We start from the raw sequence: 144,179 nt of genomic DNA, 5'->3' as shown, positions 1-144,179 counted from the left end.
TTGTTATCGCCCCAAGCAAATCCCTCTCCAGCGGCAGCCAGAGCCATTGAATAATGTGAGCCACAGTCTACTTCAACCACTTGCTTGATCAAGAGATTGGCGCAGACTTGGATGGGAGCAGTGCCTTGGCTGGTTGTCCCATTCCCAAGCTGGCTGTATCCATTGTGGCCCCAGGCGTAAACAACTCCATCTTCACTGCTGAAAAGAACACGTGGTCCACTCCCATAACGAAGGCTTTTAACCTTCTTTCCACACAAGGCTTCCAGCTTTTTGGTATAAGTGTTCCCTGGTTATCTCCAGTTCCTAGACAGTTACTACAGCTCAGTCCAAATAGGGAGACCTCATCATTGTCAGTAACATAGAGTGCTTCGTTGGCTGAGGTGCCAAAGACACATGCTTTCCCAATAGCTGCAATTTCTTGAGGTGAGAGTGGAGTGAAGATTGGCCACTTTCCTACATCCACCATGACTCTGGCTTCAAGTAATTCCTATAAATAAGCAGACATCTCTTCGGTTAAATGGATCCCTTACTTTCCCCGGCAACGTGCCCAGTACTTCCTCCACCTTCTCAGCTGGGCCTTTTCATGGGGAGAGGGAGTCTAGACACATCAACAGACGCTCACACCAGTGCTCTGATGCAGAGGTTCGGATGCTATGGAAGCAGCAGAATTGGGCGGTGTCAACTACCTGAAGAGAAGGCAGGCACCCGGGAGGCCAGCTGCTGCCGCCCTGTCCAGCTGCATCCAGCTGCTGGGAGCGCTGAGGGGATCTGGGAAGCTTCACGGGCCGAGCATATAATTTCTATGCAAAACTGAGACTAAATGAGAGATGTAAGGAAGAGAACATAGTGTGTAACGGCTGAATGCTCTGACAATGCAGACGCAGTACAGTTGCAAAAAAATGTGATGAGAATGGGGAGAGCACGTGCAAAATATTTGTAACTCTTTCCGCTAATCACGTTGGTGGTATTGTTATTGGCTCTTACTGACTAAAGATGGAGTAATTTAAGTATCACTAAGGATAATAACTGCAATGGATCACAACACATCAAATATATTTAAATCCATGATTTCATCTTGATGCAAAAAACTAATTAGTCATTGTTAGAGGATGCTAGGAAACCAACTCTTTATTTCGAGCACTGGTAAGTAAAACAATCAAGCATTTATCCTGCCTTTCCTATATAAACTGTGACACTAGGTAACCAAATAGTAGATGATGTGACGTTTCTCTTTATGGAAGTAGTCCATCAGAAAACTGAGGAAGAAAGAATAGATTCTGAATATCAACATTTTTGACAGTCCCTAGTGAATTATTCAATCTAAGCTTTGAGCATCAATGGCTGCTAGCATCACAAAAAGACAGATAAATATTTTGTGCCTGCAAGAACATATGACCACCTGTAAGGCAGTATTCCCTCCCCAAATTAACAATAATCAAACCTGAATGTGGTGCAGCCTGGAGATACAGGAGGGTACTTTGCATTGCAGCCTGCCTGTTGCAGCCGCTCTGTTTTGGAGCTTGAAGAAACCAACTGCTTCTATGTCCCAGACTAAAGCTGTTCTAAGGATTTGGTGGCTGTAAAGCAGTAGCCTTGCTGAAGACTGAGTCCCAACCTCTTTTCCAGTACATTCTCCTAAAAATCTTCAACTAGAAAATAGGAGCAGTCTCACCAGTAAAGCTCAGATTAACAGTGCGATCTTCCAAATGGTCTGAAGCTAGCTATGCCTGAGAGGGATGCAGAACGGAGAGGCCAGTAAGGAAATGGTAAGTATATACATTAAAATCATGTCTGAATAAAGTCTTTGGCTGTGGTTCTCCCAGTGGACCAGAAGTCTACTAAGTTTTGGGGTAACCACATTGCCAAAAAATTTCCAAGTTGTTCAAAGCAACAGTTTATGATCTTGAACCCTTAAAATAATCCCAAGCTTCAAATCTGCACCCAGCATGAAATGAAATGCAAAAGTTGTACACCCCCAGGAAAGTCGGCCTCCCAGATGACACCTTGCATGAAATCTTGGAAGAAAAAGACCAGGAAACTCCTCAGGCATAGCTTATGGAATTTTTCTCATTGAGATATTTGATCTATCTTAAATTTATTTTGGTAAAAGAAATGAGGTTGTCTCAACTCCATCTATTGAACAGTTCTTTTCTCCACTAATTTTTGAAATACTACTTTATAACATATTAAATTCTCATATGTATTTGTGTCTGTTTCTGGATTCCATTCTGTTTCATCGATCTACTTATTTACGTAGCATTACTAAATTTAAAAATGGTACTGTGAGGATGCTGTAGTATTGCATGAGATACAGGGAACTACTGAAAACCTAAGCCTCAGGAACGTCTGAAATCAGGCAGCTTCGAGGAATAGGAGACCATCTTTCTAGAATTCTGCCATTAGGCTGACTCGCCTCTAACAATTCATGTTCTGGGTGACATTTAGTCCAAAACTTCAAATTCTTTGGAAGATCTGATTAAGTCAGCTTAGGCCGAACATCAATTCCAGAATCAATGATCTATTCTTGGGGGGCAAGTTTGCCATGGTTGCTGGGTGCCCAACCTTGTATATCAAGGGGTGTTTCCAAAGAAACCTAAAGTGTTGTGAGCTAAATATAAGCAGTACTCCGCACACTGTCCACTCCACTATGCCCATCCACTCATCTCATACATCTGCAGCTTTCCCATCTCTGCATGGTGCACCCCCCGCCCCAGACAACTGCAGCCACCCCTTTCCAATAGGAGATGAGGCAAATGTGTCCATTCTTGTATTGATCTAGAGGCAATGATCACAAGCTGTAAGCCAAGGATTTCCTAGAGCGTGCTTACGCCTCAATTCTGTCAAAATATCCTTACGTATTTGACAACCCGTGAGTTAGCTGGAAAATGTAATCGTTACTAACACATCCTAAGTAACAGTGGTTTTCAGTCTGGGGTACAAGTACACTTAGAGGTACATAAAAACATTTCCAGGGGTGTTCCAGCATGGAAGCTTTTGAGGGAACCACGTCCAGCTCTTCAGCTTCGGTATGGAGTCTCTCTGATGACCGGTCTGCCTGAGACGCATTTGAGTGAAAGGACTCTCACCTCTCCGCTTTCCCATCTCCTCTTGTACAGCAGACTTTCTTTACTTTATCAGTATACCTTTCCATCATCACAGATCTTACTATGGTGCGTTTAACAGAGCATAAAACCCCAGAAGGACCAAACAACAAGCTACTTTAGGCTATTGGTGTTGGAGAAGCTTTCTTTAATTAAGGCACATAAACTCACAAAAAAGTTTTGTCCCTTTTGCTGTCTAACATGTTTTTCAGTTGAGAGTGAAGCATGACGTTAGAAATAGGATGTTCTGAATTCAGATATACCAGGAAGTGGTACAGCAGGAGAAATGAAAATTTCCTTTAATGGCTTAGTCTCTTTCATCCCCTGCCTCTTATAAAAGAAGTATTCCAGGGGCCAGCCCGGTGGCATAGCAGTTAAGTTCACATGCTCCGCTTTGGCGGCCTGGGGTTCGCCAGTTCTGATCCCCGGTGGGGACCTACGCACTGCTTATCAAGCCATGCTGTGGCAGGCATCCCATGTATAAAGTAGAGGAAGATGGGTGCAGATGTTAGCTCAGGGCCAGTCTTCCTCAGCAAAAAGAAGAGGATTGGTTAGCTCAGGGCTCATCTTCCAAAAAAAAAGAAAAAGAGAAGTATTCCTTTCGTGGGAGGGTCTCTTGAAAGCAGAGCAAAGACCATTGGCAGCAAATGAGGGCTCTGGCACCTTATCTCACCCGGGTGACAAACACGTGACAAGACTGTGTCCTAACTTGGATTCTCAAGGTTTGACAGACCAGTTTGAGCAATGCCCATTTGCTTGGAAGCAAGCTCTCTCTGCATTTACAACACTCTCAGCCAGCGTGGCGGTTACTTCCACGCGGTTGTGTCTTGGTGTACGTCTCAGTTGCATGCTTTTCAAAATTTCAAGACAGAGGAAGCTAAAAATTTATTTTTACTTCTGAGTAATAGATCAATATTGTACCTTCAAAGAAAAGGAGTGTATATCTGAGGGTAAGTCAGTGTTTTATCTTTGTTGACCACTTATTCAGACTGACAGACGAATCATATTCATTAACTTTTAACAAGAATATTGCTTACTCCAAATCCATATTTATTTTTACTTGGAGCAAAGTCTACTGCTGACTGTCACTCATTAAACAATTCTCTGTTCATTAATTTATTCCTAAAATATACTAATTAGATATATATTAACTAGCAGTAATATGTTTTGAATTTTGTAGAACTAAGACATTTAACAAGAATCACTGAAATGCTTTGTTTAGATCAGCTTTACTAGTAACCCAGTACTTTCTTTTATTTTGTTGTTAATTTGCACAAAATAGATTAAACTGTATTCTTAGAAACCATAGTTGTGATAAATGTTACCTAAATGCAATCAAGATGTAATGCCTGAATTAAATATTTTAACAACAAAGATTCATTCCTCTTTTGCAGATGATGATTTGCTGTTCTAATTCTGTGAAATGCATAAGTACAACTTTATCATTTTCAGCCAGTAAATGAAACTGCATATATATAGATAGATTATCTACATATATATCTAATATCTGTATATATCATATCAGTATCCATCTCTTTGTCCCTCTATTACCTTTTTAAGGCATGACGAGACTATCAAATATTGAAATTTACTATGAATATTTTCTATAGTCAATAGTAAAATTCATAATGTGAAATTTCCAAACTTATTGGGTTACTTTTAAACCATTTCTGCTCAATTTTATCTCAAAAATAAGGTATTTCTAAATAAGACAGGTGCAATTAATAGTCATTTGATAGGTATGGGTTGGTTAAGCTTTTTAGGTATATTTTCCAGAAATGAGAAAGTGAATAACCCTAATAACTGGGTTTAAAAATTCCTTTGCAAGTCAAGTGCTTTCTAATTCTTTGCTTGCAATAAAATTGAAGGAGAACTTAATTGTGTGGTCACTTATTAGAATCTTAAAAATATTTTTGATGATGGATGCCATATGATTTAAAAAAAAATTAACTCACAAAGAATTCAAAGAACAAAATGATACCATTAAAACAAAACTCCGTCTAGTTCCACCTGCTTATTTATACGAATAAGATTTCTAAGAAATAAAATCGGTAACAATTTAAAAATTGGAATATAATTAAGGCCGTACCCTGTCTCATTCCACTAATGAGTATTATTCATCCATAAATCCATAAGTTAGATATTTTAAAAAGCTGTCTAATTCAATAAGTATCTAATAAATTTTTATTTTTATGTTTATTATTTTTCATCAAAATATATTTATATGTATGTTGTTTTGATCATTTGTGTTTGCATAATAATCATAGGGTTGATTCAATCTAGAAGACATTTTTTAATTTTAGTCTCATATTCACAGAGAATCTCAAAACGTCAATTTCAATGTATATACATATTTCTGTTACACAGAGAATGGTCAATAAAGGACACTCAAGCATAAACATACAATACATTAGGATAAAATTTTGTGAAGGAAGTAGAATGCAAATATGAATTCAAAGGAAAAAAATGATGCAAAACTTTTGACTATTAAAAAAGAGCTTGTTCATATGTTTTTAAATGGATGCTGGTAGCTTTCAAATTGTTATACTGTTAAGTTTCTATTGAATTTATTTAAAAGATGATGTATTTATTTAAAAATGTCAATACTTATAAAATACCACAAATTACAACCACTTAAACTTACTCTGAAAAATTTTAGGTAATTTAAAATTGTATGATGGAGTTTTTCAAAATTTCTTTTCAGGAATTACTGGCAAAGGAGTTTGAAGACTACTGCTGTAAACAACAACAGAGAAAAAGGAAAAGGAAAGCGATAAAAGATTTTTGTTTAAATTATGTTAATTCTTACAAACAACAGAGGGAAGGGGCAATTACTCAATCTTCTGCACAACACCCACATACCAGGCAGAAGTCTGAGGTCTGAAGAAGGGTCAGTGAAAGCTACTGCCTTCCCTTCAGAAGCACAGCTCAGAAGCTGAACCCATCACTTCTACTTCCATTCACTAAACCTTAGTTCATAGCTGTAGACAGCTGCAAGGGAGGCTGGAAAATGTGTCTTATTCTGAAGGCCAGGTACCCAGCTAAGAAAATACAGTAGAGGCCTTGTTCTCATTTTTCCAACTGATCATGCAGCTTTGGTTTGGTATTAGTGATTTCCCCCGTCCTTTATCCATTCCGCTGTTCTGTTCTTTAAGGCCAGAGTACATGACAAGGACGGCAGGAGCATTATACCACTGCTTCACATTTTTTTGCTGTAAAATAAACTCCTGTTTGGAGCTAATATTGACTAAGAAAGCATGGTGGTATACAGGATATTCAATAAGTACACAGATGTTAGTCCTGGCAGAAAAATGAAGGGTTGGGGAAACCTATTCAAATACAGAATTAAGCATCTATTCTGGTTATGGTCTGCATAATGAAAGGGGCCAAATAAAACCAGCCTGGCAACAGGTAGCTAGCTGTCAGAACCCCAAGGTATGGTACCATCCTGATGCCAGGGTTTGCTACCCTGCTGGAAAATTAGGTACTCAGCAGTGGCAAGGTTGGCCTTCATGAGGGTAAGTCCCTGACTGAGCCCATTCGTATGTCATCTCTGCCAACAACTATTGGTACTTTGTTCATTAGATGATTGAAGACACACCCAGCAGGTTGAGGAAGAAGGATGACTCACGTCCACGGAAACAGTTCTCCTGTGCGTTGTGCGTATGGTTATTAGGAGCCTCTTTCCCCTGTAGGCTAATGTGATGTGTTAAATGCGATATGTGTTAGTTTGTGGATCTGTTTGTAGTAACATCCAGTTTAACAGTGGCTTAAGCAAGATAGAAATTTAACTCTCCCATAATAGTTTGACCATAGACAGTCTGGGGATGATACGGTATTGGGGATCCGGGTTCATGCCATCCTATTGCTCTGTCTTCTCTAGAATCTCGCTTGCATGCTTGTGGTGGAGAAGACTCAGCACCACGCTCGCAGGCCCGGCAGCAGTCTGAGGTCGGAAGGAGGGAAAGTAAAAGCGAACTCCCTTCCCTTCAGAGGCACATCCAGAGGTGGACTCCGTCGCCTGCCTCTACTTCCTGTCCACTCCACCGTAGTTCACTGCCCTCAGCAGCTGCAGGGCAGCCTGGAAAATTCAGTGTCTCAGTCATTTCGAGGGCTCTCATCCCCTGCTGCTCTCCTGGACAGCACAGACACAGAAAACTTTCATCCTGTGTAGAAAGTGACATCGAACAGAGCTGCTTTGGCTCAAACTACCAGTTTATAGGAAGTATGAAAGTGAGAAGAACTTATTAAATGATGCCATGAGGAAACAGCCAGCAAATTCTGAATCTGGGGCATTAGATAGGACAAATGACTTACTTTTTTCAACAATTCAATGATCTTAAAAAAAAGTGTTTTGAGAGACATAACAATCAAGTGTGATAAGTAATTTTGAATACTGATTTAAACAAACCAACCATAAAAAGACAATTTTGAAATAGGAAAATACGAATATAGACTATATATTAGATGTTATGAAGGAATTATTGCTAATTTTAAAAGATATAATAATGGCATAGTGGTTATGTAAAAAATAAAATCTTTTTCAGTTACAAAGGGATACTAAAATGTCTGGGATTAGCTTTAAAATATTTAAGCAAAAAAACAAAAAACAAGAAAGGGATAGGTGAAATGAGATTGGCAAAACTTGAATAATTGCTGAAGTTATGTGATAGGTACATGAGAATTCATTGTAAATATTCATAATAAAAATTAGAAAAAGCAGTAAAGGTGGCAGCTGCTAATAGGCCTGAGCTGATTCCTGCTACGCAGGAACAAAGCCTCCAGTCGCCAGATCTCTACATTTTTCAAGAGAAGTGAAAAATCCAGTTTTTTAAAAGATAAAATCTCTTGATTTCATAAAACAAAAACAATGTGCCCAAACAAAACACATCTGTGGACTGGAATTTGTCCTTGGGCCATCCGTTTCTGGTCTAGGAAAACTGGTTTTGTTAATGAGGTGTTTTCCCCTGGATTTAGAGTGTGTTCAAGCTTTCAAATAACTTCTCGGAACCAGTAGTGTTGGTTCAGTGTCTGGTGACACAGAGATGAGTGACACATTGCTACGGCCCGAATGGAGCTCTGAGTCTCGTCAGGGGAAGGGCATGCAGCCAGAGGCTTAGAGCACAGCTAAGTGCACACGGGGAGGAACAGGCAGAGATGCAGTGGCGGCCCAGCTGTGGGGTAACGGGCTGAACTGTATCCCCTCACAAATCCATATGCTGAAGTCCTAACCCCCAGTACATCAGAATGTGACTGTATTTAGAGATAGGGACTTCAAAGAGGTAATTAAGTTGAAATGGGGTCATTAGGGCAGGCCCTAACCAAACACGGCTGGTGTGCTTATCAGAAGACGAGATAAAGGCCCAGACACGCACAGAGAAGACCATGTGAGGACACAGCAAGAAGATGGCCATCTGCAAGCCAGGGAGAGAGGCCTCAGAGAAACCAAACCTGCCCACACCTTGATCTTGGGCTTCTAGTCTCCAGAATTGTAAGAAAATAAATTTCTGTCATTTAAGCCACCCAGTCTGTGGTGTTTTGTTACAGCAGGCCTTGAAAACTAATATACACGGGAAGCCTTAATTTTGCTTAAGAAAGTCTGTGAAGGTTTCATGAAGAAAGTGCTACCCATGTCTTTGCAATAAAAGTCCTGATTCCCTCATGCCACTTGAGAAAATTCTTAGGGCGAAGGCATAGTCTCTGCATCTCTCTAGGCAAGGTCATCTCTCCACGACTTTAATTGCTTTCCATACGTCTGACTTTAAAATCTGTCTCTCAATCCTCACTTTTTCTCTGCACCTGATCATTCTACTGGCCACTAGACATGTGCACCTGGAAGTCTCATAAACTCTCAATGAAAATATCCTCCTCTTCTGCCCACCCCCTAAACACTCTCCTCCTCCTGTTTCTCACTTACTCTTCACCCCCGGGGAAGCAGAGAGATCTGGACTCAGCGCAGACCCTTCTCTCTCCTTTACCTCCGCTAGTTCCAGCTCAGCCCACCTCCTCATGACCCTGTCTTCCCTTCCTATGTCAGCCCAGCCTCGGTTCAGGCCCTCACCGTTTCCTCTCCAGATTATTTCCTGGCCTTTCAGACTCTCTCTTCTCCAATCCTTCTCCATTTTGCTTTGAAGGAATCTTCAGAAAATGCAAATCTGACCATGTCATTCATCTGTTTAAAATCCTCTGATAATATCTCATCACTCATAGCGTAAAATGAAAAATCCTAGGCCTGTCGGGCAAGGACCTGCACCAAGAGGACCCTGCCTGCTCTCCTTAGTCTCATCATATTTTTGCCTGACTAAATTTTGTATTAGAAAAGCAGTAGAAGTTTCATGGTCTGGGGAGAAAATAAGAAATGAGAGAGGTGCTAGGGTTTGGGGAGGAGGTATGTCAAGGGAAAGCTCTAAAGGTTGTCCTGCTCTGAGGACGCAAACATGAGAACTCCAAAGATGCTTATATAAGGGCAGATCAAGCCCAGGTCAGGTCAGTTTCGGGAGCTAATGCTCCGCACTTGCCAGTTGCTGTGCTGAGCACGGCCAGCCTGCCCCCCGGGAAAATTGTCAGTGGCCTCCTGGCATCAGAGCAGGATGGAACCCCTGCTGGATGGCTCTCCAGCATTCTGCCCAAGGCCCAGTGTGTCAGGCTGGTCGAGGCCTTGAATGGAGATCCTGTGGGAGATAACTAGGGCTCGGGGTGGGCAGGGAGAGAGAAAAATGAGATTTCTCTTCCCCTATAGTTTTGCCAGGACTAGTGGTAGGAAGGGCCTGGAAGTCCAGAGAAAGCAGTTATGCAGGAGGAGGACAATTTAGAAGGTGAAGTAACTGCATGAAAAGTGGATTCCAGGGAAAGATTCAGAGGTTCCTATGGCCATGGGTAATGGAACCAAGTTACTAGAAAACAGAAGACATAGTTCCCTTTCCCATCTACGGAAAGCAATGGGGCAGGAGGGTCAATAGGCCTGGCCTGGGTCACACGCTCACCTCTGTAGAAGACAAGAAAAGTTAGGGGCGCTTCAGCCCTACCTAAACCAGGTGCAATGGCTTTCTCACAGGAATAACTCTGTTCCTAGAAGAAGCCTTCCGCTAGATGTGTGCTCTGCAGAGTGCACATCTCTCTAGCAGGCCATTATCTTCAAATCAATTCAACCTGTGAGCACACAGCAGCGCCTCGCCCTCAGGCCACGCACCACCTAGAGATGTACCTGTCAGCCAGCAGAGTTCAGTAACAACCAAGGCGGTGCTTTGTAGGACTGCTTGGTCTCATCTTCTCACTTCTCCATGTGTACACAATATCACCGTGCCCGACTACTGGGAGTTCCTCAGATAAGCCATTGTTTCACATCTCCTTTGCATATCTGGTCTCTCTCTTTTGTCCCCCGTTCACCTGGGGAGCTCCTTCACGTCGTTGAAGACTGCACAGATATCACTCCCTTTACGGAGCCTTCCTTACCTGCACCTTCCCAGGCACACTCTGTTCTTCAGGATGGTTGATGGAGACCAACCAGCACAGCAGGCAGCCAAATGCCAGTAAACGGCTCTGCTTAACTATGCCTAAAGCCACCCAAAGGCATCCCTGGGAAAGGTGCTGATTATTCCAGGATGCTACATGCTACCAACAGAGGAACTGGCAGCCAGTGCTCTAGCTATACCTCAACAGTGAAGGCAGGCCATCCTGCTGATTCAAGACTTTTCACACAGTCTATGAGGACTTTTGGTGGCTCTCCATTCAATATGACACCCTCAGGCACAAAATTAAGCTACATACATGTACCTGTGCCCAGCTCATTGGGACACCATCACGAGACTGTCCAGGCCCTGATGCTAGCCTTTCGATGGTGAGCATCATCGTTAGAATGGGCCTGCCTGCCTGGCCCTTCCCATCTCCACTCCAGTGGAGCAGCCACTGCGGTTGACCAAGAACATCATCTACCCCTCAGATGTCAGAGCTACCTGCGCTCCGACCACGGCCCCTTCATTTGGCGCTCTGGCTCTGGTAGTGCTGCTTTTTACCCTCCATGTCACTGCCGCTTATTTATACCCACCACTCACAGGCCCACCAGCCAGGATTCTAGCACAGAGCACCTCGAGGAAAACACCTTTGTGGCAGAGTAATCACTGGAGAAGTTCAACAGCCAACTCCAGATCAAGTCCGGTGTCCGGTTCTCCGTGAAAGATCTGCCATCCGTCTCTTTTGGGCCCAGCAGGAGAGAAGAAAAAGTCTTTGGAAGCGAGATCTTGTTATTGAAGGCCTTTTTGGCTTTCTGCATAATCATTTCCTTTTTGTTCTAAGAGTTTGGAAAACAATTTAAACATGCCGACTTGTCACAGCAGTGCTAAGTTGAACAAAACACGGAAAGTGACTGACTGCTGGGCTATGTCAATAAGAGCTCAGTCTGCAAGGGAGGCCACTGCTCTCACTGAACTGAGGAGGACAGAGCACAGTGACACCAGCTGCAGACTTTGGTGGCTGACAGCAGCAGGATGCCCCATGGTGTCTCACTGGGAGTCAGTCCAAGAAGCAGTAGGGACCAGCCACTCCATCTTGGACCATGGAGAATATAGAGGACACAGCGCATCTCCCAGGACCTTGTCTCCACCTCCTGGCCATGACCTCATGTAGCCATAGACCTCCCTGCTGGAACCACAGCCCACCTTGGAGAGAGTCTGGGAAAAGGTGTGAAGCTCTGAAAAACAGCATATGCTTGGGTCATTCACGCAGAGACTGAGTTACAAAAAAAAGATAGTTTAATTTGTCGGATTGGATTACGTTTACCAGATTGGAATAAAATTTAGCTTTTTCTTCTTATCCATTGGGTTGAGGACTTTTGGAAAAGATCAGATAAGTTATGAAGAAATTTTGAAGGCCATATTTTCGCTGACATCTGATCATAAAATGAGTAAATTTGTGACCACACTATTATGCTTATTTTACTGTTGACAAATAGTGTGTGTTCATTAATGAACATCTGCAAAGTTTGAAAATAGAAGAAAAATATGACTCACTGGCAAACACAAACACAATCATTATAATTTTTTTTTTTTTGAGGAAGACCAGCCTTGAGTTAACATCTGCTGCCAATCCTCCTCTTTTTGCTGAGGAAGACTGGCCCTGAGCTAACATCCATGCCCATCTTCCTCTACTTCATATGTGGGACACCTACCACAGCATGGCTTGATGAGCAGTACCATGTCTGCACCCGGGATCCGAACCGGCAGACCCAGTCTGCTCAAGCGGAAGGTGCGAACTTAACTGCTGCCCCACTGGGCTGGCCCTCATTATAAATATTTTTATATATTCCCTACCAGTGTTTTTTCTATGAGTACATCTTCATTACATAGTCGAAATCATATGATGTATGTAGGATTTTACTACTTTTTAATTTAACATTATATCAAAGAACTTTTGTCTCTATACCTATAATTTAAATGAGTGTAGATTATCCATTAATGTTCCATTGCCTAATAGCTCAGAGTTTACTTAACTGATCTTTTAATGCTATATCATATTCCTTAAAGAGAAGGAAAACGTCAAAAATATGTCTATGGTGAAATGGACTTAAAAAGGACAATAATTTCAATTACTTCTTATCCTACACAGATCCTTGCCCTGAACTATACCTTAGCTTATAAGGAGTCAAGTTAAAATATTGGTCCAAAGCACGTAACAAGCTCTAAATGTGAAGCAGCTCATGCTTCAGCACTACAGCGCTTGTCCTTGTGGCCGATTTGACAGGTCACGTGGGCCAGGAAGAGTTAGCTGGCAAACGTGAGCAGCATCTCTTCCCAGCTCACACCACCCTGGGTTGCTCCACGAACCCATGGACTGGGCACCTTGTGAGTTGGTGGACTGGATATCTGCTCTGCTTTGTTTGTGCAAAACTGGCCAGGTCTGTACAATAACCTTTGAGACTAACAAGCTCACAGAAAGGGTTTGAAAAGACTGAAGAATGCTGGAGCATTGTCATTTTCTTCTTTCTTTTTCATTTTAAAGCACATACAGTCTACCCAAAGTGCTTTCCATAAACGAATTCCATAAGGAGACTACATATATATAATATATATACAGTTTCCATGTGAGTAGATTTTTGAATTTCTTACTCAACAACGTCTCCTTCAGTCTGCACTAGCATCAAATTTCTTGGCTGACTCCTCTTCCTTGCCAGAGGTGAAACCAAGTGGCGAAGACAGTTAACATTTTCCATTTCTTTGGCCCAAATGACCTGGATTCTGCATTTCACTCTGCTCTGCATTACTAGCTACACAAATATGCATATAAAAAATAAAATTGAACTAGGAAAGAGTAGGAACAGATGGAATGCTGTCTTTCCTTTTGTTTGGTGAAGCAATCAAGCTATTCTCTAAATATTTCTCATTGTGGTAAAAAGCATGCACTATTGTACAGGCATTGTGTTACATTTCTGGTCACATATGTACATTTAACTGCACACATAAAAAAGGTAATAGTTATATGGTGCAACAACATGTAAAATCTGTTCTTAAAATTTGTTTCTTGTAACATAGCCTCTCTGTTGTATGCAAGCTAAATTTCATGTGTAAAGTATTTCTTGTTTTAGCACTGACTAGTATGTAATTTATTTATTCCAATTTGGGGAGGAGTTTCAGAATGGAAATGTCTAAATAATGGTTAAATTTTCCTGTAGGTCAATTCTGATCCAGTATGCAGGGTTCAATTAAAAGGGGAGCTGTACTTTGGCCCTCTTATTAAGGTCAGCAAAGATAGAATTCTATACATCTTAATCAAGCCTCCTGTGACTAAGTCAGTCCACAGGATTGTGCTTGTAAATATTTAACATGTAGCTTCCAGTAATAGCGCTCATTCTATAAATCAATATCAAATTAACCCCAAGATTACTGAAAATCTGGAATAAAATATGAAATACTGAATCGTTCATTTTTAGTAGCCTAGGTAATAAATGTGTATTGCTCTGAAAAAATGACTCGACTTTTTAATGTAAAATTTATGAGACAGTTTGGAACAGAGGAGAAAGTTCCGCCCTCTCTCCTCCATGTTGGAGGATCAGCTCAGTGGGAACAACTGGCAGCCATCATGCATGGAACGGTGGTCTACCTGTGTCTTGCATTCCTGAGGCTGCCCAGTGCAACCTGAGGAAGTTCTATTCAATGTCATGTTGTCTAACACTGCAATTTAATGAGCCAAGCACAACTCTCGGTTGTATTAATAAGGGACCCCTTAGTCGTAAGGAAGGACAGTTCTAACTCAGTTTGCTTATGTGAAGGGTGAGCGTGCAGAGAAGTCTCCTAGAGCCTATGCTGGGAAGACAGCCAGGCCTCACGGGAACTAGACAGCTGCCAGACATCTGTCTTCCTTCCCTTCTCCTGACTCGTACGCCCTCTTCTGTTCTGTCTTCTGTTTCCTTTTCTCTTTTGCTGCATGGCATCTTGTCCCTGCCATATTTCTGCTTCCTTCTGCTTTCCTCTTCTCCACTCTTTGACCCGCTTGTACATGACCCTCAGGGCTACCCCCAAATGATAGCTGCAAACATTCAGCCTACATGACCTTCCAACTAGATTTTGTTTGTGTGTTTGTGTGTGTTCTATTTCCAAATTCAGAAGGAGAGAATCTGATTGGGCTAGGCTTAGTCAAGCATCCATCCTACTCCAGTTAGCTGTTGCCACTGGAAGGAGGGCTCAAAGTTGATGTATGATTAGTGATGCCCCTTTTATACTGTGGACTGCACAGGTAAATTATCCAAGAAGAAACGAGAGTGAGGAGGATGAATGAAACACCAATTCTGGTCCCTATGTTTCAGTCTTATGGAAGAGGTCAGTACATATATCATTTTAGCACAAGACAGATTGTGAAAAGAGGTTCGAGAAGCTCCTGGAGTATGCAGGAGGGAAATATTGAGACAACAAGAGTTTAGGAAAGCTTCTATGGTTGGTGGACAAGCAGTATATCAAGAATACCTTGAATGACAGCCTGGAGATGAGGAGTGTGGAATGAAGTTGAAGGAGGTGTGGAGTTAAGAAGGTGGACATGAGCTAAGAGGTAGCTGGGGTTTATTCTTCTGCACTGGGAAATCATCAAAGGTTTTGGATCAGGAGAGTCGCATGGTCAGGTCTGTGCTTCATGAAGTTGGTTAAGTAGTTAGATAAATTGGAAGTGATGTAGGGCCTGGAGCTTCTGTCTTCCAGGAACTAGGCAGATCAGCGAATCTGCATGTGGGGTATTAATGGTCTGAATTAGGAGAAACACCGTGGAAGAGAGTGCTTATGAACAATCATTATATTTAACAAAGATGAAGTAACTTCTCTGTGGAATGTATGAATTATAACTGGAGTTTAAAATGCTAGCAAGATATTAAATATTCCTGGTAAAATGTGGCACGATTTTAAAGATATTACTTTTCCTTTTTCTCCCCAAAGCTCCCCGGTACATAGTTGTATATTTTAGTTGTGGGTCCTTCTAGTTGTGGCATGTGGGCTTGATGAGCGGTGCCATGTCCGTGCCCAGGATCTGAACCAGCGAAACCCTGGGCCGCGAAAGAGGAGCGCGTGAACTCAACCACTTGGCCACAGGGCCAGCCCGCTGGTACCGTTTTTAAATAGTTAATTTTTAAGTTCAGGAAAGAGGAAGAATATGAAGATGGAGAAGTGTTAAGCTGGCTGTTTTTGGTTAAAAAAAGTGCTTTCTGTCAGTCCTAGAGGACTGCTGGCCTCAGGCCGGTGGTTAGGACAGATTCCCCTGCTGGGTCCAAGCCTGATGCGATGGGGTGCCATGGCTGGTGCCTCAGTGGGGGACAAGGAGCCCCACAATTAGTGACAGAGTTGGTGTGAGGAGAAGAGGTGCTATGCAGCCACCAATGCAAGAGACAAATCTTAAATCCTGGATTAAAATGCTGACCAGGAAAGAGCTCCAAGGGCTATGAGTTGGAGGAGTCCATTAAAACAATAGGGTCCCAGTTCTTTGAAAGACAGTAAAGACAGAGCGATTGGACTCAGGGGACACTGAGAGAGGATTATGATATAGAGAAAGTCAGGCTTATAGATCTGAAAGGTGTCTTGTACAAATGTTATCGGCTAGGATATTCAGGCTGTGGCCCTCAGCTCCATCCTCAGTCACATAATATGTTCTTAGTGAGCATTTAACAAAGCAAAGCACCGAACGGGCACCAAAGGGCCCACTAAGCTGGTGGGGCAGAGGGGCTAACATTTTCTGAAGACCTACTATATTCAAGCTACATTGCTTGGAGGCTTTGCAAATGCTATTTACTTTAATACAATTTTTTTTTCTTTACTTCTAGACCTTTAAAATTTTTATTGCAATTAGTAGGACTTTTTCTCTGTCCAATCTCCTTGCTCACTTTGTGCCATACTCTAGAATTGACTACTTTTCTCCAAACACACAAGGGTTGGAGAACTTCCTTCCAGAAGTCAGCGGTTGAGATGAGGAACTTGCTTTGTCCCCACATCATCTGAATTTCCCCCAGCCCGGTTCTGACTCATCCTTCGTACCCTCAACACCTCCTCATCCCTTCTGCTCTTGGCTCTGGCCCTTCCCAGGGGCACCGAGGCGCAGCCTGAGTTGCTGCTGCTTTTTCTCTGGCCGCTGCTTCCTTCTAACCAGAGCCCACAATCTACCCGGGGAGCTCGGCCTTCTGAAACCTCGCCTTCCAATGCATGGGAAGCACTCTTCATCACAAAGGTGATAATTTTCAAAAATACAAAAAACTCTGTCATCTACTTTCAAACATAGAATTTTGGAAAACAAACCAAAAAGCACAGTGAGAAGATAACACATTGCACTATTTATTCTCTCAGGCCTCACTGCTTTGTATCTCATCTCTTTATTTGTTTATGCAAATAAGAAAAACTTTTGCATGAATTCCTCTCTGTAATAATTGGTTTCCAGTTTACTAAGTAGAAAGTCATTTGAGATTACAGATAGGTAAAGTATGTGCACAGAAGGATAAGGCCTGGAAGAATGGGAATCTTTTAAAAATTAAAAATAGTTGTGGAATGATTGAGAGGACGTTTTTGCTGTTTTCAAGCTTTGATCCCACGTTACTAGTTGGATTTACAAATAAGTGTGTGTTTTTGGAAGTAATTTGAACGTACAGTGCAAATGTGGATTTGTTTTTCACTTGCACTAGTGCAGGATTCTCTCCAGCTGGTTTCTCATCCACCCAGATGTGAGTGAAAACCACAGGAATGATGAACCCAGTCTTTTCCCTAAGTGAAGGATTTTCTGCATTCCAGCCCTTAGCTTATTCTAAATATCGTATCTTGAACATAGCGAATTATGCTGCATAAAAAATTTAGTATTATAGTGTAGATCATTTTAGCAATCCACCCTTTTAATGAAAAGAATATACAATTACATACAATTAAATGGGAAATGTTTTCTACATATTTAGATATTTTAAATCAATCAATTCTTTTCTCTATCTAGAATGATCTCCATTTATGTATATATAAATTCCTTCTAAATTAAAGAATACTCACAAATATATATATTACATAAGCACATTCTTATGACAAAAACGCAAACAATACAGAAGTTTATGTAGAAAATGTCTTTTCTCCCTTATGGTAAAAAACTATGATTATATTTGGGGTATCAACGTACGGAATGGAAAGCTAGGTTTTCCACGCTTCCCTTGGGCAACGTGTGGCCACATGACATAGTTCTGGCCAATGAATTATTAGTTTAAGTCTATTAGGAAAGGCTCCCAGAAAAGTTGTTTTTCCCCTGAGAAAAAGAGATGAACTCATCTGGCGCACATCTTTTTCTCTTTGTCTTTCTATCTTCTTCATGACTGGAATTTGGAGGCAATGCCTGGTGGTGAAGCAACAATCTTGTGAGCGTGAGTATGGAAGACACACTGGAAAGATGGTGGGACCAAAGCTAGAAAGAGTCTAGAGCCTTGAGGTGCCCTCACCTAGACAGCCTACCTCTGGATTTATGTGAGCAAAAATAAACCCCTTCCTTGTCTACGTCAGTGTTCCTGTTCTCAGCGGCTACATATTACCTGCTTCAAGCCCCCAATTCCATCCCCACCCCAGAGACAAACATCGTGGGGCTTTTTGGCTGTTTTTTTTAAAGATTTTAATTTTTTTCCTTTTTCTCCCCAAAGCCCCCCGGTACACAGTTGTGCACTTTTTTTTTAGTTGTGAGTCTTTCCAGTTATGGCATGCGGGACCCTGCCTCAGCATGGCCTGATGAGCGGTACCATGTCCGCGCCCAGGATTCAAACCGGCGAAACCCTGGGCCGCTGTACTGGAGCGCGGCAACTTAACCACTCAGCCATGGGGCCGGCCCCACAGATAAACATTCTTAATATTCAGTGCGCATCTTTTGAGACTCATCTATATTCATACCACATTAAATTTTTATCCAATTTTTCCCCCACATAGAAGACTACTATATGTATTACTCTGAACCTCCTTTTTTGAAGTAACATGATCTAGACATCTTTCCATGTCTGTAAAAGAAGAGCTATCCTTCTTAAAAATATTATTTTAAAGAAAAGAGATCTTTTTTCTCTTAAAAGTGACACTTGCTTGTTCAAGCAATAGAGAAAAACTTAAAGTAAAAAGCAGCAAATGCCCCTAAAACCCACTATCTTGAAATAACCAGTATGATTATTGGTGAGCATTACTTCTTTCAGCTCTCTTGGAAAATACTGAAGTCATCCTCTCCCACCACCACCTGCACGTACATGTGCATACAAATTCATACACATGCATCATGCACATGCACACACAGAGGTACATATGCACAATACAGACATAGACACAAATATACACATGCAAACAATACGCAATCACACACTTACAAATACGTCACCTACTCACGAGGGAGAGGGAGAGAAAAGTAACCTTACAAAATCAGAAGCTATTAAAAAGTGTTTAATTTTACTTGAATTAAACAGAAGAACTAGTAGAATGCCTTTGAAAGTTATGACTAAAATAGTCACAGAAAGCCAGAGAGAGAGATGCAAAATTCATACCAGGTATCATTTCAATACCCATTAGAGTTATAGAATTAATAACAGAAATAGTTGAGAACAAAACACGTCATATTAATATTTTCTTTTGCTAAAGCATCTGGATACATTTACCATTTAGACTTGTAATATTAACAAGAATTTGACTGATTAGATTAACAAGGCAGCCTTGTGATTTCAATTTAAAATATAGGATTGATGGGGCCAGCTCTGGGGCTGAGTGGTTCAAGCCCCGTGTGCTCTGCTTTGGTGACCTGGGTTCACCAGTTTGGATGCCGGGCACAGACCTATACCACTAGTTAGCCATGCTGTGGAGGCATCCCACATACAAAATAGGGGAAGATTGGCACAGATGTTAGCTCAGAGCTAATCTTCCTTAAGCAAAAAGAAAAAAAAAAAGAGGAAGATTGCCAACAGATGCTAGCTCATGGGGAATCTTCTTCACCACAAAAAAAGAAGAATTGAGTAATTGATTTAAGTTCATGAATTTAAGTAGAAATGTTACTGTTTATATATAGTATTAGAACATTTAATAGAGTTGAAGTTTCACCATATTTTTAAGTTTAACTAATTTAATTCATAAGAATGACTTAATTACTTGGAAAGGTTTGTCCTTCAGACAATTGAAGGATAAAAAAGACAATACATTAAATTTATAAACCCATTTTAAAACATTTAAAAGAGTTTAATAGACTAAGTTTGAAATTGTAACCAAATATTAATTGAAGGTCAATAAAAATGACAGTTCAAATCTGCTAGGCTTATAATCGAAGAAGGAAATGTATAAACTGAACTTAAATGCTTAAGGAAGAATTAAATTAGAAGCTGTGAATTAATAAATTGAGTATTAATTTTTACAACTGAAGTAACTTCTAGATTGCCTTTTCTGGGATTGTAAAGGAATTCACATTCACGCTGAAGGAAAAAAAACTCAAGTGAAACAAAGAATTTTTGACTGTGGATAAATGTTTCTTCACCAGCCAGACGTACTGTGTCTTATATCCCTTATGGTTAAGACAAAAGATTATGAAAACCATTAAGGATTTGTAGTCATTTTGTTCTTACTGTTTTTCTAAATTGTTTTCATTTTAGCACGGAATGTTTTCCTGTTATGACAGATAACAAGGTTAACACGGGGAAGACAAGGTGACCAACCATCCTAGTGTGCCTGGGTCTGAGGGGCGCCCTGGAACTCGGGACTGTCAGTGCTATGACCAGCGTCATTGGTCACCCTGTGGAAGGCATCATGGTATCGCGCTAAGACTGTAGGTTCCAACACCTACATTTGGGGTTGGCTCTTCAATTTACTTCCTTATTATCACAGGCAAATGACTTATTTTTGTGCCTCTATTTTCTCCTCTGTCGAATGTTGATAAAACAGTGAATATCTATCCCAAAGAGTATTGTGGAAATTAAACAAGCTGCTCTGCGCCTGGAATGCAGTAGGCACTGATACATGCTACTTGCGATTGCTGGCTCTGCACCCTCTTTTCCTAATTGTGTAGCTCATATTCTTTTACTCCCCCAGTTGGCGATCCTTCATTTCACACTTAAATAGATTCAGTGATTACCACCAGTCCTTTTACCATGGCTTGTCCAATCCTGAGGGTTTGGTTTAATCTTGATTCATTTCTTGGTTGGCTGGGTTTCCTGATTGACTAGATTCTTTACAAGGAGCTCATAGGTGCTGTCTTCTCTTATTCTCTGGTCTTTGAAAATGTCTGTTGCTTTGTTTTGTGACTGAGTGATATCTCGGCTGGATATAGCATTCTTGAGTCCCTTTTTCTTTCGGCTGTTGAAGACAGTGCTCCATTTCTTTCTGGCATTGGAGTTCGCCATACTGAAGTCTGAGACCAGCTTGACTTCTTTTTCTCTTAAAAATGACTTATTTTGCCTGAATGCCTGAATAATAATTTAAATTCTTTTTAAAGAATTAATATTTTTAATTTTTTAAGTTTGATAGCTTAAACGCATTGTATCTTGTTCTGTATCAATTTTTTCTTATATATAATGTCTTAACTACAGATTCAGTTTCTCTGTTTCATTGAAATTATACTGTATTTTACTTTTTAATACTTTTTCTGTTTGTTGTTTCACCTCAGGGGCATCAGGTAAAACTGATGAACAGGTCATCTTTGTCTGTCCTTCATTTTATCATGTTCTCTGACATTGCTTTAACCTCTTTGCTTTTCCTGAAGTCTTTCTTTCACAACATTGAACAGACAGTGATAGTTGCCTACCTGATACAAGTTCTTCTCTTCTTCCTCACTAACAGAACTCCATTTTGCTTTTGATGGCAATATATAAGCTTAAAAACTTGATTCACTAGGCTTTCTTGAAGCTAGGGTTGGACATATGACATACGACACAGTTCTGGCCAAGCAGATAGAAGCCTACCATGTGGGATATTTGGGAAAACTCTTTAAAAGGGGTCTGCCTAAGCCGGCACATGTCTTTTGTCTTTCTTCCTTCTCATTATTCCTTCCTGGAATGTAGCTGCAGGTGGAAAGAGAGCTGTCTTAGTATCAAGAGGTGTTCATGAGGATGAAAGCTACACACTGGAGACACGAGAACAGAAAGCTAACTAGATCTTTGACAGCTCCTTTGAAGAATCAATACAAATAACTACCATAATTTTTTAAACAATTGTTTAGTTAAGTTTCCTGTTATATAAAATTGAAAATAATTCTTACTGTTATGGACAATTCATTTAATTTTTATCAATATGAAAAATGTGCAATACTTTGGTAGTTTTCAAGTCATTTTGAGTCAGAATCACGCTGACCCCATTTTTGGGATTTGCTATAATTTTGATGTATGTTCTACTGAAAGAAAGAAGATATTGTTTTTTCTTTAATGGTGAAAAAAAGTCTAAAAGGAAAGAAATCAGGTCACCAAGAGCAAGCAAATCTTGTCATCTTCAGTGATAATGACATGAGTCAATGGGGAGAACCACAGAAAGCGTGAGAAAGACTGTAATGGGCTGTTCTCAGAGAAATGAGCTCTTTCTGCCAGGCTTTCAAATTATCATTTTCAAATTTTTGACAATGAGATGTTTCCAAAAATTATTTCTGTTTTCTACCGTTTTATAATGTGTATATTGAGATAATAAATTTGATAATGGGTAATTAAAACAAGAAAGCATGAAATAGTTCAACTCAAGAAAAATGGCCAACATTGGCTTGAGATTTAGAACAAATCTACCTTTTGTTGTCATTACTGAATTACAGTTGCCTGGTGGCTCTACCCAGCTGTTAATTAAGCACTTAGGCAGCCGCAGTTGTTAACTCCTTCAGGTCCCCAGGATTCTACTTAGTTACTGCTTCAATTTGCTCTCCTAAGCTTGCTAATAGACAATCCCTTAACACATTGAGAATATCTGGCTCATAATATGTTTAGTCTTCTATACGATTAGATGGAAAGAGCAATTCTAACTTAGGTCCTAGTTCATTTTAATTTGGGTTAGCAGATGCTCTATGCGTACTGCAGTCAACTATTTAATTTGCATTATGGAAGAGCCTGTAACAGCAATTTATCAGGCTTTTTTGTTTCCTGTTATAGTGTGGTTTTAATTTCTTCCAAAATGTTGCTATAAAAATAGGATACATTTTATTTTCTAATTCATGCAGAATATCCCAAGAGCAAAACTGGGCTCATAAAATTCAAACAATATTTTAAAATTGGTTTTGTTTGAAGAGGGAATGAGGGAAACAGAGACAAAAAGTAAAGCAAGGGAAAGAAGGGACATAAAGTGAACAATGAAGCTCTCAGCTTGCCAAGGTCTCACAGCCACCGTGAGGACGGGTGGTGGAAAGTTCATGTGGAAAACATGTCTATTTCTAGTTCAGTCCCGCAGCGCATAATGATGTTTCAGTCAACAACTGACTGCATATACGATGGTGGTCTCATAAGATTAGTACCATATTGCCAAGTCTGTAGTAAGCTATACCATCTAGGTTTATGTGAGCACATTTTATGATGTTCACACAGCAACAAAACCGCCTAATGACACATTTCTCAGAGCATATCCCTGTTGTCATGTAGTAATAATATTGTTACTTTTCAAAAATGTATCTTGCATATATATTTCACAGGGTATGTATATATTGCGGAGGAGTTTTATACAAGTTACCATCTGGATAAACGGAAGGGAATGTACACATCAGCATTTTAGTTTTGTAATCATATAGGTTCTCCTAAGCCTTATTTAGGGTTAATCAAACAATAACTGTTTGTTGTTTTAAGCTTCTAAGTTTTGGGGTAATTTGTTTATGCAGTAATAGATAATGAATACAATCTACATCATAAGATTGTCCTGAAGACTAAATGGGAGCAAGTGAAAAATACATATTATCCTTATTGGTTTGGTGTATCAGAACTTTGGTCAGGAAATTACTATTTTTTTAAAGATTGGCACCTGAGGTAACAATTGTTGCCAATCTTTTTTTTTTTTTTTTTCCTGCTTTATCTCCCCAAATCCCCCCGGTGCATAATTATATATCTTAGCTGTATGTAGGTCCTCCTAGCTGTGGGATGCGGGACGTCGCCTCAACGTGGCCTGACGAGCGGTGCCATGTCCGCGCCCAGGATCCGAACCCTGGGCCACCGCAGTGGAGCACGCGAACTTAACCACTTGGCCATGGGGCCGGCCCCAGGAAATTACTTTTTAATACAGGAAATTACTTTTCAATACTTTTTAATACTTTTTGCACCTATTCTGTTGATGAGTGCAATTTTTTGGTGTTCTGATAACTTTTAGTTCTTGTTTTTAGTTTCTCCAAATTCTCCTGTCACTCTTAACTTAGGGGTCGCAGATGTTTCTCCTTTCACTTCACATTGGAAACATGATTGGCAAAAACAGTGAATTCTTAGATATAATAAACATTAAAAAATTATATTGAAAAAGAATTCAACTACTCTCTAAAAACCTGTATATACAGAGTAATACAGAAGAAATAGTTTGGGGCTTGTATGCTGAAAAGCAGCTCTAACAAGGCTTACATATTCCCTGTAGTGGTTTGATTAAAGAGTGGTTACTCCCATAATCTCCTATATATGGGCCTGGCTCTCAAAGATGACTGGGCCTTATCAGTAACAACTTCATCTTAACACACACTGGTGAATGACACCTACGAGATATTGTTTTGTCATATAAGGCCTAGATCTCAAACTCAGTTCCTTTAGGCTAAGCAGGTCAGGAAAATGGATGGAGTGAGCTGGATGGGGAGCACAGGTCGCTTAGGAGCTGTAATACTCAGTTCCCCCCCAGTCTTCTCATGCAGGAATGTGAAGGCTAGTTTGCCAGATTCTCCAGATTTCAAGAGAAGATAGAAATCTGGGTTTTTGTTTATGCTTTTTAAAAATGTTTTGAGGGAAATATCTCCATATTTTAAAATATTGTTTTATTTTTTAAAAAACTTCTACATCAAATAAAATATGCCTATAGACTAGAGTCATTTCCCAGGTACCAAGAGATGAGAGAGAAGCTAAGTGTATGGCCTGAAAAGTTGTTATTTTGTGGACAAAGCCTGCATTTACTGGAAGAAAATTTCAGGGCCAGCTCAGTGGTGCAACGGTTAAGTTCACATGCTCTGCTTTGGCGGCCCAGGGTTCACCAGTTCGGATCCTGGGTGTGGACCTACACGCTGCTTGTCAAGCCATGCTGTGGCAGGCGTCCCACATATAAAGTAGAGGGAGGTAGGCATGGATGTTAGTTGAGGGCCAGTCTTCCTCAGCAAAAAGAGGAGGATTGGGGGCAGATATTAGCTCAGGGCTAATCTTCCTCAAAGAAAAGAAAATTTCAGAAGCTTGTATTCTGCACATTCCCAGGTGTTGGATAAATAATGCATGGTTTCTATAAAGAGGCCAGCATTGACTCTGCATCATTAGACAAATGTAGCATTTAAAGTCCTCATCAAGGGTTCTCTTTCATACAGACAAACTAGTTAAAATTTCCAAGAAAAATATTTCCCCTGTGTCTGTAATCACTTCCCTGTGGATTCACAGTGGCCCGTGTAACAGCATTGCTGTTTAACCAGCTGCAAAAACAATAAATGGAAGCCACTGCAGAAAGGGTCACCTGTCAGTTGGCCAGCACTGGTTCATCATCACAAGGGCCAAGAAATGTGGGGTCCTATCACCATCACCTCAGCCATGTCAGCAGCTCGGAGGGTCCAAAATCAGTGTGCACTACTTTTAACCTTTCCTCTTGCCACTTTTGCAATGTTTATACATTATTTGGCATGACTGCTCATGTAAAATGTGAGTCATTTCCTTTAATATTATAAACTCATAATTACATAGAAGGAGCTACCTCTGAATTGTTGGAAAATGAAAGATGATGTCTTCAGCCTCTTCCAGGTTGGTTCACTTTCTGATATTTCTACCATATGGATTGTTCTTACAGCAACTATTTTGGACCTTCTTAATTTCTGGCTATTGAAAAGAGTAATGTAGAATACTTTGTTTTGCTGCTAGGTCTCTTGCATAAGATTTATTGCATTGTAAATTTTGACCTGGAAAACACACTTTACCAATTAAAATAGCAAAGACAATGACTCCATTAATTTGTATACATTACTCATTGTATAAAGCTTATTTTAAAAATTTAAGTGTCCACACTTTCCCAGACTGCAATTGATGATAAAATGTTGAGCAAGACCCTAAATTAGTCAAGTCAACCCAAGTGGAAGGCAACTGATGACTAACAATATTTCTTTTTACATGTAAGAAAAATCAATAGTTTTATCTGTTTTAAATATATTAAGACAATGGACATCTTTCATTAGCTTATTGATAAAAATGAACACATTTAATATTAGCAATTCTCCAAGAATTGGAATATTTTGTAAACAGCAAGAGTAAGCAATTTCTATACAGATTTTGATCCTCTTCATATTATGTATCCAGTAAGGTAAACACGTGAAAATGGTGGTCCATTGTCACATTTCTTTTGTGTTCTGAAAGAGAATTGTGAAGTAATGCAGCTTCTATTAGTCCAATTCTCTTGCATATGACAACTATGAAGTCTGGGCAAAAATAAACAACTACCTGAAGGCGTTGGAGACTAAAAGTAGGTAGAAACTGGGTCTAGAGTTGGAAGAGGAAAATTACTCTGGTGACTTTCCCCATTTTTAAAGACTTTTAGCTTGAGAACAAGCCCTAGAAGAAGTAGCTAAGACTTCCGTGCACAGAAATCCACAATTTTACTGGTTGAAGAAGCCAAGGACAGAGTTCAGAGGGACCACAAAAGCAGGAAAACAAAGAGGAACATTTTGGAAAGGAGAGCGCCAGAGAGGGGGGACCCCCACATTCTGCATAGGAACTCTGCCCAAATCTCTGGTTGGGCCCTAAGCTGTGTGTGCCTGGGGAAGGCTCTAAGCAGTCCAGCTAAGCTGAAAGAACTGAACAGTGACTTCAGATGCACACCCACCGCAGGGAAGACCAAGGTTGGAGTTTGGTTCCATCCAAGTGAACTGCCTACTATATCGACAACAACAAAAATCAACACTTTTCAGAAGAATGGGACCAGCATGGTGTCGCATGCCCCTGTCCTAAGTGCAGCTAAGCTACTTGGCCATTTTCAGTCTCTTGGGTGGGAAACAGACTCTTCCAGAAAGGAAGAAGAGGGTTGGAAAGTAGGTGGGTAAGTTAGAGAGTCTGTAACTTTAGGCAAATTTATAGAGCATCAATGGGGCAACAGAAGCATGTCTATTGAATTGGATTAGGACCCAAATTTTAACTCACTATCTGGTAGTCATCCCTGCTGTATACTTTAAAACTTTTTATTGTGAAAATATCAAACATAAACATAAACAAAAAATGATGTTATAAATCTTCACATATATATTACTTGCCTTCAATAATTATCATTTGCCAATATTGTTTTCTCCTGTATTTCAAATTTTATTTCCCCTCAACTTTTAATTTGAATAATTTCAAGTATATATAAAAATGGAAAGGATAGTACAGTGAATACCCATAAATCTTTTACTTAGATTTACTAACTGCTAATATTTGGGCATATTTGCTTTACCTCTCTCAAATATATATATATGCTCTCTCAAGAAATATACATATATTTAAACATATACACATACTTTTATTCGAAAACATTTGAAAGTAGGTTGTAGACATCATTATACTTTACCACTATATCAGTTAACATTTGCTATGAAACAAATCACCTAGAGTTTTAAAACAACCATTTCTTTGTCTATGATTCTGTGGGTTGGTATTTGAGCAGGGCTTAGCTGTGGTGATTTTTCTCTGCTCCGTGTATGTTTATCTGGGCTCAGTCACACGTTTGTGATCAGTTGTGTTAAAAAGAAACAACAGGCCCAAAATGGAGCTACTTATGCTAAGCCCTACCAAGACTTATTATCTAACCTAACTGAGGTTTCAGCCTTTCCCAGGAGTGGAATTCTAAACCAATCAGTCTAGAATTTCCTGATCAACACTACTGAGGTGATCTGCCTGATAAGACCCCCTGCATTTTCCTACTGGAAGGTGACCTTGCCTGAAATAATCCACTCTTTTAACTTCTTTGTCCCACCCTCTTGCTGCGTATAAAACACCTTCCATTTTTGTATAATTCCTAGGAGCTCCTGTCTATTTGCTGGATGGGATGCTGCTTGATTCATGAATCACTGAATAAAGTCAATGAGGCCTTTATATTTACTCAGTTGAATTTTTGTCTTTAATACTTGGCAGGTTGGCTGAGGAATAGCTGGTTCTCGATGGCCTCATGCATATGTCTTGCAGTTGATTAGGGCCTCAGTTCTTTTCCATGTGACCTCTCATTGTCCAGTAGGTCACACCAGGCCTCTTACATGGCAGTGTCAGGCAGGGTTCTAAGAGGATGAGAGCAAAAGTTGCAACATTACTTGAGGCTGAGGCTCAAAAGTCACACAGCACCACTTCTACCATATTCTGTTGGTCAAAGCAAGCTAAAGACTAGCTGAGAGTCAAGAAATGAACCTGTATGCCCTATGTAATGCCTGAAGAATTCATATATCAGAGATACCAGAGGTTAAGGTATAGTATTGAAAACAAGTGGATCTCCTGAACTCAGTTTTCAGAGAGGTAGACCCTTACTTCTCCACCTGTGCATGTAGTGACTATCCCAAGTCAACAACCCTAGGCTTATTTTCTGAGGAAACGGAACCAATGAGTAGGTTGTAGGCACACCGTGTGTGATAGAGGGTAGAGGGGGAGGACAGAGCTCCTAAAACCCTTGGAATTTCCTGAGTGATAGTGGTGTCTTTGTTATTCTTAATGAGCCTCTTTGTACACACCTGAATTTCTACAAATGAGATGACTTAGGGAGCCCCTAGATAGCTCAGGGAGTGGGCTGGTCACCAAAAGACCAAGGGGTTAGAGGGTTGGAAATTTCAACCCCACCCACCAACCTCCAGGGAGGGAAACAAGGACTGGAGATGAAGTTTATAAAAACTCTTGAAGAGAAGATTTGATGAGCTTCCAGGTTGGTGAACATATGAAGTGCTGGGGGGGTGGAAAGCTTAGAGAATCACCCCCACCCCATATCTTGCCCTATGAATCTCTTCCATCTGACTCTTCCTGAATTGTATCCTTTCCAATAAATTGGTAATTACAGGTAAAGTGTTTCCCTGAGTTCTGTGAGCCACTCCAGCAAATTATCAAACCTTAGGAGGGGATCATGGGAATCTTCAATTTATAGCAATAGCTTTGAAGTATGGGTGGCCCAGACTTGGGATCAGAATCTGAAGTGGGGGTGGTCTTGTGGAGGACTAAGCCCTTAATGAGTGTGGTCTGTGCTAATTCTAAGTAGTTAGTTTCAAAATTGGACTGTAGGACACCCAGTTGGAGCCTGGAGAATCAGAGAATCAGTTGTTGGTGTTGGAAAGCACTCCAGACATGCATACACATCTTTCCCCTATATACTGATTACTAACATCTTATTAAGTCAGACATTCTTACATTTTTTCCCTCTTTGAATCAATTAGAACATTCAGTAGTTTTCATTGGTAAGTGGAACTTCAGAAAGATTTCCACTCGGTTTCCTGGCAGGAAATTTTGGCAAATGCGTCTGATTTCTGCATCAGAATGATAATCAGCAATGCTATTATGCTCCTTGTTGAGGTGTCAGAAATTTGTACTTTTCCTATTTAATAGATTTTGGGGAGCTACTCACATTTTTTCCTTCTCTTTTTTCACAACCTAGCTTTATTAACTGTTTAAATTAGTATCAGTTGAGAATATGTCTTCATTAATTCAAAGTGAATTTAAAGAGTATAACAAAGAAATCAGAAATCTATAGAAATTAATTATAAAGCTCTGAAAGTAAAGTTAAACATATTTTCTAAAATTTCATTTACTACCTAAGCTTTTTTTTCAGATTCCAAAAACTTATTGTTCTCTTTATTTCTTTTTGGAGTTTCCAAAAATGTTCTACACAGAGAACATATTAATCACACACACAAAAACGGCAATCTTTTTTTTTACAAAGATGGAGCAGGGAAGAAATAAAACACAGAAAAAGAAAAGAGATTGGAAGGAGGTGCATAAAATTATTAATCATGATTTTTCTCAGCTAACTGGAAGGAGTAATAATTAAACCTGAAATGTACCATCAATCCTTTCACTCAAATGATATTTATTATCATCATATTATCTCCTGTTAAATGCGCAGACAACTTCAAAGACGTCAGTGTCTAAAGGACGATGGAGAGTATGAGAGGAGAGAGTGAGATCCCAGGCAGTAGAAGCATCCAAGGAGAAAACAGAGTATCACTGTTGGGGATAATGTATGAGGGACTCAAGCACGGTGGATAGTGTGACTGGACAACATCTCGAGTCTTCTAAGCGTTGAGCACTGGCTCCCGGAAAATTCTACCAAAATAACCTGTTGATAAAACAAAACTGAGTTTCTTGCTTACAATGGTAGAGGAGAATATTACCCTGAAAAGTCTCAGCAGGGTTTCAGAGTGAGGAGCGCAAAGGCAGGATATTTGTGAGATATTTTAGGGTACTGTTTAAGTGGGCCTTGCAATGCAGGGGGAGAGGGACGAGGGAGAGGACTGGGGTTTGTGGAGTGGAGGGGAAGATTGGCAAAGTCGGGAGGTAATAGTTTACGATTGGTGGATACAGCAAGGGGAGGGTTTCAAAGCAAGTCTCACAGTTGATAAGCTGAGCTGAGCTGACTAATGTTATTAGCTTAGTACTTTCAGGAAATTCCTAAAAGAAACCACACAGTTAATTGCAATTTTATTTTCCTGGGCAAGAATTTCTTAAAATAGTAAATTCATTTTCTTACAGTCAAATGGTAAAATCATAAGGACCAGGCACTCTTAGCTCTTAATCCTATGATGCTATGTGGTTGCATTCAACCCTTGCAGTCCTGACAGTCTCTGATTTCTCTCCTTCAAATGGTGGCTCAATCGGGAGTGGGATGAATGGGAGCTAAGGAGACTGGTTGTCATTTAGCCACCTCTTTCCCAGAGAGAATAGACCTTAAGTACATTCCATTTATTTCAAAAGATAACTTTTTATTATAAATCAATACACGTTCATTATAGAAATTTTAGAAAAGTTTAAAGGAGGTGGGGTAGGATTTTCTCCTTTACGTTTTTCTCTATTTTCCAAAGTTTCTATAATTAACTTCAAGTAATTAACTTGAAGTGAAATCTTATATTTGAAGACATCTTAGATTCCAGGAATGAAGAGAAACGGGGTGAAGGGCATAGTTTATTATGTAAATGTAATAGTTCATTACATTTTTTTCCTACTGGCTTTCTACACAAACATGTTACAGGCTGAATCATGTCCTCCCAAACTCCACTTGTTGAAGCCCTAACCCCCAGGACCTCAGAATGTGCCTGCGTTTGGCGACAGAGCCCTTAAAGAGACAATTCCGTTAAGCTGGGGTTATTAGGGTGGGGACCCTAATCCAATCTGACTGGCATCCTTATAAGAAGGGGAAATTTGGACACGAGGAGACACACCAAAGTGAGGAAAGGCCACCTGAGGACACAGCAAGGAGGCGGCAGTCTCAAACCAGGAGGCCTCAGGAGAAACCAACCCTGCCAACACCTTGATCTTGGGTGTCCAGCCTCCAGAACTGTGAGAAGATAAATTTCTCCTGTTTAAGCCACCTAGTCTGTGGCATTTTGTGTTGACTGCCTGAGCAGACTAATACAATGCATCTACATAATGACCTCTTTGCTCTTCAGGATTGCAATTGAAATCCGAGCCCAGGCCCTTCCCACATTTTGGGTATGAAGATCTCTGCAGATCCTCATGGAGACATGGTAATGTCCAGAACACACGCTCTTGATCGTCATTTCTCTGACAGCCTTCAGGCAGACAGTTGCAGACAGTTTTATTTTGAAGCTTATCAAGGAATTTCAGGGTTGGACTGTGTTACCTATTTGGTTAAACTCATAGGTTTCGTTGCATTCCTGAACTGAATTCTATTTTGGAGGAAGATAAATAGCTTCTCCTAAAAATCAGCAAGAGGCTTTGACAGATTGATGGTCAACGTCTCAGAAAGAGTCCTTCATGAAGCACGGAAGGGTCATACCAAACTCCCCTAGCCTTGAAAATTCTATGATCTATTCCAAAAACTCTGATAATTTCTCCAGCCTTTTGACAGCATTTCCTGGCATGTGACAAGCCATCATTTTGGACTTGTATTAGTGACAATAAGAAAGGCAGCTTTATCTATGTGTGGTCTTCCTTAGTGGCTAATATTTCCTTCACCTAGTGTGTACTTTCTGCAGCTCTATCTCTGTGCTCTTTGGGTGCAGTTTTCGAAGACAATTTAAGAAAATTACGACCCCAAACTTACGTTAAAATTGAATCTTGAATATGGTTATCAATGCCAAATTACTACTCAGCTAGCTACTAATAATATATATTTTAACTCCTCTAGTCATACAAAACCAAAACCTTTGCTAATTTCATATATAAAAGTGGTGTCTCATCTCTTGATAGCAAATGTAAGATATATCTCAATTTTTAGATAAGATGTGAATAAAAATAGATATCTTAGAAGAAATATGAAAAAATCAAAGAAAAGAAATTATTTTAGACCAAACCTGAGTCTAGCCATTTCTGCCTTTGAGGGGGCTGGAGGGGAAAGATGGTGTAATTCACATCAGCAGTTGAGTGGTACATCTCTACTTCTCTCTTTTTTCCCCTCAAAGATTAGTGGGAAAGGAAGACAAGATTGACACTGCAAAGCCTCTGCCATTTTTCCCTGCAGATAAAGAGTGGGATCTGGAGTTGACGCCCAGGTGTTAAAGTATTTGAGAGTGGAAATGTCTTTGATGCTCCAGAGCCTAATAGTGGATGGAAAATGAAATCGCTTTGCATAATAATGCATGGGAAATTGAGTTTCTTAGGGCATATCTAAGGGAGAAAGCTGTCCAAAGGGGAGAAGCAGGGCGTGTGGAGTCAGATAAGGAATAAGAAAACATGTCAAGAGGCCAGAGCCGGCTGAGATAGAGGTGGTCCGGGCCAAATTCAAGTCTCTGGGGGTGGCAGAAGACTTCAACAACAAGGAAATTTAAAGTTCAACTCTCACTTGTTTGCCTGGTGCCCTATCACGTGGTCCTGTCGTTCATATGCGTCATTCCAAAAGTCTGAAAAGCTGCTGCACACATGTGGGGATAAATAAAAATGATTTCTCTCTGCCTACAAAGAGGAAGAAGAACGTTCCTCCTTCCTTCTGTTTTGAAAGGGTCTCTAGAAACAGAACAGTCCTTGAGTCCCTACTCAGTCTTTTTGGAGTGTAGATCAATCTCTCCAGGGCTAGATAAGCCCCATCTTTTGTTTCTTTATGCAGAGATGTCTCCAAGGTCTGGGCTTCATACCTCTTGAAATATCCACACACAACTCTGGAGTTAACCTGGTAGGCTATCTTGAGTAATTTTTTGTCTCTCAAGGAGATAAGAGAAGTTTAATGATTTTTTCTTCTGCTTTACTCAATTAATTGTATGAAATTGCATCCTGACTTCATAGTTACTCACAAGCTACCTAAGTGTATGTGCTACTGTGTTGTGCTTACTCAGCGCTAAATTAGGTTCCTGGACCCAATTCCAACATGTGTGTTAGAGTATGCTTCCCACACACCAAGCAATTCCCAGACACCATCAGAGTGTCCGAGAATTAAACTCAATTCTGACACTACCCGAGACAGCATCAGATTCCACAGATTAAGGGTTCAGTCCTACAAGACTGCTCCCCAGACCCCCTTCAGACCCCAGTTCCAAGTGCAGGTTGTTACCTCTACTTCTGACCAACTGGCTATAAATCAGAGGTTCCCATGACCTCCTTGTGTTTGACTGATTTACAAGAGCGGCTCACAGAACTCAGAAACATTTCATTTCCTAGATTACTAGTTTACTCTAAAAGGATATAACTCAAGGATAGCCAGATGGAAGAGGTGAATAGGGGAAGGTGTGGGGAAAGCATGTGGTACTTCCATGCCCTCTCCAGGTGCACCACTCCCCCTAGTCACCACATGTTCATCCACCCCACGGTAGCTCTCCAAGCCCCATCCTTTTGAGTATTTAGGGAGGCTTCATTACAATGGCACCATTGATTCCACCTCGAGCCCCTCTCCTCTCCCCGGAAGTCAGGAGATGAGACTGAATGTTCCAACCCTCTAATCACATGATTGGCTCTACTGGCAACCAGCCCCACCCTAGGTGCTTTCTAAAAGTCACGCCATTAACATAACAGAAGACACTTTTATCACTCTCCATACTTATGAATTTCCAAGGGTTTTGGGAGCTGTGGACCAGGAACTGTGAACCAAGACCAAATATATATGAGAAATATATTTTGGTCATCTGAATAACTAAATATAGATTTCTTATAAATCACAATATCACAAGTATGAAATCAGTTTTCTTTCTTTCTGCATTCACGTGGAGGCGTCTGTCTTTGCTGATAGGACTTTTATTTCCCCTAAGCATGCAAATGACTTATTTTATGCTTTAGAAGGAAGTCAAGAAAAAGGAACATGGGAACCATGTTCTAGAGAAGAGAGATGCATCCTTACACAGAAACAATTTATTAAGAGCAAGAGTTTAGATCCAGAGATGATAAGCGGAAATGTAGTACTCCCTTCTCCACCCGCTCCTCCACCCCAACAGACGCATCTCAACTCCTACAGCTGTTACGAAGTTGAAATCAATTTTTTTTAAAGATTGGCACTTGAGCTAACATCTGTTGCCAATTTTTTCTTTTCTATTTTCTTCTCTCCAAAGCACCTCAGTACATAGTTGTATATTCTAGTTGTGAGTACCTCTGGTTGTGCTATGTGGGACGCTCGCTGCCTCAGCATGGCCTGACAAGTGGTGCCATATCCATGCCCAGGATCCGAACCGCTGAAACCCTGCGCCACGGAAGTGGAGCGCGCAAACTCAACCACTCGGCCAGGGGGCCGGCCCCTGAAATCAATTTTATTGGGAACTTCTTACCTTATTTGACATCTGGGACAACACATAAGCTTGTTAATGTTTGACTTAATTGGGATCATTCTGTATGGATTGTTTTGATTTCTACTTTTTTTTTTTAAAGGACCATTTATGTAACATGCTTTCATGTTATGGAATATTTTTAAAAACATTAGTTTTGATGACTGTTTGATAACATTAAAAGGATACATAAAAACTTATTTAATAGTTCTCCATTTTTCTTTATTGCTATTATGTATATTATTTCAATAGTAGCTATTTTTTGTTTTGCTTTATTTTTAACTTTGGATATAATTTCAAACTTACAGAAAACTTGCAAGAACAAAGAACACCAATATACACTATACCAAGATTCACCTATCATCAACATCTTGTCTCATTTGCTTTATCATTTGCTCTTTGTTGGGGGGAAACTTTTCCTCCAGCAACTTAGGCCAGAGTGCAGTGGTGGGGGCCTGCAAATGAACAAACAATAGCCAGATTCACAGGAGAAAAGACAAAGTTTATTTACATATATGTGGGTATACTCATACAGTTTATACAACTGCTTAACAGGGAACAAGGGGGTGTTAAGGGCTTCAATGGGAAAACATGGATGATTTTATTGGGCTTTTTCATATTGATTTTAATGGGCCATCTCCTTCCTGGCTGGAAATCCCCCTGGAGGAGAATTTATGGCAGCTGAATTCTCACTTCTTGGTGCTGAGAGTGTTTTCTCCCAAACAGGAAACTCCATCGGAGGGGGGTTAATGGTGGCTATATTTTTGGGGGACTCTGCTTTAGTCAGTTAAGGGAAGTTCAGATAAGATTTCTTTATGCATCTTTTCTAGCTCAAATGTTTCCCATTTAAAGTAATCTTTATGCAATTCTGGTGGGTCATTATTCCCTTCATGTATCTCTGTCTCTCTAGATAAATAGAGAGTTTTAAACTCAGAAAGAGAATATGCATATTTTTCTGAACCATTTTTCTATCATATTTACCCCTAATACCTAAGGAGTCCACTCGTCACCATGGTGACCCAAGCCTCAGAGATGTTGTCTACAGGGTGGGTTTTAGTAATGCATTATCTAACTACTTTTGCAAACAAACAGCTGAGTATAGTTGAAGCAAGTTGGCCCTCCATTTCAAAACTAGAATATTCCTTATTTTGAGTTTGTCTAACATTTCCTCATGGTTAGTTTCAGATTATGCATCCTAGCTAGAATAGTACATTAGTGATGTTGTGTCCTCAGGCAATCACATCTGGAGGCACACAATGTGTATGCCATCTGTTCCTCATTTGTGAAGTTAATTTTGATCTCCTGGTCAAGGTGTTGGTCTAGGTTGTTCACATTATAGTTAGGCATTTTTTTTCTCTTGTTGCCAATAAGCAGTCTGTGAGAAAAATTATGTTCACTAGCACATCTTTGGTGAATACTAGATTCTAGTCCTGGTAATTGTCTTTGAGGTTTCGTTCTTTACCTGCAAACTGGACTGTATCCTGAATTTTTCTAGTTCCCTCAAGTATCTGCCTATGACACTCCAAGCTCACAGTTCCAATTCTCTTCCACCCTTCCGACTTTGTCACTAAGAACAAACACTGCCCTTTTCCCTGCAAAATGAAGCTGGATGACTTGATAGGAACTTCAGAGAAATCACTGCAACAGCTCACGTATGGACAACCTGCATGCCTGTTGCTGAGGCACTCAGAAAGTTTACCGGAGCATCGGATGACATCACCAGAGACAATCAAACTCCAAAACGTGCTTCGAGCCCAACATCTATAAATCACTGGCCGCCCTCAGGACTCAAAAATTGGGTTTATAGTCTGCTCCAAACATTAACATTCGTTTTTCTTTTGTTTCCATAGAAATGCCTTTTGTTAAATACCTGATTTCTCGAATCATATAGGCGTAACTTTGGGAGCCTGCCTGCATCACCAGCTCCTGAAATGAGACACAACTCGTTAACTGAACTGAGCTATTCTCAGGACTAAGGAACTGGTTCAATGAGCTGGAGAAATCCACCAACTCATCTTCTGGACTGAAAATTCTTACAGAAGTTTCAAAGGCAGGACTGGAGGGGAGCAGGACTTACCAGCTCAAAATATGTCTCTTTGGCATAAGAATTATTCTGAGCTGTTTATTTTTTAAGAAACAGCAGACACAGGAGAAGCTCTACAGAGCAGAATTTACTGTTTTGTAAAGGAAACCTCCATTTTTAGGAGTCTCCTTCTCTGTGCCAGGAAGAGAAGGATGACTCCAAACCACAAGAAACGCTTATCAATGGAGAAAGAACAGACTTAAATCTGCCTAACAACCTCACCCTCGCTCACCGCGTTTTTCCTGATGACTTTCCGTAGCTGGCCTCCTTACTTCTCCTCCCCTCAACATCTTTCTTTTGTCCTCCCTGAAGATGGTGTTCAAGGAGGTAGCTTGGGCCATTTTGGAGAGTTTTAGTCAGGTTTCCCGAGCATCTCCCACGTATAAATGAGGCATGCATGTTAATAAATTTCTGTTTGTTTTTCTCTTGTTAATCTGTCTTTTATCGCAGGGAAATCTCGGCCATAGAACCTAGAAGGATAAAGAAAAAATTATTTTTCCCCCTTCTCCCTTACAGTGGAGGTCTTACGTAAGACCATGAAAATATCCTGCTCTGCATCAAAAATGTCCCTCTAGATTTAGCACCTATCGATGACTTTTGCCTGAACCAGTCTTGACTGTGTTGGCCAGCAAATGAAGATTTTCCAGTTCAAGCTTTTCACATTGACAAGTCAGCACTTTCTTACACCTACAGTGCATGAAATTATGCTCCCTCCACCCTCATTAACATTTATTATCTTTTCCCTAACTTTATAGGTTAGGAAGCATATCATAATTTTTGTGTTTCCTAGATATTAATAAGGGTTATTAACTTGTTAACTGCTTTCATTAAATTACCTGTTCACACTGTCTCTACTTTTACCAGGAGCTTAGTGTTTTATGCATCTGCATGAGGTGTTCATAGGTATTAAGGCTGTTAACTCATTCTACGTATTTGTGACAATTATATTTGTGACAATTATTTTTCTAGTTTGTTATTTGCAGTTCAATTTTGTTTATACTTTTTAAATACTTAATTTTTGTATGGAGTCAAATGTATTCTCATCTTTTCCTTTGTGATTTTTTCCATTGATATAATACTCTATTTTATAAAGTATATAACAAATTATATAATAAATATATTTTGATGTTGATTATATTCAGGCTGTCCATATTGAAAGGGGCTTTTTTTGTGGAAAAGAGGGGATAAGGAAGAATGACAATTTGTTCCAAAAACTATTTCATAACAATAACAGTTGTTAATACTGGAATTGTTAGTGAAAAAGATTGTGTGTGTGTGTTTGCATGTGTGTGTGTTTCTAAAAGTTCTTTTAACATCAGGATCATTCACAACTTTCTCCTTAGGGTCAGGTGTAGTTAAAAGGTAATGGAACAACATTAACAAAAGATTGGTTGCTGTTATTTACTGTGCAAAAGACCAAATGGGATAAAGATGCCCTCTAGTGGGAGGTTAGGCCCCTTCTACAATTCGACTGAAAGAACAGAAATTTACTATCTATTGTTGTGTAAAGAGCTTCACACATGTATTTGCAATATCCGGCTCTTTCTTTCTGAACAACAGAATCAATAACAGAATTAAGAAATTAATGTCTTTATATAAGAAATTATTTTCTCATTCGTATGTTCTTCCTGAATGGGTTTTATTTATTTTAGTTACTTCTGTTAGTGTACAAAAATGGGGTCCTCCTATCCAATACACATAAAAAAGCCAATTAATTATGGCATCAACTTTTGGGAAAAGAAAAGTAGCCTTATTTACAAGACCGATCTGCAAGGAGACAGGAGAGATGAGCTCTCAGAGCTGTCTCCCCAATTCAGGATTTGGGGTGAATTTTAAGAGGTTAGGGAGAGCAGGCTGGCATGCGGAAATGCTGGTGGGATACGTTTTAATTGAAGGGCTTTAAGCATTCACGGTGAGGTTTTAAGCATTCATGGTGAGGGTGGAAGGAGTTTTAACACCAGCTCTTCCGGGATGACGGACCCTCACTTCCGGTGAGAGGCCCACTTTTAAGCATGCATGGTGAGGGCGGAAGGAGTTTTAACACCAGCTCTTCCGGGATGACGGACCCTCACTTCCGGTGAGAGGCCCACTTTTCAGTTTCAGTCACGTCTTGGCCCTTTGGTTCTGTGCGGACAAGAACCTTTGGATTCATGGTCACTTCAGGTCAAGATTTCTTCTTCTGCACATGCTCTGGCTACACGACTCTGTGAATTTTCTGGAAAACAATTTTGTTTTTTTTTAAAGACTGGCACCTGGGCTAACAATTGTTGCCAATCTTCCTTTTTTTTTTTTAAGGATTGGCACCTCGGCTAACAACTGTTGCCAATCTTTTTTTTTTTTTTCTGCTTTATCTCCCCAAACTTCCCCTGTACACAGTTGTATATCTTAGTTGCTGGTCCTTCTAGTTGTGGGACGTGGGACGCCGCCTCAACGTGGCCTGACGAGTGGTGCCATGTCCGCGCCCAGGATCTGAACCCTGGGCCGCTGCAGCGGAGCACGCAAACTTAACCACTCAGCCACAGAGCCTGCCCCATGAAAAACAATTCTTAATCACTCTGTTGATAAGAGACAGGGTCTGTTTGAACTGGCTCTAATGAGATGGTGGTTACACCTCTAAGGTGTGTTATCCTGTAAATGGGAACAACCAAATTGTCATGGTCAACAAAGTCTGTTATTCTCTCTTTTCAAAAAACACAATCACTCTTTATTGACAAGTAAATCTACTCTTTCTCATGAGTTTATATAAGTAAATATTGACTGATCAATAGATAATCTGAATGCATTATCAGAATTTGCTTTAATTTTATGAAAGAAATTGTTTTAATTTTGCTTTAATATTATGACAGAAAATGGAAAACAGTATGGAGATTCCTAAAAAAAATTAAGAATAGATCTACCATATGATCCAGCTATTCCACTGCTGGGTATTTATCCAAAGATCATGAAAACATGAATGTATAAATATTCATGCACCCCTATGTTTGCTGCAGCATTATTCACAATAGCTAAGACATGGAAGCAACCTAGGTGCCCATCAAGGGACGAATGGATAAAGAAGATGTGGTATGTATACACGATGGAATACTACTCAGCCATAAGAAATGACGACATCCGGCCATTTGTGACAACATGGATGGACCTTGAGGGTATCAGGCTAAGTGAAATAAGTCAGAGGGAGAAAGTCAAACACCATATGATCTCACTCATACGTAGAAGATAAAAACCATGATAAACAAACACACAGCAACAGAGATTGGATTAGTGGTTACCAGAGGGGAAGAGGGGAGGGAGGAGGGTGAAAGGGGTGCTTAGGCACACGTGTGGTGATGGACTGTGACTAGTCTCTGGGTGGTGAACAGGATGTAATCTACATGGAAATCAAAATATAAGGATGGACACCTGAAATTTATATAATGTTATAAACCAATGTTACCACAATAAAAGAATATTATGACAGAAAACAGTTTGCAAAGTTATCAAAAGATCTAATGGTAAATATCTAGAAAAGAAAGACATTCATAGAAATGCTTATTTTTATGATTTTCAGTGTCAATGTCTTTGAAAAAGAGAAAAGAATAAAGGGACTGAGTGTATAGAGGTGATTTTGGAGGGGTACACTCTCAGGGGCTGCTAGCCCTGAGTCTTGCTCATAGTAGGAATCAATAAACATTTGTAATTTGAGGTGAAACTGGTTATCCCCTAACCATCTGAAATAAAATCTCTTCTGGATGAATTATTAAGATGATTGGGGTAGTAAAATACCTTTAAAATAGTCTTACAATTGATTTTTAAAAAACTTGTCCTCTAAGACTCACACACAGACAGCTCCTTGGTTATGATAAAAAGAATACTGAAGTGCAACGGTGAAAGGATGGTCTTTTCAACAAGTGATTCTGGGCCAATTAGATGTCCATCTGGACAAAAAATAAATCTTCGCTTCTATCTCATACCATAAAGAAAAATAGATTCCATGTGGCTTGTAGATCTAAACGTGAAAGGTAAAACAGTAAATCTTCTAGAAGAAAACATAGACAACTAAGGGATAGCAAATTTTTCTCAGACCTGGCACAAATGGCACTAACCACAAATGAAAAGGTTGAGAAATTGTACTAAATGAAAATTAAGAATTTTTCTACACAAAAAGCACCATTAAGAGAATGAAAAGGCAGAGGCCTGCCTAATGGAGTAGTGGTTAGATTCACAGGCTCCACTTCAGCGGCCTGGGGTTTGCTGGTTCGGTCCTGGGTGAAGACCTATGCACTGCTTATCCAGCGATGTTGTGGCAGGTGTTCCACATATAAAATAGAGGAAGATGGGCACAGATATTAGCTCAGGGTCAATCTTCCTCAGCAGAAAGAGAAGGATTGGTGGCGGATGTTAGCTCGGGGCTAATCTTCCTCAAAAACAAAACAAAACAAAAAAAGAGAATGAAAAGGCAAATCACACCAGAAGAAAATATTTGCAATACCCATATTCAGTAAAGGACTCTTATTAAGAATACGTAAAGAATTCCTACAAATAAGAGAACAGAATAAAAAAAAAAGGGCAAAAGACTTAATAGAGACTTCTCAAAAAAAGATATTCTAGTAACCAATAAACTCATGAAATGTGTTTGTAGGGGAGGAAGGAATTTTCCTCTGCCCTTCTAGGTTCCTGTGGCTGGTCTAAGAATTAAACTGATGAGCGAACAGGAGAAAATCGAAGTTTAGTAATATGTATATGTAACCACGGTCCCTCTAGGACTAGTTCAACTGACCTCGCCTCATCAACAGAGTAAATAAGAGTGGCTTCTCAGGAACTGAGACAGCTTGTCCAGTTCAGGTCACTTGAGACCACCAACCCATCAAGTGGGCCTGCACAAGTGCCCAAAAAGTGATCTTTTTGATGTGAAAGGGCTGAAAACCCCAGCCTCAGATCATGCTAACACCACTGTTTTGTGAACATACATCCTATGAAGAGCCATGAAGCTTAACTATGCTTGTGCAGATCATCAATTATCTCACCTCTCCTCACCTCCAATCATCTATCTTCACACTTCAGCCCACACTGCCCTTCATCCCATAAATCGTGCCCCAAGCCCTGGATCAAGGAGACAGAGTTGAGAGCTTATCCTTCTGTCTCCTCACCAATTGACTGCGTAATAAACTGCTGCTTCTTTCAAAGGCCAGTGCACCATGGTATTGGCTTCTGTGTGCATTAGGTCGTGAGGACTTGCTTGGTAACATATACATGGGCGAGACCCAGGAAAACTGAGTAACTTGCCAAAATGGCTGAAGCCACCACTGTAAGGATCATCTTCAGCTAAAGACAAAAGAGGAAGTTGGGGGTAGTCAGGGGTAGAACTTCAAAGGGGAGAAAGACAATTCACATGGAGATGGAAAAGCAAATGTTTGGTAAACAAATGTTGGCAGAGACAATGGGACATGGAGAGGACTCCAATCTCTAGGCCCTGCCCAGTCTCCCCTACGTTTTACCCATGCTCTTTGTAGATATCTCTGGTGATAGCTCTGTTCCTGTTAAAGGCCATTTATCTAAATTCTTTTAGGTAGTTAATAGGGAGGTGACAAGAAAAACTTTCTGAGTCTTTTATTTCTTAAAAATAATATGGTCTTTTCAACAAGTGATTCTGGGCCAATTAGATGTCCATCTGGAAGAAAAATAAATCTTCGCTTCTATCTCATACCATAAAGAAAAATAGCCCCATGGCTGAGTGGTTAAGTTCGCAGGCGGCCCAGTGTTTCATTGGTTCGAATCCTGGGCGCGGACGTGGCACTGCTCATCAAACCACGCTGAGGCAGCGTCCCACATGCCACAACTAGAAGGACCTACAACGAAGAATATACAGCTATGTACTGGGGGGCTTTGGGGAGAAAAAGGAAAAAAATAAAATCTTTAAAAAAAAAAAATCAGCCTAAAATAATCTTCAGGTTAGAGACACATTTTGGGGGTGGCAAATTTTCTTCCCCTTCACATTCAACCTCCTTAGTCACCAGGGAAAGTAAACTCAAATCGCAGTGTCACAGATAGCACTGTAACTGGAGATGTGCTGGTTAATGTTTGACAATTGGGTTTCCAGAGGAAAAAAAAGTACATTATGTGTGTGTAATACAAATTGACAAATAATAATAAAAAATACAATATTCTTTCTGGTAAATTCCATATAGCCAATTGATTCTTACAGAATATTTTTGTTGATTTTAGCTTTTCTCTTGTATTCTTATCTAAGGTCGTAATTTAACCAGGCTTTAATAATTTTTTTTGAGTTATTCACAACATATCAGCTAGAAACATGGTACTTTTGTGTTTAATCTGCATTATTAACGTTTTCCCCATCACTTTCTTAAGTCTATATAAATCAACAAAACAATAAATCAAGCCTTGATCAGCAGCATGTCCCAGTTCCCAAGGTGTAGACGCCACTGTGGTCAATTTCAAGCTACCCATGTGTCTATGAAAATAATCCATAACCAATCTATAAATGAAAATTTGGGTGAGTTTATTCTGAGCTAAAATGTGAGGACCATGGCCCAGGGTCTTTTTTCCCGAAGGAAGAAAGGGCACCAAAGAAGTGGGGTGCACAGAGTGGTTATATACCCCCAGAGAGGAAGTTTCACATAGGATTGAAATGTCCTTTTTACAATAGTTGTGAGACTGCTCTGTCGGCACAGCGATTGATGGACACAGCAGGTAAGTCTGCTGTCTTGGTGAACACAGCAGGGTGGCAGGTCTGCTGTCTCGAGCTGGGTGGTCACGGGTGAGCTGGGTGGTCAAAGGTGAGTGCAGCAGTCAGTTCCTAGCCTAAGGAAAGATGCTTATCCTTAAGGAAATGCCAATGTCACGGGAAGCTGCACCTTTATCTTAAGGGCATTTGTTCTTGCCGTAGGAAATGTTTAAAGCAGATATACAATGCATGCTCAGTGGCCATGTCAGGCCCTTTTGGAAAAATAAAGTCAGGCCGAATTAGGTTTACACCAAATGACTTACGAATATATCCTATTGCTCGCCATTTCTATTTGTCACGTGATATTGCTGAAGAGATGAACAGCAGCGCACCATTACATAGTATTTCCACCATACAGCTACAGTGATGTAAATAACCTTAACAGTATAGGTGATAGTCAAATGTAGTAAAATAATAGGAGGTGGTGTATTTTGAATACTTATTACCTTTGTTTTAGTATAACTTATCTAAGTATATATAATTTAATTTTTAATAATGGTTTTGTTTAACAACCAGCTCTCAAAATTTAACCATTGGATCCTGAGAGTCAGTATGAGCCAACTCCAGCACACTATTAAACCTACCAGAACAAAGAGATAGCCAATACCAAGTGAGGCCTTAGGACCCGACAATCCAATACCTACATATATCCTCAACAGAAATGCACAGATATGCTCACCAAAGAATGTTCATAATAGCCCTGAACTAAAAGCAACCTCTAATCCATCAATAATAGAATAAATAAATTATGGTATATTCAACAAGAATGAACAAGCTATTGTTACAGATGAATCTCATAAACGTAATGTTGAGTGGAAGAAGCCAGACCCAAACATATGCATGTACATTTCCATTTATATAAAGTTCAAAGACAGGTAAAAGTAATCTATAGTATACAAGTCAGGAGAGTGCTCACCTCTTGGGGTTGGGGTGCAAAGCGGGTGTCTGGGGTCATTATTCTTGACTGGCACTGTTTACACATGGGTGTCCAGTTTGTGAAAATTCATCAAACTATACAATTTAAAATCTGTGTGCTTTTCTGTGGACGTTGCATTTCAACAAAGAGTTTACTTTAAAACATTTTTTTAAAACTTACTCCCCAGACTCAAAAAAAAATAAAACTGACCTAACTGGTAGTTCCAAGATAAGGCAGGTTGACTAATTTAATTATATGTGGAGGAGTGGAAACCAGAAGGTTAAGTGATGGAGTCCCATTGTCTCGCCATGAGACCCTGTCAGAGGAACTGTGTTCTTTTTGTGACTCAACCCTCCCTACTACAGAACAGCGGCGTTGGTGCATTACAGAAAGCAGAAAATGACTGAGAGAAAAAGCTTACCAAATATCTGTATCAACCTTAAAATAGCTAAATTATGTCAAGGAGTAATGTATCCAAAAAAATCTACATTGTCCCTAAAAATATGTTAACGTCACATATTGCAGATAAAAGTATTTTCCAGAGATTATTAATTCCTAAAGATCTATAACTAGATCTTCAAATTAGCATCACATTACTTTTGGTTTTTTCCTTTCATATATAGCATATCAAGATATTACATACAAAAGGATGTCAGGCTCTGTTGCTACAGACTCTCCTGGAAGTTTTACTGCTGCAGCACATTTCACATTTCATAAATTTTTATGCCTGTTTTGCCCTAGACTTTCTTTTCTATGTGAGTTACTTAGCAGAACTTAGTTTAAGTATATGTCATATGTCTAAAAGGGTATAATTTTAGGTGGATGTGATAGAAAGTGATCCTTTCTTGCAGGTTCCTGTGAGCCTTACATTTTGGTCAAGGATGAGAACCATCACTGAGCATCAGTTTCACAATAAATCTACCCACCTCCTTTGAAAGGAATCTTTAATCAGCAATCAAAGATCTTGGAATTATTTTAGACGTTTAGCTCTGCACACATACTATTCCGACAAATGAGAATAATAGGCTCAGGTTGACTGAACAACCAGATGAAGACATCACTTGGGTAAATCAAACAAGGTTTGCATATTTAAAGGTTCAGCAGGAAGTCAGAGCGGTACACAGCAGAAAGATCAGCCCTCACTTCCTGTTAACAGACAGAAGTGCTGTCACCTGAGGATCCCTCAAAGGGCCACACCAGCAGATGCACACTTGAGGATGGTAAGTCTGAGCAAATGAGGCTCATGTCAGACCTTTCAAAGCTCAGCTGCCCCCTTCAGACATAGTCTTACATACACGATGTTAAAGAAGTCTAGGATGTGGTCTTGCTTGAATACATACTGGAGGCAACTGCACCGGGCCAGGTGTACCTCATTTATCCCAGAGTCACAGGACATACATTAGGTTTGCAGTAGCAGAACATACAATACTCATACTTCTGAATAAACTGCTTGTTCATCACTCAAACTCTCCAAGCAAAAATAGTTTGGGCCAGATATAACCTTGAATTCCATGCTGTGGAGTTAGAGCAAGCATATGTTACCCAGATTGCCCTGGGAGTCACGCTAATAGACCCTTGGACACGCCCTAGGGTCTAATCTGCAAGTCCCGACTTACTTATGTTGACAAAGAATAACGAGATTAAAGAAGAAGATTAAAAAAAAAGACTCCAAATATCTACCCCAGCCATAGACTGTCCAATTATGTAGTCATGAGGCATTGCAAGACAATTTTTCTACATCATTATTTTATATGTGGTTTTATTTTATTTGTTTTTTGCCTTCTAAACCTATGCATTGAGACATGAAGAAATTTGTATCCAGCATCCTTCATCACCTGGGGGCATGATTTCATTACGTGAAACACTCACTTGCTTTGGACATGTCCTTCCTTTCAACTCGGTTGTGAATGACAGGATGCCAAATTATAGTGTCTCAATGAAATCCCAGCAATTTGGATTCATCATTAGCTTAATCCATGATATTTTAATCAGGGAAGAATTGCTAGAGGTGACACACCTCCGCCTAAAGCTTAGTCTACCTTAGCTACACTTTCATGCTGAAACTCTTTCTCATCCTGGATCACTCTGCTGAGGCAGAGAGCTGATTTGGACCAGAAGCCAGGCTCAGATCCTGGCTTTACCACTTACTAACTTTGTGATTTCTAAGTCCCATAGACCTTGAGCTTTGCTTTCCTCATCAGTAAAGTGGGATTAAATCTACCTCAGGGGTTTGTAGCAACAGTAAAGATAATGTTTGTAACCTTATCCAGAACAGTGCTTGACAAATAGTCCATGCTCATTAAGTATAAATGGAGTTTAAATCTGACAGTTTAGTCTTCTGGAATTTAGCATGTGCAGAAATTCTTTATTGTCTATGATTTTTACTGCCATGGATGGGTTTTATTGAAAAACCTCTAAATTTCAGCAATAAATTAATTGTTAGGGTTTTAGAGGATGAGTTTGTTGTGTTCTGAACCAAAATAAAAGTGCTTTCCGCTAAAAGTATTTCCTTGTACGTGAAATTAAGGTATGTGACTACATGCCAAGCAAATGACAAATAAATATCATATTCTGGGCCATGACTTGCCCTTTTGGAAGCTTTTTTGAGAAAATTAATGAATGTATCCATGAATTTGTTGGACTCAAGCAAATTTTCACTGAGCTGTTGGATCGCTGACTGTTAGATGGATTAAAGGTTATTGGAGAGGGGCCACAGTTGACAGTGTAGCTGATGGACCAGGAAACAGTGAGCCTGAACAATGATGCAGGCGAAAGAAAATCACTCCATATAGGGATTAAGACTTTAATTGGCTTCTCAAGGCACTTGCAGACTCTATTCAGGAGTTAATTCTGAATCTTAAAGGAATACTGGAAGAGTGCAGTCATGATCATTTAGGGCTTTCTATTTTACATTCATAAATATTAATTGAACCTATTACCACTGTCTAAAAGTGGTCTAATAAATATTTACTAAGAGCAGCTGGTTATTAGACTTCTCAGTGCTTCCAACCGTGTTAATTTTGGCAACGAATGCACAAATTACTAAGGTTGTTTAGGGATTCTAAACTTGGAAGGGGCAAAGGTGGGTGCATAGGAGGGAGTTATTTGAAAATGAGCAGGCAAGGGACAGGATAGTGGCAGGTGGTGGCTCAACTCCCTCCATCGATAGTTACCGCCCAGTCTCTTCATCCACTCACACGATCCAGGCTCTGCTGATCAGAGGTGTCTGCCTTGAGCTTCTGAGCCAGTGATGCAAAGAAGCAGGGACTACAGGAAGCCTATGGTGGCCAAGTGGGAGCAGGGACAGCAGTGCTAGCAGCAGCAGCTGTGTCTGCAGTGCAGGCTGCAGTGTGTGTCCCGTGAGAGTGATGTCTGTGCAGTCTTGACCGGATAAGTTGGCTCTGCTGTGTGATTTTGGGTGGTGTTCCTGGCTGCATGGCCTGAGTCTGCTTTTCCATCCTCCTTTGGATTCTGGGGCCCAACAAAAGCATGTTCACAAATTCCTTTCTGCTAAATAAGCCAGAGTCAGTTTCTCTTGCTTGTAACTAAGAATATAATGTGATGAAGAAATTAACTCAATTTTTAAAAAGCCAGTGTTAGGCTGTCAAAAATTTCCATGGATTGGATTTGGTATGGCACAGCAGTTTGAGACCTCCCTGATAAATTATAAGCTCCTTTATGAATCAAGTGGGAGAAGAGAAAATAGGAGCAGAATCCATACATTTAGGTTTCTTCAATTTTTTCTCCTCATTATCAAAGCAATACATCATCCTATCTTTTTAAAATGTTATTTTTAACAGAGGAATATTATAAAGTAATTGTTTAACAAATTGTTATAGGTTCAAAGAAAAGGCAAGGGTCAGGGGTGGAATGGCTGGTGCACAGGGCATGTCTAGTTTGCCCAGTGCCTGGGACACACCACGGTGCCTGTGACAAGCTAGCTGGAAAATGCATATTCCAGAACACCGAGAACCACCGTGCAGCCTGGTGAGAAAGACAAAGGAGGCTTCTCCTTTTCTTTCTTTTAACAGTCGTGCCAATCAGTAAATGTTTTCTACTTTGGGCAAAACATTTGCTAGCAATCTGGAGAAACTCAGAGAGGTCTGAGTCACCTGACTGGCCTTAAAGGAAACCCATTCACTCATTCATTCATTCATTCATTCATCTTTCAAATGTTTGTTAGCCTCTACCACGTTCAACCCGATGGACACAAAGGTGGGGTAGGTATCACCCTTGTCCTCTGAGGCTTCCAGTTAACAGGTATAATTGTTCACCTGCCTAGAGGCCTGTGTGGCCTCCTGGGGCCTCACAATACACATGAGCCTATTAGATACATTTATTTACTTATTTTTGGTTAACATTTTAAGCATGTACAACCAATTACCATAGCCTATGGTGGTTTTTTTAAAAAATTGATATTCACAGCAGTATCTTGAGTTCACAGATTTAAGCAGTATATAATCAGAAAGTTATAAATATCTGAGATTATACAGGCAGAGGTATGTTCCCAAAGGTGACATGTACAAGTGCATTAATTAAAAGCATGCATCTAAAATTATGACCAAGCTCTTTTTAAAATGCAGAAATGTAAAATTACACTTTTGTTAAAAAATTTTTTTAAAGATTGGCACCTGAGCTAACATCTGTTGCGAACCATTTTTTTTTCCTTCTCCCCAAAGCCCCCCAGTACATAGTTACTTACTGTAGCTGTGAGTGCCTCTGGCTCTGGTGTGTGGGACACGCCTCAGCATGGCTTGATGAACAGTGCCATGTCCGTGCCCGGGATCCGAACCCGAGAAACCCTGGGCCGCTGAAGTGGAGTGTGAGAACTTAACCACTTGGCCACGGGGCTGGCCCCTATATGTTTTTAAAAAGTGAACAAATTATCTGTACACTTCCAAAATCAAACGTGGCTTATATCAGAGATGGATAACAGCTACAGGCTTGTTTTCTTCAAATCCAACTATCTAATATTTTTCTTGTTACCTAAACAATAGCAATGGTGTTAAAAGAAAATTACACCTCATTTTAATCGCCAGTCTAGTGTTAAGGAAGTTCTGCAAGAAAGTAATGCAACTAGGGGTCGGCCCAGTGGCACAGCGGTTAAGTGCGCACGTTCCGCTTCACGGTGGCCTGGGGTTCGCCGGTTCGGATCCCAGGCGCGGACATGGCACCGCTTGGCAAAGCCATGCTGTGGTAGGCGTCCCACATATAAAGTAGAGGAAGATTGGCATGGGTGTTAGCTCAGGGCCAGTCTTCCTCAGCAAGGAGAGGAGGACTGGCAGTAGTTAGCTCAGGGCTAATCTTCCTCAAAGAAAGTAAAGCAACTGAAAGGCTTCAAACTTCAAATTAAAAACCTTCCAGGCTCAGATTAAAATATGGAATGTTTCAGATGAAAAATAAACATACAATTGGTTTATTGAATGGAATCCAAAGTTGTTGACATTTATTTGAATCTTGGAACTACTAAATTTCATTTCTCTAAATATTTCTTTCTATTACTTTCGTCTTAGTGCAGTGCGTTTTCTCAAATAGCTTACGAAGTTATTCTCTGCAAAGCACTTCTGTTTGCTGCTGTTAAGACTGAACAAAAACTATTTTGCATTAACTTGATACATGTATTTTTGCTATCAAATTTTATCATGACAGATATCTAACAATTTTCCAATAACAAAAAATAGTATAATTTTGTTCTATCAGCACTGCATTAAAAAATGTTAACGTTAGCACAAAGAACCAACATCTTCTGTGGTTATTAGATGTTGAGTTGGATGAACCTACAGTTCTCCTGTGTTTCAGCTTCACTCTCATACTACGCCACACTTGTAACACTTCTGGTCACCAAATGTACAGGGATTTTCCCCCAGACCAAGCAGTTCTCCAGGACACAAGCTTGGTATCCTATAATTTAAGTCAATTCTGACACTGTCTACCTGGAGGTAGCATCAGAAGCCACAGTCTAAGGGCTCAGTCCCACAAGACTGCCCCCACCCTACTTCAGAGGTCAATATCAAGTAGCAAGTCCCCAGGTTACCCACAATTTCTGTCCATCTTGGCTACAAATCTGAGGTTCCCACAAACCCCTCCTTGGGTTCCATTAATTTGCTAGAGCAGCTCACAAAACTCAGGGAAACATTTACTTACATTTACCAGATTATTAAAGGATACCGTAAAGGATACAGATGAACAGCCAGATGAGATCCACAGGGCGATGTCTGGGAGGATCCTGAGCTTAGGAGCTTCTGTCCATGAAGTTGGGGTGTGTCACCTTCCTGGTACGTGGATGCCTTCACCCACCTGGGAGCTCTCCAAACCCCTTACTATTGGGATTTTATGGAGGCTTCCTCACGTAGGCACGATCAATTATTAACTCCATTTCCAGCCCGTCTCCCTTCTCTGGAGGATGGGGTGGGGGATGGGGGACTGCAGATCCTAAGCTTCTGATCACGGCTTGGTATTTGTGGTGACCAGCCCACATCCAGGGCCCATCCAGGAGCCCACGCAGAGTCATCTCATTGGGACAAAAGATGCTCTTATTCCTCTTATCACTTAGGAATTTACGAGGGTTTTAGAAGCTCTGTGTCTGGGCGTGAAGACCAAATATGAATTTCGTATTATAAATCACAATATCATATATATATTTTAAATCTCTTACTAGAGAGAAATCCTATGAACAGAATGCAGAATTTCTTGAAATTTAAAGACTGAAGAACCTCAAAAGGCAAAATCCAATCAAGTGATTGAGCAGCCTGAAAGGAGGTTAAAGACACTTAAATATCTTAAGACCTAAGTTAGCATCTGGGCTTCCCCTCCTTCCAGGTACTGCACCCTCGCTAAGTAACAACCTCTCTGAGCAGTTCCTCCACCTGTCGAATGGGGATTAATACCCACTTCACAGGACTGTTGTGAAAATTAAATTAGTGAGTGTAAGATGTCTGTCTTGTGAGACAGGGCCATCTGCAAGGACTCTGGCCTAACAAGATAAGGCCTCTAACCAATTAATATGTTAGGAGAGTCAGGTAGAGGCCACCAAGATCCACATTCCGCAGTTTGGGCACTTTCCTGGGCTTACACATGGCCCCTAGCACCTAGGAGTCATGTGAAGGTGATCCTAGCCTCATTACCATAGTAAAAATCACACTCAGGGGTGGAGAGCTAGCGTGCTAATGATACATGCAATGCACGTGGTGGCGTGTCGAACAACAGCGCAAGCGCAAGGAAAACCCCATCTCCACAAGCCATGATACTACACTCTACAGGCACTCCTCCTCAGCCTTCGCCTAATAAAACCCCCATAATCCTGCTCCCTAACTAGTCAGTCACTTGCCCTTTCCTTTCCCACAGGCCCCCTTGTGCCTCCCTTGTGCACAAGCTAATAAACTTTCACTTTTCTACTCCCATCTGTTGTGTCTCCTGATTTCCATCCTGGGGGACAATAAAAACCCAATGTTCTGGTAACAGTAGCAAGTAACTCAACAAATATTTATTCTTTATCTTTCTTTTCTTTAGGAGCTTAAGATCCAGTTGGGATGATAAACTGTAAACCCCTGAAGAGGTAAAGAAAAATCCAAGCGGTAAGCCACAATTCACATGCACTGAGGTGGCTGGAGAAGATGATCTTTAGTGTCCCTTCCAGCTCTAAACATCAATTATTCTCTGGCAGCCGCATGAAAAGTGTCACCGGGCAGTGCATGATGAATTGGCAATTGGGAGGTGCAGACACTAAGGGCTGTGAGGTCGAAGAAGGGAGGGGCTGCCCCTGGCCAGAATGGTTTAGGAAGACCATTAAAAAATTCCGAGCTGTCTGAGCTGCAACAAAGCCCAATTCAATTAGAGCGCCTGGCAAGAGTCTGATGATAATACAAATTCAGGCCAAGCTGAGGAGAATAAGAAACATAAAATACCATAGAGAAAGAAGAAAGGAAAAGGCAGTATCAGCAATTTGGTTTGGGAAACACACAAAGAATACTAAACAGCTTCATGCTTTTCATCCTGACAATAGTCTTGGAGGGTAGGCAAGTATATCAGCCCTGCTGAGAATCCCCTGTGAGTGAGCAATCTGGTAGAAATATGTTCGATGACAATAATAGACAACCTGGCCAACAATGGCTTAAACCAATCAAGTGGGATTTTTCCCTAAAAAGAAAGAACTCTAAAGGTGGACGGTCCAGGGTTGATGCCTGTGCATTATAACACAGCCAAGACAGGGCTCCTTCCAGCTCTCTGCCTCCTCTTCCTTCGCATGATGGCACTTGTTGCCTTCTGGTCAGCAGATGTCTGTTGTGCCCCCAGGCATCACATTTGCAATTCAGACAGGAAGCAGAGAGAAGGGCAAAGGAGCAAAGCGTGAGGGCAAAATGGCATACCCACTGAGTCTGTGCCTTTTTATTAAGAAAGCTAAAGTGTTCCTGGAAGATTGCCCAGTAGATTTCCTCTTGCAGCCTGCTGGCCAAAATTGTGTCTCATGGTTGTTCCTAGTGGTAAGGAGAGTGAGGAGAAGGGGAATGTGGACGGGTTAGTCAGGCGACCAAGGATGAGGCGAAAGTGTTGAAGCCTTCTGAAAAAAGTTACTACAAAAGATAAAACCAGGGAGTTGTTTTCCTCAAATAGAAATTTATATCCTATTTTTTTTTTTCTTGGTGAGCAAGATTGGCCCTGAGCTAACATCTGTGCCAATCTTCCTCTATTTTCTATGTGGGACACTGCCACAGTATGGCTTGATAAGCAGTGTGTAGGTCCACACCTGTGATCTGAACCGGTGAACCCCAGGTTGCTGAAGCAGGGTATGTGAACTTAACCACTATGCCACTGGGCCTATTTTTTAAAAAATCAAACTTTTAAAAACCTTGTGATAATTGGAGATTCACAGGTAGTTCTAAGAAACAATACAGAGAGGTCCCCTGAACCCTTTAACCTATTCCCCCTGTGGGGACCTGGAATTGGCCACCCCAAGATATGTCTCTTTGGCATCAGGATTATTTGAGGCTGATTGCTTTTGATAAACTGGCACAGGGGAGGAGGCTCTGAGGAATGGAACTTGCCCTTTGTTAGGACACGTTTACATTTGTAAGGTAAATCTCTATCTGTAAAAGGTGTCTCCCTCTCTGTACCAGGAAGAAGAAAGGAGATGACCTTCTCTCTAAAAACTCTTAATCAATACCAAAGGCAAGGACTTAAAATCTGCATTTTATTGTGCTAGTCTGGTAACCTCCTGTAACTGACTTCCCTCCTCCTCCCAACGTTGGCATTTCTTTAAGGATTAAGCATCTTTCCTTAGGCTAGGAACTGATTGCTGCGCTCACCTGTGACCACCCAGTTCCAGACAATTGACTAGCCTCCTGCTACGCCCACCGAGATAGCCAACCACTACCTGCTGTGTCCATTAAGCACTGTGCCGACAGGGCAATCTTGTGACTATTGTGGGAGGGACATTTCAATCACATGTGAAACACCCTGTTTGGGGGTATATAACCACTCTGTGCACCTCACTTCTTCGGTGCCCTTTCTTCCTTCGGGAAGAAAGGCCCCGGGCCATGGTTCCTCGTAAAGCTTTGCTTAATTTTCTCTTGCTATTCTGTCTCATGTGAATTTACTTCATTCTCCGGCCAGACGAACCTCCATTTGGGGAGAGGAAATGTCCTCCTCCCCTACACCCCCAAGGGTAACATCTTGCAAAACTACAGTACAATATCACCACTGAGACTGACATGGATACAGTCCAAAGACAGAACATTTCCATCCCCACAAGGATCCTTCATGTTGTCCTTTTACAACTGCACCTACTTCCCTCCTGCCCTTTGCCTTAATCTTATTTTCCAGCAACCACTAATCTGTTCTCCAGCTTTCTAATCTTGTCATTTCAAGAATGTTATATAAATGAAATCAAACAGTATGCAACCTTTTGGAATTGGCTTTTTTCACTCAGCATAATTCTCTGGAGATTCATCTGGGTTGTTGTTTGTGCAATAATTCATTTCTTCTTGTTGCTGAATGGTATTTCATGCAGTGGATGTAACACAGTTTGTTTAATTGCTCACCTGTTGAAAGACATCTGCGTTGTTTTGGCTGTTACAAATAAAGCTGGTATAAACATTCGTGTACAGGTTTTTATGTTAATATAAGTTTTTCTTTCATCACTGTAACTGTGTAGGAGTACAATTGCTATGTTGTATGGTAGTTGCATTTTTGGTTTTTTAAGAAACTGCCAAGTTATTTTCTAGAGTGGCTATACCATTTTACGTTCCTACCAGCAGTGTACTAGCAATCTAGTTTCTCTGCATCTTTGCCAGCATATGGTGTTATCACTACTTCTTTTTTTAGCCATTCTGATTGATGGGAAGTGACATATCATTGTGCCTTTAATTTGCATACCCCTAATCACTAATGATGTTAAACATTGTCGTATCTGCTTATTTGACTACTAGATGCCCTCTTCAGTGAAATGGCTCTTCGTATCTTTTGCTCATTTTCTAATTGAAGTACTTTTTCACTTTCAAGTTTTGAGAGTTCTTTATATAGCCAAGATACTAGTCCTTAGTTAGATATCGTTTACACATATTTTCTCTTGGTCTGTAGCTTGTCTTTTTATCTTCTTAACATAGTCTTTCACAGAGCAAAATTTTTAATTCTGTTGATGTCCAACTTACTAATTTTTCCTTCTATGGATCATGCTTTTGGAGCCAAGTATAAGAATTCTTTGCCTTGTCCTAGATCCCAAAGATTTTCTCCTGAGTTTTTTGTAAAAGTGTTATAGTTTTACATTTTATCTTAAATCCGTCATCCATTTTGAGTTAATTTTTATAGAAGGTGTGAGACCTAAGTCAAGGTTTATTTTTTTCCTTATGGATGGATATCCACTTGCTTCAGCACCATTTCTTGAAAAGGCCATCTTTCATCCATTGAATTTCTTTTGTACTTCTGTCAAAAATTGTTGGGCATATTTTGGGGGTTCTATTTCTGGTTTCTTTATTCTGTTTCAACGATCTGTATGTCTGTTCCTCCACCAACACCACACAATCTTGAGTACTGTAGCTCCAAAAACAAAATCTCGAAATTGGGTAGAAAGATTCCTCCCACTTGAGGTTTTTTTTTTTAAGATTTTATTTTTCCTTTTTCTTCCCAAAGCATCCTGGTACACAGTTGTGTATTTCTAGTCGTGGGTCCTTCTAGTTGTGGCATGTGGGATGCCATCTCAGCATGGCTTGACGAGGAGTGCCATGTCTGTGCCCAGGATTCCAAATGGCGAAACCCTGGGCCGCCAAAGCGGAGTGCGAGAACCCAACCCCTTGGCCATGGGGCCAGCCCCTTCCCACTTGAGTATTTTCCCCCAAATTGTTTTAGCTATTCTCTTTCCTTTGCTTTTCCACATAAATTTTAGAATAATCTTGTCTACATCTACAAAAAAACCTTATTGGAATTTTGACGAAATTTCATTACATTTATATGTTAATTTGAAGAGAATTGACGTCTTTACTATGTTGAGTCTTTCAGTCCATGAATAGGGTGTGTCTCTCCACTTATTTAGATCTACTTTGATTTCTTTCACCAGCATTTTGTAGTTCTCAGCATACAAGTTTTGGACATTTTGTTAGATTTACCTAAGTTTTTCCTTTTTTGAGCAACTGTAAAGGGTGTTGTATTTTAAATTTCAGTGTCACATGTTAATTGCTAGTGTATATAAATATAATTGACTTTTAATGTTTATCTTGGATCTATGACCTTAACGATCTCACTTATTAGTACTAGCAGATTTTTCTTTTCTTTTTTTGTAGATTCTCTGGAATTTACCCATGTAGGCAGTCACGTCCTTTGCATTTAAGGGCAGTTTTATTTCTTCCTTTCTGTTCTGTATGCTTATTTCCTTTTCTTGCCTTACTGCTCTGGATAGAACTTCCAGCACTATGCTCAATAAGAGTGGTGAGAGTGAATATCCCTGTCTCGTTCCCAATCTTAGGAGAGAAAACAGTCACTCTTTTACCACTAAGTATAATGTTATCTGTAGATTTTTTTGTTGATGCTCTTTATCAGGTTGAAGAAGTTCCCTTCTATTCCTATTTTCCTAAGAATTTTCATTATGAATGGGTGTTGAGTTTGTCAAATGCTTCTTCTGCATCAATTGATGTGATCATGCGATTTTTCTTTTTGAGACTGTTAATATAGTGGATTACATTGATTTTCTAGTGTTGAACCAGGCTTGTATCCCTGGAATAAACCCCACTTAGTCATGGTGTACAATTCTTTGTATATATTGCTGAATTCTACTTGCTAATACTTTGTTAAGGATTTTTGCATCTACATTTATGAGGATATTGGTCTGAAGGGTTTGTTTTGTACTGTCTTTGTCTGGTTTTGCTATCAAGGGAATAATAGCTTCATAAAATGAATTGGGAAGCGTTCCCTTCTCTTCTCTTTTCTGGAATAGAATTGATAATTTTTCTTTAAACATTTGGTAAAATTCTCCAGTGAAATATCTGTAGGTTTTTTAGGACAGAGTGGGGTTTTTAAAGTACAAATTCAATTTCCTTAGTAGTTATCAGGTTATTCAAATTATCTACTTCATTTTGGATGAGGTGTGGTAGTTTGCACTTTTTGAGGAATTGGTCTATTTCATCCAAGTTTTCAAATTTTAGTGTGTAAATTTGTTTGTAGTATTTCCTTATCAAAATCCAACTCTTTCCCAGTTGTCTAAATCTTCAAGATATTCAGAAACACTGCATATGTTGTCAATTTTTAGTTCCTTGTAGAAATCTCTCACAGCCAGTCTGGAGTGAAACCCCTCTGTGCAGCACACAGCTGTCACCTTGGGATTTTGCTAAACTTCTCTCTTGTTTCCTGAGTCCTGTCTCTTCCTTTTTCTTGGTTTATATCTGTCAGTAACTTCCTCAGAAGGGAAACTGAGAATACCAGTTCTACACTCACACTTTATTGATAGTTTGATGTAGAATAGAATTCAAGGTTGGAAATAATTTTCCTTCAGAATTTTCAAAGTATTTCTCTATTGCCTTCTTGTTTCTGATGGTGTTGTGGAGAAGTCTGAAATTATTGTGAGCTTGATCCTCCGTATGTGACCTGGTTTTATCTCCCTGGAAGCTTCCAGGATCTTCCTTTCATCACAGTGCTCTAAACCTCATGATAATAATCTCTAGTGTGTGGGGGCCAGCCCAGTGGTGCAGTGGTTAAGTTCACACGTTCCACTTCTTGGCGGCCCAGGGTTTGCCGGTTCAGATCCCGGGTGCAGACATGGCACCGCTTGGCAAGGCATGCTGTGGCAGGCATCCCACATATAAAGTAGAGGAAGATGGGCACGAATGTTAGCTCAGGGCCAGCCTTCCTCAGAAAAAACAGGAGGAGTGGCAGTAGTTAGCTCAGGGCTAATTTTCCTCAAAAAACAAAACAAAACAAAACAAAATAATCTCTAGTGTGTACTTATTTTCAGCTATTTTGATGGGAATACGGTGGATCCTTTCAATCTGTAAATTCATGTTCTTACATTCTGGAAAATATTTCTTGGATTATTTCTTCAATAGCAATAATTTTTATAACAATGTGGGAGAGCAAATGGAAGGCTTTTCAACCAACTGAAAAGCATCCTAAAGTAAATCAGCTACACACCTAGACATTTCAGAAAATACTTTTTTCTGACATCCAAATCTGCTTACTTACACTCCCTGTACATCCTTGGAATCTCGCCTGAAACTTAACTTCAAATGATATAAAATGTCCATGCATGGGCTGACCCTGTGGCCGAGTGGTTAAGTTTGCATGCTCTGCTTTGGCGGCCCAGGGTTTGGCTGGTTCGAACCCTGGGCGTGGACATGGCACTGCTCGTCAAGCCATGCTGAGGCGGCATCCCACATGCCACAAGTAGAAGGACCCACAACTAAAAAAAATGCACAGCTATGTACCGGGGCGCTTTGGGGAAGAAAAGGAAAACTAAAATCTTTAAAAAGAAAAAAAAGTCCACCTAGGCAAAGTAAGTTCATTTCTAAAGTGCGTGGGGAGGCAAATTCTCCCTATCACCGCCACACTGGCTGGTCATTACAAGTGCAGTTTTGCTGTCTTCTGCATTCTTGCTACACAGGTGAAATGAGAAAACAGAGCACCAACCATCTCTGAGACCACCTGAGGGGAGGAGGGGAGGAGGATTTCAGCACGATTGAGACAGTGACATGATAGCAACTGCCGAAAAGAAGGATCAGAGCAAAAATGTCAGTCGAGTATCCCCGGGTTCTTAGTTCTGTGAGACCCAGTGCATATGAAGTTTTATTGTTGGAAGTTATGTTGGTTCATCTAAATTTGTTCATTTCTGGTTTTTTCTTTGTTCATCTTCTCTTTTACCATATCTACAAAATTTATCCTTATAAAATATTTCTTCATCTATGACTATAGGAGTAGTTCTCTCATCACTAACATCTAAAAGCTAAAAGTCATTCAGAGATTCTGTCTTTTAAAAATTGCAGTAAAACATTAAAAATTCAATCTCTGATATTTTGGAATTCGCAAAAGTGGAGAAATTTCTCAAGTATTACTATTGCAATTTTATTATTTTTTTCTGTTTTATTTCTTGGGATTCTATTTATTTCCTGAGATTTTATTTATATCTTTTAAACTTCTTGTTGAAGTATAACACACATGGAGATAAACACACAGATCATGTTATAACTGAATGAATTTCACAAAATGAATACTCAAATTTTATTTTGTTTATAATTTCTTTATATCATAATATAATTTCTTTATATTGTAAACTAATAGTGAAGATTGCAAGGGAGATGTTTCCAATTCTGTACATTGGATGTATCAAATACAAACCATTCCTTGCTATTTAACGCAATTGTTGTTAAGGAGCTCCACCTGAGAATCACACGCCTCCATCCACAATAGCTTTTTGCAGTTTACAAAGCACTTCTTTTTGTGGCTAACGCTTCTACATACCTTATCTCAGTCTGTTCTCACAACTTTATGAGGTAAGGGTTATTTCATGGTTTTAGAAAGAAGGAGACAGAGGTTCAGGGAGGTAAAGCAACTCCTTCAGGCCACAAGGTCTATAGGTCACAAACGTTGGACATGAAGCAAGGCCCTTAAAGCTTGGGTCTGGTATCAGCTTGAGGAGACACTGCTTTTCTGTGGTGAAAGCTGTGAGGTGCTGCCCAGACCCTCTTCAGGAATGAAGGACTTACTCCTTATTCCTGCTGCTGCAGGAAGCTCTCCGTTTCACCCACTTCTGTGACCACCTGGCTGAAGACAGAAACCTCACCCAAAGTTACGCCTCCTTCCGGGGGCAGTCGCATCCAATGACTCCTGGATGAGCAAAGGCCTAACCCCCTGGGGAAACTCTGAATGGTCCTCTCAGCTTCAGAGCTCCCTGTGGTTGGGGATGGCCGCCCTCAGACTGCCCCGCTGCACGACTTCTCCCTCTACCCAATTGTGGTTCTGGTCCTTCCCTCCCACAGGTGATGATTCCAAGTGTACTTCCAATAAACCTCTCCTGTGCTAATCTCCAATCGAAGACATCCCGGTATCCCCAATGTGCTGTCACATTCGATAGTGTGAAAAAATCACACTACACATTTGAAAGTTCTGTGCAGAATTTTATTGATTGGCAGACATTAATTGAGCATTTACTACTTGCTAAGTATTGAAGATACTTAAAGTTAATAAAAGTCTACCTATTTTAAAACATTCATTCAATCTATCTACTAGAAAGTTATGTTTAATTTAAAACAAAAGAGGTAAAAATCAATAACTATATTTACCTAATCGTATGAGGAGATTTTATGGATTCTGATCTAATTTCTTTTCATTAGTTTGTGGATAACGAATCTGGAAAATGAACCTGTAATGTGCTAGAAGGTCACAATCATCTAGTCCTTCTACGAATTCCATTTTAACACCAACGTCAAACACACAGAATTTAAGATTGTAAAAACATACTAAAGCTAAGATTTGAATAAGGACAGATACATTGAATGTAAGGACTATAGGACAAAAGAACCCATTTTTCCAAGGTGAGATTTGAGGATTAAATAAAAAACTGCAAAATGAGTTTCTCCGTGGTATAATTTGCCAATATTATCCCACTCTGAGACTAATCCTAGCAAGTTCATCCTAGGCTTGTGGCACTAAGCACTTACTTCTGACATCTGGAGATCTTAATATGAGGGGTGGGAAGTGAGAAGAAAGATACAGGTACTTCCTGCCACATGAGTATTTCATTTATCAAAAGCCTGTGGCCTTTTAGCACTAATCAGAGAGGGGTCCATATGGCACTGTTCTGAGTTCCCTCTTGTAACTTAAAGGGAAACTTTCACCGTGTCTGGAGCCTTTGATGTCCTGCAAATGAAGGAGGAGGATGTCTTCAAATACTTTGCAGCAGAACCCACTTAGATGGTGGCCCCAACCTTGACTTCCAAATGGAAAAGTACATCTACAAAAGGAAAAGTGATGGCATTACCTCATAAATCTGAAGAGAAGCCTGGAGAAGCTTCAGCTGGCAGCTCGTGCCATTGTTGCCATTGAAAACTTGGCTGATGTCAGTGTCATGTCCTCTAGGAATACTGGCTGGTGAGTTGTGCTGCCACTGGAGCCATTCCTATTGCTGGTTCTTCACTCCTGGAATCTTCATTAACCAGATCAAGGCAGCCTTCAGGGAGCCGTGTCTTCTGGTGGTCACTGATCCCAGGGCTGACCACTGGCCTCTCCCAGAGGTGTCTTATGTTAACTTGCCTACTCTTGGCCTGTGTAATACAGACTCTCCTCCGTGCTTTGTGGATATTGCCATTCCACGCAACAAGAAGGGAGCTCACTCAGCCGGTCTGATGTGGTGGATGCTGGCCTGGGAAATTCTGTGCTCGTGTGGTACCATCTCCTGTGAACACCCATGGAGGCCATGACTGATCTCTACTTCTCCAGAGATACTGAAGAGACTAAAAAGGAAGGGCAGGCCACTGCTGAAAAGGCTGTGACCAAGGAGGAGTTTCAGGCCCCGAATTTACTGCTACTCAACCTGAGGTTTCAGACTGGCCTGAAGGTGCAGGTGCCCTCTGTGCCTGTTCAGCAGTTCCCGCTAAAGACTGGAGTGCTCAGCCCACCACTGAAGACTGGTCTGCAACTCCCACTGCTCAGGCCACTGAATGAATAGGCACAACCACTGAGTAGTCTTAAGGTGTTCTTCCACAGACTCTTAAATGGAAAATGGAAATAAGGTTGATGAAAAATAAAGAGTTTCTTAAAAAAAAAGCCTGTGGATAAGAATAGACGGCTTATGCCTCGGAAGGGCAGGCAGTCTTGTATGGTGGTAAGGGCACAGGGTACAGAGTTAGACAAACTATAGTTCAGGCCCTGCCTCTGCCACTTAGTTGCCATTAGAATTTTCAGCAAATTACCTAATATTTTGGAATATCAGCCTTCTCTGTAAAACGTAATCTCCATGAGGACAGGGACCACGTCTGTGTTGTTCACTGCTGTATATCCAGTACCTAACAAGCCTGGCGCTGTGGCACTCGGTGCCAGTCAAATATGGTATTATAGGGGTATAGTGAGAAAGAAACAAAGAGTAGCCCCTGACATTCAGAGGCTGGCCTGGACTCACAGGGAGGCCATGTTATTTTCCTGTTAGACAAACAAGTTCGTCAAATACCAATCTCAAAGTTACCCCGAGACTATGATAAAACGAGACAAAGCAAGGCCACTGCATAACTTTGTCTAAGCACAGATAAATACAAGGTCACTGCGCCACCCACAAGATACCAAACACTCCCTCTGTTGGCCAAAATGAGTGACTGCTACTTCTTTACTAATTGTGCCTTATCCTTCTGGCTCTCTTCCTATACATATGATTTATTGAGATATCCAGTCATAGAATTGCGTCTGCTTTCTGACAGCATCCAATCCAGAGAAACCCCTGCTTTTTTAGACCCTCCCTCAGTCACCCAACCAAAGCCCAAATTCGGTGATAGGTTTTTTTCCTAACAATCCCTTACTGCGATGCTCCGTGATTCCTCATGGTGTGTTTGCATTCACTTTGATAAATAATTAACACAATCTGTTTAACTAGTGGTGTTCCCAGTGGTATTTGGGTGAAGGGAAATGATAATGCAAATGGAAAAATTGGGGAGATAAACAGTGTCTCTTCAGAGCTGTTGTGAGCATCAAATGGATAATTAACTTACCGACATATGTCGAGGGTCTGTTTTGTGCCAGGCACTGTGCTGGGTGCAGGAAATACAGAGAACAAGACCCGGACAACTCTCCAGGAGTTTGAACCTGTGGGACTTGCAGAGTAGGAAATTTATGATCCAGTTTAATGTCGTTAGCACTATTACAGAGGCATACACCTGCTATAAACATGTTATAGTGATGAGGATTTTTAGGCTGGTTACTTTTAAAACTGCAGATAAGAAGCAGGCTCCGAGGAGTGGAATTTGCTTGCCCTTTGATCAGAGACAGTTGCATTTGTGAAGGAAATCTCCATGCCTCCCTCTCTGCGCCAGGAGGAAGGGGGGATGGACTTATCTCTGGAAACTCTTAATGGGGAAGGCAAGAACTTAAGTTGTTTACTGTCTGGCAACCTCATGTAACTGACCCCCCCACCCCAAAATCCTCCTTTGTCTTTAGTTGAAGACAATATTTGAGCGGTGACTTCTGCCATTTACTCAATCCGGTTTGATCCTTATCTAAAAGTTGTGGGACCGCCCAATGGCCGGACCCTACCGGCACTGGTACCATTTTAACTTTTATTGCTTTGTCTTGTAAAGAGATGACTCACATACCCATGCCTTAAATTTAGCCCTAACCCTCAACTCGGGGCAGCAGCAGGAGCTCTGACTGCCCGTGGGTCCTGTCCCCACACACCAGCTCTGCCTGCCCATCGGTCCTGTCCCCTTGCCAGCGGGGGCAGCAGAAGCGGTGGCAGCAGAAGCTCTGACTGCCCATGGGTCCTGTCCCCATGCTATTCTATACTATTCTCTAAATAAAAGAGCACTACTGCCAGATCTTGAGAGTCTAAGAAATCTTTCTTTCGACTCCTCGGCTCACCGACCCCGCCTCAATAGGACCATACATAACGGAGGAGCATGTTTTCAGACTTAGAACTTCCATTAACTGTAAGATAAAGTTGTGTTGTTTTAAGCCACAAAATTTGTGATAATTTGTTACAGCAGCAATAGAAAACTAATACAGGATTCTCGAGCTTAATCTTTAAAGTGGAGCGCCACAGGTATAAGCAAAGGGAGACCAATTCCTGCAGGACCTGCCAGTCTTTCTGCACAGCTGTGTGCTTAGGAATGTGAAAGAGTACGTCAGGGTTAGAAGCTGACCAGTCTCCTATGCAGAGAAATTGGAAATAATCTGGAAGGCGATCAGAGACCACTGAAGGATTAAAAGCAGGGAGTGTGACAAAATCAGATTAGCGTTTTAGAAGGAGGGATGGAGTCTGGAAATAAGGAGAAGGTATGAGAGACTCCTTAAGTCCCCTAGGCAAAAAATCGGAGGCCGCCTTTGATCACCTTCAACAAGATGACCTTACTTATTCCTTGAGATTTGGGGTGAGAACGCAGAAAAAATACGGTTGTGCTCTTCAAATATTTGAAATTCTGTCATGAGAGAGTGACCGACACGGTCTGTGCTGCTCTAAGATCAGGTACAAAGTCCTAAGGAAATATTAAGCAAGCACATTCTAATAAAGAGAGAAGTCTAAAAATAGACTTCTTCACAAATAATTATGCCGTCCGTTTCTTTCATCTGTTCAACACATCATTTGCGAGGTTCGGATGTGGCAGGCATCAGGCACACGATGGTGAACAACAGGCGAAGGCGCTGCCCGTGGTGGACTTTAATTCTTTGCGTGACGCGGGGCTGTTTACAGATAACTTTTATACAGTCATTTGACTAAGAAGCAAGCTCCCCATCCGGATATCTGGAAAGTGATTTCTACACGTGGGCCAGGCTGACTTGGAGTGAACCCTGGCCAGGGAGAACCGGCAAGGAGAATAACCCAGTGGCGGGCTGGAAGGTCTGCGCAGTCTCAGTCACCCTAGGACTAGGGAACCCAGGGCGTGTCCCCCCGTTGTCCCCCGCAGCTCCCGGCTCTCGCCCCGCCCCACCCCCGCCGCTCGCCGGTGCCCCGCCTTCCCCCGCCCACACCCGCCCCTTTAACTCGCGTCGCTCGGCCCACGGGATTGCGAGCTCTTCTCTCGCGAGATCTTCACTGTACCGGTGCTGGCTGCGTTGGCTCCCCCGGGCGGCGGTAGGGAAAGGTTCCGTCGCGATTTTTCCGCTCACCTGGGTCTGGGCCAGAGGCCCTGGGTGGTTCTGGGGGCCGGGACCGTGCGGCTGTCGCGCGGGGTCCCGGAGGAGAGCGTGGGGCGGACTCACCGGGCTCGGGTCGGCCTGGGCCGCGTGCGCGCCGCGTGTGGCCGCCGTGTCGGGCGGGTGGCCGGCGGGCGCGGGGACACTGCCCGGAGACTCGGGCGGCGGGCCGCGCGGTCTGGCCGCCGCAGGGCCAGGGCGCCCAGACGACGCCAGGGGTCCGCGGGCAGGCCTCGCGGGGCAGGCCCCGCCATCCTCTGGGCGCTGGTGTCAAAGGAGTTCCCTCTTCCACAGTCCCCGCCCGGAATTGCCGTCTGTTTGCCGCGTTGTGGCGCTTGGCTGCCTTCCTCGGAGAGGCGGGAGGAGGATCGGGTCGCGAGGGGAGCAGACGAGGCTGAGATCCCGCGGCGCGCTCTCGTAACATCGGGGGCCCCGGAAAATGGAGTACATGGCGGAGGCCGCCGAGCGCAGCCCCGGACACATGTGAGTCGCGGCCGGTTCCCAAGCCGCTCCGACGTAGAGATGCTAAAGTGACTCTTTGACACCTACGGGGGGGAGAGCTTTCTTTTTTTAGAGAGGGGATTTATTTTGTCTTCAGTGGGAAAAATGACAAGCCGTATTTCCTGAGAGAATAGAATTCATTTTTAGGTGGCAATTTGTTGTAGTAAATACTTGCTTTGAGAGTGGTGTTCACCATACATTCTTCTAGCTTGGCGCTGGCCCCTTCCATAGCCATTAGCCTCCTGTGGCTGTTTAAATGCAAAGTAATTGAAATGAAATAAAATTAAATATTCCGTTCCTCGGTTATACGAGCTGCATTTCCAGTCCTCGTGAGCCACGTGTGCCTGGTGGCCACCATACTGGACATCACCAATTATAGAGCGTTTCTTTTCAGTGATTCTTAAACATGTTCTGCCCCCACTGCACTTGGGGTGATGACAACCCCGTCGCTGGTCCTGAATCACTGAACACGGTACTCTTTCCCTGTTTTAAAACGTTTTCTGCTCTAGGTAAGTGTTTACACTTGGGCAGTCCCTGTGTGATGCTGAGGCTTTAAAAAGATTGCCTTTGGACCGTAAAGCTGTCTCGTGATTACTATCAGAAATAATTTAGACTCTTTAGACATGGGCCGTATTCATTCAGGATTTTTTGCAGTTGTGGCCATCCTTGTTTTTTTGCCCTAGTTTTCCAGGCTTGTTCTTTATCTGTTACATCTTTGAAGATTGCTCTAAGTCAGTTTTTAAAAAAGGGCAGAGATGCGATAGCCTAACTTGAAAGCCTTTGTTTGATAGTTTTTGAATTTAACCAGTGCATTTATGAAATCTAATTTGAGAAATTTATGCTTTATTTATTTAAGCTTGTGCTGCGAGTGTGGTGTCCCAATTAGTCCAAATCCTGCCAATATTTGTGTGGCCTGTTTGCGAAGTAAAGTAGACATCAGCCAAGGCATCCCAAAGCAAGTCTCTGTGTCTTTCTGCAAACAATGCCAAAGGTACGGTGCGGTATTATTTTATCCTACTTAAGCTGGGATTCATATACAGGAGAGCCACAGGGATATGCCGAGGTTACGCCAAGAGACAGAGAAAAAAGCATGTAAAATTGAGATTTAATTTTTATTTATGTTGGTGTCACCAAAGATTTTAGAGTTTGCAGTTTTGTAGTGTACTTTTCTAGTTTGTCCTGCTAATCTCGTAAGATACTATAAAGGTATTTGAATCTGTCGTTTTCTGTTAAGGGAGTAATAGATTTGATGTGTACAGTTAGTAGATATGAGTTGATGTTTGTGAAAGTGAGAGCAGATCATTAAGGACGTGTTACTGTTATTGCCATGATGGTTTGTCACTGGAAGCTATGTACAATAAAAAGCATCTTATGTTTTAAGTAATTTAACAGTGTGTTTTAAGAATTATATCTGTTAATGTTCCCATGTAACCAAAATGACTGTAGTTGATGGAAATAAAGCTCAGTAAACCATATCTGGGGTTGTCTGAAATAAAGACTGGATTTGAAGGCAGACGTCTTCTTCTGAAAGTTAGTGTTTTATCCCTTTGTTTTCTTTAGTAGTTGGCATAAACAGCTTATATCTAGTAGGCCTTTGAGTAACAAAACTGCCCAGTGAAACTGCCCATATAAAATTATAATTTTCCAAATGGATTAGGACTCGAGTGGTTCTTAACTTTTTTGCGGGAGAGGGGTTCATGAGAGAATTTGGAAACTCTCTCTCCAGAAAAATGCTTAAAACATGTACTTACGTGCAAACAGGTGAAATTGTTTTAGGGAGTTTACAGTTTGCAAGCTTGGCGAGTGTGAGGCTTAATCTGTTGTAAGTATTTGCTATTCTTAAAAGCATGCTGGAATGAGACAGCACTGAATCAGGAGACCTGATTTGTCTTGGATTTCTCACAAGTTAGTTTTTTGAAACTCTTGGCCAGTTAACCTGAGTCTTAATTTCCTCATCAGAATGAGGGGGCTTTGTTAGATGACACATGATGCTCTTTCTAATGCCAAAAGCATGCTTATAACAAAGGGACCTGTTTAAAGTTTTTGAATAAACCTTTACAGGTAAAAATGAGAACATTCACTTAACAAGTATGGCAAAAAGAATCATTGACATGACATTTTTAGAAGTATTATGTATTTAACAAACACTGAGCACTTACTGTGTGCTAGGCACTGTCCTAAGGCCTGGGCGGGCTGGGCTAAATAACTTAAAGCACATGCATGAGGGATTTAAGTTTTAATTTAGTCAGGCTTTATGTAAGATTCTAAAAGTTGATTTTTACCATTTAAAATTTGGAAGAGACTTGAGATAGGCGAATAGTCTGAACTATTGTTGATACATGGTGTGAGGTACTAATTTCCTTGTTTTGTGTGTGAGAAATAAGCAGTTCTCAAACATTTTAGATGTACATTATAACTGGTTTAATGCTGTTTTGAGATGATTTCTACCTGTTTTTCAGAGCATAGCTTCAAGGAACTCTTGGGCATTTTGTCATCCTCACTGGAATTCTTACTGGTGTCTAAAGTAATCAGACTTCTTTAATAGGTTATTTCAGATTGGCTTTCTCAAATACTCAGAATTTTACCTTTTCAACTACGGCGACTGGTCTAATTAAAAGTTTTCTGAAACTATTAAAATTTATTTGGGATAAGTGCTTCAGATCACTCATGGGTATTGTTATATCTGGTTAATAATCAGTGTTATTTGGATATTTTTGTGTTTCCTGAGAGATGCTGGGTTTCAATGTATTATCTTCTCTTTTAGATATTTCCAGCCACCAGGAACTTGGATACAATGTGCATTAGAATCCAGGGAACTTCTTGCTTTGTGTTTGAAGAAAATCAAAGCTCCTCTGAGCAAGGTAGGTCAAGTAGCTAAAATCAGTTTTTATAGGTGTGTTGTTTTCTTTTTATAATCTATCCTTTTCAGGAAATCCTTGTATGAGTAGGTCTTTCAATGTTGCTAATAAATACTATCGGTAAGCACTCTACTACAAATGCTGTTTTCATTTTTAAAATTATATATATTATTTTCTTATGGAAATGAAAATCTTTTTACTTTACAAGATTTAATATAGAATCAATTTTTTTATTCATGATTTATTGAGATCCTCAGGTACAATATTTTTTTCTGAAAATATTTATATAAAACCATCACTAAACATAATTTAGGAGGTTATAGTATTAGGGCTCTGGTATTCAGTTTCTTTTTATTTTCATTACTGCCCTGGAAAGAAAACATTTGTGCCTGTTACTTAAAATCAGTGCAAGGGCCGGGCCCAGTGGCTCAGGGGTTAAGTGTGCACATTCTGCTTTGGTGGCCTGGGGTTTGCCCATTTGGATCTGGGTGTGGACATGGCACTGCTTGGCAAGCCATGCTGTGGTAGGCGTCCCGCGTATAAAGTAGAGGAAGATGGGCATGGATGTGAGCTCAGGGCCAGCCTTTGTCAGCAAAAAGAGGAGGATTGGCAGCAGATGTTAGCTCAGGGCTGATCTTCCTCAAAAAAGAAAAAAAAAAAACCGGTGCTTAAATGTCTCCAAAAGTCAAATAGATTTGTCAGTCCAGTTTACCTCTCTACGTAACACTTTCAGTTTTCTTTATGTTAAACTTTATGACTCATTTCCACTAGGTGTGTTTTTAGTTGAAATGGACTCTTTTGGTTTGACGGCCATCAGATTGTCTTTTAAGCTCTGATAACATTTCTTGTAATAGTTCTTTGAAATTTCTCACTTTATTTTCCTCCCTGGAGTTTCTGTTATTCAAATGTTGGCCTTACTGGCCTAAAACTTGGTCTTTCTTTGTAATCCTTTGGTCTTTTTTCCTGGGTTCCTGGATATTTCCTTTTCTTTATCTTCCAATCTTTGTATTGATTTTTTTCCAGCAGTAATATTTTTAAGTTCCAGACTCTTTAATGTTCTTGATGCATTTTGTTCTTGAATTTTTCTGAAAGTTTGATAATTTTTTTTTTTTAATTTCTTTCTGTTCCCTGATTTGTCTTTGGTTTTTTCCTGGAGTCAGTTTGTTGTGTAACTTGGTCTTTCGCTTTCATATGTCAGGCTTTCATCAAATGTCTACTGAGCTTTAATATTTCATTAGTTTATTCAGAAGCTGTTTATTAGGTGTCAGGTCTGTGCCAGTCTGCTTTTGGTGTTGGGGATCTGGCAGTGAATGAGAGAGACAAAAACCTCTGTCTTAGGGAATTTTTATTTTAATTGGCGGGGAAGGTGTGGAGTAGGCAAGGAACAAGATAAGTAAGTATAAATTCTGGGGAGGAAAAAACCAGGAAGGGGATAAGACTGGCACAAGGAAGAGTTGCAATTTAAAATAGAGTTGTTGCGGAGGCCTCACTGATAAGGTGACATTTGACTAAACAGTAAAGGCCAGTAAGGGAGGGAGCTGTGCAGAAATCTGGAGAAGAGCATTGTGGGTAGAGAAAAGAAGTGTAGAGGCCAGAGGCAGGAGCATACCTGCGTGGTTAGAGCGGAGCGGGGAGGGGAAAAATAGTTGGGGATGAAGCCAGAGAAGTCATGGAAAGCCAGAGTAGGTCAGGCCTTGTAGGCCCTTGTAAGGACTGGTTTTTACTCTGAATGTAATGGGCATAGAGGATATAGGGTGGAGTACAGAGATGAATGATTTACGATTTATCAGGATCCCTCTGGCAGCTGTGTTTAGAATAGATGTGATGGGGTTGGGGGCTAGGATGGAAGGTGGGAATCTTTAGATTTTTTTATTTTTCCTTTTTCTCCCCAAAACCCCCAGTACATGGTTGTGTATTTTTAGTTGTGGGTCCTTCCAGTTGTGGCATGTGGGATGCTGCCTTAGCATGGCTTGGCGAGCAGTGCCATGTCCGTGACCAGGATTTGAACCGGTGAAACCCTGGGCCACCGAAGCGGAACACGCGAACTTAACCACTTGGTCACTGGGCAGCCCCGGAGGTGGTGAGAAGTGGACAGATTCTGGATCTGTTTTGAAGGTAGTAGGATTTAGTGATGAAGCTGGATGGGTTTATTGAGACGGAAGGGAGTTGCTGTTATTGAGGTAGGAAAGGCTTCAAGAGGAGCAGGTCAAGGCGGGAGAGATCAGAGGTCATCTCAAAGTGTTGCTTAGATGGCTGTTAGATATGGAAGTAGGAATACTGAGTTGGCAGCTAGGTAAATAAACAAGAGAGTGGTCTGGACTGGAGATAATGAATTTGAGATATAGATGGTATTTAAAGCTATGAAACTGAATAAGATATCCTAGAGTGTATTGATAGAGAAGGGGAGAAATTTGAGGACTGAATCCTGGGGTCTTTAATGATAAAAGTTTAAGAAATCAGCAAAGGACACTGAAAAGGAGCTGCTAGTGAGGTAGGTGAAAAATTAGGTGAGTGTGGTGTCTTGGAAGGCAAAGGAAGCATTTTACAAACGGAGTGACTGGCTGTGTGATTTGCAGCTGATGGGTCAAGTAGTGAGTTCTGTAGGTTTAGCAATGTAGAGATGGTTGGTGACTTTGAACAATTTCTTTAGTGGTGGAGGTAAAGACCTGATTTGAATGGAAATGAGAGAATAGGAGGACAGGAATTGGATGCAGCAAGTGTAGATAATTCTTTTGAGATTTGCTGCAAAGGGAAACAAAGAAATGGGTTAGTGGATGGAGAGAAATAAGGAGAAGGGACACATTTCTTAAGATGGGAGGCGTTACAGTATATTTGTAAGCTACTTGGGAAAGAGTACAGAGGGAAAGATTTGTGAAACTGCAGAGGGAATAATTGGCTGGGGGATGTCCTTGAGGAGTGGAAAAGAGACAGAATATAGCATACTAGTGGAAGAGCATGTTTGTTTGTTCATTCAGCAAATATTCGGCACTTACTCTCTGCCAAGCACCATTTTGGGAGCCTGAAATATTTCATGGAACAAAACAGATCTCTGCTCTCTAATGGGGCGTTCTAGAGGTTGCTCTTGATAGGCACATGGACGGCTCATCTGTGGTAACAGATGTGGTAAGTGGGAGCGTCTGGAGAATCTCTTCTGATTGCTTTTTTTATTGAGGGGACAGAAGCATGGGCAGTAGCTATGAGGGAAAAGCTACTGTTAGATGTTTCAGGAGAGAGGAGAAGGTATGAAATAGTCCTCTAGGAGAGTAGGAGAGAGAATTTTTCCAGAATGATGATGTATGGTTGCTGGGCAGTGCTAAGGGTTACTGTTACAAATTTAAAGACTAACATGGTGTGTATTGATTTTTCTAGGCCCATCAGCTGCACAGGTAAGCCGTAGAGCAGGCAAGAACATTGGATTTAACCAAGGTTATGATTTAGCCAAGTGACTAAGGTGAAATGAGAGAGGGACCAAGGGAATTGAGTGTGTGAGTGGGAATGATTTTGATGACTGATCTTGAGATTAAGCTGGGATAGTATGGAAGTGAGTACATAACGGGGGATGAGGGATGATGAAAAGTCCGTAGAATGAATAGATTTTAGGTTGCAGTGGATTGAAGGGTTTCTGGTGCCCAGGAACTGGAGAAAATGAGCTGGAAAAATGGGAGGTGGTAGCCAGGGAGTGAGGGGTTTGGAATTGAGATTTTGGAGAGATTTCACTTATTGATAATAAAAAGGGTATTGAGTAGCTGAGATAGGAAAGAGGACGGGATCTTGAGGGGAAAGGAATTCAAAGAATGGAAAGGCCGTGGTATTGTGGGGATTGTCTATGAGGAGATTGAAATCACGAAGTGTTAATATTATTGTTGGAAAGAGTGACAGGGAGCCAGGAGCTAAAGTCTTTGAGAAATGAGAGCAGGTGGCCCAAAGATTAACAGATGACTATAACAAAGAGAGGTGGGTGGCATAGCCTGAAGACTTCAGGTTCAAAGCTGGATGTATTTAAGGAGGAGGCAGGGAGAATGATTTACAACTAGCAATTAAGAGCAAGGAGGGTGCCTGTCTGGCTCCTGGTCCAGTGATAGGAAGAAAATGAGAAAAAAAAAATCACTTATTACTTTAATTAGCCACAGGGGGAGCAGTGTATATAATCAGGACATCTAAAAGGTGGAGGGAATGTTCAACAAAGAAATTGAGGATTTAGGAGGTTTTATTGTTAGTGAATATTGAGTTCCAGAGGGCACAGTAAAAGGGTTTCAGGATTTGGGGACAGAATGGGGAGTGTGGGAGATGAGGGATGGCTGAGGTGTCTGGGACTGTGGTAAAGAAGGATAAAGGGTCCAGTAGGGTTGGTTAGTCCTGCTTGGTTGAGGACAGATAGAGTGGGGAGGCTTTGTTGGGGAACGGTGAAGTAGATGTCCAGGGTCCTCTCTCCATTACTGCAAATGGGGCTTGGAGGCTGAGGGAAGGACAGGTTTAGATAGTGCCCGTGGGCCTTCCTCTTGACCCCTGCAGGTGGAGACTGCACCCTAAGAAGCTGCCTGTCACCTTTGTACCTGGTGTGGCTTGTTGACTACTAGGCTTTGTTTTAGGGGGGTAAGTCATATGAGGAGGGTTTTCCTCTAGAGTGCTGCATCTACACCAGCTGGTCTAGTTCTCAACAGATGCGACTTGATAAAATTATTGTCTGCCCACTGATGTCTCCCAAATCTGTCATCTACAGTTCAGATTTCTCCATAGAGCTTCAGACCAAATGTGGATCTTACTATCTGCTGAAAAACTTCACTTGGATGTCTCATAGATAAATCCTCTTAAACTCAAATGTCTGAAACCAAATGCAGCATCTTCTTCCCATCAAAACTGTTCTTTATTTGTGTTAGAAAAATAGTATCACCTAGATGCCCAAGCTGGAATCTATTGAGCATCATTCCAGAATCTCCTTTTCCTTCTTCCCATGTCCTGTAATCATTAAATCCTATAGATTTTATGTCCTAAATAGCTCTTGGATCTTTCCACTTCTGTTATTTCCAGAGCCTCTCAGTCACTTAGAATTCCTGCCCAAGTTATTGAAACAACCTCCATTCTTCTTCCCCCACCCCTTTCCTCAAAACACCCATTTTAGCCATATTGAGCTGCGTTCAGTTCCTCACATATAGCTGACTGTTTTTGGCGGCCTCCTATCCTGCTGATTTAGCAGTGAATTACCATTGTGGATTCAGTATTCAGTGCATGAGACAAACTCTAAGGAATGTTTATTCCTTTTTGTTTTTTTAAGTCACATGTGGCAAGAGTAATCCAAGTATATACTTTTTCCCCCCAGTAATTTTATTGAGATCATAATGGTTTATAACATTGTATAATTTTAGGTATACATTGTATTTATCACTCTCTTCATTGTGCTCACCACCATTAGTCTAATTTTTGTCTGTCACTGTTCATTTGTGCCCCTTAACCCCTTTTGCTCACCCCCTTCCCCTCCGGTAACCACTGATCTGTTCTCTTTATCCATGCATGTGTATCTTCCACATATGAGTGAAATTATGCAGCATTTGTCTTTCTCTGTCTGACTTATTTCACTTAAGATCATACCCTCAAGGTCCATGCTTGTTGTTGCAAATGGGATGATTTCGTCTCTTTATGGCTGAGTACTATTCCATTTGTATATACCACATCATCTTTATCCAGTCATCTGTAGAAGGGCACTTAGATTGCTTCCATGTCTTGGCTATTGTGAATAGCGCTACAGTAAACATGGGATGCATAAATCTCTGGATCATTGATTTCAAATTCTTTGGATAAATACCTAGTAGTGGGATAGCTGGATCATATGATATTTCTATTTTTAATTTTTTGAGAAATCTCCATACTGTTTTTTTTTCGGTGGCTGCACCAGGTTGCATTCTCACCAGCAGTGCATGAGGGTTCCCTTTTCTCCACATTGTCTCCAACATTTGTTGTTTTCTGTCTTGGTAATTATAGCTATTATGACTGGTGTAAGGTGATATTGCATTGCAGTTTTGAATTGCATTTCCCTAATAATTAGTGATACTGAACATCATTTCATGTGCCTATTGGCCAACTGCATATCTTTGGGAAAATGTCTGTTTATATCCTCTGCCCACTTTTTGATCGACTGGTTTGTTTTTTTGTTGTTGAGTTGTGTGAGTTCTTTATATTTTTTGGAGATCAACCCCTGGTCAAATAAATGATTTGCAAATATTTTCTCCCAGTTGGTGGGTTGTCTTTTCATTTTGTTCGTGTTTTCCTTTGCTTTGCAGAAGGTTTTTAGTCTGATGTAGTCCCATTTGCTAAACTTTTTCTTTTGTTTCTCTTGCCTGAGTAGACATGGTATTTGAAAAGATGCTGCCAAGACCAATGTCAAATAGTGTGCTGCCTATATTTTCTTGTAGGAGTTTTATGGTTTTAGGTCTTACATCCAAGTCTTTAATCCATTTTGAGTTAATTTTTGTGTATGGTGTAAGATACTGGTCTTTCATTCTGTTGCATGTGACTGTCTAGTTTTCCCAGCACCATTTATTGAAGAGACTTTCCTTTCTCAATTGTATGTTCTTGTCTCCTTTGTTGGAGATTAACTGTCCTTAGATGTGTGGTTTTATTTCTGGGCTTTCAAATCTGTTCTATTGATCTGTGTGTCTGTTTTTGTGCCAGTACCATGTTGGTTTGATTACTATAGCTTTGTAGTATATTTTGAAGTCAGCGATTGTGATGCCTCCAGCTTTGTTCTTTTTTCTCAGGATTGCTTTGGCTATTCAGGTCTTTTGTTGTTCCTTATAAATGTTAGGATTCTTTGTTCTATTTCCATGAAGAATGCTACTGAGATTCTGATTGGGATTGCATTGAATCTGTAGATTGCTTTAGGTAGTAGGGACATTTTAACATATCCATGTTCTTCCGACCCATGAGCATGGAATATCTTTCCATTTCTTTATGTCTTCTTCAATTTCTTTCAATGTCTTATCGTTTTCAGTGTATAGGTCTTTCACCTCTTTGCTTAAGTTTATTGCTAGGTATTTTATTCTTATTGTTGTGATTGTATTCTTGATTTCTCTTTCTGCTAGTTCATTGTTAGTGTATAGAAATGCAGCTGAGTTTTGTAAATTGATTTTATACCCTGCAACTTTGCTGTAGTTGTTGATTATTTCTAATACTTTTCTGTAAAGAGTGAGAACTTCACTTATTCCTTTCCAATTTGGATTCCTTTTATTTCTTTTTCTTGTCTAATTGCTCTGGCCAATACCTCTAGTACTATGTTGAATAGGAGTGGCGAGATTGGGCACCCTTGTCTTGTTCCTGTTCTCAGAGGGATGGCTTTCAGTTTTTCACCATTAAGTATGATGTTTGTGGGTTTGTCATATATGGCCTTTATCATGTTGAGGTACTTTCCTCCTATACCCATTTTATTCAGAGTTTTTATCATAAGTGAATGTTGGATCTTGTCAAATGCTTTTTCTGCATCTATTGAGATGATCATGTGATTTTTATTCCTCATTTTGTTAATGTGGTATATCACATTGATTGATTTGCAGATGTTGAACCATCTCTACATCCCTGGAATAAATCCCACTTGATCGTGGTGTATGATCTTTTTAATGTATTGCTTTATTCAGTTTGCCAACATTTTGTTGAGGATTTTTGCATCTGTGTTCATCAGCAATATTGGCCTGTAATTTTCCTTCTTTATGCTGTCTTTGCCTGGTTTTGGTATCAGGGTAATGTTGGCCTCATAGAATGAGTTAGGAAGTGTTCGTCGTCTTCAATTTTTTGGAGCAGTTTGAGAAGGATACATATTGAGTCGTCTTTGAAGGTTTGGTAGAATTCTCCAGAGAAGCATTCTGGTCCTGGACTTTTGTGTTTTGGGAGGATTTTGATTCCTGTTTCGATTTCTTGGTTTCTTCATGATTGGTCTATTCAGATTCTCTGTTTCTTCTTGATTCAGTTTTGGGAGGTTGTTTGAATCCAAGATCCAAGAATTTACTCATTTCTTCTAGGTTATCCAGTTTGTTGGCATATACTTTTTCATAGTATTCTCTATAATCCTTTGTGTTTCTACAGTTTCTGTTTTATTTTCTCCACTATCATTTCTAATTTTATTTATTTGAGCCCCCTCTCTCTTTTTCTTGGTGAGTCTGGCTAAGGGTTTGTCAGTTTTTTTATCTTCTCAAAGAACCAGCTCTTAGTTTCATTAATCCTTTCTACTGTTTTTTTTAGTCTTTATTTTATTTATTTCTGCTCTGATTTTTATTTCCCTCCTTTTCCTGACTTTGGGCTTTGTTTGTTCTTTTTCTAGTGCTATTAGGTGCAGTTTAAGGTTACTTATTTGAGATTTTTCTTGTTTGTTGAGGTGGGTCTGTATTCCTATGAATTTCCTTCTTATGACTGCTTTTGTTGCATCCCGTAAGAGTTGGTATGTTGTATTTTCATTTTCATTTGTCTCCAGATATTTTTAAATTTCTCTTTTGTGGTTGTTCAGTAGCATGTTGTTTAGCCTCCACATATTTCTAACTTTCCCAGTTTCTTTCTTGTAGTTGATGTCTAGTTTCATAGCATTGTGGTCGGAAAAGATGCTTGAGATGATTTCAGTCTTAAATTTATTGAGGCTTGCCTTGTTTCCCAGCATAAGGTTTATCTTTGAGAATGATCCGTGTGCGCTTGTTTGTGTATTCTGCTGTTTTTGGATGGAATGCTCTCTCTATATATCTCTTAAGTCTATCTGATCAAGTGTTTCATTTAAATCTACTATTTACTTGTTGCCTTTTTGTCTGGATGATCCGTCCACTGATGTGAGTGGGGTATTGAGGTCCCCTACTATTGTTGTGTTGCTGTTGATTTCTCCCTTTACATCTGTTAAAATTTTCTTTATATACTTTGGTGCCCGTTTGTTAGGTGTGTATATATTAATAAGTGTTATGTCCTCTTGGTGGAATATCCCTTTCATCATTATATACTGCACCTCTTTGTCTCCCATTGTCTTTTTTAACTTGAAGTCTGCTTTGTCTGATAACGGCAACATCTGCTGTCTTTTGTTTGCCATTAGCTTGGAGTATCATCTTCCCTGTCTTCACTCTCAGTCTCTGTTTGTCTTGAGAGCTGAGATGTGTTTCCTGGAGGCAGCATATTGTTGAATCTTGTTTTTTAATCCATCCAGCTACTCTGTGTCTTTTGATTGGGAAATTCAACTCATTTACGTTTAGAGTGATTATGGATATTTGAGGGCTTAATATTGCTATGTTATCTCTTGTTCTTTGGTTTTATGTTTCCATTGTTTCTCTTCCTTTGTATTTCTGGCTGCCATTTCATTTTGGTGGTTCTCTGAGGAGGTTTTCTCAGTTTTCTCAATTTTTGTGAATTGTAGCTCTACTCTAATTTTTTGTTTAGTGGTTACCATGACATTTGTATAAAAGATCTCATAGATGAAATAGTCTATTTTTTCATAGTCTCTTATCTCCATTAACCTAAGCAGGTTCCATCTCTTTCACCTTCCTGAGTTATTGTTGTTAGAAATTATTCTGTTTTGTTTTTGTTTTTGAGGAAGATTAGCGGTGAGCTAACATCTGCTGCCAGTCCTCCTCTTTGCTGAGGAAGACTGGCCCTGAGCTAACATCCGTGCCCATCTTCCTCTACTTTATATGTGGGACGCCTAGCACAGCATGGCTTGCCAAGTGGTGCCATGTCCGCACCCGGGATCCGAACTGGCAAACCCTGGGCCGCCAAAGCAAAACGTGCGGACTTAACTGCTGCGCCACCCTGCTGGTCCCAGAAATAATTCTGTTTTTAATGTTGTGAGTTTGTGACTAATTTGAAGTATTTATAGTTACTTTTGAGGCTTTCTTTCCCTCCAAGTATATACTTTTGCTCATGCGATTTCTAGTAGATGATGAGGTTACCAGGTCTTTGTTTTCTTCTGGAAAGTACAATTTCCATTCAAAAAACAGTGCACTTTTTTTTTAGGGAAAAATGTTTTTTTCCTATGCAAATATTTTACTTTTTGCTTGAATTATTCCAGTTGTATTAAAATAGTCATCAGATTGTCCTTATTCGCGATTTTTGTTGTTGTATCTCTGCTGATAAATCTTTTTTTTTATTGGTGGTGTTGGGTAGTGATGTTAATCACAGATTCCTTAAGCATCTTATGAAATCCATTTACCAATGAATTGTTCTTTCATCTTTTTTCTCCTCAGATTGGAACTTATGTTGCTTCTTGTTTGTGTTTTGTTGAAGGTACGGCTTGTAGATGCTGCCTTTGTTTGGACTGAGCCCCATTCTAAGAGACTTAAAGTTAAACTAACTATTCAGAAAGAGGTAAGCTATATGTAATTTTCTCAGCATGGTTAAAGTGTAGGGAGTGCACATGAGGGGCTGTTGGTGCAAATGAGTGGCTATTGGTAGGTTGGCTTCAACAGCTTAAAAGGAAAAGAATACACTCTTAATTTTAACCCTTTGTTTGCAGAAGCTATTGCTCATGGTTAGTGGGCTAAGATAATCTTTTCAGTTAGTTTCTTTAGGAAAAAGATTGAAGTAAAAACGTGAGCTAAGGCAGTGCTTCTCAAACTTGGCTGATCATCATGACTCACAGTAACTGAACCAAACTGGGTTCAACTAGATATGAGTTGGAATCTATATGTTTAAAAAGCTTCCCAGGTGATTTCTGATGATTAAGCTATGATTGGGAACAATTAAGTTAAGGATTGTTTTCTTTTTTGAGAGTTTTTTTTTTTTGTCTTATTTTTTTTTTTGAGGATGAATTTTACACATAGACACACACACATAGATATCAAAATTCTTCAAAGAATATTCTTACAACCTCTTCAGCTAAAGGTAAATTTGAAATGTTAATCTAATAGATCCTGCAAATTAAACCTGTATGTCTTTCTTGAAATAGTATAACTTATGACTTTAAATATAACTGATTTATTGTTGATGTCTTCAAAGCATTTATGGAAAAATATTTTAAGTTAAATATTAAAGCATCTTCTTCTCTTTTATTTTGGTGAGGAAGATTGGCCCCGAGCTAACTTCTGTTGCCAATCTTCCTCTTTTTGCTTGAGGAAGATTGTTCCTGAGCTAACATTTGTGCCAATCTTCCTCTGTTTTGTATGTGGGATGCCGCCACAGTGTGGCTTGACGAGTGGTGCTAGGTCCACACCAAGGATCCGAACCAGTGAACCCCCGGCCGCCGAAGCAGAGTGTGTGAACTTAACCACTCTGCCACTGGGCTGGCCACTAAAGCATCTTCTTTTAAGAAAAATATTTGTTGTTAAACAGAAAGGAAAGAATGAAGGAGTGTGATTGTTTTCTTTATCAGGTGATGAATGGTGCTATCCTTCAGCAAGTGTTTGTGGTGGATTATGTTGTTCAGCCCCAAATGTGTGGAGATTGCCATAGAGTAGAAGCTAAGGATTTCTGGAAGACTGTGGTTCAAGTCCGGCAAAAGGTAATGAGAGAATGATGATGAGTGATTCCTCCATCTTGTATTTTCTCTTTGTCAGTCATAAATAGCTGGTAAAACCTCCTCCTTTCCCTTCTGTGCAGATCCTTCCGTACCAGGGGTGGTGTAGGTGTGTGGAGCGTCTCCCTGTAGAAATAGGTCACTGTAGGCTTTCACATAACCTCAAAGACTGTTCAGTGTGCTGTGTCTATTGACGGCCTTTCTTTCCATTTCACCTATTAATCTAATAATGCACTTGTGTTTAGACTTTGCACAAAAAAACTTTCTACTATCTGGAACAGTTGATTTTGAAATATGGAATGCATCAGAATACACTTCGTATCAAAGAGATTCATGGTGAGTTAAAATTTAAAAGCATTTGAAGTGATGTTAGAATTTTATTTCAGCTGACCTGTGGAGCGTTTTTTCCTGTACTGTCCGAAAGAACTTTCTGTTAGAGAGAAAAAAAATCTTAGTTCTTTTGCACTGTCCAGTATGGTAGCCACTAGCTGTGTGTGGCTATTGAATACTTGAAAGGTGACCAGTGCTACAAAGGAACTGAATTTTTAATTTTTTTCTATTTTAATTTAAATTTACACCAAGTAGCTGCCGATTGAGTAAACCAGTATGTAGCTACGTTAATGGAAAGTAAAATGCTATGATAGAAAGCTCATTAAAAACTTGTTTTATGCAGAGATCAGTTTCTGACTGGAAGAAAATTATTTTTGACATCTGTAAGTTCTTTTGTAATATTTTTGTTTTTTAGATGGCTAGAGGCATCTGTGATGCATACATTAAATCAGAAGCCTAAACTCAGTAATAATAAACAGTGATGTACAAATGATTTAACTAGATTTCTTGAAGATGGAATTAAAAAATTTTGCATTTAGTTTTATAATGGCTTCTTAGAGTGTGTTATATCTCAGCATTTACTGTTGATGTACCACACTTATACATGCTAGTGATGGATGAATATATCTTTAAATAATAGTAGAAAACATAAATATTCTTTAGCAAACTCTTAAGTTTCTTGCTAAAGTTTAATATTTTTAGATGGTGCTTGCTACTGGTGGACATGTATGTTATTTTCCTAGTCTCTAAAGAACAGGTTTAGAGAGAGCTGTTCTTGAAGGAATGACCAAATTCTTATATTACACTCCTTATTTTTTATTTTTGTTTTTTGATGAGGAAGATTGGCCCTGAGCTAATGCCTGTTGCCAATCCTCTTTTTGCTTGAGGAAGATTGTCAGTGAGCTAACATCCACTCTAGTCTTCCTCTGTTTTGTATGTGGGTCACTGCCACAGCATGGCTTGATGAGTGGTGTAGGTCTGTGCCCAGGATCCGAACCCACGAACCCTGGGCTGCCAAAGTGGAACATGCTGAGCTTGACCACTATGCCACCTGGGGGACAGCCCCTATATTCCTTATTTTAAAACTGAGTTCTGGGGCTGGCCCTGTGGCTGAGTGGTTAAGTTTGCATGCTCCACTTTGGTGGTTCAGGGTTTCACTGGTTCAGATCCTGGGCACGGATATGGCACAGCTCATTAAGCCATGCTGAGGCGGCATCCCACGTGCCACACCTAGAAGGACCCAGAACTAAAAATATACAACTATGTACTGGAGGTATTTGGGGGAAAAAAGGAAAAAAATAAAACTAAAAATTTGTTTCTTTTAAAAGAAAACAAAACATAAAACCTGAGTTTCCCTGTTAACTTATTGATCTGTTAATTCGTTTATCTTGTATGTCTTGGCCAAAGTGCTCAGAAGTTGGTCTTGGGTCCTTAAATAGGGGGAAAGTGATTATCAGTTATGTCACCTGGAGAAAATCTTTTAAGCTTTCTCTCTGACCTGAGTGCATTACCAGTACGTATAAGGTTAACAGTCTAAATTGGTGAAACACAGTTTAGTGAATACTTCTTGTAGGTAAGGTACCTTGCTGCCTGTTTGAAGTAGTACCTGGTTGTGTGTGGTTAGCCACCAGGCAAAAATACACGCTTGTTCTGAGTAACTTTGTTTTGAGTAACACTTTTGGGATTAAGGAGATTCAAATATTCTAGCTAAGGAAGCAAAACACTATATTCTCACACAGTATATACTCACAGAAATATACTCACACAGAATTTTTTTTTTGTAGCAAAGACTTGCATACATTCTGGGATATACGTTTGTAGTCACTTTCAAAACCAAAAATGTTACAAGTTTAGCAACCTTTTTTTTCTTCCAGAGGAATCAATCTCTTTTCTTCCCCCTACTGGTTCTTGGTTTGATTTAAATGAATCTTTTGTTTGGTTGGTTATTTGTGACTTTGTTTTTAAAATCATAATAATCGTAAAAATTTAAACATAGAAGCATGTATAAAGGACTGCTATGTCCCATTTGTATGCTTGTTATCCCCAGAGGTAGCCCTTAAAACAAGATAGTACAATATGTGCTCTGTATGTAAATCGTTAGTGTTGGTTTCCCCCATATTTGGGATCGTTCTGTAATATTCTGTGACTGCCATCTTACGTAGTATATTTGGAAACATTTCCGTGTCATTGCGTATAGTCCTATTTCATTATTTTTAACCAGTGTGTGTGTATTCATTAATTAATGTATATTTATTTAGTTATTCCTTATTGATTGGCTTACAAGATGTTCCATTTTTTTACTGCTACAAACGGCATTGTAATAAATATCCTATGCATATTCAGTGATTTTTCTGTGAGATTGAGTTCAGGAATTGAACTTACTAGGCAAAAGTATGAAAATATTCAGTTTTTATATGTATTGCTAGGTTGTCTTCCAAAATCATGTTAGTTTACGGTCCCATCACTTGTGAGAGTTTCCATTTTCCACACACTTGCCAACAGTGCATAAGATTGTATTGGCCTTTCTAAGTTTTGCTGTTCTAACGTTAGAAGAAAATAATGGCATCTGGTTTTAATTTGCATTTTCTTGATTACTAACGAGGGTTAACATTTTTATATGTGTATTAGCCATAATGTTTATCTCTAATGTGAATTGTCTGTTCTTCATGTATCTGTTTTTTCCTCATTTATTTTGTGTCTTATTCAAGATATTGATCTCATTATGTGTGTGCGCATAGAGAGAGCGGGCTAGCATGCGTTTGAGCATGAGCCTGAGAGAGCAGATACTTTCTTATAGTTACGTCTTTTATCATTTGAATTTTTCATTTCTTAGTTATGTAGCTGTGGTTTATGACTTTTGTGTCTTACATAGGACAGTTTTCTATACTCCCAAGATTATTTTTAAAAAAGTAAATTATAGTTTTTGTTTTACTTTTCGATCTTTAATCTTACCTGGTAGGAGTTTTTCCCAGAAGGTTAGCTTGCATTATCTCAATACCTGTCTGCTGAATAGTTTATCCTTTCCCCACTGAGTTGAAATATCTCCTTGTATGTACTAAATTCGTTTATATACATGGTTCACCTCAGGCTTATTTTGTCTTACTGTTTCTGCATACTTTGTAAATTATGCTTTATGATATGTGTTCCCTTACTAGTATTTTTGCAAAACTTGGTTGATACTGAGTAAGAGCATGGATTCTGGAACCAAATTTTTTGGATTTGACTCTGTCCCACCAGTTTTTTGTTGTGTGACCTTAGGCAAGTTAATTAACTTCTCTGAGCCTCAGTTTTCCCATCAATAAAATAGGATGATGATAGCACCTACCTCATAGAATTATTAGTACCATGCTTGGCTCATAATCATGTTTATTCAGTTCTTTTCTCTACTTCAGTGGCATTTTATAGTTTTCCTCATAAGTATTTTGAGTATTTCTTGTTGGTTTTTTGGCTATTCTATACTGTTTGTTCTTGTGGATGGCAACTTTTTTCATCAGATTTTCTAATTGATTAATTGGAAAGCTCTTGATTTTATATATTGATCTTTCTGAAATTTCTTAATATCACTCATAGTTTCAGTTGATATTCTTTATTTTCTAGGCAAACAGTTATCTGCAAACAATTGATAGTTTTCTTTCTTCTTTTGCAGTATTTTGTCCCTTGTCTTTTCCTTTCTCTTTTTCTATTTGGCTAGGAGTGGCGAATAGCATTGAGTGGTAAGGTATCAGGCGTTATCATGTTTCTATGTTTCACCCCTAAGTATAGTATTTGAGATTTTTGTTTGATATGAATGCATATGTAATTATGTACATATTTAAGCTGTTCTATCCAGTCTTGCTATCAGTTATGTTAGTGGCATTGAAAGAGTTGGAAAGTTTACTCTCTTTCTACCTAGTGTTTATCAGCCTCTTAAAGTTTTCTGAGAACTTGCCTGTTAAGCCATCCTGTTTGGTATGGGGCGAGGAGTAAAGGTTTTTCAATTTCTTTTATTAGGATATTAGTCTCTCAGATATTCTATTTCTTGAATCAATTTTAATAGCGTTTTCCAAAGAAATAAACCATTTCATCTAGCTTTTCACATTTGTGGCATAAAATTGAATGTAGTATGTATATATATATATCATAATGTTAACTCTCATCCTTAACTATGTTATGTCCTCTTTATTGTTCTAATGTCTTTTCTCATCTTCCCTCACCACCCCATCAGGGCTGCCAAAGTTTTGTCTATTGTGTTAGTTTTTTCAAAGAACTAGCTTTAGTTTTATCAGGAAAGTCTTAGTTTTTCCTTTTTCTTAATTTTTGCTTTTATTACTAATTCCTTCTACTTTTTAAAAATTTACTTTTTTAGTGATATATGATTGACATATAACATTCTGTTAGTTTCAGGTGTACAACATAATGATTCAATATTTGTATATGTTCTTAAATGATCGCCACAGTAATTGTAGTTACCATCACCATACATAGTTACAAACATTTTTTTTCCTCTACTTTCTTTAGTTTTATTTGAATTAATTGAAAGCTTAGTTTGTTTCTTTCAGTTTCTAATAAATATGCTTAAGGTTACAGATTTTCTTCTGAGTACCATATTGACTCTAGGTGGTATTTATGGCTACCTTTATCCACTAGCCATTGCTATTTCTTTTATTCTCAGCAAACATCTCAGCTATTTTATTGTCTTGAGTACATACCTAGGTGTAGAATTGCTGAGTATATGGTAAATTTATGTTTATCTTTTTAAGAAACTGCCAGACTGTTTCCAAAGTGGCTGTACCATTTTACATTCCCGTCAGCAATGTTTGAGGGTTCCGGTTTCTACATATCTTCCCCAACACTTGTTATTGTCTCTTTTTGTTTATGGCTATTCCAGAGTGTGTTGTGAAGTGGCATCTCATCATGGTTTTAATTTGCATTTCCCTAATGACTAATGATGTTGATTATCTTTTCATGACCTTATTAGCCATTCTTGTATATTTTTTGGTGAAATAGCTATTCAAATCTTTTGCCCATTTTTCAGTTGGATTGTTTGTCTTATTAAGTTGTAAGAGTTCTTTTTAATATATTCTGGGTACAAACCCCTTATCGCATACATGATTTGCACATGCTTTTTCCTAGTCTATAGCCTGTCTTTTCATTTTCTTCATGGTATCTTTTTTTTTCCAGTTGTGGTAAGAATACTTAACATGAGATCTACCCTCTTAACAAATTTTTAAGTGTATAATACATTATTGTTGACTGTAAGTACAGTGTTGTACAGCGGATCTCTAGAGTTTACTCATCTTGCTTAACTGAAACTTTATGCTCATTAATTAGTAACTCCTCATTTCACCCTCCTCTCAACCCCTGGCAACCATAGTTCCACTCTTTGATGCTGTTAGATACTTTATGTAAGTGAAATTATGCAGAATTTGTCTTTCTGTGACTGGCTTATTTCACTTAGCCTAATGTCCTCAAAATTCATCTGTGTTGTTGCAGATTGTAGAATTTCTTTCCCTTTTAAGGATGAATAATATTCCATTGTATGTATATACCACATTTTATCCATTCATCTCCTGTGGAAACAACCTGAATGTCCGTCATTTTGGCTGTTGTGAATAGTGCTGCAATAAACATGGGATTGTGGGGCTGGCCTGGTGGCGCAGCGGTTAAGTTCGCACGTCCCACTTCTCGGCTGCCCGGGGTTCACCTGGTTCGGATCCCGGGTGCGGACATGGCACCACTTGGCAAAAGCCATGCTGTGGTAGGTGTCCCACGTATACAGTAGAGGAAGATGGCCATGAATGTTAGCTCAGGGCCAGTCTTCCTCAGCAAAAAGAGGAGGATTGGCAGTAGTTAGCTCAGGGATAATCTTCCTCAAAACAAACAAAACAAAACAAAAAACCATGGGAATGTTAATAGCTCTTTGAGATCCTGATTTCAGTTCTTTTGGATAAATACCTAGAAGTGGGGTTATTGGATCACATTATGGTAGTTCTATTTTTAAATTTTTGAAGACCCTCCATGCTGTTTTCCATAGGGGCTGCACTATTTTGCGTTACGGGTTCCAGTTTCTCCCAATCCTCATCAATGCTTACCTTTCTTTTTTTTGATAATAGCCATCTTGACAGGTGTGAAGTGATATCTCATTGTGGTTTTGATTTGCATCTCCCTGAAGATTTGTGACATTGAAAATTTTTTATATACCTGTTGGCCATTGGTATGTCTTCTCTGGAGAAATGTCTATATAGTTCCTTTGCCCATTTTTTAATTGGGTTATTAAGTTTTTTGCTAGTGAGTTGTGGGAGTTCCTAATATATTTTGGAGATTAACCCCTTATCAGATATAGGGTTTGCAGATATTTTCTCCTATTCTGTAGGTTGCCTTTTCACTGTGTTGGTTGTTTCTTTTGCTGTGCGAAAGGTTTTTAGTTTGATGTGGTCCCAGTTTTTCATTTTTTTGCCTATGCTTTTGGTGTCATATTTATGAAATCATTGCTATGACATATGACATATCATTGATATGTCATGAAGCTTTTCCCCTGTATTTTCTTCCAAGAGTTAACATTTGAGTCTTGAATCTATTTTGAGTTGATTTTAGTATATGGTGTAAGACAAAGGTCCAATTTCATTCTTTTGCATGTGGATATCCAGTTTTCCCAGCGCCATTTGTTGAAGAAACTGTCCTTTCTCCACTGTGTATTCTTGGCACCCTTGTTGAAGATCAGTTGACCATAAATGTATAGATTGATTTCTGGGCTCTCTGTTTTGTTCCATTGGTCTGTAGGGCTGTTTTAATGTCAGTACTATACTGTTTTGATTACTGGAGCTTTGTAATATATTTTGAAATCAGGAAGTGTGATGCCTGCATTTAGTGGTGTCTTTTTGAATTGCAGAAGTTTTAAATTTTGAGAACCAATTTATCAGTTTTTTTCTTTTATCTGTCCTGCTTGGGTGTCATGTTTAAGAACTCTTGTCTAATCAATGTCACAAAGATTTTTCTCCTGTTTCTTTCAAATGTTTTATAGTTTTAGCTTTTATATTTATCTCTAACCTTTTTGGGTTAGTTTTTGTGCATGGGGTGAGATAAGGGTCTAAATTCATCTTTTTCCATGTGGATATCCTGTTTTCCCAGTGAAAAGACCATCCTTTCTCAATGAATTGCCTTGGATCCTCTGTCAAAGATGTATTGACAGTAAATGTGAGGGTTTATTTGTGGATTCTCAAGTCTGTTCAATAGGTCTGTTATCTATTCTTATGCCAGTACTACCCTGTCTTGATTGCTTAGAGTTGTCAAGTTTTGAAATTGGGAAGTGTAAGTTCCCAACTTCATTCATCTTCAAAATTGTTTTGGCTATTCTGAGTTATTTTAGTTTCCTAGTTAGCTGAGTTGTTTGGAAGAATATCTGTAAACATTTCTTAGGTAGGTTTGCTTTTAGTTATCCCTTTGTTGCTGATTTTTAATGCTTCTGCATTGTGATTGGATAATATCTAGTAATTTCTACCATTTGGAATTTATTGAAGTGATTTTTTTTTTCTTTTTTTGCTGAAGAAGATTCACCCTGAGCTAGCATCTGTTGCCAAACTTCCTCTTTTTTCTTGAGGAAGATTATCCCTGAACTAACATCTGTGCCAGTGTTCCTCTATTTTCTGTGTGGGTCATTGCCACAGCATGGCTGATGAGTGGTATAGGCCTGCACCTGGGGTCCAAACCCACGAACCTGGGCCACCGAGTGGAATGTGCCAAACTTAACCACTATGCCACAGGGCCAGCCGTCTTGAGTTTTTTCTTTAATCCTAGTACATGATGATTTTATGAATGTTCTATAAGTTTTTGGAAATAATATATATTCTTTCTTAGGACCATGTTTTATAATCGCAATTAAATCAACCTTGATAGTTGCTTATTCAAGTTCTGTGTATCCTTCTTGTTTTTGGTCAGTTTAGTTATTTTGGTATTGATAGTCTTATACTAGTTCCCCACAATGATTGTGCATGTTTTAACATTTGTTAATTTCTTCTTTTCTTTTTAATAGTTTTTGTTTTCTGCATCTCAGTGCTGTGTTATTAGATGCATTCCTATTGTCTTTTTGGTAGATTGTTCCATTTAGTACATAAAATATCCTTCTTTGTTCTGTTTAGTGTTTTTCTCTCCCCCCTTGACCTTGACTTTTATTTTGTCTGAAATTAAAATTGTGAATCTTGTTTTCTTTTGTTAGCATTTGTCTATCCTTTTGTCACACAAGTCTTAAGTGATGTATTATCCCTAATCTGTTATGACTGCAGTGTAATATTTTTTATATTTTCCTAATAATTTGGTTGTTTATTTAATTTCTGATATAGTCATGTTAATTGAGGAAAATCTTATTTTGCAGAATTATTTTCATATGCTTTTTTTTTTTTTTTTAAAGATGGTCTGGATTTCTATTATTCCTCAAAACAACATGCTCAGAAGATGGTAGAATTTCTTCAATGTACAGTTCCCTGTAGGTATGTTGTGAACCATGGATGTGGATGTAGATCATATCCATTCTTCAGGCTTAGACAACTTCTCTTATGTTAAAACATTTAAAATTGTGGTAGGAATACTTACACAGTTGGCAAGGAGTTATTGGATTAGCCACCTTAAGAGTTAGCCAAACAGCATGTAAGGCTCTGGGGAGCTAGACCTCATCCTGTGATAATAAGCACTGTAGTACTTGAATTGAATTGAATGAATACATTGATTGAATGTATTTAAATAAGAGAAAAAGAGAGATGGGGGTAGAGGGTTTTGGGGAGAAGCTTCATGGAGGAGGAAGGACTTAAGCTCCTGAAATGAGAAATTGTCAAAGGTGGAGTTTCTGTTGAAAGGTGAGATTAGTGTGAACAAAGACTTGTGGTGGGCATTAGTGTGGCTTTTACTGGATACCATATATAGACGAGATAGGTCTGAACCAAGGGCACGTTTTAGAGGTTTTTGGTAGATAAAGGTGAAAATAGGTAGGGTGCAGTCAGATTGGTGAAGGTTTTGAAATGTAAGTGGATGAAATCAGGCTTCACCACGGCAGACATCAGGAATCTCAGACCTTGGACAGTGGTGATTTGATTTGATAAATAATCAATATTCTCCAAACTATTCGAGTAAGGACCTTTGCCTTTTTATTGCTATTAACTTTTTCTCTTAATAGATACAAAGCCTCACAGAGACTGATCTCTCAGGATATCCATAGTAACACGTACAATTACAAAAGCACTTTTTCTGTGGAAATTGTTCCAATATGCAAGGTACTTTTCCTCATTTAATTAATCCATGTCTATAAAAGAGTACAAGTAACTAATTGGTTTATATGTAATTATTAGCTCCTGGTTTCCTTTGGGATTGGTTAAAAATTTAGAATAACTTCCTTCTTAAATGATTTCTGACACATTCAGCTATGTTAAAATGATGTTAAAAAGTAGTCATGCTTAAAATTATAAATTGGCTTACCTTTCATTTTGGTGTACTAATTAAAAGACCTGGTTACAGTTCTTAATGTCCTTATTCCTTAAAATTTGTCATCCTAGTGGACACATGACAGTTCTCTGAAACTTTGAATATAGGAAATGACATTAAAATAAATATCTGTGAACCACTTTGTGGAATATGTGCAAACTGGATTTAGCATGGTGAAATTAGATAGTATTGTGGAAGTGAGATCATTTTTGTGATTTAAAAACAGTCTGAATAACACTTAAAATGTAGAATATCATTTCATTTAATTGTATTAAGGTAAAAACCCTACTTCAAAAATATAAATGAATTAAAATTCAACAAATATTTATTGAGGATCTACTGTATTAGAAGACTGTGTGTTAAGGATTATTTATCTAGAGGTCTTTGCCATATAGGAACTTATATGTCCATACTTAAATCACTAATAGATAAGTGCCGTGATTTATTGTGAGCATTCTATATAAAGTTAATATCTGAGAACTTGCGTATATTTTACCTCTTCACATCTCATAATAGCTAGTGTAAATCGTATTGTCATTTTGAAGATGAGGAAATTGATGCTGAGGGAGGTGAGATGACTTGCCCAAAATTACATGACTACAAAATGATGAAGCCAGGATTTGTGCCTAAGTCTGTGACTCTAAAGCTTTAAAGCTGTCACTATTTTATGTTAGCACAGTACCAGAGATGAAATGATGGCTTAACACAGGGTCAGCAAACTTTTTCTGTAAAGGACTAGATAGTAGAGATTTTCAGCTTTCAGGCCATATAGTTTCTTTCGCAACTACTTAGCTCTGCTGTTGTTGCAAAAAGTAGCCATAGATAATAAGTAAACGAATGGCTGAGGCTGTGTGTCAGCAAAATTTTATTTACAGAAATGGGCAGTGGGCCTAATTTGTTCAGGGGTCATATTTTGCAGACCTGTGGTTTAAAACAGTGAACATTTTCCTGGTGCAAGGCCTAGGAAATATGATTCTAGATGTGAGGGCATGTTTAGGCCTTGTGTATTAAGTGCTTTGAGGGATTCATACAAGTAACTGGATGAATACACACTGTGGAGTGTTTTCATTCATCTTTGGAGACTCTTATTAAGTTAAAAGTGAAGAGCCAGACTAGGTGCTATTAGGGATGCATAGAATGTGCCTTCAGTGGAGGAGCCTATGATCGTGAATAGATACAGCTTAAAATGTAACCCAGATCCTTTATATATATATATATATATATATTTATTCCTAGGGAAGATTAGCTCTGAACTAAAATCCGTCCCAGTCTTCCTCTACTTTATACGTGGGTCGCCACCACAGCATGGCTGACGAATGGTGTAGGTCTGTGCCTAGGATTCAAACCTGTGAACCTGGGCCACTGAAGTGGAGCATGCTGAACTTTACCACTACATCATGGGGCTGGCCCCCTTTTGATATTTTAATATAGTTTAAAAATAGATAACCATATGGCTGGTAGTTTCTCCCAATGTAGACTTAGAATATGTGCATTTTTGAGCATTAAATCTTCGATTCCATACTGGTACATGTAGCCATGAAAGAGAAACGTGGCTCCTCTGAAGTTTGGTTGTTTTGGAGGTACAAAGAGGTCACAAGTAGATTTGGAAAATCATTCTCCTCTTGATGTTTATAATCCTTGGCTTAGAACATGATAAGCAAACATTCACACTTCAATAAAATTGACATAAACTTCATAACTTGGCAAATAGGATCTGGGAAAATTTTCTTATAGCATTTTTAATAAGACATATCCCCGTCTGAAGAAGGTGTAGCTTATTTTCTGTTTCTGTAAGGTCTGTTCTTTTCTTGAGGCCTTTTATTGATACATAGAATTAATAATAATGTTTTGGTTTGGGCAAATGCACTTGGATGCCTTTTACGTTGATGAGTGTTTATTGGAGACTGTTATTTAGGATTTGCTTCACTCTAAAATGTTGGTTCTTATGCCTAGGATAATGTTGTTTGTCTGTCTCCAAAACTGGCACAAAGTCTGGGAAACATGAACCAGATTTGTGTGTGTATTCGAGTAACCAGTGCCATCCATCTCATAGATCCAAATACCCTACAAGGTAAGTTATAGGAACTGTTTGCCTTGACACTTCTGGCCACTAAGTGGGGATAATATATGTTAATTTTATCAAACTTTGTCAGTAATATTGTTTTGAAAAACTAGTTAAAACTTTTTCTTCTGTTTAATTCTTACAAAATACTGGAATTTTAAAAGCTCTTCATAAGTTACCCTTGTATTTTTTATTTAAAAAAACAATTCTGTGCACTTTAAAAAATTTACTAGTTTCATTCCCTTTAGTTTTACTGAAATTGACTTATTGCCTCTTTTAATTTTTGTGGTTAATTATTTAAGTTCATTGCCAAATTTTAGTGTAGCGGATATTTTAGAGTTTGGAATATTTGACTTTTTGTAATCCAGTAGAACATTTGGTTTTCAATATGAATTTTAACTAACTTCATCCTTAGTGTACATAAATTTTAACATTCCCTTTATAAAAACTGATTTTTAAAGAAGACCCCATATTGATACTTGGTTGCATCTCCTACTTCTTAATCTTTTTCATTTATTTCCTATAATGTAAATATATATAAAAAATTGAGTTTATTTTGATATTTTCCAGAAAGTCATTCGTTATGCTTGTCAATTAGAATTCATCAGTCAGAGGTCTGTTTGCAATATTGGGATGAACATCTGTCAGGTAGACTTTATTTCCCATAAACTAAGCAGCTAGGATGACTGATAATGTTTCTAAAATAAAATGCTAGCACATGAACAACTTTTAAAGGCACTTTAGCTCTGTGGTGTTCTGATAATAGTTCCTACTTAAGAAGTGTTTGACGCCTGACACTTCTCTTGTGCTGTGAGAAGTTTGGGGCTGATTTATAGGAATAAAAGACCTAGAGAGAGGGTTTCCACTGTGGTTCCTGTTGACCTGATGCTTCCCAGTTCATATATAGCAACTTCTTTCTAGCTAACACTTTTGATGACTTTTGAAATACTTTCATTCTCTTGTTCTTTGATGTTCTCTGTTTGTTCTTAGTTGCAGATATTGATGGCAGTACTTTCTGGAGTCAGCCTTTCAATAGTTTATGCCATCCCAAACAGCTGGAAGAGTTTATTGTGATGGATTGCAGCATAGTTCGAGATCTAAAACGCAGTGCAGGTGCTGGAATGATATCAAAAAAGGTAAGTTTCATCCTGCCCACCTCCTTCCCACCCCCTCAACTTACTGTTTTGGTCCCGTCTTTTTTTGGATATTTTTGTTTTTTTTAAATCTATTTGTAATTCCAAAAATGTGGTTCTAAATAAAATTAAAACCACTTTAGGTTAAAAATGTATTGCATGTTTGATTGTTGTTTGCTCTTGACATGTGGTCATTGTGAAAATTACCAGATTTATATTATCTGATAAGTTAATTTTTTATCTTTGATTTTGCGGACATTTTAAAAAATGTTTACTCTGTTGTTATGAAAAAGCGTTTCCTTTTGCTTTTGTACAGGAGGACCAAATGGCAAGCTAATCTTTTTGACTTTTTAAAAATTTTGAAATATTTTGAATTAAATATATGCTATATTATCACTAAATACTGAGTACTTCAGTATGCATCTCTAAAACATAGGAACATTTTTCTATACTTCAAAATATTATCATACATATAAAGTATTTAGTTTGTGTTCAAATTTCCTCATTTGTCTCCAGATTTCTTTTATGGTTGGTTCAAACTAGTATCTGTTATGGACCATACACTGAATGTGAACATTATACCTCTTAAATCTTGTATTTAGTAATAGCCGCCCCCCCCCTTTTTTTTTTTCCGTGATAGCAGCTTCTTAAGCAACTAGGTCATTTATCTTGTGGATATATCTTATTGTTTCCTCATGATGTCATTTAATTTGCTTCTTAATTTCTTGTCTTTCCTTTAAACTGGAAAGTAGACCTAAAGGTTTGCTTAAATTTAGGTTAGTTATTTTTGGCCAGAACATTTCAGAGGTGATTCTGTGTGCTTTTTACGATATATCAAGAGACAAGTAATGTTTGGCTATTTCACTGATAGCCAGATCTCTCTATTGTAATGTTAGGATTTTTTTCCCTTGTTACTTGCCTGCCTGCCTGCCTGCCTTCCATTCTGCCCCAAGTTTAGCCGTGGGAGCCCCCTCAGAATAGTTTCTATGTCCTTGTTTAAAAAAAAATTTTAACAACTTTTACTTTTTTAGAGCAATTTCAGGTTCACAGCAAATTAAGAGGAGGTAAGAGATTTTTTCCATATACCCCTAGTTTCCATACATGCATAGCCTCCTCTATTATCAGTATCCCTCCATCACAGTAGTACATTTGTTGCAGTTGATGAATCTGCACTGACTTGTTGTGATCACCCAAAGTCCATGGTTTACATTACATTTCCCTCCTGGTATTATACATTCTGTGGGTTTGGACAAATGTATCATGACGTGTGTCCATCATTATAATATCATACAGGATATTTTCACTGCCCAAAAAATCCTCTGTGCTCTGCTTATTCATTTCTTCCTCCCTCGTAATCCCGGGCAATCACTGATCTTTTTACTGTCTCTATAGTTTTGCCTTTTCCAGAATGTCGTATGGTTGGAATCATACAGTCTTTTCAGACTGGCTTCTTTCACTTTGTAGTGTGCGTTTAAGCTTCCTCCATGTCTTTTCATGGCTTGAGAGCTGGTTTTTTTTTTAAGTGCCCAATCATATTCCATTGTCTGGATGTACCATAGTTATCCATTTACTTACTGAAGGGCATCTTGGTTGCTTCCAAGTTTTCGCAATTATGAAGAAAGTTGCCATAAACAACCTTATACAGGTTTTTGTGTGGACATAAGTTTTCAGCTCCTTTTGGTAAATACCAAGGAGCATACTTCTTGGATTGTTTGGTAAGAGTATGTTTAGTTTTGTAAGAAACTGCCACACTGTTTTCCAAAGTGGTGGTACCATTTTGCATTCCCATCAGCAATCCCCTCTTGATCCACATGCTCATCAGCATTTGGTGGTGTCAGTGTTCAGCATTTTGGCCATTCTAATGAGTGTATAGTGGCATCTCATTGTCAATTTAATTTGTATTTTCCTGATGACATATGATTTGGAGCATCTTCTCATGTGTTTATTTGCTGTTATCTTCTTTGGTGAGGTATCTGTTAAGGTCTTTGGCCCATTTTTAATAGGATTTTTTTTATTGTTGAGTTTTAAGACTTATTTGTATATTTTGGATAACAGTCCTTTATCAGATGTCTTTTGCAAATATTTTCTCCCAGTCTGGATTATCTTCTCATTCTGTTGACATTGTCTTTTGCAGAGCAGAAGTTTTTAATTTTAATGAAGTGTAGATTATGAGTTATTTCTTTTGTGGATAGTGCGTTTGGTGTTGTATCTAAAAAGTCATTGCCAAACTCAAGGTCAACTACTTTTTCTCCTATGTTATCTTATAAGAGTTTTATAATTATGTGTCTTACACTTAGGTCTATGATCCATTTTGAGTGAATTTTTGTGAAAAGTGTAAGGTTTGTGTGTAGACTTTATTTTGCATGTGGATGTCCAGTTGTTCTCCAGCATTGTACTGCTTTTCTTCGTTGTCAAAAATCAGTTGACTACATTTATGTGGGTCTATTTCTGGGCTCTCTGTTCTGTTTCATTGATCTGTTTATCTGTTCTTTTGTCAGTACCATACTGTCTTGATTACAGTAGCTTTATAGTAAGTCTTGAAGTTGGGTACTGTCAGTCCTCCCGCTTTGTTCTTCTCCTTCAAAATTGTATTGACTAATCTGGATCTTTTGCCTCTTGATATAAATTTTAAAATCAGTTCTTCGATATCCACGAAATAACTTGGGATTTTGATTGCATTGATTGTATAGATCAATTTGGCCAGCACTTACATCTTGACAGTTTTTTTCTTTTTTTTTTTAAAGATTTTTTTATTTTTTCCTTTTTTCTCCCTAAAGCCCCCCAGTACATAGTTGTATATTCTTCGTTGTGGGTCCTTCTAGTTGTGGCATGTGGGACGCTGCCTCAGCGTGGTTTGATGAGCAGTGCCATGTCCACCCCCAGGATTCGAACCGTCGAAACACTGGGCCGCCTGCAGCGGAGCGCTCAAACTTAACCACTCGGCCATGGGACCAGCCCCTTTTTTCTTTTTTTTTTTTTTTGCTGAAGAAGATTCTTCCTGAGTTAACGTCGGTTGCCATTCTTCTTCTCTTTAGTATGTGGGTCTCAACCACAGCATGGCTGCTGATAAGTGGTGTAGCTGTGTGCCTGGGAACTGAACCTGGGCCACTGGAGTAGAGTCTGCTGAACTGAACCACTAGGCCACAGGGCTGGCCCATCTTGTCTATTGAGTCTTCCTATCTGTGAACATGAAATATCGCTCCATTTACTTGGTTCTTTGATTTTCTTCATGAGAGTTTATCAGAGTTTGATAGTTTTCCTCAGACGGGTCTTATACATACAATCATGCACTGCATGGCGACATTTTAGTCTACAGTGGAGTGCATATATGATGGTGATCCCATAAGATTAGTACCACATAGCCTAGCTATACCATCTAGGTTTGTGTAGGCTCACTCGGTGGTGTTTGCACAATGATGAAATCGCCTGACAATGAATACATTCTCACCATTAAGCGATGCATGATTGTATTTTGTTAGATTTATACCTAAATATTTCATTTTTGGGGTGCTAACATAAATGGTATTGTGTTTTTAATTTCAAATTACACTTGTTTGTGTTGATATGTGGGAAAGTGATTAACTTTTGTTTATAACCTTGTCTCCTGTAGCCTTGCTATATAGTTCCAGGAGTTTTTTTGTCCATTTGTATTTTCTACATAGATGATCATGTCATTTGCAAACAAAGATAATTTTATTTTTTCCTTCCCAAGCTATATACATTTCATTTCCTTTTCTTGTCTTTTGCGTTAGCTAGGATTTCCAGTGGGATATTGAAAAGGAGTGGTGAGATGGGATATACTTGCCTTGTACCTGATCTTAGTGGGAAAGCTTCAAGTTTCTCACCATTAAGTATAATGTTAGTTGTAAGTTTCTTATATATATTCTTTATCAAGTTGAGGAAGTTTCCCTCTGTTCCTAGTTTACTGGGAGTTTTCATTATGCATGGTTGTTGGGTTTTGTCAAAGGCTTTTTCTGCATCTATTGATACCATCGTTTGATTTTTCTTTTTTAGCTTGTTGATGTGATTAATGGGTTACACTAATTGATTTTCAAATGTTGAACCAGCCTTGCATACATGGGGTAAATCACACTTGGTTGTTGTATACAATTCTTTTATATATATTTTTTTGTTTGTTTTTTTGAGGAGGATTAGCCCTGAGCTAACATCTGCTGTCAATCCTCCTCTTTTTTGCTGAGGAAGACTGGCCCTGAGCTAACATCTGTGCCCATCTTCCTCTACTTTATATGTGGGATGCCTTCCACAGCATGGCTTGCCAAGCGGTGCCGTGTCCACACCCGGGATCTGAATCAGTGAACCCTGGGCCGCTGAAGCAGAACGTGCGAACTTAACCGCTGCGCCACCGGGCTGGCCCCCAATTCTTTTATATTTTGATGAGGGTTTTTGTATCTAGGTTCATGAGAGATTATTGGTCTGTAGTTTAGTTTCTTTGTAATGTCTTTGTCTGGTTTTGATATTAGGGTAATGTTGGCCTTGTGAATGACTTAGGAAGTATTCCCTCTGCCTCTGTCTTCTGGAAGAGATTGTAGAAAATTGTTATAATTTCCTCCTTAAATGTTTAGTAGAATTGACCAGTGAGTTTATCTGGGCCTGTTGATTTCTGTTTTGGAAGGTTAATTATTGATGCAAGTTCTTTAAAGGATATAGGTTTATTCCTATGTCTTTATGACATGACTTCCTAGTCTTTGAAAGTGTCCTTATTTTCTGGCACAACATCGTAACATTCAGGTGTTCCAGAATCACCTTGTATAGTCTTACCTCATATCTGAAATAAGGTATTTTTTTCAAGGATACAAGTCTAATTTCTTTTACTGTGAAATAGTATTTAGAAACGCCCAACCTGGATACTTATGGTGCTTGTTTCTGTTGAGGTAATAATTGTGTCTTGAGATAAAAATAACTTCTGATGATTTGGGAAAATCAGTGGAAATGGAAGACAGATTACTTTTCACATTTTTATTTAAAATAATTTAATAATATGGTTACAAGCAAACTTTTGTCGTTTATAGTAAATGTTGAAGAACACCACTTCTCCCTAGACGTATATAAAACCATATATTTCTTTGGTTTTTGAAAAATACATTTAGCTTGAACAGTTTTATAACAGAAGCAGTCTAGTAGCTAGAAAGTGAATCCTGTTATAAAGAATTTAGTCCCTTGTAATTCACTTTTTTTTCCGGTTCTTTCCTCAATCTGAGACCTGTCTTTTATTTCAGTTTGTCCCTCTATCTCTACCTCTGCGAGATTCCTTAATTCTATCTATAACTCTTAGTATTTTACTCTCGTTCCCATTTCACTTGGATCTGTTTTGTCAGTAGAAGGTGTTGCCATGTGCTATGCTTAATTCAGCCTGGAAGTTTGAAATGTCATTTTTAGTTAGTCATGCAGTCCTATGCTGGAAATAGACTCCAGTGGTTATCTAGTTTAAAATCTCAAACTTGGAATGTTGTTTTTGCAACAAATAGAAAAAAAAAACGGGGCTGGGATTATACTTCAAAATAGTAGACATCAAAAAAATTAATTTGATAAAGATTTGGTTCTCCAGTAGTAGTAGAGCCACACTGGGAATGCTCGATTGTTGTGTCTCAACCCTGGTTTTTTGAACCTTATGTGTAAAACCAAGGGATTTCTGAAGATATTTTCTGGATTTAAGATTCCCCTACTTTTTCAGTTATTTTTTTTGCTCAGCCTATATTGGCTCATTTCCCTGTGAAAACATTCTTTTAAAAATTCTACGTATGTCTGTTTTTAGGTAACATTGCTGATGTTTTTGTAAAAGCCTTGAATAAAATCTTAACAAAAATATTTATGAATTTCTTGTGGGTCTTTTCCTTACTCATAATTCAGTAATTTTTTTAATTTTGGCATTGTTTCAGAGATGTGAAAAATAAAACAATATCTGTCTTTAAAATGAAAATTAGAAAACCAGAATCAACATTGTATTTAACTTCTATGAGATGCGTTTTGAGTTATGCTTAGATTACTGAAGAGTGCATTTTCTTTCCTGTTAAGCATACCCTCGGGGAAGTCTGGGTCCAGAAAACGTCTGAAATGAATACAGATAAACAGTACTTTTGTCGTACTCATTTGGGACATCTTCTGAATCCTGGAGACCTGGTGTTGGGGTTTGTATTACTTTATAGTATTTTTAACTGCCAATTAGCATTGCAAATTTTCTTTGGGAGCCAGCAGAGCTGTCTGAAATACTGATGTTGTTTATTCTAAAAAGAATTTGAGTTCTTGGGAGACTGATGGCTTGTTTTATCATTGATAACTACATTAAACTGTTGATGGGACAGACAGAAGCCTATGGTTGCTGCATTTTGACCATCATCTTAAAGAGTCGTCTGTTCTAAGATTTTTGAGTAATTGAACCCTGAAGTTGTATGGTTAGATTATATTTACATTTTTCATATTTCACATTCAAAAATTTACACATTTGCATCTTTTGGGAGTGGGTAGTTTTTTATTATGTAAATGCTACTGCTCAAATATTTCACTTTTAAAATATGGCAGCCTTATATGTAATGGGTCTTTACAAGCTTAGGTTAGTCCATTCTGATACAAAGCTTATCAGCATGCCCTAAACTTTACTTTTGTTCTTATCATTTCAGTTCCTTTTATTAGAGAATGAAGTTTTAATTTTTTTTATAAACTAAATGGAACCATGTAACTGAATCTTAGTGTTGGACTGATATACAAGTCTGTTTTGTTTCTTGTACAAGTATATGGTAAGGTGGACAGTAACAGATAACATGTGAAACTCAGAGATAGAGCGCATTATCATCCTTGCTAGGGTCTGTAGAAGCATGTTCGCTATATAGCAAACTGAAGAACTTTTCAAGTGGGAGAGCATATCACATGTTTGCTCTTAGGAGGAAATTGTAGGGGATCATCCGTAAAATTAAAAGTTACATGGGAAGAGTAAATGTTTTTGTCGTTAAGTGTTTGATTGATTTCATTTCAGGTTTGATTTAGCCAACTGTAACTTGAATGATGAGCATGTCAACAAAATGAACTCGGATAGAGTCCCAGATGTGGTAAGGCTTTAGAGTTTACTGTTTTTTCCTCTGGTAAAGAGGATTGTTGTAACTCTTCTGGGTAAGATGCACGAGTTCACATTTTTGAAAATAACGGTCCATTTGGAGGTTTCTTTTGAAATTGCAGTTAAGGTATAATAGCAAAAGCCTTCATTTTTATATCATTTTTCTTGGTGGGAAAAATCAAAGATTTATTGAGTTTTTTTGTTGTTCTTATAATCAGATTTTCATTCTCTGTCAAAATGCTTGATACTATCTGTAGAAGAAAAATAAATTTGCAGCTAAAAATGACCTTTAGAATTTATTCAGGTTTATTTTTTTAGGCTCAGCTTAGTTCATGTATTGTTCAGTTAAGAAGGCATTTAGAGTTAAAATTGTTATTCAGGTTTGAAAAAATTGCAGTTGAAAGTAATCTTCACAGTATCAATTCTTAGAGAAAGAATGTTACTTCTGAAAAACCTGTTAAATTCTGACGTGAGTTTATAAGAATCCTCAGCAATAGTGAACGTGCAAGACCCTCTCTCCTGTGTGCCTGATCGTTTACAATAAACATTGATTTCTTCAGCTTTGAGCAAAAATAAAGTCATGGTATAAGAAGGACTCTCCTCAACACTCAGCTGTGCTTTTATTAGTTCATAAAGTAGGCAGTAGAAGTATGATTTAGTCTAAATAGGTATTTATGGTAAGTGTAAATAGGTATTTCTAACAAGGTCATAGAGGACTTCAAGATGGTCTTACAAGATTTTGTATTGTATAAAATTATTTTCATTTATTCATTCTACAGTTTATTAAGCTGTTCTAGGACATAGAGTTTTGAAAGATATATATTGTTCTATAAGTGCTTATTAGTAGGAATAAAAGGGCAAAAAAGTGCTTGCCTGTGATAATGTTTCAGAATGATTTATATGAATGGGAGCTGAAAACTGCACTTTGGTGTAAAACAAAACAAAACACCAGAAACCTGAACTCTTTGTTACAAAAATAATTTGATTTTCAGTCACTGGAAAATTTCAATTAGTAAATTTTGACAGTTATACAAATAATGTTTGAATGTATTCTCATAAAAAAGTACACACAGAAAAATGTTAGAAGTTCTCTTGACACTGCCTCTTGACCCCTGCTCTGTCGCCAAGGTGTAACCACTGTCATCAGTTTGGTGACTTCCTAGCGTTCTCCTAACCTTTCACTTTTTAACTTTATTGCGTTTTGAGGCCCTATTACCTAGTTCCCATTTTTCATAACTTTGCAAATATTTCTCTTACTTTTAGGTGTTAATTAAGAAAAGCTATGACCGTACCAAACGTCAGCGACGTAGAAACTGGAAACTGAAGGAGCTTCCAAGAGAGAGAGAAAATATGGATACAGATGATGAAAGGTCCCACTTTTCTTTAAACCTTATATTTTTGTCTCAGAGGAAATCTTTGTGATACATCTTCATGGTTTTTATATTATAAAGAAATAGTTGTCACATAATTGATCCTTGTACTCAATATTAATTTTGTATTCTTACCAATGTGTTGATAGAATCAGTAATAAGAGAATATAATGACATTTAACACAGATTTGGTTATTATTTCCTGGGTTATGACCTGACAATTGCAGTGTTGTTATAAACAATTCATTTGAAAAGTTAAAATATAATAAGTAAATTACCTTGTGGATATCACAAATGGCAAATGAGTAGTTGTGACTTGGGATAAAAAGAAAACAACTCATTAATAACAAATAACGCCATTTTCCAAACAAGTTAAGGAGAAATTAAGATACTGTGTTCTGGAAAAGTGGACTGGATGATTTGAAAAGTGGCCTTGATGGTGAAGACACTGGTGTCTCAAAAAATGAAGAGTTTAAATAAAATTGTATTATGAAATATGAATAGGAAACAGCAATATTTCTCAAATATAACCCTCATAATGTAATTTAAAATAAGTACATATAAATATATAATGTTAAATTAGATATGGTAAATACATATTTGACTGTTTCATCTGTAGTCTTAGAAGTATATGTATCTCAATTTGGCCTTAAGACTTTTGGGGGAGGGTAAACTAGGAAGAAGTCTTTTCAGTGTCTTATATTTAACGTCCCCTTATATTCAGTTGTGTATTTTTTTGTCATGTAATCTTGAAAGAAAGGATTTTTTTTAAACTTCTCAGTATTTAACATCCATATTTGACCTTCACCTATTTTTAAAGATTTTAATACTTGGAACAGATTTATCTTACAGTGCTGAAAATGAAGAAAACATAACTTTATACTTTCTTGGCAAAGATGAAATATTTAAATGTTTTTTTATCCTTCTATAGGCAATACCAAGATTTCCTTGAAGATCTTGAAGAAGATGAGGCAATTAGAAAAAATGTAAACGTATACAGAGGTTGGTATTTTAGAAGTGTTTGATTTAAGTTATATCTTCTGCATATAGATATATTACCCCAGTATGAGTATTTTAGTATCTTAAACTTTGATCTCATAAATGACTTTTATTGTGGTGTTAAAACTACCCCAGTTAAACATTTACCAAAAAAAAAAAAAAAACTGCAGAACAGTAAAACTTAAAATGTTGTTTGCTGTGTGTACCACACTTGATATCATTTGCATCCTAGCATGATCCCTATGCTAGTAGATAGTTATTCATATATTTATGTAGTTCAGTCATTCAATGAATATTTATTTTTTTGGTGAGGAAGATTGGCCCTGAGCTAACATCTGTTGCCAATCTTCCTCTTCTTTTTCTTTTCTCCCCAAATGCCCAGTGCATAGTTGTATATCCTAGTTGTAAGTCATTCTAGTTTTTCTATGTGGGATGCCACCACAGCATGGCCTGATGAACAGCGTGTAGGTCCGCGCCTAGGATCCGAGCCAGTGAACCCTGGGCTGCTGAAGTGGAGGGCATGAACTTAACCACTCAGCCTCTGGGCCTTCCCTATCAATGAATATTTAAATGCCTGCTCCAGATTTGATACAAGAGCTGTGCATATAGTATGATTAAATAATAGTAATGATGGTGGGGACAGGTATTTGTATATTTCCATATTTGCATTTGTTTGGTATACTGCTTGTAATGTTTCAGATTCAACCATCCCGGTAGAAAGTGACACAGATGATGAAGGAGCGCCTCGAATTAGTCTGGCTGAGATGCTTGAAGACCTTCACATTTCCCAAGATGCTACTGGTGAAGAAGGTGACTCGATGATGACATAATGAGATCGTGTTGTAGACGGTTTCCGCATCTGTAGGGTTGGGATATTGAACAAAATAACTTATTGTCTATCCCATCTATGTCTCTATGTTAAAAGAGGAGAAATTTAGTTTTAAACCTAAATAAATGACTATTCTGATTTCTCACTCAGAAAACTGAAAAAGATAGATGGCTTTGAAGTTTTAGATAACGATAGATTATGGAGAATGTAATTATTGATATTTAGGCCATTTTATGTTTTGAATATTAGTGGTTCACTTTATATGAGATACCAGTATTTTCACATACTGTAGTGCTGGATTTAAAAGCTCAAAAGTTGTGATTTCTTGGAGGTTACCTAAATTTTCAATCATAAAGCAAGCTTTTATGTTCTTTTTATATTGATTGCTTTAGTGAAAGAAAGAAAGAGTTATTTTTAATTTGAACTTGCTATGCACTTTGCTCCACGTTAGATCATTTTTTATGTCCTTGGGGCAGGGAAGTTGGGGTTCATTTTATCACTGGACATTCAAGTGGAAAGTTAATCTTTTTTATTCATAATATTAACATCTTTAAAAGCTAATAAACTGTTAATTTTTATTACAGAAGAAAATATATTTAAAATATTTATGGATTTGTAGCAAACATAGACTAATTATTTAAGGGTTAAATAACAATTTGTGCCTTTGTTATTTTTGTCTGTGCCAGCAGCTTAGGACAGTAGCTGCTTATGTCATAAAAATGTCTTGCTATCACTTCAAGGATTTTGCTTTTAAAATTTTGATTTACAAATTGAGGAGGAAGGAATTTTCTCTATTTGTATCATTGAACACGTCACTATCAAGAAGAATATTAAAATCCAGCATATAAGATGATGAAGTAATAAAAATCATCTTCATTCTTCATAAAATTATGAATCAAATTTGAATGAGGAATGAGTTCCACATCCTTGAAAGAAAAACCTTGGCTTGAGTTTTAGAGTTTTTTGAGAGTGAAGTATTAAGATCCTATTTCTATAAGCAAGGTCAGACTTACTAAATATTCCATAACTAAGCTAATTCATAAATTCTGTGTTTACCACTAAATAATATTAAGATTGAACTTCTCAATTCTGAAGTTAGGAATAAAGGCCTGAACTTTCCACAGTGGCTCCTTTTCTGTCTGCATCTTTGGTTAAAGTTTTCGCTTGTGGTCTGTGTTTACCTATTCTATGTCAAGATGTTAAGAAGCATGAAAAATAAAAACATTCCCCCCCTTTTTTGTGTCCTTGAAGTGATTGTATCAGTGTCATATTTAAATGACAGAGTATCTCTTGCAGTTTTCCAAAGTAAGATTGTTAAGTACTTGTCACATGATTTTCCCACTGAAATAATAGAGTTTCTCACCAACCTTATTTAGTCTTAGGATTTTTGATGTTGTGTTTTTATGAGTAATGAAACCTGTTAGTTGAAAGAAGGCTGTGACAAGGCAAAGGAATGTAGCTAAGACAAGAGCTGTTAGCCAAGAGCTTGCAAGAGTTATACAGCCTTGATAAATCTATCATTTTAGAGTATAGTTGCCAGGCTTATGGGTCCCAAAATACTCTTGTTGATGTCCCAGAGTTGATACAATTTGGAAAGGCTGGTATTAATCATATTCACAAGAAGCTGATTTATAACCCAATTTCTAAGTACGAGTAATTTCTAAGTCGGTATAATCAGTTATCTTCTTTTGTATCCAGATCTGCACTTGAAGCTGCAGTTTTACAGGCAAAAGTTCACTTGATGAGCAAAGAAACAGTTGAGGAGAGAGAGTTGCTTGTGTGATTCAGATGTTTAACAGTATCAAGTATCAGCTAATTCATTGCTGTAGTAGAACCCAGAACTCCAGTCTGTGTGCCAGGACACACTTCTGTGGTCAGTACTGAGTCAGTATTAATTCTTTATTTTTAATTTTGACATAATTGCAGACGAAGAAAAGTTGCAAGAATAGTATGAAGAATTCCTAGATACCCTTCAGTCAGTTTGCCAAATGTGAATACTTACCTCATTTACTTTCTTTCTCTCTCGTTTTTTTTTCCTGAACCATTTAAGAGTGAAGCTCCCTAAATATTTCAATGTTACCCCCCACCAAAAAACAAGGAATTTTCTTACATAACCACAGTGCAGTGTTCAAAATCAGGAAGTTAATGTTGACATAATACTGTTATCTAATTGGTGGGCCATACTGAGATTTTGTCATTTGTCCCAATTCTAATGTCTTATAGAAAAAATAAACCTGAGATTGTGTATAGCATTGGGTTCTCCTATCTCTTCAGACTTCTTTCATCTGGACCAATTCCTGAGTTTTTATGTTTTAAGTAATTGACATTTTTGAAGCGTCCAAGCCAGTTGTTTTGTAGACTGACCTCAATTTGGGCTCATCTGATGTTTTCTCATGATTAGATTTAGGTTAAGGCCTTTTAGCAGGACTACTCCAGAAGGAATGCCAAATTCTCGATGCATTGTATTAGGAGACCTGTGCTGTCCATTAGTCCAGATGTTCCCAAACTTTCTTGTTTTTGTTAGTTTTCTGTTTTAAGGAATTAAAGGATGTTTACAGTCATTATTTTCACTTGATTTCTCTTTTTAAATTCATTTTTGACTTAGTGAAGGTTACTCTTTTGATTTACAGTTTTATGAATTTTAACACATGTAGATTCATGTAGTCACCACAATCAAAATACAACAATTCTATCAACCCCCCCAAACCCCTAAAAATTCCCTTTGCTACCCCTTTGTTTTCACACCCTTCCCCCACCCTTCATTGCTGGCAACTTCTGATCTGTTCTCTGACCTTATGGTTTGCTTTTTCCAAAATATTTAAATGAAATCATATAGTATGCAGCCTTTTAAGTCTGGCTTTTTTCCCTTAGCATGGTGCACTTCAGATTCATCCAAGGTGTTATGTCTATCAAGAGTTTGTTCCTTTTTATTTTGAGTAATATTGCATTGTATGGATGTACCATGGTTTGTTATCCATTCCCCTGTTGAGGCACATTTAAATTTCCAGATTTTGATTAGGAGTACAGCTGCTGTGAACATTTCTGCACAGGTTTTCAATTTACTGAGGTAAATAACTAGGGATGGATCTCATAATAAGTGTATATTTAACTTTATAAAACTCTGCCAGCCTGTTTTTCAAAGTGGTTTGTGCCATTTTGCTTTCCCACCAGCAGTGTGTGAATGTTTCAGTTACTCTGTGTCCTCGCCACCACTTGGTGTTGTCAGTTTCTTTTTTAAGTCATCCTAATAGGTGGATGTGGTTTTTTTTGTGGTTTTAGTTTGCATTTCCCTAATGGCTAATTATGTTGAACATGTTTTTATGTGCTTATTTGTTATCTGTGTATCTTCATTGGTAGAATGACTGTTCAAATCTTGTCTACTTTTAGAAATTGAGCTGGTTTTTTATTGTTAATTTTTAATTTTTTAATTTTTAATTTTTTTATTGAGTTATTGATAGGTTACAATCTTGTGAAATTTCAATTGTACATTAATGTTCGTCAGTCATGTTGTAGGTGCACCACTTCACCCTTTGTGTCCACCCCCCACCCCACCTTTCCCCTGGTATCCACTAAACTGTTTTTGGTCAATAATTTTAAATTCCTCATATGAGTGGAGTCATACACAGATTATCTTTCTCTCGCTGGCTTATTTCACTTAACATAATTCTCTCAAGGTCCATCCATGTTATTGCAAATGGAATGATTTTGTTCTGTTTTGCAGCTGAGTAGTATTCCATTGTATATATGTACCACATCTTCTTTATCCATTCGTCTGTTGATGGGCACTTAGGTTGCTTCCATGTCTTGGCTATTGTAAACAGTGCTGCAATAAACATTGGGGTGCATAGGACTTTTGGGATTGCTGACTTCAAGCTCTTTGGATAAATACCCAGTAGTGGGATGGCTGGATCGTATGGTAGTTCTATTTTTAATTTTTTGAGGACTCTCCATACTGTTTTCCATAGTGGCTGCACCAGTTTGCATTCCCACCAGCAGTGGATGAGGGTTCCTTTTTCTCCGCAACCTCTCCAACATTTGTTGCTGTTAGTTTTAGGTATTTTTGTCATTCTAACGGGTGTAAGGTGATATCTTAGTGTAGTTTTGATTTTCATTTCCCTGTTGATCAGCGATGATGAGCATCTTTTCATGTGCCTATTGGCCATCAGTATATCTTCTTTGGAGAAATGTCTGTTCATGTCTCCAGCCCATTTTTTGATTGGGTTGTTTGATGTTTTGTTGTTGAGTTGCAAGAGTTCTTTATATATTATGGATATTAAGCCTTTGTCAGATATATGACTTGCAAATATTTTTTCCCAGTTAGTGGGTTGTTTTTTTGTTTCAATCCTGTTTTCATTTGCCTTGAAGAAGCTCTTTAATCTGATGAAGTCCCATTTGTTTATTCTTTCTATTGTTTCCCTTCTCTGAGAAGACATGGTGTCCGAAAAGATCCTTTTAATACTGATGTCAAAGAGTGTACTGCCTACGTTTTCTTCCAGAAGCCTTATGGTTTCAGGTCTTACCTTTAGGTCTTTAATCCATTTTGAGTTTATTTTGGTGAATGGTGAAAAAGAATGGTCAATTTTCATTCTTTTACATGTGGCTTTCCAGTTTTCCCAGCACCATTTGTTGAAAAGACTTTCTTTTCTCCATTGTATGCCCTCAGCTCCTTTGTCAAAGATAAGCTGTCCATAGATGTGTGGTTTTATTTCTGGGCTTTCAATTCTGTTCCATTGATCTGTGCACCTGTTTTTGTACCAGTACCATGCTGTTTTGATTACTGTAGCTTTGTAGTATGTTTTGAAGTCAGGGATTGTGATGCCTCCCGTTTTGTTCTTTTTTCTCAGGATTGCTTTAGAAATTCGGGGTCTTTTGTTGCCCCATATGAATTTTAGGATTCTTTGTTCTAATTCTGTAAAGAATGTCATTGGGATTCTGATTGGGATGGCGTTGAATCTGTAGATTGCTTTAGGTAGAACGGACATTTTAACTATGTTTATTCTTCCAATCCATGTACATGGAATGTCTTTCCATCTCCTTATGTCGTCATCCAATTCTCTCAGAAAGACCTTGTAATTTTCATTATATAGGTCCTTCACTTCCTTACTTAAATTTACCCCAAGGTATTTTATTCTTTTTGTTGTGATTGTGAATGGTATTGTATTCTTGAGTTCTTTTTCTGTTGGTTCATTACTGGAGTATAGAAATGCTACTGATTTATGCAAATTGATTTTATACCCTGCAACTTTGCTGTAGTTGTTGATTACTTCTAACAGTTGTCCAATGGATTCTTTGGGGTTTTCTATATATAAGATCATGGCGTCTGCAAACAGTGAGAGTTTCACTTCTTCCCTCCCTGTTTGGATTCCTTTTATTCCTTTTTCTTGCCCGATTGCTCTGGCCAGGACCTCCAGTACTATGTTAAATAAGAGTGGTGATAGAGGACATCCTTGTCTCGTTCCTGTTTTCAGGGGGATGGGGTTCAGTTTTTGCCCATTGAGTATGATGTTGGCTGTGGGTTTGTCGTATATGGCCTTTATTATGTTGAGGTAGTTTCCTTCTATGCCCATTTTGTTCAGAGTTTTTATCATAAATGGCTGTTGGATCTTGTCAAATGCCTTCTCTGCATCTATTGAGATGATCATGTAGTTTTTATTCCTCAGTTTGTTGATGTGGTGTATCACGTTGATTGATTTGCGGATGTTGAACCATCCCTGTGTCCCTGGTATGAATCCCACCTGATCCTGCTGTATGATTCTTTTGATGAATTGCTGAATTCTGGTTGCCAAAATTTTGTTTAGAATTTTTGCATCTATGTTCATCAGTGATATTGGCCTGTAGTTCTCTTTTTTCGTGGTGTCCTTGTCAGGTTTTGGTATCAGCGTGATGTTGGCCTCATAGAATGTGTTAAGAAGTGTTCCATCTTCCCTAATTTTTTGGAATAGCTTGAAAAGGATAGGTATTAAATCCTCTCTGAAAGTTTGGTAGAATTCCCCAGGAAAGCCATCTGGTCTTGGGGTTTTATTCTTTGGGATGCTTTTGATTGCTGTTTCAATCTCTTTCCTTGTGATTGGTCTGTTCAAATTGTCTGCCTCTTCTTGAGTGAGCTTTGGGAGATTGTAGGAGTCCAAGAATTTATCCATTTCCTCTAGGTTATCCATTCTGTTGGCGTATAGTTTTTTGTAGTATTCTCTTATAATCTGTTGTATTTCTGCAGAGTCTATTGTTATTTTTCCTTGCTCATTTCTGATTTTGTTTATTTGAGCTTTCTCCCTTTTTTTCTTTGTAAGTCTGGCTAGTGGTTTGTCAATTTTATTTATCTTCTCAAAAAACCAGCTCTTTGTCTCATTGATCCTTTCTACTGCCTTTTTCGTTTCAATAGTATTTATTTCTGCTCTGATTTTTATTCTCTCCTGCTGCTGACTTTGGGCTTCATTTGTTCTTTTTTCTCTAGTTCAGTTAGGTGTGCTTTAAGGTTGCTTATTTGGGATTTTTCTTGTTTGTTAAGATGTGCCTGTATTGCAGTGAATTTTCCTCTTAATACAGCTTTTGCTGTATCCCATATGAGTTGGTATGGCATGCTATCATTTTCATTTGTTTCCAGGTACTTTTTGATTTCTTCTTTAATTTCTTCAATGATCCATTGCTTGTTCAGTACTGTGTTGTTTAGTCTCCACATCTTTGTGCCTTTCTCAGCTTTTTTCTTGTAATTAATTTCTAGCCTTATAGCACTATGATCTGAGAAGATGCTTGTTATTATTTCAATTTTTTTAAATTTGTAGAGGCTTGCCTTGTTTCCCAACATATGGTCTATCCTAGAGAATGTTCCATGTGCACTTGAGAAGAATGTGTATTCAGCTCCTTCAGGGTGGAGTGATCTATATATGTCTATTAAGTCCAATTGTTTTAGTTTTTCATTCAGCTCCACTATTTCCCTGTTGATTTTCTGTCTGGATGATCTGTCCATTGATGTGAGTGGGGTGTTGAGGTCCCCTACTATTATTGTGTTGTTTTTAACATCTTCCTTTAGGTCTGTTAATAGTTGCTTTATGAATCTTGGTGCTCCTGTGTTGGGTGCATAGATATTTATAAGCGTTATTTCTTCTTGATGAAGTGTCCCTTTGCTCATTATATATTGTCCCTGTGTGTCTCTCTTTACCTGTCTTATTTTGAAATCCACTTGGTCTGATATGAGAATTGCAACACCTGCCTTTTTTTCCTTGCTATTTGCTTGAAGTATTGTCCTCCACCCCTTCACCCTGAGTCTGTGTTTGTCCTTGGGGCTGAGGTGTGTTTCCTGGAGGCAACAAATTGTTGGATCTTGTTCTTTAATCCATTTTGCCACTCTGTGTCTTTTTATTGGAGAGTTCAATGCATTCACATTGAGAGTGATTTGAGTGATTATTGATGCATGTGGACTTAATGCTGTCAATCTGTCGCTCATTATCTTGTTTTCCTCTGTTTCTTTTCCTGTGTGCTTTAGACTACCCATTTCTGCAATTTCTTATGCTGGGTTTCTTAGATTTTTCCTTATTTATGATTTGTGACTCTGTTCTGTACTTTATTTTAGTGTCTACCCTGAAGTTTGTATTTAGAATCTCGTGTATAATATAGTCTATTCTCTGGTGGTCTCTTACCTACTTGACCAATACTGATTTAGACCCTTTGCTCTTCCCCTCCTAAATAATTATTTTCATTTTTTATTCCAACTCGTCTTATTAATTTGTAGTTAGAGTGCTAAGATCGTCCTTGTTTTGGTAGTTTCCTTACCTTTACCCTAATGCTATAGTTGAATATTTGCTATCCTGTTCTGGTTCTATCCATCGGTCTCCCTAGTCTGTGGATTGTGTCCCCTTTCTCCCTTTTTTCTTTTTTCAAGTATGAGAGCCTTCTTGAGGATTTCTTGTAATGGAGGGCTTTTAGTTACAAATTCCCTTAACTTTTGTTTGTCTGGAAAAGATTTAATTTCTCCCTCATATCTGAAGGAAATTCTTGCTGGATAGAGTATTCTTGGCTGAAGGTTTTTATCCTTTAAAGCTTTGAATATATCACTCCATTCTCTCCTAGCTTGTAGGGTTTCTGTAGAGAAATCCGCTGACAGTCTGATAGGGGCTCCTTTATAGGTTATTCTCTTTTTTTTTCTTACTTCCCTGAGTATTCTTTCCTTATTCCTATTTGCCAACTTTACTATTATGTGCCTTGCGGTGCGTCTTTTTACATTGACAAATCTAGGAGATCTAAAACCCTCCTCTACACACATTTCTCCGTTGATCCCTAGATTTGGGAAGTTCTCTTCAATCATTTCGTTAAGCACACTTTTTGCTCCATTTTCCTTTTCCATATTCTCTGGAATTCCTATGATCCTTATGTTCTTACTCCTCATTGAATCCATTATCTCTCGGAGATTTTCCTCATTTTTTAAATTCTTAGTTCTCTTTCTTCCTCTGTCTGGTGCCATTCAGCCTGTCTGTCCTCGATTATGCTAATTTCCTCCTCTATGTTGTCTACACGGGCATTCAGGGAATCTGTATTCTGTGTTATCTGGTCCATTGTGTTTTTCATCTCAAGTAATTCTGTTTGATTCTTCTTTATGATTTCAATCTCTTTTGTGAAGTAACTCCAGAACTCGGCTTGTTTCTCTATCTTTCTCTCTACCTCATTGAGTTTTTTGATTATAGCTGCTCTGAATTCATTATCACTTAGTTTACCTAATTCCAAGTCCTCAGGACTTAATTCTGTGTTTTTATTGTTTTCCTTCTGGTCTGGGGCTTTTATAAATTGCTGGATGGTAGAGGAGTGGTTTTTTCTCATGGTGGTAGAATTCAGTTGCAGTTACAGCCTGTCGCCACTAGATGGGGGTCGAGAGCGGCGTGTTAGCTCTCTGCCTTGGGGCAAGATGGCTGCGCCCACTGGCTTTGTTGGGGGGAGGGGTTGTTACTCACACACACCGGTCTGGGTTCAGATCAGTTCTGTTCTCTGGTCTCCCAAGGCCCTTGATTTATGGGGTCCCCGTGGACGGAAGCTTTCCCCCTGTCAGCAGGTCTCCACTGAACCAGTGGCAGGAGTCCTGGATGATCCCCTGGTCGCACGGTCCCTCCCCCGCTCCTTCCCAACCCGCGCCGCAGTGATCGCAGACTCTAGGGGAGGGAGCGATGTTCTCTCTACCATTCCAGTGCCTCCGAAGGTGTAAGCAAGGTTTATGATCTCCGCCTTCTTGGTACTGTAGGTCTCTAACGAGCTGGCATTATGTTTATTCTCTGAAATTCAGTTCTTCCAATCTTTTGTTGTATTTTGGAGGGGAGAGAATCCCGGGTCAGCTCACCCCGCCATTTTGCTCTGCCCCCTCTCCTTATCGCCGTTAATTTTTTATTTTGATGTTCACATTAAATATTCAGTTTTAGTTCTTTGACTTGATACATTTTGAAAGAACTGCCTTATTGCCTAGGGTGAAACAAGATCTCTGTAGTGTTTAAAAATTATTAGGAGTGAGTTTGGGAGCCACTGTGTTTCTGTAGCAATGCAGCTTGCATTGTTTTATCTGATGGAGATTTTGTTTTTGGTGGCGTTAGTGCTTGTCACACATTTTTCTTTTGACTCAGTTTCACATTAATGTGGGTATCTATGACCCTCTTCATAGCGCTGTTGTGAAGTACTGCAGGATAATGTATGCACTAGCAATAGTTGATGAAGTGCCGAACAAGTGCTTGTTGTAGGGAAGCTGTGTTACACAGAAATAACGGCATGTGTCGGAGCCTGCTTACCTGCCACCTGTTAGCTGTGTGACTTAAACTTCTCTGAATGTCTGTTTCCTCATCTTTTAGAAAGGAGGAGCACTGTTCACTACAGAGTATTGCTAAAATTCTTAGCATAGTCAGTGTGCAACAGATTGTAATTATTCAATAAATAGTATCGGCTTTTAAAATATAATCATAGTTCCAGTGTTTAGTATTTAAACAAGTTGAAAAAAAAGCCCTGTATGCGTACACTTTTTAGAGCATCAAAGCGCTTATTGTAGATAATGTGTATGGTGCAGAGAACTAAAAATTCAAAAGCATAAATTACCTATATTCCCACTATAGGGAGATTATCACTTAACATTTTGGTATCTTTTTCTTTTTTAATAGACTTTCTTTTTTAATAGTTTTAGATCTTCAGGAAAATCAGAAAGATAGTATAGTGAGTTGCCATATATGCCACACTTCTATTCTTATAATAATATATATAATATAATAATACCATATATAATTATATATAATTATAATAGCTGCTTCTATTATTAACATTTTACATCAATATGATACATTTTTTATGCTTAAAGAGCCAGTATTGATATATTATTAACTAAAGTCCATAGTTTATTTAGATTTCCTTAGTTCTCATCGAATGTTATTTTTCTTTTCCAGGATACCACATTACATTTATTTGTCATGTTTCCTTAGGCTCCTCTTGGCACTTGGCAATTTCTACACCTTTTCTTGTTTTTGATGACCTTAACAGTTTTGAGGATTACTGTTCAGGTGTTTTGTAGGATGCCCCACTATTGGAATTTGTCCAGTGTTTTCTCATGATAAGACTGGGGTTATGGGTTATTGGGAGGAAGACAACAGGCACAGTGCCATTTTCATGACATCATATCAAGGGTACATACTACCAACATGATTTATCATTGTTGATGTTGGCGTTGATCACCTGACTGAGGTAGTGTTTCTCAGCTTTCTTCCTTGTAAAGTTAGTCTTTCTTTCCTCCTTTCTATAATGTACACTTTGGAAGGAAGTCACTATACACAGCCCACACCTAAGAAGTAGTGAGTCATGCTACCCCTCCTTGAGGGTAGGATATCTACATAAGTTATTTGGAATTCTTCTGTATGGGACATTTGTCTGTTTTCTCCTATTTCCTAATGTTCAATCATTTATTTCTAGCAATATGGACTCACGAATACTTAGGGTTATTATCTGATACCACTTAATTTTGTTGTTTGAGTTTTTCCGGCTTTGGCCATTTGGAGCTCTTTTGATTGACTCCTGTCCTATTTGACATAACTTGTGTGTATGGTTTTCTTTTTCCTCCCTCCCTTCTTCCCCCTCTCTCTCTCTTTCTCTAGCATTTCCTTACTTTCTGGCACTACAAATTGCTATGGACTAATTTTGTATACTTCTTTAGAATCAGCTGTTTCTCCAAGAAACTGGTTTCATTTTTTTGGTGAATGGTTTTAGAAACCAATATCTAGTCGTAAGGTATGCTTGTTGCTACTGGGGTGTCATTTCTTTTGGGCCCTCTCAGCTGACCAAAAAAATGTTTTTATACTAACCTATGTATTTACACATATTTATAAATATTTATATATATAACAATCTCTATCTACATTAAGCTAAACATGAATTCATACTGTCTCCAACTCTAATTCGTTACTTCATGTATCAGTCTAGCTTCTTCCCCTTGTTTACCTGTAAACTCCCACTCCAACAGTAAAAGTCCTGGTTCCCGTTGTCTGCCATCCATCTACTTAATTGTTCAATTCCAGTATACATGTATAGCAGGATCAGGATTGTTTACCTGTAACCTCATGAAAAACAACTTTATTTATTACAGTAAGTGTTTATGGGCAGTTCCTTTTGCCTTTAGTCTTACAGACTGCACTCATCTCCAGAGTTATTTAGATCAGCACCTTTTCCCCAGTCCCCTTCAGTGAGGTGGTTTTGTATATTTGTAATACAGTTAGAATATCTTGTCACAATCTGCATTCAATCTCCTGACCTCCTAAATGGTTTTTAAAAAATTTCCATACATTAAAGTTCATTCTTTGTGCTGTAGAGTTCTGTGGGTTTTCACAGATGCATAGTGTCGTACCCACCACTACAATATTGTACGGAATAATTGTACTGCCCTAAGAATCCCTGGTATGTCACTTATTCATCCTGAACTCCAAACCCTTGGCAACTGCTGGTCATTTTACTGTCTATAGTTTTGCCTTTCCAGAGTATCATATAATCGGAATCATGTAATATGTAGCTTTTCATACTGGCTTCTTTCACTTAGCAATATGCCTGTAATGTTTTCTGGATTTTTGTGGCTTATTAGCTCTTTTCTTTTTATTGCTGAATAATATTTCATAGTATGGATGTACCGTACTTTGTTTATCCATTCACCTATTGAAAGACATCTTGATTACTTCCAGCTTTTGGTGATTCTGAATAAAGCTGTTGTAAACTTTCATGTGCAGGCTTCTGTGTGCACATAGGTTTTCATATCAGTTGAGTAAGGACCTAGGATCCTGGTTGCTGGATTTGATGGTGCCACTATGTTTAGCTTCGGGAGAAACTGCCAGACTGTCTTGCGAAGTGGCTGTACCATTCTGCATTCCCACCAGCAATATGTAAGAGTCCTGTTGCTCTGCCTCCTTGTCAGCATTTGATGTTGTCAGTGTTTTGGATTTTAGCCATTCTAATAGGTATGTAGTGGTATCTCGTTTTAATTTGCAATTTCCTAATGACAAATGACGATGAGCGTCTTTCCTTATGCTTATTTGCCATCTGTGTATCTTCTTTGTTGAGGTGTCTGTTCAGATCTTTGGCCCATTTTTAAATTGGATTGCTTGTTTTCTTATTGTTGAGTTTTAAGAGTTCTTTGTGTATTTTGGATACAGGTCCTTTATCAGATATGTATTTTGCAAATATTTTCTCCCAGTCTGTGGCTTGCCTTTAGAAGTATAAATGAGTTATTTATATGTAATATATTTGTTACATGTGATTATGTACAACTGAGATCATACTGTCTGTATAGATTTTGTACCTTCTTTTACTCTTTAACATTATTTTATCTTGCCTTTTCTAAGCCATTAAAAATCCTTAAACATGTTTAATAATAAAACAATATTCCACTGATAGATTGCAGAAATAGCTCCTATTCTCACTTTTCTCTGTGTCCATTCTCTTTATCCTATAAGTCATGACAGGACCAAATAAAACGCATTTAAGACTCTGCAGGTCATATGGTCTCTGTCACAGCTACTTTGCTGTTGTAGCACAAAAGAGCCGTAGACAGCATGTAAATGAAAGGGAATAATAGCTATGTTCTAATGAAGCTTTACTTAAAAAAACAGGCAGTAGGCTGGATTTTACCTGTGGCCTGTAGTTTGCTCCCTCTTGATGTAACTTTGTAGTGCCCTTTTATTTTTACTGTGCGCTTTAGTGATTAGAATGAGGTATAAGCTCTGAGCTTAGGCCTCAAGAGGGCTTGGGCCTCTGTCATAGTTGTCAGAACATGGCTGGTTGAATGTTGGAGGAAGAAATAAAGGTGGCACAGGCCAAGATGCCCCTGTCACCCTAGATGAAGCCAGCCAACCCACAGACACATGAGCAAGCCCAGCCAAGATCAGCAGAGATACTGAGCCAACCCCTAACTGTCCCCAGACATGTGAGCAGTAAAATTTTATGCCATCAAGGGGATGTGGTGGTTGTACAGCATCATGTGGCACTAGACAATTGTTAGACTAATATATGTACATTTAATTAACCAAGCTCTGAAGTTGGGCATTTGTAGGTGTGTTTTTTCCATTTTCTATAAAAATGTCCATTTTACTTATTATTTTCTTAGGAATGAAATTATTGTGTCAGAGAGCATATAAGAATCTCAGGACATATTACAAAAATCCTTTCCAGAAAGATACATACCACATGGCATAGTTTATGAGACTGTCTCTTTTACAGTCTTACTGTTCTTGATGCTTGACGTATTCTCTCTTTTCACTTAGTGTTTTCTAGGCTTAACTCAGGCCCACTCCACAGTGATGTGTTTGTTGAACTTCTGTAGCAGTTATCGTCTGTCCTACTTGGTTAGTTTTTACATGCCTCCTGAGTTATTATCTATTTTACTATTACTACTATTTATTATCTATATTACTTTTTTTTTTTTTTGAGGAAGATTAGGCCTGAGCTAACATCCACCACCAATCCTCCTCTTTTTGCTGAGAAAGATTGGCCCTGAGCTCACATCTGTGCCCATCTTCCTCTATCTTATGTGGGACGCCTGCCACAGCACGGGTTAATAAATGGTGCGTAGGTCCACGCCTGGGATCCAAACCTGTGAACACTGGGCCACTGAAGCGGAGTGTGCAAACCTAACCACTATGCCACTGGGCCAACCCCTCTGTGTTACTATTTTTGTATGTGTTTGTCTTTCTTGCCAACTAGACTACACTTCTCTTGAGGGTGTAGATGCAGTGTAGATCTTCAGATACATAGTTGTAGTATGATCTGCTTTAAGTCAATATTTTGAAAAATGGGTGGAAATTTTTGTTGGGTATAGTTTTGCTTTAAATAATTCTTTATGAGTCTGTCCCTGAAATAAGAAATCAAGCAGGTCTTAATGGTATTGGAGAGGTGGTAAATGGAATTTATAGGGAGAGTTGTCCTTATTGGTCTTCATTTTATTTATAGAAACAAAACCTGCACTTAATTCTAAGGTTTGGTCAATTTTATGTGAGTAGTGCTGATTAGTTAACTGCGGAAGTCTGATGTGGTGGTAACACAAACTGTTCAGTTTAACACAGCAAATTGTTTTCTTCCTCTCAGGTACTTCATTGTATGTAATACAAATGCTATTTGTAAATAACCATGTGGATAGAGAAGGTAACCTATAATCAGAGGCAGAACTATTGGGCAGTATTCGAGAAGTACAAAACATGTCTTATAGTTTTCCTGTATGTGTACAAGTGGATCAGAGTAATGTTGAAAGGCTGATTACTTGACAAAGGCTGAGACAAATCGGTGTTCATCTGGGTTCAAGAGTGTCAGCTTAAACGAGGGCTGTCAAGTCTCTGTGGAGTGTTGCCAGGCAGGTTCCTGGGGTGGTGACACTCTGAATGGTCTGGAATATGGAATTCTGTGTTTCAAAGAGGACCATTAAAATATCCGTGTTCTGGTTGTAGAGTTCTGTTTTGGTGTTTTGCCTGTTGTTTTGTGAGAACAGACAGATTCTAATCCTAGGTGAGTTTGTATGTGCTTATGCACAGTGTTGGAGGTTGTTCCCCAATCCCTTGCTCTTTGTCTTCCCCAGTCATGTTTGCCCTTCCTCTCTCTTTAGGAAATGATGGTATTTGTAGTAAGGGATAAATAAATAGTCATGAAGTAAAGTGTTACTCCTGAGAAATTTTCACTTTTGTCAGAGACAAAGGCTTAAGCAGAGGCACGTTTAGATGGAGGGAATATTTTGGGAGATAGCAAGTCTTCTGTGTGTGGTAGATTGGATTGTTGGTCACAATTCTTAATTCCTCTGTAGTAATATGTAGCATTACGCTTATCCTGTCCTCATGGTGTTGGTGTGTTTGGATTTAACTGTGTGACTTGCTTTGGCAATGGGATGTTAGTGGATTTGGTAAGAGGACAGCATTAAAATGCCTTGTTATTTGCACTTGTGTTCTTGTCCTTTCCACTATCACCATAAGGAGAACATGCCCTGGGTAGTCACTGCCTCCCCAGCTGGGCTCAGAATAGAACATTTGAAGCAATGTCAGCGTAAACAACTGATGAACTCATAGGTGTGAGAATAATTATTATTGTTAAGCCATTGAGTTTTGGGATAGTTTTTTAGGCAGCATTACTGGGAATAGCTAACTAGTAGTCTCTGCATCTTTAAAATTCATTTCATTAAGCAGTTGTTGATGGATAATACTTTCTCTGATTATAGATACAGGCAACCTCCCTTCCCTCTACTTGCCTAATTAGGGTTAATGACAATAGATGTGCTCCTATAGATTCCCTTAGAGTAGCCTGACTTTCACCGTTGTTGTGAACAGTGCAAAAATTATATTGGGTTCATTCCCATTCATTCTCCTTTCTGCCTGTATTTTAGGTGTTACAGGTCTAAATAGTGCTCTGGAAGGTGCCTTGGGCAAGTGGGGGAGGCTAGGAGACCTTGCCCCAGTTGTTCCCATCTCTGCTTCAGGCTGAGTAGCTTCACTTTTATTTAGGTATTTGGTTTTCATATAAGATTTTATTAGAAAAAAAGGTATTTTTTAGAAAATTTGAAAATTGTTACTATAAACAAACTTGTACAGTCATACTGTGGAATATTACTTATCAATAAAAAGGAATGAACTGTTACTGATACAATAACTTGGATGCATCTCAAGGGAATTATGCTGAGTGAAAAAAACAAATCTGGAAAGGTTACATATTGTATGGTTCCATTTATATAATGTTCTTGAAGCAACAAATTTATGGAGAACAGCTTAGTGATTGCCAGGGTTTGGGGATGGGGGTGTGTGGAGGTTGGATGTGGCTGTAAAGGCATAGCACAAGGGAGCTTTTTAGTGATGGAACAGTTCAGTCTTGATTTTGGTTATGATCACATGAAACTACCCAGGTGATAAAATTGTACACACACATACACACATAGACACACACACACACGTTTGTAAAACTGGTAAAATTTGAATAAGCTCTGTGGATTGTGTCAGTGTCACTTTCCTGGTTTTGATCCTATTCTGTTAGTTATGCAAGATGTTACCATGGTGGGAGGCTGGGTGGAGAATGCACCGGGCCTCCTTGTACCTTTCTTTTTGGTTACTTCCTGTGAGTATATAATTATTTCAGAATTAAAAGTTAAGAATCAAAAACATTGCTATGTATAAGAGCTAATATTAGAGGGCAAGAAAAATAATTCTTCCTTTATTGTTATGAAGTGATTTATTTGAAAGAAATTTGAGTGAATATTGACACATTTTTGGGGGGCAATTTATTCATCCCTGGTAATCTGAGATGTTCTTTAGAGGCAAGTTAATGTGACGTGGAGCCGGCGCAGCGGTGCAGCAGGTAAGTTCTCACGTTCTGCTTTGGCCGTCCAGGGTTCACTGGTTCGGATCCCAGATGCGGACATGGCATCGCTTGGCAAGGCACGCTCTGGCAGGCATCCCACATTTAAAGTGGAGGAAGATGGTCACGGATGTTGGCTCAGGGCCGATTTTCCTCAGCAAAAAGAGGAGGATTGGCAGTAGTTAGCTCAGGGCTAATCTTCCTCAAAAAGAAAAGTTAATGTGACAAATGAGGGAGTGCTTATGTATGTGTGTGTGTATTTGCTTCCATCTAATGGAATTATTTATAAGACTCTCACAAAAGAGCGCATTTTTTTTGTTGTTGTTACTACTGATAGCAAAAAGGAAGAAGAGGATATTAGATAAGGGAAAAGAGAAGAGAAGGTCCTCGTTTTATGTGAGGTTATTATTAGAGAGAAGGCAACTAGCAGAGGACTAGCAATTTTCAGTTTTGGCAATCCAGAGAGACTTCTGTGCTAGGAAATGAAAGCACTTTCTTTCTATTAGGAGTGTTCCGAGCTGTGAATGTTCACAGTCATACGCTCCTTTGCTGTCAGATATTTGGAAATAAACGAGCTCGCAGGAGTTGACTGGAGGCTGACTCGTTTGGGGAATAAAATTGTCTAACAGCTCCTGGCTTTGGATTCTAACCTATTTCAGTGATGATACCATCATCAATGTCCTCTACTTCCCCCCTCTTTGTTCTGTGCTTGAGAATTTCCTGTGCAAGCAAGAATAATAGAAATGCTTTGTTTTAAAAAAAAATTTTAAAGATTATGATCTGACTTGTCTTAGTACTTCTTTTAGTTTAAAAAAATAGTTTATGATGCAAAACAGTCCAGCATGGGTTAAAGGTCTGATAATATTTTCGCCTGGTCTGGTGCTTCCCACTGACTAAACCGTGGAAAGTTTAGCGTGAGATCTGTAGTATGACATGCGGAACCACACTTAATTTTACCCCAAGCATATGAATGAACCTATCAAGAAGAAAGGGAGACCAGTCATGTCCTTTATTACATAACTGTTTTTTCACTTTTTTCTAAGCTATGAGGATACAAAATAAATGTTTACTTAAAAGGCCGACAGGCGTTATTTAACTGTCTTTATCATACACTCACATTTCTTTCTTTATATGGCATCATGTGGAAATAAAATTTTACTTATATGTGTGTAAAAGGGAGTATAGAATGCAGTTATGTGCCGAGGCTTACGAGCCAGATGTCCTGGATTCAAATCCCACCCTTGACCCTCAGGCAGGTACTTACCTTCTCTGACTCGTTCTCCTCATCTGTAAAATGAGAATTCAGTTGTTTATGATTGTGAGGTCCTATTATTGTGAGGTTATTGGAAAAGCAGTATTTTTCAGACAGTTTGTACTCTGTACTGACATCAGGGGTTGGAATTGCAACAAGGAAGACAAGTGGGGCTGCAGCAGTAGAAAGGAAGATGGAGGGATGATACGCAGAGATCAGAAACTGTAGATGCTGCAGCCCTTGAGTTGACCTGCTGCTGCACTCTTGGAGCACTGTTCGAGGCAGGCCTGGATCTGCTTAAGAGCTGTCACTTACCCAAAGAGTACTGCCTCTGCCCTGGCTGCTCATTTGGAATCACTCCATTCCCATAGCAGCAAGAGCGTCTGCCAGCAACTGGCACACATGGGGAGCTGGAGCCCTTTTCTTCATCTTCCTCAGTTTTCTTCAGTGCTCATCAGGAAGCCACCTGGCGAGAGAGCTTAGAAATACAATTAAATGTCTCCTGGCCCCAGATGTTCAGAGTAGCATATAGAAGGATAGATGAAGTGAAAAATAGTAGGTAACTAACCTGTGCAAAGGCCTTATACATATGCTTATATTTTTGTAGTCAGTAACTATGGCTATCTAGGAAGGAGAACTCCAGGGCTTGAGCACAGCAGTGGAGGGATGCATTTGTTTTACTCCTTGTCTTTGGGCTATTTTTAATGCCTTTAGATCCACAGAATTGAATTGATTATACTCATTTTGTGGCACATTGATTTTGGTCCATGCAAATCATCATGCCCATTCCTTTCTTCCATTGTCCCCCATGCCGTGTATGTCTACTTCCCATACTTTTATTTGGATACATTGAAATTCTTGAAAGATCTATATAGTCATGTGCTGCATAATGACGTTTTGGTCAATGACAGGCTTCCTATACAATGCGGTCCCATAAGATTATATCAGAGCTGAAAATTCCTGTCGCTTAGTGACATAGTTGTCATAATGTCGTAGTGCAACATATTACGTGTTTGTGATAATGCTGGAAAACTAACCTGTGCTGCCAGTCGTATAAAAGTATAGCACATATAACTAGGTACAGTATATAATAGTTGATAACAAATGACTGTTGCTGGATTATGCATTTACTATACTATACTTGTTATTTTAGAGTGTACTCTTTCTACTTATATATAAAAAAATTTACTTAAAAAAGTATGCCGTGTTGTGCCAACAGCAGCCTCATACATACATCATCTTGTTTACTGCAGCTCTCGATTGCACCATTTTCTCTTGTGCTTGATGTAATCTCATATGGTTTTGTTCATCATGGCCCCTAAGCGTACAAAAGCCACTGCTAGTGTTGCATTACATAATAGGCCACATTGAGTGAATGACCTAGAAACGAAATTAAAAGTGATTAAGGACTATGAAGGTGGAAAATCAGCAATGGTTATTGCTCACTACTCGGACATGTCCCATTTCACTGTAGCTCCATCTTGAAGAACAAGAACAAAGTGATAGAAGCTGTTACTTAAAGGACTGGTTCTTCGACGGCAATGAGACTAACAAAATTCGAGAAGGGCCTATATCAGACACTGAGAAACTTTTTTTTAAAAGATTTTATTATTCCTTTTTCACCTAAAGCCTCCCGATACATAGTTGTATAGTTTTAGTTGTGGGTCCTTCTAGTTGTGGCGTGTGGGATGCTGCCCCAGCATGGCTTGACAAGTGGTGCCATGTCCGCGCCCAGGATTCGAACTGGTGAAACCCTGGGCCGCCAAGGCAGAGGGTGCAAACTTAACCACTCGGCCACGGGGCCGGCCCCTATAGCAGCTTTTAAGGCCTACTAGCTGAGGGAGACATTGATGCAATTCTGGAGGGATGACAACATGTATGACTGCATCAAGGGCTTGGGGTGATGTCACCAAGGAGTGTGTGAATGGCATCTGAAAAGACACTCGAGGTTCGTCTACGACTTCAGAGGATTTTTCAAGGATGAGGAAGTTGCCAAAATCGACAAGGCTGTAGTTGAGATGGCAAACAACTTTAACCTGGGTATGGATGGAAGATGGCATTGAGGAACTCGTAGAGGTGGTTCCTGAGGAATTCACTAGTGAGGAGTTGTTGGGACTGAAACAGGATGCGTAGCTGAAGAAGAGGCAAAAGAAAAGGAAACTGCAGGAAAAGGAAAAGAAGAACCTTCAAGAAAATTTGCAGTGAAGGGTTTAGCAGAAGCTTTTGCAGACTTCAACAAGCTCCTTAAAAATTGTGAAAACATGGATCCCAACACTGAAAGGTTTTCATCAATAGAGAGGAATGTTTATGGTGCACTATCTGCTTATAAGCAAATCTGTGATTTAAAAAAAAAAACCAAGCAAACCACCATGGTCATATTTCTACAAAGAGCGCCTCAAAAAGAGCCTCAGGCAGGTCCTTCAGGAGGCATTCCAGAAGACGGCATCGTTAGCATAGGAGGTGACAGCTCCACGTGTGTTATTGTCCCTGAAGACCTTCCATTGGGACAAGATGTGGAGGTGGAAGATGGTGATATTGATGATCCTGACCCTGTGTAGGCCTAGGCTAATGTGTGTGTTTGTGTCTCAGTTTTTAACAAAAATGTTTAAAAAGTAAAAAAGAAAACACTTTTCTTAATAGAAAAAAGCTTATAGAATAAGGATATAAAGAAAATATTTTGTACAGCTGTATATTGTTTGTGCTTTAAGCTGTTACTACGAGTAAAAAGTTTAAAAATTTTTGAAGTTTATAAAGTAAAAAAGTTACAGTAAGCTAATTTATTCTTGAAGAAAGAAAACTATTTTTTAATAAATTTAGTGTTGCCTAAGTCTCCAGTAGTGCACAGTACTGTCCTAGCCTTCACATTCCCTGACCACTCGCTCACTCACTCACCCAGAGCAGCCTCCAGTCCTGCAGGTCCAGTCATGCTCAGTGCCCTGGAAGGGTTTACCACTTTTCTTTTACTGTACTTTTTCTATGTTTAGATACACAAATACTTAGCATTGTATTACAGTTGCCTGCAGTATTCGGTACAGTACATGCTGCACAGGTTTGTAGCTTAGGAGCAATAGGCTACACCGTTTGCCTAAGTATGTAGTAGACTATACCATGTAGATTTGTGTAAGTACATTCCATGATGTTCACACAGTGACGAATTTGCCTAATGCACATTTCTCAGAATGTACCCCTGTCCTTAAGTGACACGTGACTGTAATGTTATTCATGGGTTAAATTTAAGTAAATGCCACTGTGCTAAAAATTTTATTTTTTATTATTTTTTTATACTCAGCATTAGGTTTTTGAACTGGATCCATCTTGCTGTATATAAATTTGGTTCACTATTTTTTGTTGCATAGTATTCTACCATGCTGTGCATGTATTATATTTTCTCTTCTTACCTATTTTCCCATTGATGGGCTTCTAATTTGCCTGAACTTTCTTGCACGTAATACTGCAATGAACGGCCTCATCCTTGTTTTATTATTGATCTCTTGAGAGTTTCTGGGGTATACACCCTGTTTGGTAGGCAGCCTCTAAAATGGCTCCTAACGGTCTCTCCCTCCTGATATTCCTGTCCTTGTTTAATCTCCTCCCCGTTAATGTGGGCTGGACCTAGCGATTCTCTTCTGATGAATAGAACATGGCAAATGTGATGAGATATCACTTCCGAGATTAGTCTACCAAAGATCTGTGACTTCCCTCTTGCTTGCCATTTCTCATTGTCTCGTCCCTGGGGGAAGCAAGCTGCTATGTTGTGCACTGTCCTGTGGAGAGGTCCATGTGGCAGGGAACTTATGTTTCTGACCAACAGCCAACGAAGCTCTGAGGCTTGCCAACAGCTATGTGAGTGAGCTTGAAAGCAGATGCTTTCCCACCTACCTTTGAGGTAATTGTAGCCTCACCTGACCCTTGATTGCAGTTTTTAGAGACCCTAACGCAGAGGCACCCAGCTAATCTATATCTGGATTCCTGACCCACAGAAAATTTAGGATAATAAATTTTTATCATTTTAAGCCCGTAAATTTTGGGGTAACTTGTTAATGTAACCATTGGATTGTAGGACACGTGCACACTTAACTAAGTCTGGCCAGATTTCCTTCATACCAGCAATACTTGAAGGCTTCTGTTTCCTTACACTTTCACTAGCTCCTGCTAATATCAGACTTTCTAAATATTTTTTTGCCAACCTGATAGGTGTAAAGTGATATCTCATTTTAATTATATGTATTTGATAACATGCTGAGTATTCTGTCATATCCCTTTTTGATCAGTGCTTATTCATATTCTTGCTCTTTCTTTGGTTTTCCTGTCGTGTTGTTTAGTAGAAATGTCTTATGTGAACAGCCCTTGTTGGCTTCAGTCATTGCAAATATCTTATTTTATTTACCTATTAAATTTGCAAATAATGCCCTTGATTAAACAACTATTTAACTTTGATGTAGTTATGTCCATAAATTCTTTCTCCTTAAGGTTTGTGCTTCTCTGGATCTTGTTTAGGAAGGACCACTGATAGCCATAATTTAGATTTTTTGAATAAATAATCTTTTTTCTGAAAACTGTAGGATGAATTGAAGTGGATTTTAAAATATAGATGAACACTGTATTCTCTTGTTGCCCATTTCATTTGAATTTGCTTTGCAACACCACTGTCAAGTACTTATTTTACATGTAATGTGGTAACTTAACTCATTCACAAATCTGGATAAAGATGAGGTGTGGCTATGTGGTAGTGGCCTGAGTTAGGTTGATAGGAGAACCTTGTAGGAGTGAATTGATACATTGGTCCCCAAGTTACAGAAACTATAAGATAAAGTATGTTGCAAAATAATAAAAATGTGTTTTTGTACTTAAAAATCGGGAGAAAACCTCAAATTCTTTTAAATAGTAATTTTAGCTTTAAAAATGTCCACCAGATGGCACCAATACACGGTAAGTACTTAGGAAAATCAGAAGCATTATTCTCACGCTTATTTTAAAATCTGTTAAAATTAAAATGTGTTAACAGTGTAATTAAGGAGGTAATTCTGGCTCCCTACTAATTAGTCTTCAAGAAACCCTTTCTGAGGTTCCAGTTTGGGTGAGGTGTCTTCCCTCTCTGGTCCTGTAGCTAGCTAATAGCACCCACCTGATTGCTCTGTAATTCTCTTCTAGAGTCTGTTTCTTTCACTTGAAGTAGAGATGGGGACATTTTTAGCCTCACGAGGGCTTTTATTTATTTTTCTAGTAAACGTTAGGTTTGGAGTTAAAGCTAGGTTTGAGGCAAGTAAAATCTAAAATGTAGCCTTTTCAATTTAAACGTATCTTTCAATGCTTATAAAATCTGCAGCTTTGGGAAAATAATTGGAGTAAACATTTCATTGCTTTAATTTTATGTATTGAATTGATAATGAAAAAAATAGCCAACATTAGCTGCCTCATTCTCTGGACCGATCTACGAATCCCATCTCCTTTTGGGAAATGGGCACAGAGAAATTTATAGCCCTTGAAAAATAAATTCATGAATTAATATGCCCAAGGACCATAAAAGTGACTTCCAAGCAACAGCCTGGACTCCAAATATGAAACTTTCATACCGTTTGTCTTGAATGGCACTAATGAGACTCAGGCTCTGTGTCTGTAATGTCTGAGGGTGCCAGAAAAGTTTCTGTGAGCTCCATCTCTTTGTCTTTGGAGAGGTGAGATTCTTTCTATATTGCTGATATGTTGAGAGGCCCAGCCAAGCATCAGGCTTTCCATCCCTGAAAAACATCTCTCCAGAACCTTCTTATTGCTGTTCACTTGTTGCAGATACCTAGTATGCTTCCATTATTGAATTCACTTTTAAAAATGATCGATACCAATATTTGCCAGCATGTAATTAGTGAAACGCAGTCTTTCCAGAAGCTACTTGAGGAACAAAGTGTTCTACAGTTAAGCAGTGGCAAACAGTTTTCCTCTTCAGAGCTCACATTATCATGTTAAAGACTCTCTGAAGCCCTATAGCAGTGATTCTCAATGGAGCAGTATTGCCCCCTAGAGAATGTTTTGTAAATTGTAAATTTGTGGGAGTGTTTTTGTTGTCTCACCGATTAGCCTAGAAGTCATAGGCAGTCCCATAAAAGCAAGAGTCCTTCCTTGACCCCTAGGATTACTCTCATCCTTGTAATCATGTAGCTGAAAAATCTGTTTATAATTAAACTTAGGACCTAACTCTGTTGTACATATAAACATGAAGTAGTTGTGATTTTATAATAGTAGCCAGACACTGAATGTCTTAGGAATACAATGACGATGTAAATCAAGGGAAGATTGTATTTTCTTTTGTTTGGAGCTTTATCAAGAATTGTTTACTGTTTCAGAAAAGCATATCGTGAGCGTATACCACTGGTTGTATTTGAGTTGCTGATATAGCACAACTCTGTAGCCTTGTGTTTGTAGCTGTCCTATTCACCATGATTCTCCACATAGATGCAAGCGTCTGACTACTTATGCCTTTTGGTTTACTCATTCCCAAGCATTTATGTATTAAAATACATATTATGTTATTGTTGGTCTTTTTGGAAATTATGTTTATGTAGGATATATCTGAATATTGTTTCAGGGTGGTAAAGGAGGCATTACAAAGATACATGTTTACAGCAAGGGCACATTGGATCTGATAGGGATGGGAACCACTATCCTGGGTAGAGGAATCTGGAGAATTTTCTTAACTCAGTATTTGCAAAATTAATTGGATAATAAAACCTTTATTTTGTGTAACGTCTGTTAACTTTAGGGAAAACTATACTAAGTATGCAAACCCTGTCATTAATAAAACTTTATAGTATTGTATACTTCTCAAAATGCTTTCACATGCCTTATTTCAACTTATTTTTACATTTTACAAGGTGCATACCATAGGTATTCTCCTTCTGTAGAGGAAGTAGAACAAGAGAGAATTCAAGTAACTCACCTTAGGTCACTCAGAGGTCTGTGGCAGAGCCGCAGAGGAGAGGCCTGACTCCCAGATCCATGCCCTTCCTTCCACATCTTACGGCTCTGAAAGTTTCCCTGGGGGAAGCAAGCTGCTGTGTTGTGCCCTGTCCTGTGGAGAGGCCCATGTGACAGGGAACTTATGTCTCTGACCAACAGCCAGTGAAGCCCTGAGGCTTGCCAACAGCTATGAGGTAGGTAATAGTAACTTCTCCGTTCAGATGAGGAAACTGAGGCAAAAGAGGATTAAATCACTTGCTCAAGGTTACACAGTTAGTATGTGGTGGAGAAGCCTTTAGTACTTTGCCCTAAGTCATAAAGCTGGTAAGTGGCAGAACCGAGATTTGAACCTGGGCAGTCTGGCTTCAGAGAAAAGCTTATGGATTTCCAAAGAGGAACAGACTGGGGTATACTCAGAACACAACAAGTGGAGTCTCGTGGTTTTCTTCTAGGATAATCATTGCGAGGACTTTCACTGAAGACTTATAACCAAGCTTGAACTTTGTTTTGAAATCTAAAAGGCTATAAGAGGTCTTAGAAGGAACTTCCTGCCTCTAAGTCTCTTCATTCAGGTGTGATAGTCTCTTAAATTCTATCCACAAAGTATCAGACCTTTGAGGGTTTTTTTTAGTTCAACTGTTAGAAAGATATATTCTTTTGTTTTCCTCTGGAAGATTAGCCCTGAGCTAACATCTGTGTCAGTCTTCCTCTATTTTATATGTGGGTTGCTCCCACAGCGTGGATGATGAGTGGTGTAGGTCCACGCCCCTGATCTGAACCCACAAACCCAGGCTGCCGAAGCGGAATCCACCAAACTTAACCACTATGCCACGGGGCTGGCTCCTAGAAAGATATATTCTTAAAAGACTAAACTAATTGACAGACAAGTATCAGTGACTTAGTAGTTTTGAGCAAAGCTCCAAAGAGCTGAGGCTAGAGCCTCCTGGCAAACTAACTTCTTTCTTCCTTTCCTTCCCTCTTCCCTTCCTCTGCCCTTCTTTGGCTGTGCTTATAGCTGCAATCCAAGTAATATCAGCAGAAAATATCAACAAAAAGTAGATTTTAAAAGAGGAGCAGGACATTTTTCTTTTCACTTTTTATTGAGATTATGATAATTTACAACCTTGTGAAATTTCAGTTGTACATTATTGTTTGTCAGTCGTGTTGTAGGTGCACCACTTCACCCTTTGTGCCCAGCCCCGACCCCCTCCTTTTCCCTGGTAACCACTAATCTGTTCTCTTTGTCTACATGTTTAACTTCCGCCTATGAGTGGAGTCATACAGAGATGGCCTTCTCTATCTGGCTTATTTCACTCAACATAATACCCTCAAAGTCCATCCAGGTTGTTGTGAATGGGACGATTTTATCCTTATTTATGGCTGAGTAGTATTCCATTGAATATATATACCATATCTTCTTTATCCGATCATCAGTTCCTGGGCACTTAGGTTGGTTCCACGTCTTGGCTATTGTAAATAATGCTGCGATGAACATTGGGGTGCATGGGACTTTTGGAATTGCTGATTTCAAGTTCTTTGCATAGATACCCAGTAGTGGGATGGCTGGATCGTATGGTAGTTCTATTTTTACCTTTTTGAGAAATCTCCATACTTTTTTCCATAGTGGCTGCACCAGTTTGCATTCTCACCAGCAGTGTATGAGGGTTCCTTTTTCTTCACAACCTCTCCAACATTTGTTACTTTTTGTTTTGGTTATTTTTGCCATTCTAATGGGTGTAAGGTGATAGTGTAGTTTTGATTTTCATTTCCCTGTTGATCAGCGATGATGAGCATCTTTTCATGTGCCTATTGGCCATCCATATATCTTCTTTGGAGAAATGTCTGTTCATGTCCCCTGCCTAGTTTTTGATTGGGTTGTTTGATTTTTTGTTGTTGAGTTGTGTGAGTTCTTTATATAGTATCGACATTAACCTTTTGTCAGATATATGACTTGCAAATACTTTTTCCCAATTGGTAGATTGTTTTTTTTTTTTTATTAATGTTATGATAGATTACAACCTTGTGAGATTTCAGTTGTACATTTTTGTTAGTCATGTTGTGGGTACACCATTTCCCCCTCTGTGCCCTCCCCCCACCCCCCCTTTTCCCTGGTAACCACCGATCAGATCTCCTTATCAATATACTAACTTCCACCTATGAGTGGAGTCATATAGAGTTCATCTTTCTCTGACTGGCTTATTTCGCTTAACATAATACCCTCGAGGTCCATCCACGTTGTTGTGAATGGGCCAATTTTGTCTTTTTTTATGGCTGAGTAGTATTCCATTGTGTATATATACCACATCTTCTTTATCCAATCATCAGTTTCTGGGCATGTAGGCTGGTTCCACGTCTTCGCTATTGTAAATAATGCTGCCATGAACATAGGGGTGCAACGGACTCTTGAGATTTCTGATATCAGGTTCTTAGGATAGATACCCAGTAATGGGATGGCTGGGTCATAGGGTATTTCTATTTTTAACTTTTTGAGAAATCTCCATACTGTTTTCCATAGTGGCTGTACCAGTTTGCATTCCCACCAACAGTGTATGAGGGTTCCTTTTTCTCCACAACCTCTCCAACATTTGTCGCTCTTGGTTTTGGATGTTTTTGCCAATCTAACGGGTGTAAGGTGATATCTTAGTGTAGTTTTGATTTGCATTTCCCTGATGATTAGCGATGATGAACATCTTTTCATGTGTCTATTGGCCATATTCATAGGTAGATTGTTTTTTTTTGTTTCAATCCTGTTTTCCCTTGCCTTGAAGAAGCTCTTTAGTCCGATGAAGTCCCATTTGTTTATTCTTTCTACTGTTTCCCTTGTCTGAGAAGACATGGTGTTTGAGAAGAAGAGGAGTAGGACATTTTAATTTGATGCTTGCTGCCAAGTTTCATTAAGGTGTTTTGCTGGGTTTTCCATTTGTCCCTCTGTGATTTTAGTGTAAATTTATTACCCAGCCACCATGTGGGCCAATGCTTCTTTTTAAGCTTGTGCTAATTAATAAAAGAGACCAAAGCTGGAACTTGGACAAGGCAGAGCTGCAGGTGGAACATCAGTTGGGGAGGGGGGTGCATATCTTGTCTTGTGGTGGTGGGTATGTGGGTGAGCCGAGGTGAGGTACAGCGGGACCAGCCTGGGAAATGCTGGGGAGCAGTGGGCGTGCACTGAGGGAGTGCCTGCTTGCTCCGAGTTGGGCACTGGGCACTTGCCATACAATGGCAAACAAGTTAAGGACTTTACTGGTGTTCTTGCTGATTCCCAAATTCAGATTTTAAAATAAGGCAGTTTATGGAATTTTTAAAAAGTTTCACTTGTGATGAATTGTTCCTCAGAATTCTTTAACAGCATATCTTAACTACCCTTAACATGCAGTTATCCAAATTCTGATTTTAGACATTTGAAAGCCTACAGATAGTTTGTTTTACATTTCTCTTACTACTTGCAAAAGGGAACATGCAGCATAAGGAAAAGAAAGATGAGGATGATTTGTTTCAAACACTACCACAAAACATTTTCATAATGTAGTAAGTGTTAAGAAGATAGATACTTAACAGTCAGCTGTTATAACATTATATCTATAATAACAGCCAGTTATCTCTGAAATTCATCACCAGACAGACTCAGATGGAAAGCACCTGGCAGATGAAATCTGGAAATGGCTAAGTAAAATGAGTGGATCAGGGGTTGGCCCCGTGGCCAAGTGGTTAAGTTTGCGTGCTCTGCTGTGGCCCAGGGCTTCGCTGGTTCGGATCCTGGGCGTGGACATGGCATGGCTCATCAAGTCATGCTGAGGCAGTGTTCCACATAGCACAACCAGAGGCACTCACAGCTAGAGTATACAGCTATTTACTGGTGAGCTTAGGGGAGAAGAAGAACAAGAAAAAAATGATTGGCAACAGATGTTAGCTCAGGTGCCAATCTTAAAAAAAAAAAAAAAATGCGTGGGTCACAGTGGTTTTCCCAGTGGTCACACTTGAGCAAGATTAGGAAACCACAGGATTGGGAATCAGCCTTCTTGGGCTTGACTTCTGTTTTGCTGTGAAACCTTGGGAGATGCAGTGAACCTCTTTTAGTTAGTGTCTTACCTGCATACCCCACCAGGGATTACGAGCATCATATATAATGGTGAATAGGAAACTATCTTGGAAACTGAACTTCTATACCATTTAAGATGTTGTCATTACTCGCTAATTCTAGTTAATAATGCAAATAATTTAGATAAGGCTTATTTTTCCTTAGGAATGGATTCTTTCCTCTGTTATGATAATATTCTATTGATAATACTTATTTAATTAACAGAAACATGATGATTTGTCCACAAATAGTAAGTAGCAGTGCTGCAGCTGGAGCCCTGATGAAGTTCGGGGGATCTCTGAATGTCCTGATTCACAGCCTAGGGTGCTTCCCTAGTGTCTTCAGATCACCTGCGTTCAGTGCTGCTTGGAGTCTCACTTTCTCTTTAATTTTGTATAAATAGCTTCTTGCTCAGTGGAGTTGCTATATTTTTCTTCTAAATGGTTAAAAGAGAGAACCTTCTGGCTTTAATACATCCCCACAGCATCCTTACTGGTCATGGACTTTTTCTTCCATATGGGCTTCAGTATCTGGGTCCCAGCCTATATCCCATAGATTGTGTAGGTGGCTACAAGTAAGAGGGTGTCCGCTAGTTTATGTCTACACCCATATGTGCAGACCAGCCTGAGTCTCCAGGGAGGCTGTGTTCTCTCTTGGTCTCAGGAGCTGGGGCAGCTGCCGTAGGAGATCCCTGTCTGGGGTGACCGCAGAGAGCCAGCCGCACTCTACAGGCTCAAGTGGTTCCAGGCCCTCTCTGAGGCACCAGAATTGTCCATCGTCGTTCTGACTCACCTAGTCAGACTTAGATCCCCAGGGTCTGCCCATGACAGCCCAGGAACCCCCTGAGGGAGCCTTAGAACTGATCAGTGTTCTGAGGTATCTTCCAGAAGGCTGAGCTGCATGGACCATTAGCTGACCTCAGGGGAGAGTCGTGGTTGTCATCAGCCCTCTGCTCCCAGTGTATGTCCCCAGTGTTCTTCTAGGACATCTATAATGTGTCCCGGACCCTCTGTGATAGAGACTGCTGTCAGCAATTAGCCCTGTCTGCCAGAAGGGCACTAGCAGCCCTGACCCTCACTGGGCTCTCAGGCTGGGGCTGTTCCTCATAGAGTCCTAATTGTGTGGTCAATTTCATTCTCATCGTGATAAGTTCCCTGAAATACTGCTTCCTACTTCAAGGCCCAGCTGAAATGTCACTCTTTTTTCCTGTAGGCTCCCAACTTGAACGGAATAAATTACTCCATAAAGTGCTATCTGTCTGCCCATGGTACTTTATCCATACATCTAGTGAAACTCTTAACACACAAGCATCTAAAATGTGTCTGCATTTGTGCTTAAAGTAAACTTCTTGAGAGTAAAGACTATGTGTAACTTATTTCATGTTTGTATATTTGCAAGGCCTCGCACCATGATTGGAACAATACATGTTTATTGACTTAAGTTCCTTTAAAGGACAGTAACATGGAGATCAAAGACAGTACTACTCTTTTCTTATTTAATTAATTCAACAAATTTATTCAGAACCTACTTACATGTTAGACACTGGCACCTCTGAAGAGATAATGATGAATAAGACACACTTTCGTGTCTTAGTCTCAATTTATTTCTGTTGTTCCTGATAAATCAATTGTTGATGCTGGTGGTGGTAAGCTGAGCCAGTCCACTTCTTTTTGCTCACTCAGGACATGAAAAAGTTGTGGCGCTGGTGGTGGTAAAAGCAGCAGACAGCATGTCAAAACTGTGCCCTCCTTCTGACTGTACTTTTGATAATTGTAGCATGTCCAACTATCACTTACTATTGCCCACTGCTCCCCAAGGGGAACTCTAGATGAGCTCAGTGGCAGTCTTCTGCGTCTGGCCAATGACAAGTTGGATCCTCCTGGAGTAGATATGCAGGATGAGTGGGGCCAGGATGTGAGGAGGGGATCAAATCAGAGAAGCCAAGTTTATCTCAGATCCAAAGGGCAAGCATGGGATGGACAATGGGGACAAAATTCAAAGTTTAGGGTCAGTATTAGACAGGGATGAAGCTGGAAGTTGTAGGAATAGAGCTGGAGGTTAAGACTTAGGTAGTTGACAGATCCAAGAATTTTGTGGCAAAAAGAGCTGGGATGTCTAGAGTTATCTGTTCTTGAATCGCTCAGCTTACTGAAAGATACAGTGCTGGCCTGTTTGGGGAGTGATGTTAGCCTTATGGCTGAATAAGATGTCCCTCATTTGTGTCCCTCCTCCCAAAACAAATTGGCATTCATTCATGGACAAAAGTGTCTTTGTAGGAGCTGTAGGATCCAGCACCATAGGCCAAGGGACCTGGGAGGAGATTCACCTACCCGTACATCAGGTAATAGGCATATGAACCTTGCTCCCAGCTGTGAACCCTGCAATGGCCTGTTAACCAACTCCAGCCCCTCTCTGCTGCAGTCCAGGAGCCCCTGGGAAGCACTGTCTTAGAAAATCACCCATGAACAAGAGAGCCTTTGTGGAAGTCCAAGTGTCCAATGGAGAAGTTCCAGCACACCATTGGAACAAAAAAGTATGAGTTTGGGTGCATTGGAGAGGGTAAGGGGAACAGCTTGACTTTACCTGCATCGTCCTTCCCCCAAGGTGGCACAGCTTAGGGCCAAGACAGATCTTCTTGGCCTGTGCTTTCTCTTGTGAGGGAAAGGAGAGTGTGTGAGTGAGCACCTGGCTTCCCCAGCTGTGTGAGACATTGCCACAGAGGCTCATTTCTCTCTCACCCCATCCAGAGTACTGAGACATGAGCTTCATGACTGGGAGGTGGAAATAGGCCAGGAGAGCAGCAGGTTGGACTCTTAGAGGGCATTAAAGGGATGTAGATCCTACTAACTGTGTCATAGACTCCATCAAGAAGCCCACCATGGGCCACTGGGGACACCTTGTCAGTGAATCTCCCTGACTGGTCCATTGGTAGCAGCAAGAGCAAGCTTTGGCAAATGGGTAGTGAACTTGTGCCGAAAGCTGACCTGAGTCTGTGGGCCAGGGAGAAACCGCAAGCTTGAACTCTAGTGCCACTTTTGGAGAAACAAAAGGTAGGCTATCATCACCCAGCCTGGTATGTTGCAGGATCAAGAGAAGGCACACAAGCTTAAGAATTCTTCCACAAGAGGGGACAAGAAATTTGGAGCAAGTGTATCCGTAGAAAGCCTCAGAATCACTAGTAAGGCTGATGGAAGGCATTTATTTCCCAAAGGAATTTAGTTAAGATTGGAGGTGGTGACTGCTACTTCAAATGAGAAGACAGCAATGCAAAACTTCTAGGACATGAAAAATCAAGGAAACATGACATCGTCAACGAATCATAATAATCTCCCAGTAACTGATCCCAAAGACAAGGAGATCTGTGATTTACCTGGTAATTCAAAATAGCTATTTTAAGGAAACTCAGTGAGCTAAAGAAAGCACAGATAATTCAAGAAAATCAGGAAAACAATATATGAACAAATGAAAAGTTTAACAGAGATAGAAATCATAAAAAATCAAATTCTAGAGCTGAGGAATACAATGAATGAGATGAAAAATGCAACAGAGAACATCGACAGCATATTGGATCAAGCAGAACAAAAATCTGTGCATTAAAAGACAGGAACTTTGAAATTATCTAGTCAGAGGAGAACAAAGAAAGAAGAATTAAACAGTGAAGAAATCCTATGTGATCTATGAGTGGGATACCATGAAAAAAGTAATTTGCAAATTATTGGAGTTCCAGAAGGAGAAGAGAAGGAGAAAGAGGCGGAAAGCTTATTTAAAGAAATAATGGCTGAGAACTTCCCAAATCTGGCGAGAGATCTGGATATCCAGGTTCGTGAATTTCATAGGTCTCCAAACAAACTCAGAGAGCGCCTCTCCAAGACACATAATAAATCTGTCAAACAGACAGAGAGAGTCTTAAAAGCAGCAAGAGAAAAGAACCTTATATCTTACAAGGGAACCCCCCTATCAGTGAATTTTTCAGCAGAAATGTTACAGGCCAGGAGAGAGTGGGATGATATATTCAAAGTGCTGAGAGAAAAAAACTGCCGACAAGGAATACTGTATCTGGCAAAGTTATCTTTCAGAAATGATGGCGAGATAAAGACTTGCCCAGACAAATGAAAGCTGAGGGAGTTCATCACCACAAGACTCGCCTTACGAGAAATACTGAAAGGAGTTCTTCCATCTTGAAACAAAAGGAAGGTAATTAGGAACATGAAAACATTTGAGAATATACCACACATTGGTAAAGGTAAGTATATAGTCAAGTTGAGAATACTCTAATACTGTAATATGGTAGTGTGGTAACCACTTAAGTCTAGTGTAAAGGTTAAAAGACAGTATTAAGAATAACTTTATATACAACATAAAATTATACAGTAAATTTAATAGATTTATTATAAATAAAAATATAAATAAATAAAAATTTAAACACTATAAATTTATACACTCTATAAAAAGAGGTAAATTGCGACATCAAAAACATAAAAGGGGAAGAGTAAAAGGGTGGAGTTTTTATATGCGATTGAAGTTAAGTTGCTGTCAGCTTAAACTGGACTGTTTTTGCCATAGGATATTTTATGCAAGCCTCATAGTAATCACAAGTAGGGAAAGCATTTCAGTTTTAAATATTGTTGTCCAGAAAGGCCTTGCTGAGAAAGTGACATTAGAGCAAAGGCTTGAAGGAGGGAAGGAATGAGCCCTTTGTATAATGGGGGGACGAGTGTGCCAGGCAGAGGGAGCAGTGGATGTAGGGGCCCTGAGGGAGGACGTGTCTGTTATGTTCCAAACCAGGCTAATGATAGCGTTAGCACACACAGATCAGAACTCCCTACATGCCAGACACTGTTGTAAAGGCTCTACAGTCATTATCTCATTTAATCCTCCATGTTGCCCCTGTCCCCATTTATAGATGAAGAGACTGAGGCACAGACAGGTTAGGTAACTTGCCCAAGATTATTAGCTGGAAAGTGCTGGAACCCAGGCAGTCTGGCTCCAGAGTCTGTGTGCTCAACCACTCTGCTCTGCTGCTCGGTGTCTAATCCTTTGGAGTTGTGGAGGGCATTGCTCATCACATTGTACTGTGCCACTTTGCTTTTAGGAGAAACTATTTTTCTGATCTTAATATTGACATTAGTTGTACTTGTCTTGAGCCACTGGTTTATTTCAATCTAATGAACACTATGATCTGTGATGATTGCTGATCATGATTTTATTTGGGCCACTGAATATTTAAAGGTGCACTCATTTCTTTTTCTTTCTTCGTGTTGTTGTATTTTGTTTATCATTATAATCTAGCTTGTATCCTCTTAGATATAGAGAATGATGAATGAATACAAATGAATTTTAAAAGAAGGCTCAGACTTAGTGGTTTAGAACTGAAAAGTAAGCAGCCCTGTCTCTGGGAAAAGCTACCCACCAGCTTGGCCTTGCACAACTAGGATTCCCATTTCTTCCTTCTTCCAGCCACAGCCTTCTCCTGTTGCTCCCTCTGGAGCTGAGGGAAGAGGAAAGAAGCAGCCTTCTCCCTGAAACCCAGCTCTGACTATTGTTGTCCATGTGCAATTAGGAGCCTGGAGTGAGATCAAACAGTTCATATCCTGACCGCCATCTATCAGAGGCTGGGTCCTCAGCATCTTCATCTGTAAAATGAAGATCAAAATTATACCTACCTCTTAGAGTCATGAGGATTAAGTAAGATAATGTTTATACATGAAATGCATAGCACAGAGCTGATGCATATAAATACTATGGAAATCTTAGCTCTTATTATTATTAGTTACTCTTCTTTAATTAAACAAAAAAACCACTGGCTTGGTTGCGATTTGGCTGTCCATCTTATCCAGTCAAGTGCCCTGTGGGGCCTCTCTGTGATACTGATCCCTCACACCTTGGCTTCCCAAGTAGATGTGGCCTATTGGAAACAAAACAAAACCAATATGAATACAGGCATATGCTGGAGATACTGCAGGTTTGGTTCCAGACCACCGCAATAAAGTGAGTCACACAATTTTTTGGTTTCCCAGTGCATGTAAAGTTATGTTTATACTATGCTGCTTTAGTCTACTGCAGAATGCAATAGCATTATGTCTAAAAAAAATGTACATACCTTAATTAAGAAATACTTTATTGCTAAAAAATGCTAACCATCATCTGAGCCTTCAGCGAGTAGTAGTCTTTTTGCTGGCAGAGGGTCTTGCTTCAATGTTGATGGTTGCTGACTGATCGGAGTGGTGGTTGCTGAAGGTTGGGATGGCTGTGGCAATTTCTTAAAATAAGACAGAGTTTGCCACATAGATTGACTCTTCCTTTCACAAACGATTTCTCTATAGCATGAGATGCTGTTCCATAGCATTTTACCCATGTAGAACTTCTTTCAAAACTGGAAGTCAATCCTCTCAAATCCTGCTGCTCCTTTAGCAACTAAGTTTATGTAATATTCTAAAGCCTTTGTTGTCATTTCAACAGTCTTCACATCTTTACCAGGATGTTTACGGTATAGTAAACGTAACTCAAGAAACCACTTTCTTTGCTCATCCACAAGAAGCAACTCCTCATCCATTAAAGTTTTATCTTGAGATCGCAGCAATTCAGGCACATCTTCAGCCTCCACTTCTAATTCTAGTTCTCTTGCTATTGTCACCACATCTGCGGTTACTTCTTCCACTGAAGTCTGGAACTTCTCAAAGTCATCCATGAGGGTTGGAGTCAACTTCTTCCAAACTCGTGTTAATGTTGATATTTTGACCTCTTCCCCATGAATCACGAATGTTCTTAATGTCATCTAGAATGGTGAATCCTCTCCAGAAAGTGTTCAATGCCCTTTGCCCAGATCCGTCAGAGGAGTCACTATGTATGAGAGCTACAGCCTTACGAAATGCAGTTCTTTTTTTCAAAGATTGGCCCTGAGCTAACATCTGTTGCCAATCTTTTTTTTTCCCTTCTCCCCAAAGCTCCCAGAACATAGTTGTATATTCTAGTTTTAGGTCCTCTTCATTCTGCTATGTGGGATGCTGCCTCAGCATGGCTTGAGCAGTGTGTAGGTCCACGGCCAGGATCCTAACTGGTGAAACCCTGGGCCGCCGAAGCGGAGGGCATGAACTTAACCACTTGGCCACAGGGTTGGCCCACAAAATGTATTTCTTAAATAAAAAAGATTTGAAAGTCAAAATTACTCCTTGACCTGTGGGCTATAGAATGGATACTGTGTTAGCAGGCATGAAAACAACGTTCATCTCACTGTATATCCATCAGAGCTCCTGGGTGACCTGGTGCATTGTCAATAAGCAGTAATATTTTGGAAGGAATCTTTATCTGAGCAGTGGGTCTCAACAGCGGACTTAAAATATTCAGTAAACCATGTTGTAAGCGTATGTGCTGTCATCCAGGGTTTGTTGTTCCATTTATAGAGCACAGGCAGAGTAGATTTAGCATAAATCTTAAGGGCCCTAGGATTTTCAGAATGGTCCATGAGCATTGGCTCCAACTTAAAGTCACCAGCTGTATTAGCTCCTAACAAGAGAGTCAGTCTGTCCTTTGAAGCTTTGAAGCCAGGCATTGACTTCTCTCTGGCTATGAAAGTCCTGGATGGCATCTTCTTCCAGTAGAAGGCTGTTTCATCTACACTGACAATCTGTGGTTGAGTGTAACCGCCTTTATTAATGATCTTGGCTAGATCTTCTGGATGACGTGCTGCAGTTTCTACAACAGCACTCACTCCTTCACCTTGTACTTTATATCAGGGAGATGGCTTCTGTCCTTAAACCTCATGAGCCCACCTCTGCTGGATCACACTTTCTTGGGCAGCTTCCTCCCCTCTCTCGGCCTTCACAGAACTGAAGAGAGTGAGGGCCTGGCTCTGGATCAGCCTCGGCCTGAGGGAGTGTTGTGGCTGGTTTGCTCTTCTGTCCAGGCCACTGAAACTTCCTCCATATCAGCAACGAGGCTGCTCTGCTTTCTTATCATTCGTGTGTTCACTGGAGTAACACTTTTCATTTCCTTCAAGAACTTTCCCTTTGCATTCACAGCTTGGCAAACTTTGGCACAAGAAGCCTAGCTTTTGTCCTATCTTAGCTTTCCACATGCCTTCCTCGCTAAGCTTAAGCATTTCTAGCTTTTGATTTGAAGTGAGAGATGTACGATTCTTCCTTTCACTTGAACACTTAGAGGCCACTATAGGGTTATTAATTGGCCTAACTTCAATGTTGTTGTGTCTCAGGGAATAGGGAGGCCCAAGGAGAGGGAGAGACGGGAGAGCAGGCGGTTGGTTGAGCAGTGAGAACACACACAGCATTTATCGATTAAGTTTGCTGTCTTATATGGCCACAGTTCGTGGAGCCCCCTAAAATTATACTAACATCAGGGAACACTGATCACAGATCATCATAACAAATATCATAATAGTGAAAATGTTTCAAATATTGTGAGAGTTACCAAAATGTGACAGAGGCATGAAGTGAGCAAATGCCGCTGGAAAAATGGCACCAATAGACTTGCTGCATGCAGGGCCGCCCAAACCTTCAATTTGTAGGAAACAATATCTACAAAATGCAATAAAGCAAAGCACAATAAAACAAGCTATGCCTGTAGTGAATAAAAACAACAAGCATAGCCAGGTTCCAACTGACCAAAAGCTTCGGTAATGCTGAAGATAGGGCTTCGCAGAGATGACACGGGAGAGAGGACCAGGCAGAGAGGAGCTATGTGAGGCAGTGCCTTTGCTTTGTAAGCTGGTCTCCCTCCCCCAACCATTTTCAGTTGCTTAAGAATTGTCTAGGCTCCTCACAAAATTGGTATTGACTTTTTTAGGATTGCTTCAAGTTCTGCAAGAAGAAAATGATCCAGTTAAAGAGGCTTAAAAAGTTCTATTAAATAATTTTTGATTAGTTGTCTTAGAATAAAAGAAAGTCTTTTTCCAGTGGCCCACATGTTTGATAATTTCTTTTCGTCCTATGAGAACATTGAACTCGTGTGACCTTTATTGAGTGGCGTAGTGTTGTGGGAAGAGCATGTGCATTGGGCCTCACTCCTGGCTGTGCAGTTGTAGGCTGCAGACACTGTGGCCAGGGTCCCGAGGTTCCTACCTCCCAAGGCTGTGGAGAAGGTTGACTGGTGTGGCACTGGGAAAGCTCCTCGCAGGTAGCAGACTTTCAGTGATGTTGGTCTGATTTTTTGAGGCCTTTTCTTCAATTATTTAGCTTTTGCCACATCATTAGAACTGCTTAATTATTCAGGATTTTTTCATCCAGTTTATGGATTATTGAGGACCTTTTCTAATAAATCTGTCTCCTGCTGACTTTTAAAATTGCAGTATAACTGCCTGTCAGTCTGTCAATTATGAGAAATAGCAGATTATTCAACATCAATATTATTGAATGCCTTGGTAAAATGGTCTTATGAAAAAATTTGAAACTATAGTTAAAATGGAGCTTCAGTTGAAAGGTTACTTTATCTATGGATAAATTTTACAAGTTTATAGTTTTCTTATTTTTAAGGTTGCTTTTCTTCTGATTAGCAATTATCACAAAAATGTGAAAATCAGATTAAAATCACTTATAATCCTTCTATTGCCCAGAAATAACCGCTGTTAACTTTTAATGTTTTCACTTTTATATGTACAGTTCTTTGTAAGACTTTTTCCACCTGAAAGTATTTTATAAGTATTCTCTCATATTGCTAACATTTAAATTACTTTCATAATGGATGTACTGGGATCTACATAATCATTATCCTAATTTAAATATTTAGGTTGTCCTAAACTTCTCCACAAGGAATGTTTTGGGACGTAAGCCTTTGTCTGCATTTCTGATTAGTGCTTGAGAATAAATTCCTAGAAGTGAAATTGTTGGGTCAATGTCAAGTAATATTGCTGTGTAACATGTCCTTAAAACTTAGTCACTTAGGGGCCAGCCCCGTGGCCGAGTGGTTAAGTTCCCACACTCCGCTGCAGCAGCCCAGGGTTTTGCCGGTTTGGATCCTGGGTGCGGACATGGCACCGCTCATCAAGCCATGCTGAGGTGGCGTCCCACATGCCACAACAAGAAGGACCCACAACTAAAAATATGCAACTATGTACTGGGGAGCTTTGGGAGAAAAAGGAAAAAATTAAATCTTTAAAAAAACAAACCAAAAATCTTAGTCACTTAAAATGGCAGCAATCACTCATTTACTCATAATTTTGCAATTTGGGGACAATTTATCTCTGCTGTATGTGACTGGGGTGGCTTGATTGGGGCTAGAAGATCCACTTTCTAGGTGACTGACAAGTTGATGCTGGCTGTTGGCTGGGGCCTCGCTTCTCCAGGTGGACTTCTCCCCTGGGTTCCAAGAGCGAGCAGGTGGAACCTGCCAGTCCTCTTATAGGCTAGGCTCACAACTGACACAGAGTCTCTTCTAGAACGCTCTCTTGGTCAAAGCAGTCACAGGCCAGATTCCAGAGGGTAGTAAATAGGCTACATCTCTTTCTGGGAGAAGTGACAAAGAATTTGTGGCCATACTTTATCATAGTCAAAGAGCATATTGTTGAAGGATCTTTGTAAGCAACACCAAGGCACTTTCAAGAAAGATTGTGCTGATATGCAATTCTACCAGCAGTGCATAAGAATACCCATATGGAAATTTAAAAAATGTCCACTTATGTATAAAATGTGGGATCTCATTGTTTTACTTTGAATTTACTTGATTATTAGTGAGTTTCCATATGTTTCATAAAAATTTATATTTCTTTGTGAATTATCTGCTTTTTTTTGCGATTTATGTATTAAACTTACAGAATTATGAGTTGTTTATTTATTATTGACATTAAGAATGTGTCATATTTGTTGTAAATATTTTTCATTTCTTTTAATTAAAAATAAAAAACCTTCCTAATTGAGAAAAAAATTAGACAAAACTGTTTCCTATTAAATTCACTTGATTTTCATAAAAATCTGGCAATCATACATTGATCTCAAAATAATGTTATATATTATAATAAAATATTTTGAATCAATGTCAGTTTTACTCATCTAGCATCTCAACAGAATTCCAGGAAATAATATGATTTATTGATTATCTTCATTTCAGAGAGACTGAACCAAAAAAGCATTTAGATGCCTTTATCAGAACAGAAATGGAGGAACAAGATTGTGTCATTGTCCCTTGATTTTTCTCTTTATCCCTTAGCTGTCTGGTGGGCAAGCTTCTTAACCTCTCTGAGCCTCAGTTTTATTAACTGTAAAATGAGGATAATAGCAAGTGTGCTGTGAGGCTTAGAGAAGATGTTTATGAGGGGCCTAGCATGGATAGAACCTGGTAGAGGGGTGGGTACCATCGTTATTTGCCTGTTATATTCTGTCTCATGAATCAAGATAAGCCTTACTGCCAAAATATCAGAGTAAGTTCTCTGAATGGCTTTCTAGGCCAGCATTTGGGTTGTGAGAATGCTGTTATTCAACCCACCTCACTGTCCATTACTCACAGGTAGGTGTTTCCACATAGTATGTTGAGCTGTGGTGCAAATCAGGTACTTTGTTCCAAATGGCACATCACTATGGTCAGCCCACAGCTGGACCAAGTCTCTGGGAGATCCTATGATATACTCCTTGAGAATGACCCTTGGGGAGCTTCTCAGAGCAATCTGTTGTCCAATCTTAACACTGAGTTCCTACTATGACTAATCATACCTTTTCCTTGGCCAGCGCCTGACAGTTTTCACACCACTATCATGTGTTTTTGTCTCCTTTGATCTTCACAGCCAGCCTGGGAGGCCTGCAGGTCAGATAACATTATTTCCCTTTTACACATGAGAAAGTCAAGACTTGGAGGGGTTGTGACTTGCCCAAAGTTACAAAGCTAATAAGTGCCAGACCCAGTACCAGAGGGCTCCTACAGCCCCATTTTCCTATGAAGCGTGTGCTGCCTAGCTCTCCACTAAGGACATTGCAGCAGGAGGCCCTTGGATGAGGAGATATATAGGATGGACTTTTTTCTGTCTTGCATTAAAATGGGTGGGAAAGTATAGTAGTCAATGTGGACTCTGGAGTCATTTTCTGCATTTGGATCCTGGCTCTATATCTTGTTAGTTGTGTGCCCTTCAGAAAATTATTTAACCTCTCCATGCCTCAGTTTCTCCACCTATAAAATGAGAATAATACTGGTACCTCACTCATGGGACTGTTGGGGTTTTAAATGAGACCATCTTTGAAAAGCACTAGCACAACGCCTGGCACCCAAGTAAATGCTAAAGCCCTGTGCTTACTTGCTGTGATGGGAGAAGCTGAAAGTTTACGTGCCTTCAAAATGCGCTGCTGGCCTTCCACTGTGCCGTGGACTTCAGGCATTGGTTTCAGGAGGGCTCTGTTGTAAGAGAACCATCTTCCATGGGAGAGACAGCTGTCCACACCACACTGCTCTGACTATCTTCCAGCACATTATCACAGTTTATCAGATTGACCCTGAGAGGATGGAGCA

The 144,179-nt window shown here is 39.3% G+C and overlaps 1 protein-coding gene and 2 pseudogenes across 2 annotated transcripts; 2 read left to right on the top strand and 1 right to left on the bottom strand.

Annotated features, from left to right (window-relative positions):
• LOC124238481 (RCC1 and BTB domain-containing protein 1-like) overlaps positions 1-466 on the bottom strand; it is a 2,337-nt pseudogene extending 1,871 nt beyond the window's left edge.
• Positions 467-38,616: 38,150 nt separating this feature from the next.
• Positions 38,617-61,439, top strand: LOC124238665 (40S ribosomal protein SA-like; annotated as a pseudogene).
• A 3,030-nt stretch (positions 61,440-64,469) lies between these two features.
• NMD3 (NMD3 ribosome export adaptor) lies at positions 64,470-103,885 on the top strand. 2 transcript variants are annotated; one of them, XM_046659778.1, is made up of 16 exons: positions 64,470-64,527; positions 64,884-65,072; positions 65,947-66,081; positions 67,855-67,951; positions 78,185-78,265; positions 79,269-79,397; positions 79,658-79,748; positions 88,126-88,204; positions 88,885-88,981; positions 91,143-91,260; positions 92,242-92,387; positions 98,418-98,530; positions 99,373-99,445; positions 100,714-100,820; positions 101,752-101,822; positions 102,519-103,885. In XM_046659778.1, the coding sequence occupies exons 2-16, from the start codon at positions 65,029-65,031 to the stop codon at positions 102,647-102,649; spliced, it is 1,512 nt and encodes a 503-aa protein (XP_046515734.1). In that variant the 5' UTR covers positions 64,470-64,527; positions 64,884-65,028; the 3' UTR covers positions 102,650-103,885. The 2 variants fall into 2 exon arrangements, with proteins under 2 accessions (XP_046515734.1, XP_046515735.1); XM_046659779.1 differs by having other exon boundaries at positions 64,507-64,537.
• The last annotated feature ends 40,294 nt before the right edge of the window (positions 103,886-144,179 follow it).

Source organism: Equus quagga, chromosome 4 (assembly GCF_021613505.1).
Source record: "Equus quagga isolate Etosha38 chromosome 4, UCLA_HA_Equagga_1.0, whole genome shotgun sequence".
In the NCBI taxonomy this organism is placed as follows: domain Eukaryota; kingdom Metazoa; phylum Chordata; class Mammalia; order Perissodactyla; family Equidae; genus Equus; species Equus quagga.
The sequence above is the reverse complement of the archived record's forward strand: the minus strand, read 5'-3'. Positions and strand labels throughout refer to the sequence as shown.

Excerpts from the sequence above, each read along its gene's own strand:
- NMD3 (XM_046659778.1), top strand. The coding sequence starts at position 65,029 with ATGGAGTACATGGCGGAGGCCGCCGAGCGCAGCCCCGGACACAT. Across the intron at positions 67,952-78,184 it reads TCAAAGCTCCTCTGAGCAAG|GTACGGCTTGTAGATGCTGC; the intron begins GTAGGTCAAGTA and ends GTTTTGTTGAAG. Across the intron at positions 98,531-99,372 it reads CCTGGAGACCTGGTGTTGGG|GTTTGATTTAGCCAACTGTA; the intron begins GTTTGTATTACT and ends ATTTCATTTCAG.